The sequence below is a fragment of the Phaethon aethereus genome, assembly GCF_964289735.1.
Source record: "Phaethon aethereus genome assembly, chromosome: 2".
Taxonomy (NCBI): domain Eukaryota; kingdom Metazoa; phylum Chordata; class Aves; order Phaethontiformes; family Phaethontidae; genus Phaethon; species Phaethon aethereus.
The window spans coordinates 64152015-64296193 of NC_138582.1; positions in this window are offsets into that span (position 1 = coordinate 64152015).

Genomic DNA, 144179 nt, shown 5'->3' on the forward strand with positions numbered 1-144179 from the left:
TCTTATAAGGGTAAGAGAAACTACTGGGTGTTTATAATAAACATTGCTATTTAGGTTGTACTTCAATTAAGAAATGCCAGGTTTGGTGTAGCCAATATAACCCTAAGTGAGTTCCTGTGTAGGTACTCTCATGCATTCTTTCCTTTCGTGATGACATAGTCTTTGTTTCACAGGATCACAGTTTTATTAGAGTACCATCTGGAAACCCTGAGACTGGATTTGTAGAGTCTCTAGTAAGCATTGCCAAATGATGGCTCTATGAGTGTCTGCAGATTAAGCTGTAGCTCCAAATCTCCCTGGTTTCCTCCATCTTCCAGCCACATAAGGCTCAGGGTAGTTGGGTATCCTACATGGCTTTGCTACAGGCCACAGTAGGCCCTCTAAGTTCACCAAGAATGTTTTTTCTGAATCATGCTAACTCACACAGTATGTCACATTGGTCTTGCTGCTAGGATGCTGTCCAGGCAAGAAGATGCAGATTTACTTTGAACAAACTGGGTTTTGGTAATCTTTCCTCTGTTCCAAATGGGTTGGTACCATTACCACTTGCTTTGTACTACACCCACACTCTGAGGCCTGCAGGAGCTATTCCTCAGAGACGGTGTCACAGAATATCCAGCCACTGGGACTTGGGTTACAAGGCCAAATGCCGTGCTTCAGGCTTATGTATTGCCATGTGTGTCTGGCTCAGTGCCTTTCCACCTTCAGCATGTTCTACTCAACTTCTCTCACCATTTTATTCTCTTTACAGGCAAAACATTCATGCACATGTCAACTCACACGCTGAAAGCCTAACAGGGCTGTTTCCCTTCACTCCAACCACTGCAAGAGGATATTCTGCTGCAGATCATAGTCCTAAAACTCAACTATCTTCCCATATATGGCAATAGATTATAAGAAGTCTACAGAGATGTTAGTAACCTCTACCCAGCATATAGTGTAATTTCCTCCTTGCTTGTGTGTTTTCTTTTCACTTTTGATGACAGGCTAATCACCCACAAGCCCAGCTCATCCTGATTTCAACCTTTTCTCTGCTCTACAAACACTCTCTATGCTTGTCTTCTGCTGTTCCAGGGGCACAGCGTGCTCAGGCTGTCCTGCATCCCTCCTTCCCTGAATGTAGAATCCTTTTCACTTTGCAACATCTCCTGCGTTTCCAGGGCTGCCTCTGGACTGCTGACCTGTAAGCATGGTTGATACCTGCTTCAACGGGCTGGCCTGAGCCTAATCAAGCCTGAGGAATTTGTAGAAGTCAAGGGATCATAAAAGAAACAAGGCACAGCAGACATTAATCAGAGCATGCATTTTTAACATTTATTAAACAACAGACTGCTTGCTGTTGTTGTACTTGTCCTATCTTGTAGCTATTTCTGAGGAATTCTACGTGTATCTGAAGATCATTTCCAATAAAAAAAGGTTATTAACTGTAAATCCAGGCCTGAGACGTGCATGGGCATCTGATAAACTGAGTCTTGGACACATTTAAGTGAAGACACATTATGAGGTTGATTTAGGCCAACCATGAACTCTTATCAGAAATTTAATAATACTTCTTAAAAATAATTGTTGGTATGTAATGAAATAAAAATTGAAGAACAAACAGTAGGAAACCCTAATCACATTTATATCTCATTTCCATTTATATTAGTAGCAAGCTTTTAAACTCAATACTGGATTGAACCTTTACTGCTATTTAATAAACAGATTGCTTGTGTTCAAGGATCTTGTCTATGTTATTATTTTTGTTTTGTTTCTTTTTTTTCCTGTACTGTTCCCTTATCTGTGTATGTGAAATAACAAGTAACACAGGAAAATATTTAAATAAGATGCTTTTTTTTAAAAAGATAATTTTGCTTTCTGACATAAATTATGTTTGATATGGCCCTTAAGTTAAAGTTTGTACTGCTTCAGTTGCTCTTCTCTTAAATATAAAGCTATTTTTAGAAAGTGATTCATAGAGGGAGATTTAATATTTCTTTCCCACATAGAATATGGACAAAAAGTGTTGTGTAGTGAAGACTCCACTTGTTCTTGCTATAGCTATTTACATGTGCTTATCAAATATGCATTATTGCATACCATGGGTCATTTATTCACTTTAAAAACAGGAACACCACCACAAAAACTTAAAAATCTATCAAATATGTCAGAATAATGGTCTTATTTCAGCACTATATGCTTTACCAGGGAGTTTCTGGCTGGTAAGGAAACTGTCCTTGGAGAATTCTCCAGAAGTTTCTTGTGTTATATTCTGCTTCCTTTTCATGACAGCTGGGAAAAAGGAATGGAAACTTTGGTGTTCTCAATATCTTGCTTTCTTGATGTCTTTAGAATAGTCAGTTGGCCCTTGGAATTGCATAGGCTGGACATGGGGACTAGCTGCTTGGCCAGGCTCACTCCACTTTAATCGATAATTACATTTCTTAGTGGCCCAGATGATAATTGCTGGGCCACTAAGAAACCACAGGTATAGCTGTGGAGAGTGCCAACCTGCACCTTGTACTGAGATGAAGGGGAAAATAAGAAGAACATGAGGATTTGGGATATCCAAGATCAGCCTCTGGGACTATGCAAAACTTCTGAAGTAATGTTTAGGGGAGTGATGGGCAGGAACAAAGGCGAAATTAAACAGAAACGCATATAAAAGGGACTGGTCACATGTAAACTGGGGGCTGGCCAGTACACTTGTCTGACCAAGGCCTGCATCTGATCACCACAGTCTGTCCTATCTTCTCAATAAATCCTTTATTAATTATCTCTGTGTAATATCACTCTATCTTGTGTATGAATGCTGTAAAGACTGAGTGCCAGCTACTGGTGAGACCTGTGTGAGTGGATTTGGCACCAGAACCGGAGTCAGACCAGGGGTAAAGGTGCCCTGTGACCTGTGGTGTCAGCTACTAGAGCTGGAGGTCTCAGCTCCAATCACTGGAATGGGACTGCTGGGTGTTCCAGGTGCAGCTACCAGGGGGACGGGGTGAGAAAAGCGTCCGAGAAGCTCGGTGACAGCAGCTGGAGCAGGACTGTGGAACACAGCCTGTGTGCTTGGTGCCAGCTGCTGGCGTTTGCTGGAGTCTTTGCATCTTCCCCAAACCTGTAGTGCATGGGAATGTGCCTGTGTAATTCACCAGCAAACTTAAAGTTGGACCAGCTGGCGAGTAGGAGAGCCATGGGGCGAGTAAGAGCACCTGGGGTCTAGGTAGGGGTACCAGGTGGTCAGAGAGGCTGTGCCAGTACTTGGGGGAACTGCAAATGTGCATGTGCTTGGGAGCCTAGAGCCTGTCATGGGTGTGCCTGCACTAGTGACCTTCAATCCTGGCCAGCTGAAGAAGAGGAAGGAGACTTGGTTGTCTACATGTCTAAATATGTCTATATGTCCATGTCTTACTGAGTCCTGGTGATGTTACATGTGGGTGCTGTTGAAGGCAATGCCTTGGCTGTGGCTGTCAACTGCTGGCCATGTGCTGCTGGTTGGACCTACAAACAGATTCAACAGTGAAAGCAGCAGCCCCATCCATCGTCTTGGAACAGAGACCCTCAGGCTGGGTTTCAGCAGCCAGGAAGAAGATATCCCTGGCCACAGAGCCCGCTGGAGGAAGCATCCCTTTAACATCCTATGCCATGTTTCTTTTGTTTTGAGAGAGGAAATTAGCTATATCCAGCAGTTGCAGGAGAGACAAATGCTCTTAGAGCATTCTGATGCTTCTCTAAAGACACTTTATTTCCTTTTGTGGCTTATATTCTTAGGACAGGACAGAGTATCATTTACATTAGGTATTATGAAGAAAATCACACAGAATCACACAGAATCACTAGGTTGGAAAGGACCTTTAAGATCATCAAGTCCAACCATTAATCCAGCACCACCATGTCCCCTAAACCATGTCCTGAAGCGCCACATCCACACGTTTTTTGAACAATTCCAGAGATGGCGACTCCACCACCTCCCTGGACAGCCTGTTCCAATGCCTGACCACCCTCTCAGTGAAGAAATTTTTCCTAATATCCACTCTAAACCTCCCCTGGCGCAACTTGAGGCTATTTCCTCTTAAATCAACCATGTGATGTGACTAACTGCTTAAAAGAAGATTCCAGTCATTTTGTGAGGAATGCTAGACACAAATGCTTCACGTTTTAGGTGAACTTGAGGCAGTATAATATGAGGAAAGTGTATGTTGTATATTAGAAAATAATTATCTGTGGCACATCAGCAGTGCTGATCTTTTCTGACCATCTCTGAGAAATGTAGAATTGATTGCTAATATACCAGGATACCAGGGCACCCAAATCTGCTCCCAACATACATTTTAAGAAACTCAGTATAAACTCAGAAACTCAGTGGGGTTACTTCAGAATTACCGAAGTGCAACTATATGCAGAATTAAGCCCACAGGATTTACCACATTAGGTAAGCATCCTATGTCTAGCACTACCTCTGCCTCAAGTGCAGGTTTCATTTATTTAATGCATAAAGATTCCCTTTTAATTACTTTGTACACCAGCCTGTTTCTTTTTCTGGTTCTTTTCCAAGAAATAATCAAAGGGAGAAATTCATGAAGGACTGGTCAATTCTGAAGTCACTTCTAGTTAATTTACTCAATTCATATTAACTCCTTAGTACTATGCCCACTGGCAAAACTTTTTTGTCCTTTTCCAACATTGGTTAAGTTAATAATAATTCATTTATTGTTTAAGGAACTTCATAATAAAGAGAAGAGCTATACTATTAGCATGGTCAATCATACAACAGGCATGAACAATATTAAGTTGCCTTCACGGTAACACTGTAAATAGATTGATCCTTCCTATTACTTTCTTTGTACACAATTCCATATTTAGACTCAGTTGTCACAGATCCATACATGAAGAAATTTGCAAAGAGCTCAGTCTGGGATGCAACTTGTTACATCAGCAACGTTTCTCGTAAACAGCATTCTGAAATGATGGATTTGAACACACAGAAATAACTATTTAAATTAAATGATTTTTTAGAAAGGAAAAAACCCTATTTAATTCCCAAGAATTATTCAAATTTTTTTTTTTTTTTTTTTTTAAGAGGTGGAGTTTACAGATTTCATTTGATTCCATTCAGATTAGGTAGAAGATTTTTGGTAACTTTTTTTAATGGAAATAAGGGGAATTTGCCAGGAAGGATATATACTGGGCAGAAAATGAAAGGAGACACAGTACTGAAAGAGCTTTAGGAAGATGAAGAGTGATCGCTTGAAACTGAGGTGAAAAGACTGAAAGAATAGGACAAAAAGCTAGAAAGAACAAATCCCGTATGACTATCCATTTTCAACTGTCTGGCCAATCTGGAATATACTCTTTTGAGGGAGAGCATTGGGAAAGTTTGTCAGCTGGGGAAAAAAAAAAAAAGTTTTATTCTATTTCTTTGCTTAGAGAACTGTTCTTTTATAACACCAGTTCAAAAGCAGAAATATTTTCGATATCATGAAGATGTATCAGCTCCAATATCTCTTGACTCATTTGGTGTAGCTTATACAAAATTATTTACCATAGACCATTGTTTGGAGAGGGGCCTTTTTTTTAAATATTTGCTGAAGGCTGTAATTTAGGAATATATTAATCTTATTTTATTTTCAAATTTTTATTTATCTTATCTGGGTGGATGCAAAACATGTATTTGTCAGATGCTTGACTCCACATTTTGTGTTCTGCCTGATGGCTAAGGTGTTTTTACTAATGAATAATGTTTTGTTGCCTGCTTATTATCCTCATACTTTTTTGTCAGAATCACTAGCAGTAGCTACCATTATGGTGAAATCATGATCCTAGATTCTGCCCTCACCTGGGTTTGTGGATTTCTTCCCGAAATCAGCAGGAATTGCTTTGTGCATTTGTGAGCTTTGCTCTGTGTGAAGTTCCCATTTTGGGGTCAAGGTTCCTATTTTCCATTTCCATTGAAGTCATACTCTTAAAATCATTGTAGCTTCCAAACTAACTAAAAAAAAAAAAGAAGAAAAACCCTCACAAAACGCCCAAACTCCAACATGTTTATTTGTAATAAAATAATGAGGAACAAGGATCAAGATAGTCTTAGCTCTGCACCTTCTTTACAGAGCTCTACTAAAGAGAAAAAACAGATACCTCATCATTTTGTCTGTTTATTTGTCATAACTCCATCTTCAAACTGAGTATCTCTTGAAATTTTTTTGGAAGGGGTTTAGGTTCTCCTCAATGCTTATGCACTGCAACTAATGCTAAATTTTAATCCCATAATAACATAAATTATCTCCAACAAGGCCACGCAACAGTATTTGGAGCTTAACTTGAAGGTCAAAAGTGTTTGAAAGGCTCATTTGGCCTGGCACTCTATTTGATTAAATAAAGATATTATCAACTCCTAAGAAGGCAGAAAACCAAACAAAGCAAATTTACGCTTGTAAGTGAATCCTGAGCTCCTAGGACAACTCAAATTGTTTAGCTTTCTGCTGTATGTATTAAGTTTTTAATACCTCCAGACTCTAGTCTATTTTCTTCAGCTCTCTTACCGTTTTTTTTCTTTTTTTTTTTTTTGTGTTATTTTTGTAAGTCCAGCTCTGTTGATAACAGGAAAAACTATTATTGCCTGTAATACCATCAACAACTTTTTTGTGCTTTCTGAATATTTTTCCTTCATTTAATTCCATCCCAAATAAGAAAGGGAAATGGGTGAATTAGACATTTCTTTTGAGTTTAAGCAGTTTTAAATTCTTTTCTTGTTGTTTGTACTTTTTACCCTTTGATATAATTTTGAGGGACTGATCCTGTTTTTATTTTTCTTTAAGCTTGATTTTCAGGATGACAAACACTTCACATTTGCAAAACAATGTCCAGGCACTACATTCAGTGGAAAATGTAATCCAATTCCCAACAGAATAACTCCTGCAGTAGGAGCAAGTTAAACACTTTATATTGTATCATAGTCAGTAAAACAGACACAGGAAAAAGAATTTTTGTATTGTGCTCTTGGTCTTTGAGGAATATGTCCTCTGTTCAGCTCCAAGTTATTAGGACTTCAGGGTTCTTAATAGGTCAATATTCTCATTTTTAAACCATAAAACTATTAATCATAACAAGCAATGGGAAAAAAAGCTGCTTTTAAAAATGAGGACACTTTTCCACTTATTTTTCTTTTTCCCTTATGAAGCAGACTGATACCTAATGAAAGTAGATTTCACCATGTGGAGGACACAATATGTTAACTGTAGGAAAAACAAATCAAAGATGCAAGGGAAATTCTGTGTCCAGTTCAATATGATTATTTCATTGTTTAAAACTTTTCTTGATAAATAATTAAATGATGCATACGCACTTGACTAAGCAAAGGATAAGAAAAATCATTCCCCTTGGATCTCTCTGTTGTGTCTGAATACTGTTGCTGACTGAAAGCAGAATAGACCAAGCCTTGACTGCAGTGTGAAAGCACTACTACTAAGCAGTAGCTGGAAAAATACAGTCAGATGTGCAATAAAGCAAATGCCAAACATAAAATTCACTCCTCTTTAGTTAGGCATCTTAACTACACCAGTTATTTCAGCTTGTTTTATACTCAGTAGAAAAAGATCTCTCCAAAAGATGGATGATCATATCCAGTGGTGACACCATTATTATTTTTTCCTTATGCCTACAGATATAGCTAGATATCTTGCCTGGATGATCTGACTAAACTTTAGATATTGAAGTTAAGGCCCATCCCAGGTCATAAACAGATCAGTAACAGACTTTTTTTTTTCTTCAAATCATGCAACTGAAAAGCAGCTATGATGTCATTTTGATAAAAAAAGACAAATTGTGCTAGGTTGGTGGCATGGTAAAGGTCTTTTAATTTGAATTAATATGGTGTCAACAAAAATACTCCTGGAAACAGACAAAAGTGTTTAAAGTTGGTTGTATATACTTTGCAGTCGATACAGCCTTATGAAATCCAGAAAACAGTAACTGGACCAAAAGGTCTGTGTTGCAGATAAAAATGTGTCAGATAATAAAATCTATATAAAAACCCTAGTGCCAGACTATGTATAAAAAGGTACAGTATATGACATATGCTTTGTATTTATATTTGAAAAAAGAAGAATCATAGTTTCTGAAAAATAGTGCAGCATCAGGGTCCAGAGGAGGGCCACAAAAATGATCTGGGGGACAGAACACCTCTCCTTTGAGGACAGGCTGAGGTAGTTGGGGTTGTTCAGCCTGGAGAAGAGAAGGCTCTGGGGACACCTTATTGCAGACTGCCAGTACTTAAAGGGGGCTTCTAAGAAAGATGGGAACAGACATTTTAGCAGGGCCTGTAGCTATAGGACAAGGGGTAATGGTTTTAAAGTAAAAGAGGGTAGATTCAGACTAGATTGAAGGAAGAAATTTTTGACAATGAGGGTGGTGAAACACTGGCACAGGTTGCCCAAAGAGGTGGAAGAAGTCCCACCCTTGGAAACATTCAAGGTCAGGTTGGATGGCACTCTGAGCAACCTGATCTAGTTGCAGATGTCCCAGCTCATTGCAGGAGGGTTGGGCTAGATGACCTTAAAAGGTCCCTTCCACCCAGACATTCTGTGATTCTATGAGTTTGTAATCAAAGAGTCTGTCACAGAAAAAATATGCAAAATTAAATAGATTTAAGAGCCTAGATTTTCTTCACTTTCACTTTTCCTGAAACTAGAGCACCAACTTCTGAAACCTTGAGATTTCTTTAGCGAAGTTTCTTTGCATATCAGAGAACTTCCTACATTCTTATTCTTTCTACTCTTGTCCCACTTTTCCCACTGTACAGGACACTCTCTTTCTCTCGTGTTTCTCTCTCCCTGCTGACATACCACTTATGCTACATAACAATGAAAGGTAGGAAAAGTTGAAATAACCCTTTTTTTTCCTTTTTTTTCTCTCCAGAATTCAGCTGTGATTCAGCCTTGCTTCACAGGAAAGTTAAAGAAAACTGTATCCCATGCTTAGTATTGTTATCCACATTCTCCTTTACTACTTTACTAGTTTTTTCTACAGTGACGGCAGTAATAAGGGAAAAAGCCAAACCCAAGCAGTATTTACTGTTTTTAACAGCAGCTTGAACATAGTAAGGGTAATTTCTATCATGTTACTGAAATAAATAAAATACCTTGACTATGGAGGATGATAGTGTTTGAAACTGCAGATAGGTAAAGAGAGAAATTATCATGGTAGTAACTCCTCAGCAGGACGGAGATCTGATTTGCCTCCAAAGTTGTCATATAACAATTTGTGTTTACACTTCTCACTCAACATTCCTGAGTAAAACATGTCGTATACAGGTAATACCCCTGTCTTCTGTACTGTCAGAAAACATTTATTAATGGAAATTTAACTGCTAAGACAGTTCCTTTCTGTTCTATGCTGTGGCATAGATTTACCGTAATCAATAAGCACAGAGGTGTTGATAATTCTTTTCTACTTTTTTTTACAAGTTTTGGAGCACTGAAGATGTGCAGTGAGTGAAATGAATGACAGTGAATACAACTCACTTTTTCATTTCAACAATTCTTCATAATATAATGGGAGTGATATGCTACTGTGTAATACCAATGTCTGATTTTTTATGACTTTTTTTATATGGTGACTACCTGCTAGGACGCTTCTTGATTCAGGGTCCAGCTCTTAATAACAATTTAGCACTGTTTTCTGCCAAAGTGAATTTGCAGTGTAGAAGGGTAGGTGCATTTCAGGTCATATTTTATTCTGAAGAATGTCATACTTATGGTATCCAATGAACAGTTCAATGGAAAAGTTCACTGAGATTTGCCAAGCACTTTAGGTTGTCACTTTCTTCCATGAACCCTTCTTTCACAATACTTTGATATAAATGCCTCAAAGAACAATGCTGGGAATATTCCATTGTACACATTCCTTTTACATGTTTGTAATTTGAGAATCTGAAATCAGAGTCCTAGACTCTTTAGTGTTTTCCACTCTTTTAATATTAACACTAAGGCACATCTGTGACTAGGTGAGATCAAATCAGGCATGGATGGTTGAAACAACATGGTTTTCTTCACTATTGCACTGTGCACTTTGCAAGATTTGATAATGTCTTCATCAAAAAAAAAAAAATCATAGAAAAGACTCACCTTAGAATGGCTTTTGCTACCTCTATTTTTTTTTATTACAAACATATGGTGCATGATAGTTTGGTTGGTTGGTTGGTTGTTGTTAGTTCAATTTCCCTATAAAGACCAGGGAGTGTAGTTCACTGCTTAAGGTGGTCTGCCAGTGTCTATGTTTAGCATACTGCAGAGTACAAACCAAGATATAAAAGGATTTGAAACCTGTTTAATTAACTACAGCTCTGTAACAGCATTCATTACTTTGTAGAGTGTATCTAGAGCTGATGCTGTGTTACATTCAATTGTGGCTTTAACTGTCCTGAGATGCCATCTGTCTTGTAACTTGTAACTCCCATTATTTTAGTAACCTTCTCTCCTCACATGCCCAACAAAATGGGGTGTATGTGTGTGCATGCACGTGTGCATGTGTGCTTATGTGTGTCTACTTCCTTGTGCTCCTAACTCAGGGATCCCTAAGTGCAGGCTTTGCTTGAGCTGAGGTTTGGGTTTCTGAGACAGACACCTCAAGAGAGTTACGCCCATCTTATAGACCTTAGATAATCCTTCTCTTGCATCATTTATATCCATGAAAATCTCAGCTGCTCTTCTAACATAGATGTAGATCTGCAGCTACCTGTGTGTTCAGTCGAGCTAACACAACTGATGTGTCCTTATAGTCTTCTAAATATATGATGAATAACAGTAGGTTCAGAGCTTTGTATATCAAGAGAGGCTTTTGAAGATCTGTGCTAAAAGGTGGCATCTATGCATTCATGAAACATGTCTCTCCTTCCCAGTCTCCTTAGATCACCAGTTTAAGATTATGCTAATAAAACAACAGAATCACAGAATCATAGAACCATAGAAACATAAAAGGTTTTGGGATGGAAGGGAATTTAAAAGGTCATCTAGTCCAACCCCACCCCTGCAGTGAGCAGGGACATCTTCAACTAGAGCAGGTTGCTCAGAGCCCTGTGCAACCTGACCTTGAATGTTTCCAGGGACAGGGCATCCACCATGTCCCTGGGCAACCTGTGTCAGGGTTTCACCACTCTTACTGTAAAAAATTTCTTCCTTAGATCTAGTCTGAATCTACCCTCTTTTAGTTTAAAACCATTACCCCTTGTCCTATCGCTACAGACCCTGCTAAAAAGTCTGTCTCCATCTTTCTTATAAGCCCCCTTTAAGTATTGGAAGGCTGCAGTAAGGTGTGTCTGGAGCCTTGTCTTCTCCAGGCTGAACAACCCCAACTCTTTCAGCCTTTCTTCATAGAAGAGGTGATCATTTTTGTGTCCCTTCTCTGGACCCTGATGCTCCTAACAGGTTCATGTTTTTCCTGTGCTGAGGGCTCCAGAGCTGGACCCAGTACTCCAGGTGGGGTCTCAGCAGAGTGGAATAGAAGGGCAGAATCACCCCCCTGACCTGCTGGCCACGTTGCTTTGGATGAAGCCCAGAATGCGGTTGGCTGTCTGGGCTGTGAGCGCACATTGCTGGCTCATGTCCAGCTTTTCATCCACCAGAACCCACAGTAATAATGCTCCCAGGTTGTCTTTTCCTGGGTATCGAGTGCCAGGGGCATCACTGACAATATGCATTTTCATGCAGGTAGAATTCAAGCTCATTAGTAGGCTGTCTAGACATTGATTTCAATGAGATAGGGTCAATATATCCTCAACCCTACTACCTCAAGAAACCTCAAAATAAAATTAATCCAAATTAATAGGGCTTAACAGCAAAGATGGGCATAAAATTATGTGAGAGAAGGGGAGAGAAAGTATGTAACATCTGTGTCAGACTGACAGGATATTTGAGGGAATGGAGATGAACCCACTTTAGATGCACATAGCTCACTCTTATTCTTACTAACTGCAGAGGTAAGACTCAAGTGTCACACCTCTCAAACTTCTCTAAATCTTAAGTTTTTATTTGGTTGTAAGGCCAGCTTCTGGAGTCTGTATTTGAGAACCGAAACAAATGCAATGTGAAAATTAAAAAGACTTTGATATGAGTTCAGACTTGAGCTGCACGGAGTACATGAATAACAGCAATACTGAAGACAGATCTACAGAGATATTTAGGACCCTGTTTCTCACACAGTCAACTGAAAATTTTATGCATAGATAACTTTGTGAATTTGAATTAAAATGAGACAAATTGGCTTGCCAGAGGTAACATTTAAAATTTGTGGCAAATGGCAAGTCAAACCTTAGTCTCCTATTTCACTGCCTAGTAACCTACTGCTGGGCTGAAGTTGCTGTAACAATAGGTGACAGAAAGAAAAATAATAAAAATCAAGATAATATGTCCTTTGCCATATAAGAAGGAACTGAAACTGCTGAGCTGCTGTGTGAGATTTCTGTGAAGACTTCCATTAGCTTCAGTGAACTATAAATTGAGGTCCCAGTTTTTCAGGGAAAAATTAAAACCAGTGAACTCTAATGCCTTCTGACTTCTCAAAATATCAAATGATGCTCTGCTAATGTCTCCTTTCGGTTATGCCAGCAAGGCTTCTATTTATTTCAGCAGTTTTGCCTCATTGTATTCCAAAGGATGAATTTATCTTACTCTTCATAAAGTGGGATTAATTCAGTCAAATATTTTGGCCTCACCAAGCCACTCTAGGTGCAATTCTTATATAGCTGTTGTTTTCTATTTGCTGATTTCTTATTTGTAGAAAGATATGCTTTTCAAATTGAACAGTGCTCGTAATTTTCATTGTCAGTAACAGTGATTTTTTTTGTTAGGACTATTTTGTGAGGCCTTTTGAGATTTGCACTGAAATACATGACCTGATTTGTTCACCAAGTTAATCAGTCCTAGAATATCTACATGTGTACATATATACACAGAAAAATCCATAAACATAAGTGGTTAAACTTGATTTAAAAACTAATTCAAATAATGATGAACTCTAAGAATTTACCAGCTGTGGTAATATAAATAATAGGGAATAAATAGATGTCAAATGACTTCTCAGGCCATGGTTCTGATAGCCATCTGCAATGAAAGAAGGCCAAAATTTACAACAGAAATTAATGATTTTTTTTGTCCTTCCTTTCCTAACTAGGAAATAACTAGTGATGGGGATTTCTGAAAATGCTGGGGATTGTCCTTTAACTATTGCTCCCCTTGATGCTGACTTTTCTCAAGCAGCTAGAAAACAGAGATATTAATTATTGCTAGCCCCTTTTGGAAATCCCAGTCTGATTGACTCTAACTTCCATTCATTCCACATGACATCAAGAGTCTTCTGCATTCAACAACTGGATATCTGATCTCAATTTCTTAGTCTACGGCTTGCTTTTTTCTGTACTTGTTTGCATTTTACTGCACTTTTTTTCTTAATTAATTCAATTCATTAATTTTGCATGTTAGCATAAATCAACAAAGTTGGTAAATTATGATTTAGAAGTCTCTAGTTGTTCAGAGTAGTCACTTCAACAGAAAAGGACAAACAATGTAATGAGGTAAATGCTATATTATTTGTAAGGGGATAATTTAATTTTCTTTTCTGGGATGACTGGTTGCAATTCCTCTTCATATATAAGGAAAGCTCACTAACTATTACTAATGCTTTCTTACAGATGATATCCTGAAATTTAATATTGTAATATGTAATCCCTATAGCTGTGGACAGACATTAGCTAATATTTTGAGGTAATGCCCATTAAGATCAATGTCAATTAACCACAATTCATTGTTTGAATATCGATCAAGCATATTTAATTTACCATTAGTGTTAACAGAATGATGTATTATTCAATTAAGATAACATTGACTGAGAATCTTAATTAGATATTTAATTCTTTAGCGAGATTTAAGACAAACCTAACCATTGGTTTCAGTGCTTTCCCTTTTCTAGAATATCTGATTTTATTTCAAGGAAAGATATCTGCTTACGCATCAGTATGAACTGCCTTTTTTCAACTCATCCGATTTTCTCTGTGTTTTCATTTATCTCCTGAAATTTAGTATTTCCATCCAAGATTTTCTAAACCTTGCATACAAGTTTTCTTAAGCTGAATTCAGATTGAGCCCATTGCAATGAACTTTTCTAAAGCCAATTGCAATGAGCTTCCAAGGCAGTCAAGAAATCATTCCTAAGATAGCCAGTCACTGGCTGCTGCAAGAGAAAGACTTTGACTGAAATGAAATCTTACAATCCCCAAGTATTTGTGCAGAAATTAACTGAAACCCTTCTCTGTGTCTTATTTCCTAACAGAGCTTCTTGTTCATCTAGTCTGCAGCCTTAGTTCCTAACTCCATTATCCCTTGCCAACTTTGCTCAAATAGCCATGTCTGTTTACCCTCCAAATCCCTGTTCTGACCCTTTTGCCACTGACTGAAGTAATGCTTTCCTTCCATGTGGGCTGGTAAAGGACAACAGACTCTGGCTTTGTAGTACTTAAGAAAGAAAAGGAGAGAGAAAAAAACAAAGAGAAGATGTATCATCAGAAATTAAACTCTGAATAAAATGTTTTATATTAGACAACAAGAAGCAGAAAAGGAGAAGATAATATCCAGTTTCAATGGATTGAAGCACATGAATTTGTTGCTTTGATTTTCTGTAATATAACAAAAATCTCAAAAATGGAAAAAAAAATTCAACATTGTTTATATCCAATGTTTAATCAATATGAAATATAACTTGTTTTCAGCATTTGCTTCTGGGAGTTTTAATATTTGGAGGTTTCATTGCAAAATGGAACAAAATAATTCTGTCATCTCATGAAATCAAAGTTTCATACTGCTGCACCTAAGAACACTCATAGCTGAAAAGAAATTAAAGCCTCATTCCAAATGGAGAACAGCACTGCATTTGAATTTAAGTACATTTTATATAAGAGTTTATTTATGTGCCAGTTAATAAAAAGTGGATCAGATCAAGCAGTGAGAAATAGGTATTGCATATATTTGAAATGGGTACAGTCTTTTATGTAATTCAGTTAACCACTGTTTGAATAGCTACAGATTTACAGTCATGAATTCAGAATCTGGATTTTAGTAGCTAGGTTAACAGTATCTCATTTAACAGTTTTTCTCTGGTTAAATTTCAGGGGTAACTGCTTCATCTTTATATGATTTATTGTTAAATAATCTTTAACTTGAATAGAGGTTTTTTGAATAGTGAAACATGAAAGAAGAAAATTAAAGATTACTTATGACAGGCAACTTTTTTCTAAATAATTTTTCTAGAATTTTTAATGAGGTGCTAGTTTCACTTTAAAAGTTTCTGCTCTTCTGAAGTGAATAAGACAACTCTTGTTCAGCTTCTAGAGGAGATGGACTGGAACTACGAGTGTTACAATATTGTTAACTGATCTCCTCGTACTAAAGATAATCCTATTGTAAAGGTTTGGCAGGGGAAAGTCATGTTATACTTGCTGCATTTCCTGTACTTTTCCCTAAACGTACACAAACTGACACTGTCAGACACGGGACACTAAGTTTGGTGAAACTTTGATTTAATGCAGTATAGCAGTTTTTCATTCTCATGAAAGTAAATTGTATTATGAAGTATTAAGAGTAAGATATGGCGAGGCACTGATGAGCATACAAAAAGTATAAAAAGAGGGCTGGAGTTTCTTAAAAGTTCACAAACTTAGGTAATGAAAATTAAAAGTTATAACTATTTCAACTATCTGCCATCCAGAAAAAACTGACAGGAGATTTTTGGTCCCAAGTATTGCTTTGGAAGAAGTGCTCAAAGCTGATTTTGTGACCTTTTTGAGTTCGTAGTTGCACACAGCTTTGAAAACAATTCATGGACCTCTCTAAGCACCTGTTGAATACCTCCATGAAAGCCCTGGAATTCTTCATGATCTTTTGGCATGCTCTAAGAACTGTACGTATGCAAATAGAAACACTGTTTTAAGCTTTCTCTTCTTTCTTCATGTGTCTTCTATTCCTATTTGCAATAAATAAAGCTTATTAGAAAGCAATTATGAGAGAGAAAAACTTTCTTCATGAAGAACTACAAAGTAATGAATCTTAATCTGACTGTTCCTAGTTCTCACACCTTCAGTTTACAAAATTCTGCCTTTGTTCATTGGGCAGCAATGTGTGTTCATTGTTCTTTCTTGGAAAAAACCCTGTTGATGGAGTGAATTTTAATAGAGCATTTCTATATGTGGATAGAATAACATGCATATGTATTTCTGTAGGATTGGTGAAATTTCTCTTTACTTGAGTAAAAGAAATTTATCAGAGAATTGTGAGTGATGCTTCACTTTTTTCAGATTACAGCAAAATAATAAAGAGCCCCCTTCTGCATATGGAACACTGTACATAGGCAGAAAATTACAAGAAAGAAAAAACAAAAGAAAACAAAAGAAAAGAAGCCAAGCATTGTAAAGACACAAGATGTGAAGCTGAATTGTTTTCCATCACTTCTTGAGCTTTTCCTATTCCATAGCACAGAGCAGTTCTTGCACTTTAAAAATAAGTTTATTAAAAAGGTAACACGAGTACACAACGTATGTCTTTCATGTCTATTGCCTCTTTACAAGTTCATTGTTTTCTTAAGTTCAATTTAAATAGAAATAACATGAAGAGGTACAAAAAATGTAGCTGAACAGAAATGTAAGCTTGAATTGAATAAATTTAGTTGTTTCTAAAATAGTTTTAATTTTGAGGTACTTAAAGGTTCTTCTCTGTCAGTTTCTTTTACTGTTTGTACATTTAGACATTTGTTCAAAAAGAGGTGATCTAAACTTCACCTATTCAAATCTAAGAACTCTGAAAATGACCATTGATATTTAAAGGCTGCTTTTGATTTGTGAATACTGCTGAATAAACTATACTTGAACACTAAGTAATCATGAACATATTGTGAACAAAGGATCCAAACAGCTCAAGCTTCAGATTTATTTGGCATAATTAAAGTATTATCAGTGAAGTTACTCCTGTATCCAAAGCTCAAGACAACAAAACAACTTCAAAATTGATAATACCTAGAAGTAAAAAGGAAGATCATTTTTGAATCTGGCACAAGCTAGAAAGAATCTAAACCTCACTTTGAGTTAGACTTGCTCTATTGCTAGATGGTATATGCATTTTTCCTGTCAGCTAATGTTGTGCCTCTTAGTCTGTGTTCCATCTTTCTAAAGAATGAAACATGTGATTGACTTGTTTTTTTAAATTAAACAATAAGTATTTAGAGGTTTTTTTTTTTAAATTCACTGTACTCTTTTAAAATGTCTTACAGTTACTGCATTCTTAAGTTGTCTTCCTCTCTCCCACAATCTTTACTTTTTCATCCATGCCTGAAATCCCCCCAAAAAGATTCAATCTAAAAATGTACAAAAATATTTCTGAAATACTTCAAGCTCACAAGGTCCCTCTCCAAAAATCGTGCTCAGTTTCCAAATATCAGGAATTTTTTTCAGGAGAGTTTATCACTCATTGTATACTATTATTAAACAATATTTATTTAATCTTGTATTCTCCCTCCTTACTGCAGGGATTTAAAATATTGTCTGTGATTCTTACATATAGACATATGTTCTGATTTAAATGTCCAAGTTCACAGAGTTGACCAATAACCCTCTGTATTTTCCAGACTGGAAATACCCATCCAATGCAGTATGTAATGGAGGTCTTTACCGAATTAGTCACATGTCCTTACCTACCCCATTTGTAGTCTGGCACTCCAGGCTCTCTCTAATCGATGTGCTTTGCTAATTCAGATTCCTAAAACCTAGGTGGGTGCGAGAGGGGAGAAAAAGTAAATGCTTCAAATGGAAAAAAATGACACCCCCCCCCCCCCCGAGATCTCTCTACCTCCAATAAAATGTGGTTTCATCGTGGGTTCTCCATCTTTTATCTCCTTGGGAAGACCAAGATGAGTTAGTTTAAAATGCAGAATTCCTATTGCTTTCAATAGGAATAGATTATGTGGATCTCAGTCAGACTTCAGACATATTTCCTTCTTTTTTTATTTTTTTTTAATAAAATGAGACCACGCTAAATGAGAATTTATTTATTTACAAAACAAAGGAAGAAATGTAAGTCTAGATCTCTAGATAAGAGAGAGAGAGAAGATTTTTTCTAGTATTTTTGATCTATTTGCTCATCATATAACAAGTCAACTTATTTGATGTTTATTAACTTTTTTGTTCACTGTTTACAATGTGTGTAAATAGCACAATACGACTGATTTTCGTACTATTTCACCCTTTCTGCCAGCCAGGTAATTGTTTCTTCATTAAATCACTGAATTTCTGATTTACAAGTTACTTCTTTTCTTGGTATCAATCTGTTGGATATCTTGCGCACAACCTCTTTAACATTCATAATTTCTATTTCCTTTTTTCTTCTTTAGAACTAAGTCAAAAGAAAAGAAGTTCTATATTACACAGGACTATACAAACCTACACAATAACTTTCTCTTTCAGTGCTTGGTAGCTATAGTTGTTTCAGTTTTCCTCTCCCAATGCTTCTTCATTTACAGGCCCTGTAATTAAGCTAAGTACAATTTATTTAATATAAACTTTCTTTACTTGTAGGGCATTAACACCAAAGCATCTTGGTCAGTAACAATGGTTCCCACATGAAAACAGAAGCAAATAACAATATGGAAGGTTGCAGCAACTTATGACTAAATTAATAAAAAATTTGAGTTATTATTTACTCCTGAACACATCACAGAGGTGAAAACAGAAGCTAGGGCTCTCAGACTTAAAAACAAAGAAAAAGACCGGATTAACACAAGTAGTTGATCAGACAACAGTTAGATATCAAAATCCTATATTAAATTCTCACAGCTGTGTTAAACTAGGAGAAAACTTTGAAAAGCTCCCATTTGAACATGGAACTCTGACCCAGAGACTTTCTAGCTAGCATCAGCTACTGGCTAAATAGTGATGGCAATCACAGTAAATCTGTTCCAGTTATTCCCTCGGAAATATTAGCAGTTTCTGTGCAAGAGGATACTTAAGTTGTAGTTCTTACATCAATGAAACCTAAAGCTACCATTGACAAAAACAGCATTAGAAAAAAAAGAAGAAATATTTAAGGAAGTGAAGGAAGCCAGATAACTTAAAAAGTTGTGTGAGATCTAAAATAAAATAATTTTAGTTGAAACCACCCCCTCCCTTGCTTTAATAGTATTCAAACATACAGAGTAACAAATTGTTCGGTAATACTCAAGAGAAATGTAAGAAACTTCAGACAGTCAAGAAAAGACTTCCATAGCTTGGAAATGTAGAAGAGTGTATTTGGTGCTGAAGAAAATCTGGATAACCTAGTTAACAATAACAAAAATTTTTAATGTGTGAAAGATTTGGAAAAATTGTTTCAGCAAGTGATTCTGTCTATGTATAGAGTCTAATCTAAACATGTTGATGAATCAATTATGAAAACAGTAGAAAGTACCAGGAAAAGGCGATATGCAAAGTTACGGCCTAAAACTTGAAATCTCTATATTGAAGACTAACACAACATCTCAAAATAATCCTTGCAAGTGAAGTTACTGCACTGATAAGGAATGGCACAGCTGTTAATTGACAAGTAATCATCAAGTCACATCAGAAGTGGAAATTATTTATGTTGGTAAGATCAGATAATATCTATAATCACTCGGTGCTGGTATTGCATTGGAAAGCGAAAAAGAAGCAATCACCTTCCGATTTGACAGGTGGATTATGAAGACTGCCTAATCAAGGCAAACAAACTTCAGGGATCTATCAGGAAAGTGTATGAAGCTTATAAGCTATTTCCATTTTCTAACATACAGAAAAGTTGAAAGGGTATTGTAAAAGATGTTTTCTCATTTATGGATTTAGTGATAAACGTGAAAGATATGCCTCACCTCTTTGCATCACTTCTGGGAAATCACGAAATATCTCAATATCTCAAAATAAATGGCCACTGACTTTAAATTTAATCATAAAGACAATTATGGAAAATAATCTCAGAGGAAAGCCCAAAAGAATATGACAGCTATTTTAAGAGGTAGGCACCAAAGCCTTTCCATGGAGGGTTGAAAGAGAGTTGTCTTAGTGACTGAGAGAGCCTATTAAAACTTTCCACTGATGCTCTCTGGAAAGACACATGGGATGAAACATCCACACACTGTGTGTTGAAAACAATCAGATCATAGACCTGTGTGGCAGAAACTTATTTGCTGCCCTAAGACTGTGATAAAATTGTCACTGATAATTTTTTCTTGGAAGGAGCTGCATATCAAAAAAGCTCTTATCTGGTATCTGTGTCTCTGCAGTTTGATCTCCGTGACCAGGACCATAGACAGGGGAGTCAGAAGTGCGGTCACCATACTCCAGAGAACAAGCACAGGTTCTGAGACTGGTGCTGTAACATGAGGACACTTGGTTGTAGGTCTCATTAATCACATGTGAGTTGTGGGGCTGAGTAGCCAGGAGGCATCAATGCCATCATGCCGTATATGTGGTGTCTGCCAGCACTGCTTGTAGAGATGGAGGTAGTGGGAGCGCTAAGATATCCTTGAAGCTGGTGCGTCCAGTACAGTGACAAATGGCTATTCCTCCAGAATTCATCTTGTGACTGAACACATCAGAGGACAAAGAAATCTAGGCATCCGGCTAAATCAGAGGCCTGGGTATCATGCTCAGAAAACAATCCCTGTAATATACATTGGTCCCAGAAGACAATCTGGCAGAGGAAGAAGAAGAAAAGATCTCCAAATGTCAACCCCTAAGGCTGAATTTAGAACCCGTTAAAGAAGGTAGTACCCATTGCTACAGACCCCTTAGCGATTCTGATCAAGGTTTTGAAAAACACCTCAGTGATTTGTTTTCCTCATATACAAACTCTAAAAAGCTGTGATTTTGAATGTCCATATTACAGCATTCCTGGATCCCTGATGCTTTGTCCTGGAGCTTTGATGATTCTGACCCAAAGATGAAACTTCATTCATCTATAGCAAGCAGTGGCTGTCTATGAGATTCTTCAGTTGATTATTCACATTCTCACAGCACAAGAAAATAATACCATTTACCAATACTTTTTCTTAGGTAGGTATTGTATGTTTTATATGGTTGTTGTGGTTGTACTCATGAGTTTTAGAGCCTATTGTGGGTCTGAAATGTTAAACAACAGGTTTTCCTTGCCCTTAACTGAAGTCAGAGCATGTTTTTGACATATACAAGAAATGTTTCATATACATCCATATTACAATTTAATCTGTAAAATTTAATTTCATTAGGTTAATTTGATATGGATAGATTTATAAAAAAAGCCTGCTCATGCCAAAAGCTCTTCAGCAGCAGGTATTACAACAAAAAAGCTGAAGTAAAGCTGAAAGAAAAGAATTTACAATGTTTGATATGTGTATGAAATGAAGATATGCTCTAATTCTTTGATGAATATTGCAATAGATGGTGAGGAATAGGACATTTAAGCACTTTGAATGCATTTCTGGATAAAAACTTCCTTTCAGTTTAAACGAGATATATTTTCATAAAGCTTTCTGTGTTTATTATTCTTGAATATTACCTTTTTTCTTCTTTTTTATTTTTTGTTTTGTGATGATGATGATGCAAAACTCCTTACTTTTTGTCTGGAGAAGAAATTTGATAAGCCAGTCATCTTCTGCAAGTACTCTCAAGAACCATTTTTTATCCTGTTTGTAGGTGGAATCAAGAAGGAGAAGAGAAATGTTTGTGAATTTATACAGTATTGAATAAAAAAAGCAACTGCTTTTTATAAATTTATTTTTCTGCAGAAAACTAATATTTCTGAATATTGTTTAGACTACTGTAGTAAAAAAAAAAATTCTCCATGGTCATCCCTTTTGATGCAGATAGATAAGTAGATTGTATTTTTAGGACCCTGATTACATCTGTGTCCACATGAGTACGTAGTCATTACAAATACCTTCTTACCTCAGAGGGGTCATTTAAATAACTCTTAAAGACTACATGATTGGACATGGGGTACTTACATCTCAACCTGTTCCAAGGGACTGGAAATGAAAGCCAATGCTGCCAAGAACTGGCCTGCCAGTGTTGTCAAGCTGCCAGGGATTTTTTCAAAGAAAGATGTCGGGACAAATCATAAGATGGAAATTGAGCTGTTCCTATGTTCCTAGATGCTAGTGTAAATGGAGGCACAGAAGACCTCAACTGCTTGCATGTATTTTTTGGAAAAAACTGTATACTTTTCTGATCCTAGAGAGGTCATAGTTTTTAGATGGTTATGTGAAAGCAAATAAATTGCAGAAAAGGGAGATGAGAAAAAGATACCTGTTGGAAGTACTGTTTAGCCAGTGAGTCCCAATATGAAAATTAGGATCTCAGTTGCAAGGTCAGGTTATATTAAAAGATATTAAATGTTATATATAATATAACATAACATAACACTAAATTTCTACTGACACATAGATCTGCAGTCACTGGTTATAACTTCCTATGGAAGTTATAACCAGTGACTGCAATAACCAATTCTTTCTGAAGAACACCCATGGAATGATGGCCAATTTATAAATACTTTAAAAAAGGACTTAAGCAGCTTGGTGAGCCATTCTGGTAACTTGGGCAATGTTAATAATGAAAACTCACAATTTTTTTTTTACATTTGTAAATTCCAGAGTTTTGTACAGAACTGACTTTTCAGTTAAAAAGCCAACTTTTCAGAGGCAATTTTTCTACAGGCTATAGAAGACTTTTTCCCATTTTCTCAGTCTTGTGCATGGATTACTATCTCAGAACAACAGTTGTCTTCTGTGTGAGGGCAGTGCGCACGATAAAGTCTCTGTCCGTGTTTTTTGTGGTTCCAGTGATATTTGCATATTTTTATAGGGATGTGTTTTAAAAATAAATCCCTAAATAAATATTTTTAATCATTGGTATAATGACAGATAAAATCTAGAAGGAAATGGAGTCCTTCTCTTATGACTAAAGAATTGTTTGTCATCACATTATTTTCTACTATCTTCTCTCCCATGGTAAATAATTTTAATGAAAAGCCTGCAGTAGGTTCCCTTTGGTCATGATAACCGTTTATTGTTAAAATTCATTTTATAATTCTGTGTGAACTAAAGAAAAGAGGAATAACTACAGTCAATAATTTGCAGGCGCCTGAACAAGTTTTTATAATTTAAGAATTTAATAAATAAACAGATATATATATTTAATATATCTGTATAAATACATGCTTTAGTGCCTATTATGTTAAAAAGATAAGCCTTCAAAGACATAATTAGCTGACAGGCATGAGGCATTCCAGAATAACTGTTGCACTAATTCTTATTAAACTAATATTAATGTAAATCACAAATAACTCCTGTAGCATCTGGGAAATTATGCCAACAGGATAGCACTGTAATTGAAATCGGAATCTGACAAATTCATGAAGTGCAGCTACCTCGAAAGTATTTCCAAAGGCTATAGAAGCCAGAATTAAACTCGTAAAACTAAAACAATTCAGACATAGGTCCAAATTATATTCCTAAATCATCTCACTGTGCCTTGCTATTGCTTTGTGTTTTGTTGTGTATACTATTGAAAGACTCAGATAACACAGCAGAAAGACATAAATTAAGGAGGAATCTAGATTATCATATTTTTTCTAAATATAAAGAGTCAGTTTACCCTCTGATTAAATTACAATTGAGAGAAAAAATCCTCTTTAAAGTACAGCTAGTTGAACATTCAACACATGGGTGAAATCAGTTTCATAGGTGTAGAACTGAATTTTACATTTTAATACCGTCTCTAGCAATTCTAATTCCTCAGTAATGTTGTACAATAGATAAGAAAATCCAGGCAGTATTCTGCAGAGGGTAAGTGTATAGCTCTGCCACTCTGTCAGTCTCTGTATGCGTCCTGTGCTTTGTCTAGTGAACTCAGTGAACAAAATATGTGTTTACACTAGTATACAAGGTTTTTATTGTACTTTGTCTCACAGATCTAAGAACAGAATTTAAAATTTTAGGGTTATCCACTTACTCTCTTCCTGGCTTTATATTCAAGTAGTTCCTCTAATTAAATAAGTATATGACTGCATTTAGAATCAAACTGTTTGCAAATGGACTTACTCATCTATATAAATGAAATAAATGTATAATTGTTTTTAGAACTGAACTGTTTGCAAGTGAAAATTACAACACATTACCGTGTGTTTGAGCATGTCCTTAATGGTGTGAAGAAGGTATTCCAGCTTGTAGTTAGGACCATTTATTAGGATAATTGTTCTAACAGAACTGAGAAAAAGATTTTATTGTTATTTTGAAACTGGCACTAGAAAAATATCTTACTATTTACTTTAAATAAAAGAATTATAAGTAAAATAATTGTAGATTAGATTTGGGGAAAAAAACCCTGTATTTCATCAAGCTGGTTCCCCCTATTATGGTTTCTTGAGCTGTCTTGCAAAAATGATTTTATTATATGTTAAAAATACTGGAAGCATTTGCAGCTGCAAAATGCACATTCAAGATTTTTTTAAAAGGAAGTAAAGGAAAGAAAATCTTTGCAATACAGCAGAGGAAAAGATGGGAGCTTATGGAGGGCAAGCACCAATATTAAGTGTAATCTCTTTTATCTTGTCATACTGACTTTAGAAGCAAAGTTGTTTAAGTGCTCAACAAGAATAGAATTACTTGAATAAACAAACTTATTGGGCATTTTTAACAAATTCCAGAAGGACTGTTAATCAAAAGGAAAAATATTACTTGACAAGCTTTTTTTTTTTTTAAATAAACAAACAAACAAGCTAACAAACAAACAAAAGGTACTTTTATAGCTGCTTTAGCCACTCTGCATGCTTTGTTCAAAAATGTTCCCTGACATTCTGAAGTCTTTTGTTAAATCATGATGAAAACACCAAGATGATTATTAGTATGTTATTAAATGTAGTATCAATATTTCATTTTGTATAACTGTAAGCTCTCCTGAGTTCTCATCGCAAAATGGATTAACTGACTTTTTGACTGGTGGAATCTATTGCTATTTGGCCAATGGTCTGGTGAGGGAATCGGGAATGTTCTGTTGCTACCACTTCACAGTTGTGTTGCCAAAATTCCTACATTCATCGGCTTCCTTCTCAGTTCTTGCACTGTTAAGGACAGTCTTCCATGGAAACTCACAGTAATACTAGCTGATAGAAAAATATTACTGATGCAAGTATTAGCCACAGAAGTACCAGTCAGTTAATCTGTTGCCAACCTGATATTTGTTCTTCTGTCATCTAGGAAAAGATCTTGCAGTGCCTTAAAACCATATAGAATATGATCTGAAATAACTTCTTGTCATGAGAAAACATGATGTAGGAAACGACTTTAAAGTATTTTTATTCTGATTCCATCTTTATACAGTTTAAAAATTAAATGTAATTAATATATGTATATTAGAATCAGCAAGACATCACAGGATTAATAATAATCATCTTTATTAATGAGACAATTAGATGCATTTCCTTCTTCTGTTATCCTGGATTCATTTCTGCCTTTCTCAGAAATGTTGAAAATAATAATTGTTGTAGTATGTAAACAGTGACTGTATTTCTGCTTGTTCAAAGCACTCAGTCATTACAACTCAAATTGTTTGGTCTAGAAAATTCTTTTTAGTCCAAAAAATGATAGAACATTTCAGTCTATGCCAAGTCATCAGTCCCAAATCATTTTACCAATAAAATTAAAAATATAAATGGGAATTTATAATATTCCTACATTGTTTCCCATAACAGCAAAAATGCATTGTATCACACAATACGCATTAAATGGCTACTCCTACAGTAAGTGTGAATTTTAATGAAAACTAAAATTCAACATTTCTTAATAATTTTGTGTTTATTTCAATAAAGATTTTTTTGTGCAATGTCAGGCTGCTAAAATCCAGTGAAATGACATATTCCAAGTTTCAGAAGAACTCTATTGTTTGGTCAGGTGGTAGCAATAATCTCAAAACACCTTGAGAGAGCTGTTTTTCTTTTCAGTCGTTATGCAAGACAGAAAGCAGTAGTATGGTTTAGTAAATCCTCATATTTAACAATGTAGCATTGTTGAAGTAATTGTCTCACTGATTTCAATATAGTTATCTTAATTTACAACAGCTGAAGGTTTCGGGCAAATGCTATGCTTCACCACTGAATAAACAAAGCATATGAAGGAATATTCAACTAAAATAATTTAGAGAATTGACCTGCTGTTCTTTGAGCACTGAACTGTGTGATCTAATTGTGACAAATTGTGTCTGTTGTTCTGCTCAGAAAAGATTTCTTCTTCCCCTGGGGCAATAAACATACTTCATGCTTCTTCAATGTTAGGCAAATATTACCAAGTTAATAAAACACACTTTTCAGGGATTCTGCCATAATGCTCTAGTTTTCTTTCCTTTAATTGTGATAGCTGGGAAACTCAATTATGTCATTTATTTATGTGGAAGGAGGCAGGTCACCCGGTAGGAGTCTAGAGTTGCTGCCCGATTTTACAGGGATAGGGTTAGAAAAACCAAAGCTGACCTGGAGTTGAATCTGGCAAGTCTATCTAGATTATTTTTGAATAGCCATGATGACTGAGAGAGTTTTGTGGACACTGGAAGAGAGGAAATATTACTCCTGTCTTCAAAAAAGATAAGGAAGACCTGGGGAACTAAAGGACAGTCAGCTGCATCTCACATTGCCTGTCTGGGAAGGTGATGGAGAAAATATTCCTGGAAAGCATTTCTAAGCAAATGAATGACAAGAAGCTGACTGGTAATAGTCAACATGGCTTTATCAGAGTGAAATTATGTTTCACTAACCTGACAGCCTTCTATAATGAGGTGACTAGCTTGGTGGATGAGTGGTGCTATTTTTCACCTCTACTTTAGAGAAGCATTTGACAGTGTCTCCCCTAAAATCTTCATAGATAATCTGACAAAGAATGGGTTAGATAAACAAACAATGAAGTAGATTAAAAACTGGCTAAACAACCAGGTCCAGAGGGTTCTGGTAAGTGGCGTAAGGTCCAGTTGGAAGTCAGTCACCAGTCGTATACCCCAAGGGACAACTAAATTAATTAATTAATACTGTCTTCATTACTGACCTGGACACGGACAGAGTACATCCTCAGCAGGTTCACAAATGATATATATCTGGGAGAAATGGCTGGTACAACAAAGAGTTGTGCTGCTATTTAGAGGAACCTGGACAGGCTGGAGAAATGGGCTGAGAGGAATCTCCTGCAGTTCAACATGAAGAAATGCAAAATCCCTCCCTTGAGGAGAAATTACTACATGCATTAGTACATGCTGGGGGCTGTTTGGCTTGAAAATAGCTTTGTCAAGAAGGACCTGGGGATCCTGGTGGACAAGGTGACCACAAGCCAGCAATGTGCCCTTGTGGCAAAAAAAGGTCAACAGTATCCTGAGATGCATTAGGAAGAACCTTGCCAGCAGGTCAAGTGACATGATCCTTCCTCTCTGTTCAGCAGTGGTGAGGCCATGTCTAGAGTGCTGGCTCCAGTTCTGGGTTTTCCCCTGCAAGAAAGATATAAACTTACTGTCATGAGTCCAGAGCAGGGCCACAAAGGTGATTAAGGGACTGGACCATCTTTAGTATAAGGAGAAGCTGAGAGAACTGGGACTGTTTGGCCTTGAGCAGAGGACGTTCAGGGGGATCTTATCAATGTACATAAATATTTTATGGGAGGGTATGAAAAACAGGGAGCCAGGCTCTTTTCGATAGTTCCTGATGGCAGGACAAGAGGCAAGGGGCAAAAAATAAAACACTGGAAATTCTATGTGAGCTCAAGAAAACAACATTTGACTGTGAGGGTGGTAAAACGTTGACAGGTTGTGCAGAGAGGTTGTGGAATCTCCATCCTTGGAGATATTCAAAGCCTGAAAGGACCCTGTCCTGGACAACCTGTTCCAGATGATCCTGCTTGAGCAGGGAGATGGACTAGATCTCAAAAGGTTCCTTCCAACATAATGTTCATTTTTAGTACTACCATGGTTTTAGAACTCTAACACACTGATGTAACCCAGAGAAAGAGAGGCCTAGTATGATAGCAGAGGTCTTGAGAAATGAAGACACAGGCTGCAGTGTAGAGCAATAGGAAGAAAACTGTATTCCCAAACCTTGTTGATACACAGCAGACAAATATTTAACCAAAATAACCCAATCCAGACTCTAAGAAGGATTCTTCATTGTTTCTTCAACAAAGATAATCATTACAAAAACAACAACTAAAAAATTAATCACTGTCATGATATCGTGTTTTTAAACAGATAAGTTAATTTATTAGCCTTTTTACAGCAAGAGTGTACTGGTTGTGCAAATTGGATTTCTTGAAGACAAGAGAATAATGAATATTTTAAGTAGAATAACCACACTGAATTAGATTTTAGGCTTGAGTAGTCCATTATCACTTTCTTGAGAAAAAGTAGCAGATTTTTCTTCTAATTTTTATTATTTAAAAGACATTTTAAACCTTGGAGCAGAAGACTGTATATATTTCCAATAGCTGTTCTAATGTTGCATATTTTTGTTATCTACACCATAATCCATTTTGACTCTGGTTAAACTCTTGAATTCACTTGTGTTTCTGTGTCTGATTTGACCTGAATTCTAACTACAGAATGGCAAGTGTTATTGATGAATTTAATACAGTCAAAAATTTCTTTGTCCATGGGTGGTCAAATGGGCAATAGAAAAAGCAAAACAGTTATTTTATGTCTTCTGTCAGTTGAAAACATCCAGATGATGACTGGTAACACAGAGGTACCTATGCAACATGGCAGCTAAGATCTAGTCAATAAAAAATGGGTACAAATTGCCATGCCATCTGCCTGGAAAATCAGAACATAAAAGAAGCTTCAGGGAGACAAAAACTGAAGCATACAGAACAGTCTCAAATATAAACTTATTTTTTATTACTGCTGAAGTTCAACTGTTGATAGAAATATTTTCTATAAAGTCTATGAGACATGGTGTCAAATAGACTGTATCCTTCAAAACTGTGTTTTATCTAAATTCCTTGTCACTTCTCATAAAAACACAGGTTTGCTAATATGATCAGCAGGATATGGCTCTGTAAGACAATAGAAACCGCCTATTAGGCTTACTGATTGCTGTAAATATATGAGTTGATTAAAAAGGTTAAAAACTATATTTTGTCTTAAATATTCAATTATACTTTGTTTCTCCTGAAGTGGTTAATTTGGTTTATGAAAGCTCTACATTTCTCTTAATAATTTTACTGTTACCAAGTCTTTCCCTGCAGAAGGTTGTGTGCTGCTAGGCCTAAGGATCGCTATTGACATCAGTTTGCCAGTGCAGGATTTCAAACGAGTATCTACCTTTACTTCCTTAGATTAGGGTCATTCTCATAGCATTCCAATAACTGATTCCTTACCTGAAGATTTTTTGCATGTGTTTTTTAGTAACATAAAAAAAGTGTTTAAATTTGGTAAGTCGACAGAGAACAAGAAGGTGGTTTCCTCTTCCCATGACATTTCTCTCAGCATTTAATTGACCAGTTTGTCTCCATTTTATTTTGAAACAGGATTTGCAACTTTGTACTAGTTAAGTCCGCACTTGAGAACCACGTAGTACTGTATTTTCAATTCTCACAAGCCATGTAAAAGAATATTTGGGTCTACTCTGGCATTTTTTTTTTTTTTCATTTTGTCAGAAAGGGTTAAACTGTGTATGTGCATATGATTTTTTACTTATTTCTCTTGTGGCAATTTTATGTTGAGCTCATAGACGCATTAAAAGGAATGGTGTAACAAAATTAAACAATATAATTATTGCAATGATCAATCTTAAAGACTGAAGGAGAGAAATAATATCTTATTTCAAATGTACATACCATTTTTGCATTTGTGGTTATTTCCTAGCTATTTTGAATATGAGCAAAACCACATTTCTTTAACAAGAAGTGTACATACTGAGCTTCAGTGGCAGATAGACTGGGAGATAATTACATAGAGACTGAAGATGCAAACCTGAAATTGCAACAGTTTACAATATTTCATTGCATATATTTCCACTACTCTATCATTTATAGCAAAAAGCAAATAGATCATGACAGAGGTGTACAGCAGGAACAGTTTTACTGCTACTAGAAATATTGTCAATAAATATTTTTTCTTTCTTTTTCTATCTTTTTTCTTCCTCTTTTTTTTCACAGATACAGTGTCCATAAAAGTTTTTAGATTTATAACCCTGAAGACTGAAATTCTCAATTTATCCACAGAACCAGTACCATGCCACTGAGGCAATAATCCTTCCATATACCTCAGTCTTGAACAGAAGTGACTAGACAGAGGTTGGGGCTTCATTTCCATTCAATCCTTGGCTTTTGTCTTGACTTTGCCAATGAGGAGAGTGACTAGTGCCAGCTGAGGGGTGGGATGGGGGAGAGAATTGGGGAAAAAAACTCGTGGGTTGAGATAAACACAGTTTAATAGGACAGAAAGAGAGAAAGAAACAACAATGATAACAAAAATAATATTACTGACAAAGGAACGTACAAGAACGAGTGATGCCCAATACAGCAATTGCTCACCACCTGGCAATCGACAGCCCGTCCCCGAGCAGTGATTTCCGCCCCCCGGCCAACTCCAGTTTATGTACTGGGCATGACGTTATATGGTAGGGAATATCTCTTTGGCCAGCCTGGGTCAGCTGTCCTGGCCATGGCCCTCCCAGCTTCCCGTGCACCCCCAGACTTCTGGCCAGCAGGCCAGCACGAGAAGCTGGACTGTCCTTGACTACTTAGCAACAACTCAAAACATCAGCACGTTATCAACAGTTTCTCAATCCAAATCCAAAACACAGCCTCACACTAGCTTCTGTGAAGAAAACCAACTCTATCCTGGCTGAAACCAGGACAACATAACAATAATTTTCTTTTTTTGTACCTACTACCTAAAAGCTCGCAAGCTTTCTGGTTACCTGTACAAAGACAAAAAATTGAGCTAAATGCACATAGCAATAAATTGACATTACCTGTGACCTTTCTCTGTGCTTAATCCAAAATCCTCTGAGAAATTTTTTCTGTTCTAATTGATGTGCAGGAATCACATCTCTAGCATAGAAACAAGGGAAAGCAAAAGGAGGCTTATTTCTTTTGTGTCTTCTTTACTGAAGACTAATTGAAATTCTTGTACTCAACTTATGTGAAAATATCATGATTATCTTTTTGAGTCACCCAAGGAGTTTGGCCTGACATGGGTACAGAATGGCAATTTCTGTCTTTCTCTTTAGAAAGAGAAATAGTAAATATAGGTGACTCACAGGCAGTTCTGCATGAGTATTTAGCTGTGCTCACCTGGTACCTTTGACCAGCAATGTAACACTTTCCTCTGGTGCCTCAGTAGTGGTATGTCAACTGGATAAATACAAATCCAGTAAATGACAATAGTGAGCATTCTGTCTAGTTTCTGATGTAACATGCCAAATATGTGAAAAGGAGTGCTTATCAAGGATCCTGTGGGAGTTTGTGAGGAGAGGGTAGGGATTACATAAAAACCCTTATGCAAACAGGTAGCCTGAAACTGCAACAGCTCTACATGGGGTTGCTCTTGGTTATGGGGCAGTCTTATGAAGAAGAGAGTACACAGAAAAATCAAGTCCACCAGTACTCCTCTGCTAGAGTCACAAACATAGCGTTGCAGAGTAACAGCCCTTCCAGTCCCTCACGGTGTCTGAAAGGCTGAACAATGCAAGCTGTGGTTTGCTGGGGAATTTTGTCTCAAAGGTTCAACTAGGAGAACTATATGGGATAGAAGGAATTCAACCTTTAATATTTACAAGAAAAAATTTAGATTTATTTGAGACATGGTTATATATGTATTATCTGTTATTCATAGTATTAATTGCAATTCATTCAGTGAGACCTCCTTAAACGGAGGAAAGAGAAAATAGAAGTAAAAGTTCATAAAGCGGATTAGATATTTTACAGAAAAAATGCACATCCCTTTCATTTGCATTGAAGCAATCCTACATCAGGTCAGATCAAATGTACATGTAGCCCAGTAATCTGTTTCTGTCAGTGGACAGGAACACATGGCCAGAGAAAGGGAAAAATCAGGCATGCAGTTCCGCAGAATATCTGACAGCAAATATGCAGCTTCTGGATTTCCAGAGCTAGAGTAATTTTGGCTGGATTTTTCTTCCATATATTTGTCCTGTTGCTTTTTGAACCTATATGAACTATGACACCTGCTTGTTTAAAAAGATGCTTCTAACTCGTGACAGGAAAGATGATGAACAATCATTACTTATTTACCTTCTCTATGCATACAGTTTTATAGACCTGTATCATACCACTCTCAACATCTCTTTTCTGTAAAGAAAAATCTTCCCTTTGGTTGTTTCTTCTATAGAAACTCTTCATGTTGCTTGTTTCTGTACTTTTCACAACGGCTCTATATCCCTTTTTAGGGAGACACAGCATCCCTCTATAGACACTCCTGTTGTTACCAGAGCTGCACATAGTGTTGAAGGACTGGCTGCACGTTCAATTTGTACAAAGAAGTAGATGTCTTCAGATTTGTTTGCTCTTCCTTTCCTAAAAATTCCTAGCACTTTTTTTCCTTCTTGGATTGCTACAGAGCACTAAACTGTCATTTTCACAGAACTATCAGTTATAAACCCATCACTAGGTAGGAACAGGCAGTTTAAAGCCATTCATGTTTTATGTAAAATTAGGATTATTTTTTCGAGTGCATCATTCTACATTTATCTCCACTGAATTGCAATTGCCTTTTTACCATTCAGTCAATCAGTGACATTACATTACTTGGCTGGTAAAATGATTTATTGGTTTTTGTTGATGGAAAAATTGTAGCTCATCTTTTGTATTTTTGTTAAAAGGAGAAAAAAAAGGCCACTATTGTGAAAGAGCATGCTATTATCTGAGCAAGGAAGGAGAGGATGGTGGAGTTGACTCTTCATTCTCTGGGGATTTGTGAATACTCTATGTGTGCAGTTTCAGGCTGGCTGTGTTCATACAATCCCAAAGAATGAGTGAAGTCTGCTGTCATGACAAAGCCATAGAGCTTCATTAAAATAACTTACAGTTTAATTAAAATAACCATATACCACTGTGATTACTTTAGTGAGGTAAGCTCTCCTTTTGCTTACATAAAGGATAGCAAAGCTGGCACATAATGTTGCAGATATACCCCAGATACTACCAGAATAGACATATGCTTGCTGACAACTTGGTGGACTCTCATACTCTCCTCCATACTCAAACACAAAAATAAAACCTTGTGATGTTATTCAAGGGAGAAAGTGGGTAGATATTTCATGAGACTGAATATCCAGATCTAGAATGGAAATAAGAGCTGTCCCAGACAGAGAAGAAACGAGACAGACAGGCCCTCAATATAGGCAAACCTGTTCCGAACATAACACCCCAAGATGCTTATATTCTTCCACCTTCCCTCCTTTCAGCTGCTTGACTTCAGGGGTTTTAAGGAAATAAATGAAATATGAAAGAAATCAGACCATTCACTCTCACTTAGCAGCATGCAGTTATGGATCTAAGCAATCAATCAGTGCAGCATTCTGCCCCTAACAAAAGCTTGAACCCCTAGCAAAATTAGAGCTCCTTTAAATGCAGTTATTAATAGCAACACTAACTGAAGTGACTTACTGCTGAGGCAAACTAGCTGAACAAGTTTGCAGCTCAGAAAATGACAGCCACTCAGTGCCTACAATTGCCTTAGGAAGTGCACTGACAGAGTCCATGGAAATGTTCATTAACTCAGACATATGTTCATTAGGTCAGTTCAGTCTCTCCAGACATTCTTGATTACTCTTTTCCCCATAGCAGACTTACAAAACCAGGGAGGGAAAGGGATACACCAGATGTAGGGCAAGATTCTCTGGCTCATTAAATCTGTGATAAAATATGTCAAAACAGGCACTTCAAACAGGGGAGCCTGTTGATGGTGAAAAATATTTCTTCTTCACAAGGTAATGTGGGGTTTGCCAAGGGGCTTATGCTGTACGCTGTGGGGCTTATCCTGAGAAAGTGGTAGGGCTTTGGACCCCTACCTAATCCACACTACCAAAATGTTTTGTATTTATTTCAGTGATCTGCAACTGCAGCGAAACTATGAAGTAGCAAAATTTGTCAAATTATGCAAAATTATTTAGAAGAGCTGATGCTTGAGAAGACATTGAGGAGCTTTAGAGGGACCCAGCAAATTGACAAAATGTCAGAAAGATATATTGGTTTAATTTAAAACTAACCATAATCTTTACGAACTAGAGATATATCTTATAAGCCGTCAAGTCTCTAACACAGTCTGTTTTAGACTATTTTCTGAATGTTTTTGATAGGCCTGGTTACAACAGAGAAAGCTTTTTTTTCTTTAGGAGAAAAGAAAGAGAATACATGGCTGGAGGAAATAGCATTAGGTCAAACTTTTTTCACTGAAACTTAGGCATTCTCTCCTGAAGTGCTGTAGCATCTCTATCATCACAAAATTAAATTTCATTTTCCCTTCTGTCAAATTTTTAATTAAGAAAGTTCTCAACATATATCTGGGTGAAATGTCACATTGACAACAATAGAAACAAAAGAAAGAATAAAAGGTTATCTGAGATCTACTTTTTCGTTTTCATAATTTGGATACACAAAATTTCAATTTTCACTTTTAAATGTATGTACTGCAAATTCAGGGAGAAATTTCTAGGAAAAGTGAGACTCTCCAGCAAATGTCTTTGGTTTTGATGAATGAGAATTTCCTTCCAGAATTAAAAATTAGTCAGAAATTTTCTGGTTATTACAAAGAAAAATTTGTTCTTAAACCCTATACAAATTTAATTAATAATTTCAGTCCTTTTTTTAAACTATGTATTCACATCACTGAAAATTGCTAACACCGGGTCAATTATTTACTTTCTTTCCTTTCCCTAAAACAATTTCATCATAGTTCAGTCATGTATGTAAGTACTACTCATAGTTTTTCTTCAGTGTTTACTTTATATCTAGACTTTTCTTTGGGGAAGGGAAAAAATGTATTATAGAACCACATTGCACTGTGAAGATCATTTGTAGCTAAGAGGTACTTCAGTGTTTAGGATTTACTAGGACACTGGAAACAAGACAAGGAAAAAAAAATCTAGGAATTCTCTAAAAAAGTATATAATACCTATTGTGAAATTTCTGGAAAAAAACCCACAGCTGTACAGTCCAGTTAATGCTATATTATCAGATTATATGAAGGGCTGTATAGCAACCCAGATTTTTATTTCATGAAGGATTGTGTTTTCACTGTCACAGTGAATGTGACAAGTAAAAACTCTGATACGTGACATGAAGTAAGATGCTCTGACAGCTTTGTTCAAATGGTGGCTCCCAGCAGCAAAGAGACAGTTATTGCTTCACTGTTTGATATTCAAATTAATGTTTTGCCTTGCTAAACAAACTATCATTAATTATATTATTAAACATACTGTTCATTAATTCATGAAAAGTACTCTACATTCTAATGCATGGAGCTTAAAATTTATCAGCTACACAAAATGCGATTTCCAATGGTAAAAACACAGATCCCACAGCATCCTACAGATATTTGAGGATCCTGAAATGTCAGAGAAAGGAATCTGTCATACATGATATAAAAACATCAAGTTGTCTGGTAGTTGACAGAACAGGGATAGAAATAACCTGTAAGGATCAACTCCATTACTCAGTGAAGGCTGCTTAGTCTCTAGAGGAAGTTTCTGACCTAAGTAGTTGATATACTCGTCTTGGTTTGATCTTGATTTAATCGCTGTCTTAAATATTGAAAAAGGGAAATGGACATGAAGAAAAGTATATTTACACTTTTGTATGGATGTGATGTATTTATCTGTAAGCTTCAACCTCCATGTGCAGGCTCGCAGCTAACACTGTCATAAAATGAAACGAATATTTATAGAACAACTTAGGTTGGAAGAAGCTCCAGGAGGTTGTCTGGAAGTCACTACTCAAGTTATCTGAAGTTAGAGCTAATTTCATCTCCCAAGGATGGAAAGTGCACAGCTTTTACAATGGTCTGGGCAGCTTCTGTTAGCTCAGAAATGACCACAAAATAGAAAAAAACATACTATTCTTAGAATTACTGTTTTCAGAATAGTGTAGTATTCCATTTGTCTTTCCAACACACGTAACAAATTAAAGCGCATTCTCTTTATGCTATAAAGCTTTCATTTACTTCAGAAATATAGCTTCTGGTTTTATTGCCCTTCACTAGGAATTATTGCAAATATGTGGACCCTGAATTATGCAGATTTACATGACTGCAGTTTTCACAGCAATCAAACTCAGTTTGCTTTTTAAAACCTTACTCAAGAATCAGTTTGAAGAAAAGTATTTTACTTAGTTGTTCAGATGATTAGATGTTTTTACCTAAGCAGTTTTGTAAATAGAAATACCAAGAAGCTCAGATGTAAACAAATAAAAATACAGAATTTACTGTGAATTGTAGCTCATTACACTTAAGAACTTAAAGCATTTTGAGGAAAAAAAGAGGTTAGTGAAAGTAGAATTTAGGTTTAGGTTTTTTTGTGGGTTTTTAAAATTAATATTAAGGTAACAATTGTTTATATATATGTGTGTGTATATATATATATGTATATATAATATATACATATACACACTTATGCTCTTCCACTGCAGTCACTATACAGGACTGTATATATATATATATATAAAAATATATATATATATCTATATACATATGATGATGATGGAATGACTACATCAGTGCACAAGGGAAGAGATAGGAAGTCATTTATCTGGAATTCTGTAAGGTCTTTGACATGGTCCCCCACAATATCCTTCTCTCTACCTTGGAGAGAGATGGATTTGGTGGGTGGACTATTGGGTGGGTGAGGAACTGGTTGGATGGTCACATTCAGAACGTAGTAGTCAATGGCTCAATGTCTACATAGAGATCAGTGACGAGTGGTGTCCCTCAGGGGTCCATGTTGGGACCAGTACTGTTTCATATCTTCATCAATGACATGGACAATGGGATTGAGTGCACCCTCAGCAAGTTTACAGATGACATACCTGAGGTTGACATACCTGAGGGCCAGGATGCCATCCAGAGAGACCTGGACAAGCTTAAGCAATGGTCCCATGTGAACCTCATGAGGATCAATACGGCCAAGTGCAGGGTCCTGCACCAGGGTCAGGGCAAACCCTGGTATTAGTACAGGCTGGGGGATGAAGGGATTGAGAGCAGCCCCATGGAGAAGGACTTGGGGGTACTGGTGGATGAAAAGCTGGACAGGAGCCGGCAATGTGTGCTCGCAGCCCAGAAAGCCAACCGTATCCTGGGCTGCATCCAAAGAAACGTGCCTAGCAGGTCATGGGAGGTGATTCTGCCCCTCTACTCTGCTCTGCTGAGACCCCACCTGGAGTACTGCAACCAGCTCTGGAGCCCTCAGCACAGGAAAGACATGGACCTGTTGGAGAGAGTCCAGAGGAGGGCCACAAAAATGATCAGAGGGATGGAACACCTCTCCTATGAGGCCAGGCTGAGAGAGCTGGACTTGTTCAGCCTGGAGCAGAGAAGGCTCTGGGGAGACTCAGTTGCAGCCTTTCACCACTTGAAGGGGGTTCATAAGAAAGATGGGGACAGACTTTTTAGCAGGACCTGTAGTGATAGGACAAGGTACAATGTTTCTAAACTGAAAGAGGGCAGATTTAGACTAGATAGAAGGAAGAAATTTTTGACAATGAAGGTGGTGAAACACTGGCACAGGTTGCCTAAAGAGGTGGAAGATGTCCCACCCTTGGAAACATTCAAGGTCAGGCTGGATGGCACTCTGAGCAACCTGATCTATTTGTAAATGTCCCGGTTCATTGCATGGGGGTTTGGACTAGATGACTCTTAACCCAAACTATTCTATGATTCTATGATGATTCTATGACTACCTGGAAAGTTACCGGAGCAGTAACAATTCAACATTAGCGACACAGTGTTCACACAAGTAGCCAACTGCAGTAGGAGGAGGCAAAGTTCCTTGGATTCAGTGTGGGCGCACTTGTTCCCAACAGAATCTGAGTAACGTCACTGTCCTCTGTCCCTACAGCTACTTCTTGTTGTAATCCCATGGGGGGATTGATCTCCTGCTAATGTCCCCACTCCCTGACCTGATTCTATCAAATGGGTTGGAAAAAAGTAATATTAGAAATGTATTAAAATTGGTTTCACCAGGATCGTTTTGCAGAAGTGGCCAGGAAGCAGGCAGCACAAACTGGGTAACTGATCTGTGGGAGCAGTGATGGGGGTTGCTGAACCACCAGGCGTGGGCAGCACTGCAACACTGCTGTCCTTGACTGGCTTTCATGGGATGTCATTTAACCTCTCAGTATCTTGAGTTCTCCATCTATAAATTAAGAATAGTGCCATTTTGTGGGTATAATGCAAAGCTTAATTAAGAGTTTCAAAATGTTTTTGCGGCTCCTCAGAGAAGAGCTTTAATAGGGCAAAACAACATCAGGTGCTGAAATTATAAATGCTTTAGTGACACAGCCTTGGACTCCTGAAATCTTCCATGAGGTGATTAAAAGAAGCTCCATGAACAAAAGTAACGAGAACACCACTGACAACAAAAATAATAACAATGTACCAGGGTGTCAGTTTGGGTCAGATATTCCTGCTGATGACTTTTAAAGAAAAGAGAATTTCAGTGCATTAGTATTGTTTAAAAAATAAAGTATTTGAATTCCTAAAAAGTATATTCTTAACCTGTTCTGAACTTAGGCTACAATGGAATTACACACATGCATAACTCATTCTTATGGGTCACAAAATTAAAAAATCTAAAGAATTCTGAACTGTAGTTCTATATTTTCCTTGTGTCACTTACTTAAGGGGCTTCATTATGGCACCCTAATAGTCAACTTTAGATAAGTTGAAGTTGACTTCATCACTTCTTGCATGTAAAACGCAATAGTTCCTGATGCCTATGGGGCACATATATATTGATTGTTCAAAAGTTGTGTAAACACATGCATTAGGTTCTGCTGACGTCAGTGAAGGTGATTCTCGTCACACTTACACTTGTATCAACCATGAGTGTTACAGCTGAAGTTAATACCTTCAAATACTGTATTTACAGAATTCTGTATTTAATAATAACAAGTTTTTCCTTGGTTTGTTAATTTAGAATTCTTTGTTTGTATGTTAATTGAGAATTATCTGGAATTGTTAACATTTAAAGACTTGTCCTTTGACTACTTCAAAAAGAAACTACAGTGTTTGCTTAGACCAATCAACCCTTTATGCAAATGAATATATGTTAATAAGTTTATTTTTATTTTACAGTAAAAATTGACATATTGAGTTATGTTTAAATATCCTAACATGTCTGTACAACTTTGTAAGGAATGTGAAATCATAGAATCATAGAATCTTTGAGTTGGAAGGGACCTTTATAGGTCACCTAGTCCAACTCCCTCCAATGAGCATGGACATATTATATGTCCATATTAAGTAGGGCAGTTCTAAATTACTTAGTAAAACCGTTCTAAAGGAGGAAAATAAAGGGAGTTGCATGTCACATCTCTCTAATCAGAAAATATTATAGACATAGAGAAATCTTTTCTGCAGGGAAATGTATAAAGTATTTTTTATTAAGTTTCCCAGTGGTGCAGAAAGCAGTAGAAAAGAGAGGTGAAACCAACTAAACCAAACCAAACCAAACACACATTAAAGTTTACATTGTCTGTATTTCAATTTGCAAAGTGTTCAACAGTTATTCTGTTATTGCTACCTAACAATCAGACAACCTGGTGAGAGGGAACAGCATTTTGAGTGACAAAAATAATGACAAAAGTTAGCACAAACTTCAAAGAAAATCTGAGAGTTCTAAAGAGATGTTTTTGTTCCTTGTCCATCTTAAAAATAGCAATCATGACTTACATCACAACTGTGCTTCAGCTGTATTTAGTACATTTGGAAAAATTATTAATAAAACATGTGAAGTTAATTGGCAGATTAAAAGGAGAATTGGATACATTACAAGCCATCCGTTCCTTAATAACCAATAATTTTTTAATTACATCTTTCTGAAATGTAGGAAATTTTCCCCCTTACTCACACACTTTGTCTGATAATATGTAAACGAATGAAACTTCAGAAAATTAAGACATAGATTCATGTTAATATAATTTATCTTCCTTAGTTTAAAACCACCACATTATATACCTTCATTTACTGCTTTGCCACTGTTTTGCTTTGGACTGCACATGCCTTCATAGTTAATTAAAAGTAACAAATATCCAAATAAACTAAACAAAATGTGCATGTTTAGCTACATGGGCAAGCACATGATACGAAACATTTTTGGCTAATACCTAAAATGTCATTGCCTGAGACAAATATTTTTTATGTTAAGAATAATGCAATTTTCATTTAAATATTTTCTGTTAAAAAACCTCTTTATTCAATACCTATATTGTACCTGTAAAATGACTCTACCGTTGCATTCCAGTTTTGACAACTCTAATGTACGTTTCAGGGACATGTACTGATTATATTTTGGATAACTAAAAAAACTATAGTTAACAAAAAATATTAGAATATTTAGAATTCCTGTTTTAATACATCTCATTCCTTAGTTTATTTTAAAATTATAATTCTCAGAAGAACACTTTTATTCTTTCTAGAATAGGGCTATTGAGGCTAAGGTTTGTTCTGTAGGGTATAAATATCTACATTTTTTCTCTACAGTTTAAGATGAATAATCAATTTCTCATTTGATTCATTTAATAAAGATTTTCATCAAATTTTCAGGGCTTCAGTTGGTCTGGTTGACATTCTTGATGAACATAATTTGATTGTCTTTTATAGATTGTTTAGTATCAGACAAACAACTGTACAAGCTCGACTCTATTCCACTCAGAGCAGCGGCTGGCTAGTGCTGCATGGAGAAAGACTGTCTACTGCAAATCTGCAGAACTGCAGAAGATGAGTTTGAAGTGGCATGACATTTTGTTATCATATTAAGTGAAAGATTCCAGTGATCTTCTGGTTTATTTTGCCTTCACTTACATTGATACTCTTAGAATTTTTGTTTTGTTTTCTAGTGGAACAGTTGGCCAATTCATTGAATTTTTTTTTTTTTCTGTTGAAAAATCCCCATCTACTTTTTTAATAGTCTAGAATAAAACAAGGTGATACAGAAAATATTTCTCTTAGAGTCAGACCTTTCCAAATCAGAATTATACCTGAATTTGTGGTCATTCTTTTCTTTCTCTAAAATATATATGACAAGATATGCTGACTTTGTAATATATTATTCAAAACAAAGCAAAATATCACAGAAATATAGAATTGTTTGGGTTGGAAGGGATCTTCAAAGCTCGTCTAGGCCAACCCCCTGCAAGAAGCAGGGACATCTTCAACTAGAGCAGGTTGCTCAGAGCCCCGTCCAACCTGACCTTAAATGTTTCCAGGGATGGGGCATCTGCCACCTCTCTGGGCAGCCTGTGCCAGTGTTTCACCACTCACATTGTGAAAAATGTCTTCCTTCTATCTATCTCGTTGAAATCTACCCTCTTTTAGTGTAAAACCATTACCCCTTGTCCTATCACAAGAGGCCCTGCTAAAAGATCTGTCCTCATCTTTCTTATAAGCCCTGTTAAAGTACTCGAAGGTTGCAATAAGGTCTCCTTGGAGCCTTCTCTTCTCCAGTCTGAACAACCCTAACTCTCTGACCTTGTCATCACAGGAGAAGTGCTCCATCACTCTGATCATTTTTGTGGCCCTCCTCTGGACCTGCTCTAACAGGTCCATGTCTTTCCTGTTCTGAAGGCTCCAGAGCTGGATGCAGTACTCCAGAGTACATCCATAGCTCTTCCCTTGTCCAGTGTAAACACTCCATCATAGGCCATTAGGTTGTTCAGGCAGGACTTAAAGAAACCATGCTGGCTGTCTTGAATCACAGAAACTGTGGTACATGACAATACAAGGCAAGTCACATGTCAGTCTAGGCAAGTCTCCTACCTCTGGCAGTCCCAAACCTTTCAGAGGAAGCTGCAAGAATATTCAAGGTGAACAAGTGGAAGTAGCCTTCTCACAAAGGAAGTGTGGTAGATCATGAATGACACTATTATGCATGAAGCTTAAATCTTTTTTGTAACCTTTCTGTAAGAAAGAGCAAAGCTCTAAAATTTTCATTTTTTAAAGGTTTTTTTTTTTGTAACTCCATAAATGTCTCTGAAAGCTTGCCTGTGGTTTAAATTCTTTTTAAGGCATATTTTTGGGAAACAAATTTTTTGTTAAAATTTTTCTGCTTTTTTTTTTTGTTTGTTTGTTTCTCTGAGGGGGAATAAAGGTTGAAGTACAATTTAAAACTACACTTCAAGTAAAAATGAAACATTCTGATATGGATTTCCTTATGTATTTTATGAAAACAAGATTTTCCTTGATCAAATTCAAGTTTGTCTTTACTTGTTTTTACTGCAGTTCCTTAATGTTCTCATGTATCAAAAGGAAGAAGTTTTGCTTCTGTTCTCTGAAGCTTTGTGCATTTGACATGATTACATGAAATCAGCCTTTCTTACCTTTTTTCTTTTTTCTCACCTACTGGTGTCTCTCTGTGGGTTTACTTTCCATGTTTCTAAAAATTCCTTCTAACCATTTCTATCCATAAATTACTACATGAGGTAAAGAAATGACATGTTTAATAAAGTCAGATTATCCACTTTCAACCATCATCCGTATTTGTAATGTCTCAGTTATTTGTTCCTTGTACCCCTCTGTTTTTCTGTGTCTCTTCTTCCTGTCTGCATCACCAAACAGATACATCTTTGTGAGTTTTCCTGTGCCTTCTCATTTTATCTTTAGATATTGCTTCTATTCAGAAGCAAATAATACAAAAAATTGAACTATTATACTTTGATTTCAATGACATTTCTCAACAAGAAATTTGGAAGAAAATAGTTTTTCCTTGCTTTTTAAAGATTGAACAAAAATTGTACCAAAATGTTTCATGACCAAAAAAGTTCAGGTAAAAAACCCCCCAAAACAGAGAAATGTAGAGAAACAATTTGATAGGGTTTTATGGAAATAAAGAAACCAAAAAAAACCCCCAGACCACCCAAAGGGTAACCTCCCCCGCCACCTGAGGGATCCTAAAGCTACTCTGTGGCACTTTGTGCCATTGAGAGTTGTTTGCCCTCACTTGCACAGACAGTAGGATGTTGTCAGTGGAGCAATGGGCCCAGGAGAAAAAAAAACTTAATTAGCTTTGCCACTGGCCTAACATTTAATCCTTGCTCATAATTTCATCCTCTGTTCTCTTATTCCAGTAGTTTGGATCAGAGAGTTTGTTTTCTTTCATTTTTTCTAACATTACTTAGGACTGTGATACTTGATTTCACTGAAGACTTCTGCAGAGTGGGGTACAAGAATAGCAGAAATGAGAGAATAATATACTGTCTACCCTGTGAATCTATCTCTGACAGTGGCAGTAGCAGAGGGTATTTAGGAAGAGTACACAAGCTTGGTCCCTTTCTGCATTCCACTGATGCTCAAGCTCCACAGCATCTTTGATCATTTGACTAGGGACATTGCAAGGACTATCCCCTTCTACTTCTTTTGCTACCTATTTATGGAGCTATTGTCCATGATTTGTCTCATCTCTTCTCTATCACGCTGATACTGTCTGCTGTTATGATTCCTGTGCCAGGAATTTCCAGAAGTTCCCTGCTCCCTGTATGAAAAAGTGCTGTATTTTATTTGTTTTAAATTGAATTTCTGCTTATTGTGCTGTTTTATTCTAATTGCAGTATTGCAAGTTTTGATGAAGTCAGTTCTGCATAAACCTTATTCACCACATTTCTGATTTTCCAAGTCTTGTTTAGGTGCCTCTTCAGTCTTCTTTCCAGATGGAAGATACCCAAACGCTCCTTTTAATCTTTCCTGGTAAGGGAGTTTTTCCACGTTCTTGATCATTACATTTGCCTTTCTCTACATTTTCTTTAGTTCTACTATATCTTTCCTGCTTGTACCTTGTAAAGATTTCATATGATGGTGAAAGCACATTTTCTGTCTTGTTTTCAACAGAGACATGCAGATAATTATCAAAAACATATGAAAAATGTACATGGATTTCAAACTGGTGCTTTCAGGATGAGGATCTCAGTCCAAACATGAGAATTGTATTGATGGAGTCCTTGGTCCCCTAAACCAAACGGGTCCCATTGCAAATCCCTTAGCAGAGCTGCAGTGCAGAATTTAAAATCCCAGGGCAGACCGAGTTGAAACGACAGCATGCTTAGACATATTCTCAGAGCTAGATATCTGAGAAACAATATCAACAAAGACACAGTACAAAGCAGAGATCTGTGAGCACTGAGGGCCATGTACGTCCTTTGTGGCGAGTGAAACCGCACTGTTTACTCTGTTTAGGCATGGCTACCTGTCCTGCAATCACATTACCCAAAGGCTTCTTAGCAGAATTTTTTCAGCAATCTTTATCAGCTCTAAAACTACATTTTAAAAAGGTTTATATCTTATTCTTAAGTGAACAGGAACTTGCAAAGACTGAAAGGTGGCAAAATCCCCAATTCATACGTGATACATGAATTTCAGTTCCCTGCTTATTTTGTCATTTACCCAAACGTACATGGAACCACAACTACAAATAACAAAACCTTGGCAATTAAAAACAGTGTGGCAAGTCAATTGAACTAACTTTTTCTTCCCCCCAAAAAAGAACTTTTTGTTGGTTTTCAAGATTAAGATAAATAAATTATCTTCAGATGGTGATTGGTTTCAGATATATGTTTTGAATCTACAGTTGCAAGAATGCCATGCTTTTTCCTGTCTCTAGGAAAAAATAAATCAGAAGATGATGAGTCTTATGAAGCATAAACAGTCAAAGATGCCCTTTAAGTCTCTTATATTTTTATTACTTTCGAGTTAATATCTGAACATTTTGAGAAATTTCTCTTTTTTGAAAAACAGTAGTTTCCAAAGTAATCGAGAGCTTTTAAAAATATAAAATTTAAGCCTGTGGACTTAAGCATCTGAACTTCATTTTGTTATTACATTACTTGCTTTGAGTTTTCCATTTTGGAAGATGGAATATCAAGATTAAAGATATTAAAATTAGATCCTAATACTAGCTTATTGTTGTGGTTTATCCCCAGCCGGCAACTAAACCTCACGCAGCTGCTCGCTCACTCCCCCACGGTGGGAGAGGGGAGAGAATCAGAAGAGTGAAAGCGAGGAAACTCGTGGGTTGAGGTGAAGACAGTTTAATAGGTAAAGTAGAAGTTGTGCATGCAAGCAGAGAAAAACAGGGAATCCATTCACCACTCCCCATGGGCAGGCAGGGGTTCAGCCATCTCCAGGGAAGCAGGGCTCCGTCACACGTAATGGTTACTTGGGAAGACAGATGCCATAACTCTGAACGTCCCTCCACCCCTTCTTTCTTCTTCCCCCCAGCTTTATATACTGAGCATGATGTCGTATGGTATGGAATATCCCTTTGGTCAGCCTGGGTCAGCTGTCCTGGCCGTGCCCCCTCCCAGCACCCCGTGCACCCCCAGCCTGCTCGCTGGCAGGGCAGTGCGAGAAGCTGGACTGTCCTTGACTGCTCAGCTACGACTCAAAACATCAGCACATTATCAACATTTTCTCATCCCAAATCCAAAACACAGCCTCACACTAGCTTCTGTGAAGAAAATTAACTCTATCCCAGCTGAAACTAGGACAGATTGAAAATTTAAAAATTAATGGTAGGGATTTTTTTCTATATGTGAATATGTAGGCAAAAAGATGAAGCAAGTTGCAGCAATATGGAACTGAAATATAGCTTTATTACAGGACATGAACCAGAGGATGTCATATTGCAGGGGAAAATCTTAAACTTGAGATTCCTATAATTCATTTTAGATTCATGCTTGGCAACTTACTTTCCGGAGGGGTGAAAGAAAACATATATGTCTCAATGCCTTTATAGATTTCCTTTGATTTTTTCCTCTTTTCTAACATGAAAAAATAAATAATATCCCACATAAGAATAGAGTATATTCTGTATTAGAAACCAAGGAAACAGTATGTAGAGACTACATTTTCTAAATAAATTTGGGCTTAAGAATTCCATTTATCCTAATAAGAATATAACTGTCAAGTTCTTAAAGCTGGATTTAAAATGTTGGACTAAATGGGCTAATTTAGAGAACTCCAAGAAAATTAAGCAAACTTTTTTGTATTTTTTCAGAAGCCTGCCAATACTTTTTCATTTTCTTAGCAATACAGAGCCTCTACACAAAGTGGAAGGTCTAGTTATCCTGGAATATACTCTCTCCTAATTGCCAAACTCTGCATTTAGACCTTTACCTTAAGGACTAATAAATGAAAGACATCCTACAGTAGCTATTTTACATAAAACCTTGTAGACTGAAGCTTATAGAATGTTTCATTGTCTTCTTGAGTTCTCTTCCTTTATTATCTTCTATCTGGTCTTATGTTCTTCCTCTTTTTGGGGAGGAGGCGTGCATGTGCGGGCAGGAAGTGCTATGTGGATGTGCTACCATAGCAACTGCTACCAGTTACCAGACCAAAAATCAGTCCAAACCTGACTTTTTGACTCAGTTACCTAAGGCTGGTTGTTTTCAAGGCTTTCTCAGGTTGTTGTCAGTCTTTTCTAGTCGTTTTCTTCATTGTTGTATCCAGAGGCTCAACAGATGACCCAAAGTAAGGCCACCTGCCATAGAGCCAGCATTCTTCCCTTCACAGTCCAGTTTTATTCATCTGTAAAGAAAGGTCATTATCTCTTTTTCAGTGTGTCTTAAATATTACTAATGTTTTTTTTTTTTTTAAACAGCCTGTTTTGGGAAACAGGAAGAAGTGCTTTGTTAACCTCTTTGCAGCAGTTTTACATAATATAGTACTAACGAAGGTAGTCCCTCTGAGACGTGACAATATTTTGCTTTCTTTCCTTCTTAGCAATTTTCTGTACTGCATGATCAAATTCCATGTCATGAAAATTATGTATATTTTCCATTTTTTTAGGTAAAAGGTAAAAGTATTTTGTAAAGTTGCAATCCAGGAAATAATATCTGAAACACTGGTAAAATACTGCTTGAGAGCTGAATATAGAGAATCTCCTTAAATTTTCACAGGTAAGTAGGAAATAAATAAGGACATATTTCCAGACATACTTGGTAAAATATCGGTCAGCTGCTTATGCATGGGGATGTATATGTATTGGTTAAGAGAGAAAAGTCCTACAATTATACTACGAGTGTCCTACAAGTTTTAAAAAAGGTAACTAGGTAATTTTTTTATCAAAGATAGCATAGAAAGAGAGCTCTCATATACTTTCACACTGAAAAATGGGGCACCTGAACAGACTTTCTTTTTGCCACAACGAAAACACTTTAACAGTGACTTCATCTTCATTAACCTGGAAAGATATCACTCATGAATGACAATCTTGGATACATTAAGCCAGCCTGTGGGCTGGCAGATATTATTTCCTTGTGTGTTTTGTTTCTGAGAGTGAAAAGTAAATAGTGAATTTACCACTTTGATTTTGTGTATCAATTTTGAACAGTATTGTAAACTAGCACATAAATAAAGGAGCAGTGAGAATTCAGTCCATCTACTCTTTAATATAGATACCTGTCTCCTTAACTAGCCTGTAGCTATGAGAGTACACATGCTGCCCTCAAGTAACAGCTGAAACACCAAAAGCTGTAGCATTCATGTGCATGTGTTTTACAGAAATAAAGAGGTATTCGCTCCTTCTTTGGGACTGTCAGTGAGTATCAAGATATTCAGTCTCAGTGCAGAAATAAAGTGTATGAACACTCCTGTTATCTGAACTCCATGGAAATGGAGGTCTGGGATGTTTTTTCACAGGGAGCATTCCTGTTGCATCAGATTTACTGGTTCATTGCTACAGTACAGATTAGCCCCTGAGTTACAAATGCTAAGGTTACTAAGTGTTGGAATATTAATTCTTCTATTTCTAGTTTTGCCTGGGATCACCTGTGTTTGCTGAGAATGACACAAAGGATTATGTGCTTAGTATATTTCTGTTGAGGATCCAGGAGACCTTCACGCACACCGAGTTTTAAATTTTTAAAATTTTTTTTTAATGACAAGGTATTTTGAGGTGAATGAACCTGTAGCGACAGGATAGGATAGCACAGGACAGGACAGGACAGGATAGGATAGGATAGGATAGGATAGGATAGGATAGGATAGGATAGGATAGGGGTTTAATTTTCATAGGAACTCCTTCTGGTTGATATATTGGTTCTGATCCTTGGTTACTTAAGTGAAACGGGCACAAAACAAAGAGCTGCTCTAGCATGACTAGAGATTGCTCTTTAAAGGTTACTTGTAGGCTACAACCAGCTCTTCATAATTTTCCTTGCCCGAGTGGACATCACTGGAGCATGCTGCATGCCAGTTTCTGACATGGCTCATAAGGAAGTGTTCAGCTTGGTAAATGTTAGACTTTAAACTGTAATGAGAGCTAACACTGTCCCCAGATCTGCCCTGGTCTTGGCAACAGAAAGACAGAAGTTCTCCATGCTGCCTTGAAAGCTGCCACTGCTTTAAGTGTTCTTGAAGTATTGCCCAATTGCTTGTTGTTTTCATTTGTTAATTTTGTCAACATTTCCAGTATGGAAACTTTACAAAGAGAAAAGTTACTCAGTCCCATAGAGGCTGGTAGAAAATGCTGTCTTCTGTTTCAACAGGAATCTCTGACTTCAACTCCATGCTGATAGTAAACAATAATTTTTTATTGCTTAATATATTAATACAATTAATATGTTAAGCATTACTGTGAAGCAGTAATTACTGCTGTGATACATTACTGTGAAATCAGTCCTATGGAAATCAGAGGAGTTGAGCAGCTAAATCACATGCTCAATCCCAAATAAGGAAGAAGCAGAACTGAGGATGAAGGTTAGAGTTAGGGTTTGGAGAAGAATTTGAGAGGCTGAATGCTTGAATTTCAGACTGAATGATTTTTCATTTCATGGTGGTGTGGTTTAGCCCAAGCCGGCAACTAAGCCCCACGCAGCCACTTGGTCACTCCCCCACAGTGGGATGGGGGAGAGAATTGGAAGAGTAAAAATGAGGAAACTGGTGGGTTGAGGTAAAGACAGTTTAATAAGTAAAGCAAAAGCCACGCACACAAGCAAAGCAAAACAAGGAATCCATTCACTACTCCCCATGGGCAGGCAGGGGTTCAGCCATCTCCAGGGAAGCAGGGCTCCATCACACATAATGGTTTCTTGGGAAGACAGACGCCATCACTCCAAATGTCCCTCCACTCCCTCCTACTTCTTCCCCCCAGCTTTATATACGGAGCAAGACGTTATGTGGTATGAAATATCCCTTTGGCCAGTCTGGGTCAACTGTCCTGGCTGTGTCCCCTTCCAGCTTCCAGTGCACTCGAAGCCTTCTTGCTGGCAGGCCAGCATGAGAAGCTGGACTGTCCTTGACTACTTAGCAACAACTCAAAACATCAGCACCTTATCAACATTTTCTCATCCCAAATCCAAAACACAGCCTCACACTAGCTTCTGTGAAGAAAATTAACTCTACCCTGGCTGAAATCAGGACACATGGATACTTTAACAGGTGCACTTGGTTCAATACAGAGCAATCCTCTGGATATCAGCATTAATAGTAAAATATTCCATTATGGTCATGTCCTGGTTTCAGCCAGGGTAGAGTTAATTTTCTTCACAGAAGCTAGTGTGAGGCTGTGTTTTGGATTTGCGATGAGAAAATGTTGATAAGGTGCTGATGTTTTGAGTTGTTGCTAAGTAGTCAAGGACAGTCCAGCTTCTCATGCTGGCCTGCCAGCGAGCAGGCTGGGGGTGCACAGGAAGCTGGGAGGGGACACAGCTGGGACAGCTGACCCAGGCTGGCCAAAGAGATATTCCATACCATATAACGTCATGCTCAGTATATAAAGCTGGGACAAAGAAGAAGGAAGGGGTGGAGGGACGTTCAGAGTTATGGCATCTGTCTTCCCAAGAAACCATTACGCATGACGGAGCCCTGCTTCCCTGGAGATGGCTGAACCCCTGCCTGCCCATGGGGAGTAGTGAACAAATTCCTTGTTTTGCTTTGCTTGCGTGCGTGGCTTTTGCTTTACTTATTAAACTGTCTTTATCTCAAACCATGAGTTTCCTCACTTTTACTCTTCTGATTCTCTCCCCCATCCCACCGTGGGGGAGTGAGCGAGCGGCTGCGTGAGGTTTAGTTGCTGGCTGGGGCTAAACCACAACAGGTCAGTACATTTATAATGAAGACATGAATTATTAAGGCCAGTGTTTCTTCTATTGCTTCCTACAGCAGCAGTTGGGTATTTCCAAGCTAATGCAATCCTAGGATAGGTCAAGAAAATTTTTTTCAAATAAAAGCAGAGAAGTATTTAAGGGCATTGCACTAAACATCAGTGTACAATGTACATCTGGTACTCCAGAAAGATAAAATCATACAAGAACTAATGCAGAAAAAGGCTCCTAGGATGATTGTGCAGAATTAATCTTATTGGCAGAGACTGAAAGTATGTGACTGAATTCACCCAGTTGAAAGCTCCTTATAAATACCTCAGGGAAGTAAACACCAGAGAAAGAGAGTTATATAAACTAAAGGACTATGCTGGAGCAAGAATACATTACTCCAAACTGGTCATGAATACATTTACAGGGTAGTTTCTAAATAATGAATTTATAAATTAAATCAATTAAATTTTCCAAACAGCATAGTGAGGGCAAGAAAGTAACCCACTTTTGAGTTGGTTTTGAATGACCTTTTATTAAGAGAAATATATGAAGTAATTACTTGCAATAAGCTGAGGATGACACTCTCTGGTTCAGGCCTTCCCTTCAAGGTCAATTATTGTGCAGACTTTTTAAACAGTGAAAGTAATGCCTTGTCTTCCTTTTTTTTCTGACTTAAAAAAAAAAAAGAAATTCTGTCTTTCCTTGCACAAAGGAAACCAGTGACTTGGCAATTGTGCTTCTCACCAGAATGAGTGCTGTTTGCAGAGGAAACCTGGACACACATTTCTAGAAGGGCTGAAGGAACTCAGCACTGGCTATTGGGGCTAAGCAGGCTTCTGGACTGGGAGGAAATTGCTGCTACCACTGTGTTGAAATGAGGGAGCACCTGTCCTGGTAGCAGTGCTGCAGCTGGGTCTTCCTGCAGCTCCCCTCTACCCCTTCATTACAAACTTGCTTCTCACTCCAGTAAGTCTAAATGAGCAATTACATAATGTAATGCACTTGTAATTATTCCTAGCCACTTCCTATTTTTCCTACCTTTTCTCACACATTGGAGACAGTTTTATTTTTATAAAGCCCAGCTAAACTTCTTTTCCCTGCAAAACTTCAGGAGACAAAGGAATTCTTTAACCTGGTCACCAGTAGGCATATTCCCGGCTCTAACATTAATTTCTTCTTCAGTATCTCCCAAGCCTGATCCACATCAGTGCATTCTTCAATTGCTTCTGCTTGTTCAGTCATAGCACTCTCATTTCCATATGAGTGAATTGCTTCATTAAATCTTTGTATTTTTCTTTGCTAAAAGTTTTAATTGCTCTGTATGTGTCAATAACATTTTACAGATGTATACAGTGATTATAGCTAATTTAACTGGTTCATTTAAGGGCTTCCAGGGCAATGTAACATGAATGCCTGTTAACAACATGAAATTGTTGAAAAGTTGGAGTATTTGCTGGTTGTTCTTATTAAAAATATTTCAAGCAGTGAACTTAAGTGTTACTTGGAAACAAAATGAAGAAACAGACATTATTCGGATGTATTGTATGCAGGGGAGGGTGTCTAACACTTCAAACCCAATGTGGATTGCCTGTGATGAAGACTGATAAATATATAGGAAAACATGTTGCATTTTGCAGATCTTTCAATTTGGATGCTTCTGCAAAGAAGAGAAACAACAAATGCCTGTACTTTCATGTCCTGCATCACACGATAGTGCTCTTGTAAAGAATTAAACAAATGAGTTTTTTACACACTGTCTACTGGGAGAAACTCTCTACTTGTGGAGCAACAGAAGCTTCACGAAGGGCATAAGCATGAGTACTACATTTGGAATACAGGTAATGGAAAAAGAGAATGGAGAATAATGCCATTGTAAAGAAATAACAGAAGGTAAAACAAGGAAATTAAATACTGGAAGGATTAGCTAAGTGAACACCTGCCTTCTGGCTGCTGGAAAGGAACATTTCTCTTTCCACTTTGAGACTGATAATTGATTATTAAGGGTGGCATAATTTTTTTCATTTATATTTCACTTCAACTGCACTGCAGGCAGTCATCATGTGGAAAAATAATTTCTTCTCAAAGCCCAAGAGGTTACAAATAATTACTTTAATAGTAATTGAATTATGTCTTATTAGTAGTATTGTATAAGTATATTTGAAAATGCATTAGTGATGATATGTAAGGTTTCAATTCTACTTAGTGATACATGCTTCAATTATATGTCAAGTGAAATCAGTCCTAAACCTAATGAAAACTATACATGCTCCTCTGTATGCTCTCTTTAAAGTCACTGTGAATCTTGCAATCCATTGAATATGCCGTTAGCATCCATACTACAGACTAACATTGCCATTGTGAACCAACATTACATTTATGCCATACAATAGCCATCTTTCACACGCATGTCACAGCACAGATGCTCTAAACTTTTATGTATAATACCGTTATAGAAATCTCACACAAAATTTTGGCACTAAATATCTTGACCCAAGTGATTACTTCATTTCACATCTAGATATACTATTGAAATGAAAACAAGGTCTGTGCAAAACTGTAGTCCAGAAAATAGGTCAAAAAACCATCATGGTATATCTACAATCTGGAGCTCATGAGCATAATTCATACTCTAGTGTGTACAACAAAAATAAAGAGTGATGGGGGATGTCTTTTGTGAAATGTATTAAAGACCACAGAGTTAAGTAATCTAAAGTATAATTCTGCTGTAGTCAGTTGAGTTTTATGGCAGAAGAAATAAGGATAATGTGCAAAAAAAAGGTTTCAAATATTATCATTATTACTAAAAATAAGATGTCAAAAAAGAGAAGGGAACAAGTAATGAAGCTGACTGGTATAGCATGTCCAAATTGCTTCATGACTGGTTTGAAATACATTATTCATACATCAAATAGCAATTTAAAGGTTTGAAAAGTGACAAGAAATTTCACATAACTGACTCAATAACCACACATAAATATTTTGAGCAACATTTTTATTTCCTTTACTTTAGATACACTAAAAATCCCAGGTATTATTAAAACCTGAATGTTTTCTGGATATAATCTAATTCTGATGTTCATATTTATTATACAAATAATATGGGATAAATTAGCAAATCTATTCTGTATCCAGCCTTGACTGTGATGCCAGAAATGCATTTGTGGATAATAGCACGGTTTTAAAATCCAGTCTGCAGGTACATGGATAAGCATTACTTTTACTCTTCATGGTGAATTTTTTTGTATTTTCTAGGTGAATATATCATTAAATGATCAGGCTTTAATAATTGTCTTGGTGTGAAATAAAAGTAATTTTGCAGATACCATTTAATGGACGTGCCTCTCCTCCCACCAAAATCAATGGGACTTAGAACCTTAACTATGAGGGAACAATGATGTGTTTTGTCCAATTTTTCCTGATATTTCATATGTAGATTGTAAATTTGGTGCAGGGGGGGAGAGACATAAAGGCAGAGCACCCTTTCTTTTGGAATTTCAGTGAAATAAGGTTGGGGTAAAAAAAAGTTTGGGAAAAAAATACTGCACTCTTTTCACATAGAGATTACTGTAACCCAGCAAACATGACCTTATTATATCTTCCCACAATTATTAAGAATATTGATAGCTTTCTTATTCTCATCTTGGTTTTATTTTCTCTTTCTTATTGTAATTTATAAAGGTAAACTATTACAAAATTTTGTATGTTAAGGGAATAAAAAGCTTGGCCTAATCTCTAGCATAGCTGTAACGCAGCTGGGTGGCTGTGATTCAGCACTAGTTACACGAAGAGCCTGAAGTGTGAAACAATAACAGAGAAGAATTTAAATGGCTACTTGTTTTAAGACCCTCATTTATTACGAATATAGAGAAGTGAAGGTAAGTGCTAGTCTTGGCCTGATAAAAGGAATAGTGTAATGATTATCTATTCACATTCAACATTCACACTCTGGCAATAACAACTTATAATAAGACCAACACCAAAACAGACCATTACACGATGGGGGATAGTGCTTGAGAGTTGCTCGTATCTTCCTTCTTAACGCTGAAGTGTTCCAGTAATTGAGAGGTTGGCATTACAAAGATATAAAGAAGTATGAGTATGTCTGAAAAGAGAAGGAAATATGCTCCTAAAACATATAAAGTATGCACAGAGTGAATGAAAAATCTTTTCATTGGGATTCACCTCACTGGCTGAAGTGAGTTGAAATGTACTTTGCTCTCCTATTTCTATGTTTTAAACTATATTTGCCCTCATTTTTCTGCATAACCTTTCTGAAGAAAATATTTGAGGTGTGGCTAAAATAGACTTAATATTTTAACTCTTACGCTTCAAGCTGAGAGAGGAATAAAATTTTTATTCCCCTGCCATTATGAAATGCTGAGAAGCAATTACTTTCACTGAAACTCTGCTTACAGTTTTGGGGGTTCCTTCCTGTTGAAAACTTCTTTCAAATCTTCATGCAGCATTTTACTGAATGTCAAGCTATATTTTAAACATCTGCAGAAGGCGGCAAGAAAATGGATTACTGAAAGACTGAGGTATTTTGTTACTGGTTCTAAGTAACAAGTAAAAAATAAAAATAAAAAAAATAAAATCTGGCATCCAGATTCAATTCCCTCCTCTGCCTGAAGCAATTTGCACTCATGTTTCTTGTTTCCCAGAAGAGTGTCCTCGCTATCAGGGTATTCAGCCTTCTTGGGTGGGATCTGTCAAACTCTTGTTAAACCTAATCCAACTCTCACAGGAGAATCCAACTTTCTGATTAATACATGGGGGCTTTACAACCCACATTTAAGCAAGTTAACACAGTGCTACAGTGAAAGACAGTCTCATTTCCTCCTCCCCTTTCTTATCGCACACTCCCATCAGTTTCTTTGTATTTGGACTATATAGAGTGTGGCGAGGGGATGTCAGACCAGCTTCCTAGACCAAAAAGATTTGTTTCATACAACAACAAGTTATCACTAGGGCAGTGGGGATTACCTTTCAGCTGCAGTATTAATAGTTATTTTAAAGTCAAGAACTATTTAAGTGTAATATAGTTAGAGAATAAGATTGAGAAAAGCTCCTTGGGATGCTCATTTAGGATGCTCATTTTGGATCTGCAATACCAATTAATGCTTACGTATTTTGTACAAAATACAGAATGATTAGGATTAGGAAATATAAGAGGAGAGAATTACACCCAGGTCAATGAAACCCAAATACATTTATGTCTACTGAATACTTCAGTAGATATTTACAGAGGATGCCATCATGATGCATCATGTCTCCCCACCTTAGCCAAAACTATTTAGTGAGAGTTATGAATTTGTGCATAGTTTTGTGAAGAGGAACAATCATGAAATTGTTCTTGTTTATCCTTAAGATTGAATTAATAATCAGTCAAGTCCATTAGATGAGTCATGGCAACCATTACAGTTCACTCAAAATGCGTATTTTGTAAGTTTCAGAATATGTGTTTTCAACTCCTTTTATCTTCTGGTATGGAAACTTTCTTCTAAGGATCCTGCCTTTATTTGAATACAAACATGAACATAAGTAATACCATCAGATCATAAAATTGAAGAAAATTTTTAGGGTTTGCAATGAAGAAATACAATTAAGATGTTAATACTTGAGAAATACTTGATTTTGAAATCAAACTTGAACTATTATGAAGTGACAATAAAAAATATTAAAATAAAATGTACATAATGCCTTGCTAGAAGCATTCAAAAACCCTTTTCTCTTCTTAACATCTTCTTAGTGGCTGTGATAAATGATTTATCGTGTTGTATTGACAGACTGAGGAGGTTTTACATATTTTCTGAGATTAAATTTGGACTCAGGATTCCCAATTGATTCTGCATTTTTTGTTTTCTTGTGATATTTTCCTAATTTACAATATTATTTTATTTAAGACAATTCAGTGATAAACCTTAAAAACAACAACCCTTCCTAACTCAGAAAATTAAGAATTATCTTATTTTTATCATCTCTGTGTAGCATGGGAATGCTCTTCAAATTATACATATATTTAGTTAAGTTTGTTGAGCAGATGTGTGATTAATTATATGTTTAAGTGCTTCGTTGAACAAGGGTCCATATCTTGTTAAATTCATATGCCTAAGTGGATGGCCATGTATACGAGTAAGTAGCTTGATAGTGTGTTAAACTATGAATGTAGTATGGTTATTGATATATAAAACATTTTCCTTTAAATTATCAGCTCTAGTGAATCATAAAATGAGTAGTTGCCCAGTTAGTTGCATAATTCCCTGTTTCACACATGGAGTAAATTTACCTCAGAAACATCTTCTCTGGCTATTAAATAGTGATAATACAAACAGATGAGAGAACAGATTCATTCTCGGGAAGAGCAAGAAATGACAGTGAGATACAACAGCAACAGCAACAAGAATGAAATCGTACATCAGCTCAAGCAATCAAAGTTAAGTTTATGATACTCAAGAGCAAATCAACAATAAAACCCATTTCAAATAAAATAAAGGAAGTGACTTTCACTTCTATGTTGCCCATTTTTTCAGGAAAGTGCCAGTAGGTGTTCTTTCCATCTTGCCTGCAAGGCAGATGAAAGACTCCTCAGATTAATTACCACTCAGCTGTGACAGGCCTGGGACATGGTTTCTATTCCAGAGCCTACCTTCCCCCCACCCTTCTTTTTTTTTTTTATTTTTATTTTTAATGGTGGTTTTCCTTCATTTCTGTCTGATTTCTGACTCACCACTGTGGAATGAAAATAAAAGCTTTCTGTGCACTGCCCAGGCTGACTGAAATTTTATCCTGATGGTAGCACAGGATTAAATATAGATTTTTTTTTTCCTAAGCATTTGTATCACTGGTGCAGACCCTCTACTCTATGGAGAAAGCCTGAGATCTTTCCCAAAGCACCTTGACGTGCAGTGAAATATTGGTATTTGAATTAGAGCCTAATCAGGAGCAGCAGAGAAAGTGACGTGTTTCAGCTCTGTCTTTTTTGTAGCCAATTACTCCAGGATCCTAGTGTTCATGTCTTCCATGTATTTTCTTTAATTAGCACTTTATTAGCTTGGCTTCAGAGAACTGGTTCTGGAAAAAACTTTCCTGAAGCTGCCAAATGGTCACAAGCAGGAGGTGATTAAATTTAGTCTTAAGCAATAGGCATCTGCATGCATTCTTTGAATCTCTGTGTGCTTTAAAGGACGTGTTCCCAATAATTTATGCCCAGAGGGATGTTATGCTGTCAGTAAATGCATCTGAAAAACTGTCTCACATTATTACCACTGTCTATATGCTATTCATTTAGATCTATTTTAATAATAGGATTCTTGACTCCTCCCCATTAAGCTCAAGTTGATTTATGTTAATGGCAAAGGAAATATGAAATGCAGAGGCCCACTTTTTGGTAGCTTGGACAAGGAAAAAAAGCAGCAATTTTTGTTCAGTACAACGATTTTTTATTGCTTCCATTTTGGGTTGGTTTGTTGTCTTCATTTTATAGCTGTTAACCCCTGCTATTTTCTTCAGAGATGATTATTAAGGAGGACTGTGCTAGGCAAAACAGCAAAAAACATGAATAAACACAGATGGTTTATTAATACACAGACTTTTTTTTTCTATTATTGAGAAATGGTAAATTCAGCAGGAGATGTAGTTGTAAATCCTGCGGGTTTTGTTATAGCATAAATGGTAGTAATGTCAGTGAAAATTTTTTGTTTAATTAAAAGCTAAGCAGCTGGTCAGGCTCTTTGGCCCATCAGATGTCCATCGTGTGGTGTACCTCAGAGGGCAGGCAGGGAGCAGGCAGTGCAGGCTGCCTGAGGGCAAATGGAGGTAAAGCATGAGTGGGGACACTTCTTATTTAAATAGTACAGGGTTTATTCCGCTTCTCAGTGACTGATATCAAGCCAGTGAATTTGCTTGGTTTTTGTTGTGTTTTTGTGGGTTTTTTTAAAATCACCAACCCCTGTCAACAGGTCTATGCACAGTCAAGGTAGACCTTCTTCTGAGAGGAAGAGGCTGAGCTTCAGGGTCTCTGCGTGGCACCTGTTGCCAGCTATTCCCCTTGTTAATATTGCTCCGTGTTTTCCCTTGCTGGAGTTGTAGTCTGGAGGATGCACAGCAGGACCACAGTATTCTAGCTGCTGGAATAACCTTTTGGCAGTTTAATGAAATTTTTGAATGTTACTACGGAAGTTATTGAACATGTACTTTCCCATTTAATAGCGGGTGAACAGGTGACTCGTGGCTTTGCTAGCTCACGAGCATGAGTTCTGGTAGAATTTTTGAAAAGAGGATTATTTACAAGGTCTGTGTGTTGGTTCATATTTATACTATGCCTCAACTGATTTAAACAAACGAAAATATTAAAAGACTGCAAAGAAATTTATTTTTAATCACCTTCTTTTTTCTTAAGCCATAGTTAAAAGAAATATTTTATTGTAACTAATAAAATCCGTAAACAAATTAAGAACTTGATTCACTATCCTTTACATAAATGATATGCATTAATTCGATAAAAATTTCTTCACTGACAGGGTGGTCAAGCATTGGAACAGGCTGCCCAGGGAGGTGGTGGAGTCACCATCTCTAGAAGTGTTCAAAAAACATGTGGATGTGGTGCTTCAGGACATAGTTTAGGGGACATGGTGGTGCTGGATTAATGTTTGGACTTGATGATCTTGAAGGTCTTTTCCAACCTTAGTGATTCTGTGATTCTGTGATAGACTCATTTGTATTTTTAAAGGAGGCTGTTCAACACAGAGGTCAGCAACCTGTTCCGACATACACCTTAAACAGTCATTTGTATCTGTGCAGAGGAAGTACAAAATGCTATGGAAGGCTAATCTGAGGGCACAGTCCTGGGTTTCTTTACACACACGCCTCAAATGTAGAGGAAGCAATTAATGAAGAATTCTATCTCAACACTAGTCAATGATATTTTTTTTCTTTATAGACAATACCTTAGAAAGAATAGGGAAGTAATACCTGACAGTAAAAACAGATAGAAGATACTGTTCAATCAGCTGCTATTATACCTATTAAAAATAAATATTTTATTACAAAACAATATATTTTTTAAATACTCCACAAAGAACAGCAAAAATCCCAAACAAAAGGTTTTTAATATCAGTCAAGATTAATTTTATAACCTTATAGCTAAGTGTATATCTGCTTTTACTGCTATCAGTCTCATATTTTGAATTAATTCAGTGACTTGTGATGCCATGGTCATGCATTTTCAGCTGGTAGGTGGCAGAACTTCCTTGGAAATGAGCAAGGAACTAGCTGAGGTTTGGTGGGATCACTATAACTAACAAAAGCTAGCGCTCTCACTACTGCTGTCATGTCTCATAAGCAAGGCTGCTGCACTATGCATGACTGTATTGGCAAACAGACTTGTGAAAAGCAGAAATTTTTAGTTTCTGCACCCGCTCTGGTGCTTTTAAAGCTGTACAGCATTGTATTTCTTTTGAATTGCAATTAGTTGGTTTAGAATCAGCACTACATGTAATGTGAAGGTTTCTCCCAAACCCAGATGTCATCACAAAGGAGAGAGGGAAAGAAAATTACTATAAAGCTGCATACAAAGGTGTCTTGGGAAGAAAATGTAAGGACGCTTTGTAAGAGGCAAGCACAAAACTCCAGATAACACTCATTGAGTACAAAAGGGAGTGCGTCAAGTAAAGCACAGGTTTTAACCTACGCTGTCTTCAGTAGCCCTAGATGACTCCCAGGACAAACTCATTGTATGAAAAATTAAAGCGAAATTGTCTTCTTATGCTATATGGATACATTTTTATTGCTAAAACAATATGTGTTGCATACAAAAAAACTGAGAATGTACACAGTGAATGAAATCAACAAACATATTTACAATGTATGAAGGAGATGAATTCTGAATATTAAACAAATCTATCTTCTTTGTTCAATAACAACCATATAATATACTTTATTCAGCTGTGTTTTCAATGTTGGTCTTTACACTTTATATGCAGCATGAAAAACACTTCTCTTTCTATCTAATCATCTGCCTATCTATCTTCTGTCTAGCTATCATTTTCATTTCAAAATGCTTTCGCTAAATCAGCTTGTGCCATTTCTGTAGCATAAACAGAAAATAATTCATTGAGTGGTGAAATACATGTTTCTAGGATAAACAGTATAGAAAAACAGAAATGTTTCTAGCATAATAGGAGGAGAATGACGTTTTCAGTTCAAAATGATGGGGTAATTTTTATTTTTCAAATTACAATTAAACATGTAATTTTACCAAGACACAGCTACTTGGCATGAAGGACAACAGATAGACAGCTCATCCATGGATCAAGGGTAGTATACATAATTGATTAGGAAAGAATGTAATAGAGTTTTATGCATGTGTGAGTCACAAAATATTTTCAAATACTTCACTCTTTAAAGTTAGAATTTCAGTGTGTTAATATTTGTGAGTAGCAGAGAAAAAAGCTGTTATCTGAGTTAGAAAATATTTATGACTGCAACTGGTAGTTGGTCAAAATATACCTTTAAAGGCTTTGTTTTTCTGATTTGGGTGATTCTGGATTTTATCTTGTTTTGGTTTTGTTCTGTCAGATATTTTTAAGAGGAAGATTATTTAAATCACTTGAAATTAAATTATATGAACTACTCTTTCATTAGCTAGTCAAAATCCTGCATTAATAATATATGATATTACATGGCCATTTAAACTTCACTGACGTCCTAAAATAATCTTCTATTTATGTCTAAAGTTAATGGTGATCTTGATGTAACACCACTTTATAATTTTTTAAGTAACAACATTAAGTACAAGACAAAGAGTTCAAAATACTTAACAATACTTGATTAAATTTCAAAGCAAGAATTCTAGAAAACAATGTATTACACACATTTGATACAAAAGATATTTTTCTGTTCTACTCCAAAATTTAATAGTAATTATTTTTTAGTTATTATATATACATCATTTTTATGCAGTTACGATATTTATCCTATCCAAAAGGGAGGATGAGCAGAAGTGAACAAGTGAAGAAGGCGATTACAGTACTTGCATGCATTAAGTTTATCTGCTTCTGAGAAAAGAAATTTGGAAATAGCTTCTAGAGTCTTTATTCTTACCACAAAATGCCTCTCAGCATTTTAAAAAAGTATTTTCTTTCTGAAAATGGAAGAAATACTGAAAATCTGTTGCTGCTCATATTTGTGATCAACATTGTGATCAATTTTTTGGTTATTAAACCCAGGATTTTGGTCAATTCAACCATTTTAATTACATTTTAATTTTATTTATTATGATGAAAAAGTAATGAATAATGGACCTGTTTATTCATTTCTGAGGTAAGAAAATTCCTATGACTTTCTATTTTGAGGAATTTTTGTTCCTTTCTCATAAAAGGAATCTCATAAAACCATAATAATAATTTATTTCAGCTTATTTGTCCCTGGCAGTGTGCTAGACTAAAAAGCAAACAAAATCCTCAGGATTATAAAAATATAAATATGTGGTGTCTGCCAGAAAACATGAACAATGACATTTAATTTTTGAATAGTTTCCCATAAAACTACTTCTGAGTTACAGTAATACATAATAATACAGAAGTACATAAATGTTAAAACTATATTTGAAAATATAAAGCTGACATAAAGAAGGTTAATTGTGGATAATCTTTTCTAAAAGCTAGAACATTATTAAAATACCAGTTTTAGTATGTAAATACAAACTGGTGTTTGTTAATTTATGGAATAGGTCCACTAATAAGAAAGTAAACACAGAATTGTTATATGTGAGCTCATTTAAATGAATGCCTAATATTTAAACTTCCTAGAGTATTTGAATGTTTAAGGTCTTCCTCTGCTTTCTTCATTTTTCTAATAAAAGTCTTCTTTTTATATTTTAGATTTTATTTAATCGGTCTCAAATTCTGACATTAAAGCTTGCCTGGCTCTCCAGCAATTCATTCTTTGGGGATCTTTTCCATTGTGCTTCATTTAGTGGCTATCTCTAAGTTTATCACATTGTGGCTCACTAGGAAACAAGAAACAGAAAATAATCAAAGGAGCCAAGTGTAGCCAATAAGTACAGAAGGCAAAGCATCAGCTTCATCTGAAAGTCAGGCACCTCAGAGCAGTCCAAAAGAGTCCACACCTTCACTTTCAAGTAACACCATTACAAACATGAAAATTAAAAGAAAGAAAATATCCAAAGCTGATAATGGCAGTAAAGTGGTATTGGCTAAAGTGAGAAGCAAGTGGCAATGACCAGAGATTTCGGGTCACACAGTCAGAGTAGCAAGTTGAAAATGAGAGATTCATCAAATATATGCGGTGTGAGATCGTCATCTTACAGGAAAGAGAAAAGAATTATTCGATACATATATTCAAAAATACAACTGTCAAAAGAGCTGTAAGGAAACCCCATCTTATTTGTCCACTATTTTCCTTGCATTTTCTAGAAAACAATGTTATCTGTATAATATGGAGTTAGAGACTTTCTTTTTGCTGGAATTTTCTTTGAAAAGCAGTGATGTAGAAACAGAGTAACTTTCTGTGTCATGTTCTGGAAGGGCAAAGAAAAAAAATTAAAAGAAGGAAATAGGTAATTAAGGTTATCTTGCTGAGAAGCATAAAGCATGTTGTACAATTGCATACTATTAGCAGTTTAATACCCAGAGGTTATAGCTAGATTTGCCCACTGATGTTTCAAGGACTACCCTTTTTTACACATAACATTAAAAACCTTACCTGCTTATTCCATGGTCTGTCTAGCATGACTTTAGGGACTGTACTGTTTCAGAATGTCTTTCCTCTAATAATACATTTGTAAAAGAGTCTGGAAAATTTATTTTTCCTCTTCTTCTTCTTCCTCTTCTTTTTCCTTTTCTTTCTCTTCTTCCTCTCTTTCTTTCTGTATTTTTGGGGGTTGTGTGGGTTTTTTTTTATTTCTATAAAATTACCTCATCATTTAACATTTCTTAAAATGGGATGAGTGCTGGATGGTGACTCTGGTAATCTTGATTTTATTCCTAGTTCTGCAACTGCGTAACTTCAATTACATTCCTAAAGGTCTTCAAGCCTCAGTCTTCCCATCTGTAAAATAGGAATAATGATAACTCAGAAATACTCCCTAAATACAGGCAATTCATATTATTGTATTTAAAGAAATTTAGTAATCACATGAAAAATGGACAGGTAGAATGATTCCATTATTTTAAAAGGACAAGAAAACAAAAAATAATTTTCTTTCCCATGGACACTTTTAAACAAATCATTAAGTTAGAAGCAGAACAACCCAAAGTGAGTAAGCAGAAAGTAAGTATTCCCCATGAGCATGTTCACTCCTCACAATGTAGGCAGTCCAGTCAAGACACCATTGTTCTTCTTGTCATCACACCTTTGCTATGTTAGATGATAAGCTCACATACAGGAACTAGCTGTGAAAGGAGGGAAGGGGAGACTGGAATATGGTGTCAATCTCCTCTCCCAAGTAGCAAGTGATAGGACAAGAGGAAGTGGCTGAAGTTGTACCAGGGGAGCTTTAGATAGGATATTGGGAAAAATTTCTTTGCCAAAAGGGTTATTAAGCACTGGAACAGGCTGCCCAGGGAAGTGGTTGAGTCACCATCCCTGGAGGTATTTAGAAGACATGTAGACGTGGTGCTTAGGGACATGGTTTAGCGGTGGACTTTGCAGTGTTAGGTTAGGAGTTGGACTCAATCATCTTAAGGGTGTTTCCAACAAAAATGATTCTATGATTCTATGATTCTACATTGCCAAGTGCCTTAGTGCCTCAGCCTTTGTGGTGGGTTAACCTTGACTGGCCACCATGTGCCCACTAAACCCCTCTATCACTCCCACTTCTCAACAGGGCAGTGAAAGAAAATACAACAAAAAGCTCAATGACAGGGATAAGGACAGGGAGATCACTTACCAGTTATCATCATTGGTAAAACAAATTCTTATTAGGGAAATTAATTTTATTTACTTCCAATTAGTCAGAGAAGGATAAAGAGAAATGAAAACAAATTTTAAAACACCTTCCATCCACCCCTCCCTTCTTCTCAGGCTCAACTTCACTCCCAATTCTTTTATCTCCTCCACCTGAGCGGCATAGGGAGACGGGGAATGGAGGTTGTGGTCAGTCCATAACAGCTCCTCTCTGCCACTCCTTCTTCTTCATACTGTTCCCCTGCTCCAGCATGCGGTCCCACCCATGGGATTCAGTCTTTCACCAACTTCTTCAACATGGATCCTTCCCACAGGCTGTAGTTCTTCAAGAACTGCTCCAATGTGGGTCCTTTCCACAGGATACGGTCCTTCATGAACGGACTGTTCCAGCGTCAGTCCCTCACAAGGTCACAAGTCCTGCCAGATAATGTGCTCCTCTGTGGGCTTCTCTCTATGAGCCTCAGTTCCTGCCAGAAGCCTGCTCCATCATTGGCCTTCTGTGGGGTGCAGCTTCCTTCAGGGCACAACCACCTGCTCCAGCATCAGATTCTCCATGGGCTGCAATGTGGATATATCCTTTCACCGTGCACCTCCATGGGCTGCAGGGTGACAACCTGTGTTACCATGGTATTCACTATGGGCTGCAGGGGAATCTCTGCTCCAGCACCCGGAGCACCTCCGCTCCCTCCTTCTTCACTGACCTTGGTGTCTGCAGGGCTGTTTCTCTCATGTTTTGTTACTTCTCTGTCCTAGCTGCTGTTGAGCAGCTTTTTTTACCCCTTTTTAAATATGTTATCACAGAGGTACTACCAGCAACATTGATGGGCTCAGCTTTGACCAGAGGTGTGTCCTTCTTGGAGCCAGCTGGAACTGAATCACAGAATCAGAGTATCATTAAGGTTGGAAAACACCTTTAAGATCATCAAGTCCAACCATCAAGCCAACATCACCATGCTGACTAAACCACATCCCAAAGTGGTTTACACATCTACACATTTTTAGAATACTTCCAGTGACGGTGACTCCATGATGTCCCTGGGAAGCCTGTTCCAATGTTGACCACTCAGTGAAGAAATTTTTCCTAATATCCAATCTAAAGCTCCCCTGATGCATCTTGAGGCCATTTCCTCTAGTTCTATCACTGGTTACTTGGGAGAAGAGACCAACACCCACCTCACCACAATCCCTTTCAGGTAGTTGTAGAGAGCGATAAGGTCTCCCCTCAGCCTCCTCTTCTCCAGACTAAAGAACCCCAGTTCCCTCAGTCGCTCCTCAGAAGACTTGTGCTCTAGACCACTCACCAGCTTCGTTGCCCTTCTTTGGACATGCTCGAGCACCTCAACGTCCTTCCTGTAGTGAGGGGCCCAAAACTGAACACAGTATTTGAGGTCTGGCCTCACCAGTGCTGAGTACAGGGGCACAATCACTTCCCTCCTCCTGCTGGCCACACTATGTCTGATACAGGCCAGGACGCTGTTGGCCTTCTTGGCCACCTGGGCACACTCCTGCCTCATGTCCAGCCAGCTGTTGACCAGCATCCCCAGGTCCTTTTCCACCAGGCAGCTCTCCAGCCACTCTTTCCCAAGCCTGTAGCATTGCATGGGGTTGTTGTGACTGAAGTACAGGACCTGACACTTGGCCTTGTTAAACCTCATGCAACTGACCTCGGCTCATTGTTCCAGCCTGTCCAGATCCCTCTGCAGAGCCCTCCTGCCCTCCAGCAGATCAACACTCCCACCCAACTTGGTGTCATCTGCAAACTTACTGAGGGAGCACTCGATCCCCTCATCCAGGTCATCGATAAAGATATTGAACAAGACCGGCCCCAGAACCGAGCCCTGGGGAACACCGCTTGTGACCGGCCACTAGCTGGATTTAACCCCATTCACCACAACTCTCCGAGCTCGGCCATCCAGCCAGTTCTTTATCAAACAAAGAGTACACCTGTCTAAGCCACGAGTCGCCAGTTTCTCCAGGAGAATGCTGTGGGAGATGCTGTCAAAGGCTTTACTAAAGTCCAGGTAGACAACATCCACAGCCTTTTCCTCAACCCTAGAAGGAGATCAGGTTGGTCAAGGAGGACCTGCCTTTCATGAGGCTGTGCTGGCTGGGTCTGATCTCTCGGCTGTCCTGCACATGCCCTGTGTGCACACTTCAAGATGAACCACTCCATAATCTGCCCTGGTACCGAGGTCCAGCTGACAGGCCTGTAGTTCCCCAGATCCTCCTTCTGGCCCTTCTTGAAGATGGGTGTCACGCTGGCAAGCCTCCAATCGTCTGGGACCTCCCCTGTTAACCAGGACTGCTGAAAAATGATGGAGAGTGGCTTGGCAAGCTCCTCCACCAGCTCCTTCAGTACTCTTGGGTGGATCCCATCTGTACCCATAGACTTGTGAGTGTCCAGGTGGCATAGCAGGTCGTTAACTATTTCCCACTGGATTATGGGGGGTTTTCTGCTCTCCGTCCCTGTGATCCAGTTCAGGGGGTTGAATATCCTGAGGATACTTAGTCTGAGACTGAGGTGAGACTGAAGAAAAGAAGACATTAAGTACCTCAGCCTTTGCCTCCTCCTTGGTGACAGCATTCCCCCACATTCAATAAGGGATGGAGATTCTCCTTGGCTCTCTTTTTGCTGTTAATATATTTGTAAAAACATTTTTGTTATCCCTTACAACCATGGCCAGATTGTCCAACATGGGGACAGCTTCTGGTGTCTTTGCACAGAAGCCACCCCTGCAACCTCTGCCAAGTAAACCCCGTACAAACTTGCAATGTGAGAAGCCATCCTGCAAAACTCTTCCCATGGTCCCGTAGCCTGCCTTTCACCAGCAACCTACAACCTTTCTCCCATTCACCATGAGGCTGCTATGGTAGTGCCTTTAGTCTCCTACCCCAGTTGTCTTGCACTCATGGAGTCTGAACCGTGAGGATGCTGCGTTTTCTGTGGAAAGGGATTGCCTTTACTATTCACATTGTCCTGTTTTTCCTCTGTCTCCATTCCTTCGCCTTGTAGCTTTCAGTCTATAACTCTGTACTAACATGTCTACACCCTTCCCATTACAGCTTTTAATTTACAGCTCCAGAGCCTAGTAGTAATGTTATCTACATATTCAACAAATACTACGCTCTAACAGATATGCACAAAGCTTAACAATCAATCAGTGTGCCATGCCTGCATCTGGTCACACAAGCTCCAATAATAGCATCATGGACAGGTAGACCCAGTGGGCAGTTTGAGTGGGTCCTGATGAAAAATGTATAGCTACTGAGCAAAAAGCGTATGGGAGAAATTGTCTGTTGGACTGAGAGACAATACTCATCTGGAGTCTGCTGTTGCTTCTCTTCCAAGCTGGCCCTTTAGATGACATTTGTAGTTTTCTGGTTTGTTTTCTCTGTCTCTCTTTTTTTTTTTCTTTTCTCTTCTTCCCCTTCAACCTCATAAGGTAACTTTGTGAGGGTTGTATGTCATTAGCTTATCAGTTTATCACTGTCGTTTGCAAGCCAAGGCATAATGAAAGGTATACTCACAATAATTTGTGTACTTGACATCATTGTGAATGCCCATAGCATGCAGGGGAGTTGAAAGTCTGAGAAGTTTCTGGTACCATTTGAATATGAACCGCTCACACAGGCCCTTCTGGGCTCAAAATTCGTGTTAACTTTATCAACACATCTGCAGAGTGACATGTATGTCCTGATACTCTACTAAATTCTGCCAGCTCCTGATAGTAAACAGGATTTTCCACTTCAAGGCATCTAAACTATTTAAAGGGATAATGCCCTCATATTTTACTATAAAACAATGACTATTATTTAGTTTTAGAACAGCCTTTATCTGTTCACAACAGAAACTTGATGGAAGTTTAGCTCTTGAATCAAACTAATTCATTTAAAGTTTTTTAGAAGAGGATACATTAAGCAATGTCTGACTAAATTTAAGTTATTTACTTAGGTCCCTTGTAATTCTGGACCTATAACTCTTTATGATTTGTGACATAAGTACCTATAAATGATTGAAAAATTTATGTCGATTTAAAAAAAATAAAGTTGTCTTCAAAATAAAAATACCACCTGAAATACCTATTTCATCTTTTTTGTTCAGATTTTGGCTGAAAAGTAACTGAAAACCTCAGTAAATGTTCATCAGCCATAAGGAAAGTATTTAACTTTTCCTTAGACATTCCTCCTTACACATCCAAAATGCTTTTGTTTGTAACTGTCAGAAGTTGGAATAGCTTTTCAGGTTTTTTTTTCTGAAGTGACAAAATATTAGAAATAATTTGATGAAGTGTTCCAGTTTTATGAAATGTTTTGATGAGGGACAAAAGGCCATAACCCAAAAAATGCTCATATTGATACTTGGGTATTAGTCTTGTAAAGGCAATATTGCTAATTATAAAATGATTTTGAATATATCTATTTCTGGTACAAATCTCTGGTACATTTGTAGGTGCAATGAATATATTGATACAGCATTTTGTGACTTAATTGCTATTCTTCTTGCTTTGTAAAGTTGTAATATATGGAAAATACTGCAGACTTCTATTCCCTGATGACCTACTGAGTACATGAAAAATTGAGAGTCCTCAGCTTGCATTTTAATAGCTTGTATCTAACTCACATTTGTCAGGCATTTGGTTGTGTGTTCAAATTGAATAGTAGTGGTTTTAATTGTGACTTAATCAGAGAAGAATAAAATACTGAGCAGCTCAATGTCCATTTTGCACACACAGCTGTACATTTTGTGGATAAAAATATGGCCGTAAAACTAAACTTTTACGTTTCTAAGGCTTATAATCACTAAGAAACATTCTGAAAAATGGTTGCAAACTACACTGAGAATGGAATCTGACAAAAAATAAGAGATTTTTCTGAAATCAGGTTTTCTAATTTTTCAAGTTTCTGGTTTCATATGAGTAATAATCCAGATGTGGTTGGTTCAGCTGAGATTTTTCACTGAGATGCTGCAGCCAGCTCACTACCACAACTGGCATTCTGTCTCACTATGTTACACATCTGCTCTTTTTGCTGAGACACTATCCATTTCCTGTTTTATATCATCATAAAAAAGTATTTGGAAAGGTTACTTTTTTGATGTTTAACGTTAACATTCTTAACATGAACAATTCTTAATATTTTTTAAAATATTTTAAAATATAGATAGCCAAGAGGTGGCAGTACTCCATCCTGCATTTACTTGGTGCTTTATTCTTAGAAGTATATGACTGACCTTCTTTGATAGACACAATTATTTCAAATCAGATACATGATTTTTTTTTTTAAGTTTTCAGTTGACTAGCATTCTGACTACAGCTCCCATTTGATCAAAGTCTCAAAAGTTTTTGTTAGGACTAGAGGAAAGTAAGTATCTCCTTTAAATGCTCCATCCTCTGAAGATAGCAAGACAGGCGCTTAACAAGTATATGAGTGGGCAGGTACGAATGAGACCAAGATAACCCTTTAGCCCTCATGCGCAGTGGGAGGACAGGTACATCCTGTCATCCCAAGCTTAAGCATCCCCTAAGGGCTTGTAGAGCTCTGTGGTGTGGTTACATGCAGCTCTGTGGCTTTGTGGGGTCTATGTCCCAAAAAACCTGCACTATTATCAGGGTTATGAGGGATTGTTGCAGAAATTATCCCATAATAACCACAGGGGAAGGCATGGAAGAGACATTAAGATGGCCAGCTACCAACAGGGCCAAGGTCAGACATCAAGGGTGAGTTTTTCTCCCCTCAGCATAAAGGTTTTCCATGTAGAAGTGGGAAAGGAAGTGTGAGGCTGGAGAAGCGAAGATTGTTTTCACCTTGGCTGTGCTTTGCCTCCAACCTTTCTACCTTCCAGTGAGCACATGGCTGAGTGTGAGGAAGGGCTTCACACGGGGAACCAGCTGGCGTGGAGAGCACTGTGAGACTGGCTGTGGCATGTGAAAGCTGGTGGAGAGCTTTTTTATCTCACAAATCAACTCATGCTTCACCAAGGAAATAAGGTGACTGGCTGGACTTTTTTCTCAGGATGTGAGAAACTTTTTCCTTCAGCCTTTGTAAACTGAAGGATGGATGAGTGATCCCTGAGGAATAAGACAGGTCTCTCCTCTATCTGAGAGTGCTGGAGGATGGCAAAGCTGTGCCGATGGTCAGAAATATGGTGTACTGCTTTCTTAGTAAGAAACATATTTTGTTGAATAAAAATGTTACCAACCAGTACATAAACAACTGTCAGTCCCTAGTCCCTGGAGGCAACAGCCAAAGGAATATAATTATACCAGGACCCAGAATGCGATGCAGATACTTTTGATCAAATTCAGAAACAAAATTCAGGTTTGAGGTCAAGCACCACTGCGGAGGACCTGTGCTGAGCAAGTCAGTAACAACATACTCAGTGTGAGAAGATACAGTCTTAACCAGGAGTTGCAGTTTTGCTGAGCTGTTTCTGCCGCCGAATGAATGTTATCCATATCTTCAGAAATACCCAGTCAGAGCTGAACTGACTTTCTTCCTTTATGAAGGAAAGGCAACTGAGGCACAAACGATGCAGCAGCAGCTAGGGTTCTGTCAAAAGACAGGCAGTTATACAACCCCTAAAAAAAATAAGTGGTCTTTAATTCCTTGTGGGAAAGGTCCAGGACAGTCAGACACAGGTCATAAGGGCTGTTTTAATATTGATCACAGATATTAAGAAAAAACTTAATCGATGGTCCAATGAACAGGAAGGTGGGACTGAGAGAGGAACTGATGGTATGTTTATTTTAGAGCCTGAATTTTTTTGTGAAGAGATGCACAATATGTACAAGTGAAGATTGTGTATAGCTCACACGATACTTGGCTCAGACTATGAAATTAGCAAAATTAGAGAGCTGTTGTTGGAAGCTGTTAAAGGAAGTTGTCTGGCTTTAGACTTGCAATTTGATTTTTTTATCTGATTAGTCCTAGTGTAAACCACTTAGTTCCTGTGTCATTTAGATGCTGTCTGAGGCATAGAGAAATTTACTGAATTCTATTTTAGGGCCAGGCTGAGACCTTGCAGAACATGATTGTACAATCTGTGATACCTGGAGTAAAGGTTTCTACATAGGGTATGGGAAGAAAAGGGTACGATGTGGCTGGGCAGTGCAAAAGCCTGCAGTGGGAAGCCCAGATGTAACATCTGTACCCTCAGCCTCTGAACGCATAAAGTAACAGGGGACAAGAACTGCAGGAGTACAGGAAAATAAGTTGTGCAAAGCTGCTGCAGCACAGATTTACTTCTAACAGTATCTGCAGCAAGAGCTTGCCTTTTCACGGGGCGGGAGTTACTACAGGAAAGGGGTGTCAGTTCATGACGGTGCTGTTTACAGGCATGTATGGCTAAGAATTTCCTGGTAAATCAGGATTTAATTTATTCAGGATTGGTTTGGTTATTTCACATAGAAATAGGGACCATTAAGTTACAGTTATCAATGGTGAGATCTGAAAGCATACAGAGATATAAAAGTTCTACCTGCAGAAGGTAAATCAATGGTTTATATCTGCTAAATTGTTTGATTTTATTCTTTTTTTCAGGGTTGCATTTATAGGTCACAGTAGTTGGAGACCAGCTGTGTGTTCAAAATATTGTAGCCTTGGCTCGCAGCAGGTTTTCTCTTCTTTTTCTGAGTTTTCCTGGGTGGAGATTTATTAGAATGGCAGCTGTCCACATGGTAGGAGCCATTAAAGTAGGAATCATGACTTGCACTGTGTACATTATTGCAGCTAGTTCCCAGGGGACTTAATAAGGTTGTGGCCTAAGTAAAACATAAAACTCTTCATTGCATTTTATTCTACTAGTTTTTTGGGGAAAAGGGATTTTTTTTTTTTTTGTCTGTGTTTTTAAATTAACACATTGTGAAATTTGTACTTAAAAGGCATTTATAAGTTTGGTTTTTTTGTTTACTTAGATGGTTATAAACTACTATTTTTCCATATCAAATTAATTCAGAGTTGGAGTTTTTAAAATGGGAACTGTCTCTGACTGTGTTTTTGACGTTCTTGGCACAATGTGAATATCCACACTACTGGTATGAGGTGTAAATAAGTTATGTTTATGATCATGGAAAACTGCAATTGCAATCTTTTCTTAACTAAGTTTTAAAAAAAAATCTAAACTATATAAAAAATAAAAACACTTATTTTTGAAATCTTATTTGCAAAGTAGTGGTATTAAAATAGAGATAAAATTCATATTATGACAAGTATGTAACCATCAAATTCTATTCCACAGAGAGCATGTGATGAAACAGTATTAATCTGATACTTACTGATAATTCTATACAAATATCCTGGTGTGTTCTCTGTAGCATATTTATGATCTTGTTGTGTCTGGTCCAAGTTTCTCGACATTCTGAGTATCCCTTTGGGGAAATATGACATCTTGCAGTAATGCACGCCGTGCATGTCAAAAAACAATGCCAATCTGCTTCTGCTACTCTGAGTCTTAAAAGTGGAAAGAGCAGGCTGCTCATTTTTTAACATATGCAGGATGGTGATGTTTACAATACCAACTGGAAAAGCAAGTACTCATACAGAACAGTGCATGGAGACAACAGAACAGGAGGAAGAAAGAAAAAAACAAACCACTCAAATTTTATGTACTAAGCAAGCACTGAAAATAGAAGCGAGGAGATCTTGGATGTTGGTGGTACCCCCAAACCTTACAGACCAAAATAAAATGGCCCTGAAATACTTAGGTTTATGGAACATATAAAAAGCTTTGTATTAGTAGCTCCAAATTTTCCCGTTTATTAAAGACACCTGTCCCAAACAAAACACCTCCCCTGCAAAAAAAAAATATTAGTAAGAAATAAAATAATTATTGGGCAAATATGTCAAATAGAATGTTGTCTAGTTAGCTTAATGGAGTCTCTTTAGCTAATATTAAGAAATAAATTGTTAGATAAAGTTAACAAAATCTTTTAAGTCTTTGAAAACTTAGCTCTGGAGGGTTTGGTGATTTCAGCACTGGATATCATAGTTCAACTGATTCAGCTAAGAATCAGCTCTAGCTTGCTTGTAGTATAAATTAGGTCATGAAAAAGTCTGTCCTGACGTGATTACAACATTTCAACAGGCTCATCAAGAGCTAGCCCAGATATTTCTTCAAAAAGAAGACTTCACAAAACCTACTATCCTTACATTGCTCTAAGAATATCTAGAAAGAACCCAAGAGAGCATTGCCATGATATTTTATGAATAAAGGTACTTAGTTGCATGTGTTTTCCAGCATTTATCCACTATTTGGATAACAAAAGAAGTCTGAGTAAAATCTGTTTTAAACAGCAGCTTCTCATGTTTCTTACGTTATGTTCCCTTTGTAAGTCTAATTTTTGGCTATCCCTTTCTTTATTTTTGTTCTGCCTTCACTTAGAATCAAGAAAATATAAGCACATGCATTAAATTTATAATGTTAACCATTTGAGTTACATGGAAAGCTTGAGAAGAACAATAGATTGAATTTGTGTATATATAGACCTATCCTCTCTGTCTTCTTCATTTATCCTGGCTTCCCTCTGTACTGCAGCAACAATCTCCTTTTCATGGTGTTAGACCATGGTGTGAGTCAAGCTGCCTAAGGAAAAACAAAACAAAAGAAACAAATGGAGTAAGATCATATATACCTTCACTAAAAATATGCTAGATATTTACTGTAGTATTTAATAGCAGAGTTTCAAAGTTATGTAGGAACTGTTCAGCATGCCCTCTGCAAGAAACAGTCCTCTTTTATTGGTAGAATAATGGAGAGTGTCTTTTAGAAAAAGAAGTTAAGCTCTTGACACATTTTGAAAACCCAAGAACTTTATTTCAGCTTTATTTCCATCTTTATTTCTGAATGAAAGATTAGGACTCTAATTTAAAAACAAACAACAAAACAGCAACCACAGTGTCAGCTGTATATAACAAGTTGCAGGTTTCAGTAATTATTCTCTTGAATTATAAAAGTCAGAACACTTGCTGATCTTAAAGTAGCTTCTCTGGAACTACACACATAGACAGAGAAATAGTTAAAGATATCTTTCACTTTTTAAAAAATTATTTATTAAATTGAATACTACACAGTGAGATTCAATGCAGTTTTGTGGAGTATTTAGACAAATAGTGACTGCAGTTCAAGTTCATATTCCACATTTCATATTCTATAAATACAGTATTTAGACATGACGATCATTGGATCAAAATATGAACATTGGAGTTGACTTTGCCTCAAATGTTATGCCTGAAAATGAAAGGTGTTATATAATATGTAGTAAAAATATAATTTTTTTGTTGTTTTTTTCTTCAGTAGGATAGGATGAGAAATAAGAACAATGGAACAAGATATAAAGGCAAAGGAAATACATACAAATTTATCAGTGATACAGAAAATTACTGATTTAAGAAAAATATGGGTGAGCGATTGATTAAAAAAGAAAAAACCCAAAGATATCACTAAACCAAAAAATTAAAAAAACTACAAAATAAAATAATCAAGATGTTAGCCAGAGGAAAATATTTACAATAAAACAAAATGAGATATTTGGAAGTGAAAAAAGGTTTAGTATTAAAATATGCATTTTCAAAGATCTTTAAAGCTTCATTTACGTTGTTGCTGCCTGAAAGCACAAAAAGGATATCAGTCATTTTATTTTCACAGATATCATACTATTCGAATAGCAGTGGCTGCACTGGGGATGTCTACAGACAAGAACTTAGATCTTCCAAAGACTATAGTAGACAGAGTATTGTAGTACAAGGACTAAATTACCTTCTGCAGATTCTATATTCCTGATGAAGAACAACAAAGGTGTCTCATGCAGGAGTAAGTTTTCAGGGTTATCCAACATATACCATGCAGTGGCGCTTCATGGAATATTTATTGCATTTTCCCCTATATTATACAAATAAGACATCAGTATGAATATTTTTACTAGATCTTTTTGCAAACGTGTACTCCAATTTTTTTTTTAATTTACTTCTTCCTGGGATTAGTGTCAGGATTTTTGCATAAATATTTGAAGAATCAGATAGAAAAATTGTTTTTTGCCCAGTGGCATTAAAAAAAAAAGATTTTTATTAGATATTATATTTCACTGATGGGAAGTAACAGTCAGAGGGAAATGTGAAGACCTTTATAATGACTTAACATAGACTTTTGCACATTGTGTTGGAAAGCAATTAAAGTTTAGTAATTGACTGACAGTTCTATAGATTGCCTGTAAAATATGAAGTAAATAAGACTTAGTCCTTTCCATTTATGATGATAAACTGTTATAAAACCAAGAACAAAAATTAATCAAAAACTTATCCTTACTTAGAATACTGCCAACAATAAATTATATATTATATAATTAAAATCATAGAAGCCTTCTAAATATTAATTTAAGGATTCTGGGAAATTAATATAATTAAACAATGAAGAATTAGTTGCTGGCTTTTTAAACAAAGATGCAGATTTTTTCCTTATTCTGCACTTCCACACTTAGCAGTAACTCAGTCAAATTCTGTATGTGCAACCTGCAATGGAACAAGATGAATACCGCAAAAATTGCTGGTATATCTGATCTGACTTAATATCAGCAGTGTAACTTCCTGCCTTGAAGCTTGAATGGAATGCAAAACACAGTAAGCACTACATAAACAAGGAAAGAAACTTCTAATGTTCAAGCATCTTACAGGACAAAAAATTTTCTTAAAATATCTCATCTACAAAATGGGAGATGAAAGATATTAAGACACTGGCTTGCAAGTGACATAGCTTAACTTTATGTGGATATATACATGTATATATATGTGAAAATATTTCTATACCTGATCCCATGGTCCTTTCTGGTAGGAAACTTTGCAAGTCACTGACTGTAGCTGAAAGATACAGGAGAAGGAAAAGAGAAAGTATTGAGGGGAAAGGAAGCAAGAGGAAAAATGCAGATCAAAATCCATAATGTTGAGAATTTAAGGGGATCTTCAAATACTAAAGTATTAGAAAAAAGGCAGATAAGGAGCTAAGAGGTCATTTTTATTCTAACAGAAGTAGAGGTATAACTGAAATTTAAGAGGGAGAGCTATGGACTTTGAGACATTCAACTATAACTATGCTAATGAATGGCATATCAGGAGACAGTCTTAGTCCTTTAAACTTCATTAAGAAAAGATTAATAGTTAACATTCCGTAGTTATAACATTTTTTCTCTCAAAACCCACTTTTCATTGTGAAATGTATTTTGCTACATAAACGATACAATAAAACATAGAAACTGGAAAGATTTTCAGTGTAATCAAAGAACTGTTCAATTTACTTAAGCTAAGATTACTTTTTTGGCATTTTTATTTTATAATTTTTTTAAAATTCTAGTTGTCATAGAGAATTAAAATAAATTTTGGAAAGGTTCATTTTTTAAAAAGAAGGAAATTCTAAATTTTGAGCATTTGTACAGCCTGTACCTCTCCCATCACTAATAACTTAGTTTTGAGGACATAGCAGTTATTCAGATAATTTTTTCAGTAAGAAAAAAAAAAATCTCTTCAGTGAACAGTCCATCATTTTCCAAAGTTTGAGAAATAAATTTTTACTTGCCTATTTTTGATATGTCAGGTAAATAAAGAAGCATCCCTGTCCTAAGAACAAGATACTCAATTCCATTGAAGAAACTGTGCCAAAATAATCAGGAAGAAAGAAAGAGTGATTTATGTAGCACAGCTGTCAGCCTTTCAGTTCTGAGGTAAAAGTTCAAAAATTCCTACATTACAGTTATCTATTTGAGAATACAGTTTTTAATCAAAGGAACTGAGCCTCTTGTAGCTGATGCTTAGGAAGGAATTCTGATTGCTCAAGTTTCACGTCCTATTGATGATGTCGTAATAAAAACCTAACAGTCCCTAAGACAAGAAGGCATTCTTTAAGTTAATAAGAAAGTAAAGAAAAACGTATGACTAATACCAGGTATCAATGTATTGATTTCTTTATTATTATTTACAGATGCCTAATTAGCACTGCTAATAATAATGACATAACTTTTACTCCATGGTCAGTGAATAGACTGGCAGGAAGACTTCTGAATGATCTCATGCTGGGAGACAGTTCTTCATGACCAATAATTTTGTACAAGCATTGGCAGGTGATGGAAGTTTAGGAACGCCCTTCGTGGGGAGGTGGAATACCAGTGCAAGCGGGATGAGCCCCAGGGTGTGCAGAAGGCTGCCGAGCTGTGATATATCTCTGTGTTCCACAGAGTCAGGTTTTATTTTCCAATTCATGAAGAAATGAAGAAACTTTGATTCATTAGATTACTGCAACTCTCTTCATTACTGCTGCATACTACCTCTACAACCGTTTATCATTCATTTCTTTACAGATGCCTACAAACTTGATGTGCTGATTTCTGTATATATGGCATTTTTATTCAAAGAAGATTGCTTACATTGGTTTGCTTCTGCACTTGTGTATTTTCACTTCTTGCAAAATTATTAAACTTCTATCTACCTGTGAGAGGTTTTTCACTTAATTTTTAAATGCTACTGGTCTGTTTCATACATAATTTACAATATTTTTTATCTTTTTATTGAAACTAACCACATGACTTTTTTTTATTTCTTCCAAATTCAGGACAATAATTTTTTGAAGTCTTTTTTCTCAGTGTTGCATCTGTTATCCATATACAATGTACTCCTGTATTAGGACTCAAGTTCTCTGAAATTGCATATTTGAATCCAAAACTTAAAATGTGTTGTAAACTTTTAAAATATGTTGTCCCTCTCTTTAATTTCATTTATGGAAATGATTCTTACAAAAAAAAAGTTCCACTTAGGAATCTTAATAAAATAGTCTGAGAACGGATTTGTTTTCCCTCACTTAAACATGGTATGTTAAGTCTATGATTTGCATACATTAGTATTAAAAAATACATCTTACTTTCAAAGACTGTGAACATGACTTTACTTTCAAAGCAAGAGATCACAATCTTGCGTGAACATTTTCTATGTGGCTGCTGTATTCTGTAGGATTTCAGGTGTTTTGGTTTGCTTTACCCTCTTGTTTCTCATTGTCTTGACTATATTTCTCTGCTTACAGCTATTTCACAGAATCACAGAATGTCTGAGGTTGTAAGTGACCTCTGGATGTCATTTTGCCCAACCCCCCTGCTCAAAAAAGGTCACCCATAGCCAGTTGCCCAGGACATTCTCCAGATGGCTTTTGAATACCTCCAATGATGAACACCCTACAAACTGTCTTTCCAGTGCTCACAGTGAAAAGTGTTTCTTGATGTTCAGATGGAACCTCCTTTGTTTCAGTTTGTGCCCATTACATCTACACATTTTGAAAGATATGCATAAAAAGCATTAGTGGACAGTAAAGGAAAATACTTGCAAGAGGCAGCAAGGAGACAGAAAGTAATATCTTTGGCTTTTGTAATATCTCTGCAAACTAGCTATCTGGTTCCACTACACTATTTGAAAGATGCATGTGAATTTTAGCACAAGACCTAAAGAACTGTATAAGGTTCCAGTGAAATACCAGGTGAAAACACCTGAACCTGGTGATGTATACACGTTATATATTCTTCTGCATGCTGTTAATCATAACAGTCAAAGGAACAACAAGAATCAAAATAACTTAATGTTCAAGTTAATATTAAATTATTAAAGTGTATGGTCATGAGATAGGCCAATTTTGCAAGAATTTAAATTACATGTTAGTGAGTCAGACTTCTGCAACTGCAGTGGCCTTAAGAGGGTATGCAGAACTGCTCCTCTATGTTGCTTTACCGAACAGCACTTTACACAGAGGTGCTCTGATCCTGGCTTTTGGGTTTATTTAGTGTTATTAAAATTCAGTGTGCCAGAATGTTTTCTAACATGGTTTTCCTGGCCAGTGTAGGGAAGATTAGAAAATCTCATTTTAGACTGTTTGGCTGTGTTTACCCTGTCCATAAACCTTCTTATATAGTTATATTTAAGTTCTCCAAGGTGACAGAGAAGTTTGATATGAAACCAAATACCAATTATTTCAATATCTAAAAGGTTCTCTGGTGAGCTATCACGAATAAAACCCTTCAGGATCACCTTGTTCAGGTACGGAGAAGAGAACACACCATGTGCTTGCACTGTCACAACACTCATCATTCCATTCCAGTGGTGGTGAGTCACAGAAGTGTCCATAAGCAACTCTGAATACATAAAACATCTTTTTAAAAAACATACCAGAATATCAGATTCCAAGCTGGTACTGAATCACTTCTGCTCCTAGCTAATGATATCTGGTGTGAAAAAAAAATTTGCTGTCTCAGTTTGCAAAGGATATGTTCAATACAATTAGCTAGTAATGCAGTGATGGTAATTATCATAATGATTTTAAAGAGCTGTTGAAAACATCTTTGACTATGAATCCAAAACAAGTAATTCCTGACATTTTACATTTTTTGAAAATGTTTCATTTTGCAAATGAATATGTTTCATAAAGATATGGAAATAATGTAAATACTGGTTCTAATTAAATAAAATAGGATGGAAAAATATATTAGAACCATAGCTAATCGCATACAGAGGGCTATGAAAGCGTAAAAATGCATTATGTTTAATAACCATAAAACTTCCAGAAAATTCAGAGATCAAAAAATAATGCAAACCTGAACTTCTTGCCTACAAACTCTGAATTACATGCATAACACTATGTCTGTGACTATTTCTGTCGAGAGGTGTCATTGATGAGCACACTATTTGAAGATGGAGTTACAGCACTATCCACAGCATATTATATAAAAGTGGATATTTTTCAGCATCTTCCCAGACTAAATTCTTGTGAGCTTTCCCCCTCATTCTTTTTTTCATTGTTATCTAACTATTTTAATGCAATTGTTTATCTGAATTTGCTAAGCTTACTATTTAACATATTTATTTAGTGGTAGTCTGCCACAGGGTTTGCCAGAAGCAGAATTTTGTCATCTTCATTCTTGATTCTTCAAAGATATAGAAATCAGTGATGATCATTAAATAATAATTCATATAGTATTGGGAATGCAAATGCCAGAGTAACCAACAAAGTGGAAGATACATCACTGTTTTCTACATGTCGTAGTATTTTAAAGATTTAAGTAGGAATGAAGTGATACATAAACCATGCATTAACCACTGGAATAAATTTTGGTCTGCCCACAGTAATTATTTCCACTGGTAAAGCCTTAAAATATTTAAGACTTGTTTAATCTTTAAAACTGTGAATCACATGGTCAGTGTAAGAGTATGAATAGGCACTAACATCTTTAAGTGTGAATTTATCAAAAAGTTCCCCAAAGTAGTACATAACAAATCCAAATAAATGGTGCTTTGCCCAATCCATCCAAGCTAATTGATTTCCATCCCATGCTTGGGATGGATGCCAAATTTCAAGCTGAGTTTAATTTTTGTTGTTTCTTTTAAGTGACAGTAGTCTCTTTGGACTTTGTCTGCAATTAAACTGCTGAGTGATAACCTTTATTTTTCACCAGTGTGAGCCTGGTGAAACAGTAATTAAAGGTAAACAGTTTTAGGCGTGATGTACAGAATGCTCTGAAAATGCTGAATTGTAAGAAACTGTTGTCCAAATTCTGCTATTCTGCTTTTCTAACCTCAACTTTGAGAAATCTATATACATCTAAATAAAGTGGTGTGAATAAGGGTGATGTAGCATAAGGCTAACTTGAGCTTCTTTACTTCCCCTGTTTTCATACATCTTGATCACAACCAGGAGACTACATCTCTGTTCTCCTCCACAGTGCCAGGGTCATAGTTGTACTATGTGGGAAGCTGCTAGTGTGCTAAAGGGTTATTAAAAAAAAAAATCTGAGTGACTACAGAATTCAAACCAAAACCATTTATGGCAATGAAACATGAGAAGAGGAATACCGTGGGAGAAAGATTTACACCATATAACTGCAGGTATCTAACGCAGGGACTCAGAAGAACACTTGCTGACGGTTTGTACACTTTTTCTATTGGATAAACGTGGAACTGGAGCTATTACATTCTGGGCCTTCCAAAGCAACCTCTTCCATGATCAGTTCAATAGATCTGCCTGGAGGGTTGGTTACTGTGTATTTTACTTACCTAAAGTGTAGTGGAGGTTGTGATGATCTCGATATACATAATTCTTTGGATTTTATTTAAATGCTTTGGTACATTTCAGGAAGGAAATTTGGTCTATGTCACTATTTCTATCCTATCAATCAAAGATCCTATTTCCAGTGTCTTTCTACTGTATTACCATTTAATCTCAAACCCATGATCTCTGCTTCTAGTATCCAGTTTGTCACAGATTTGCTTTCTGTTCTCAGCCTTGTAGTGAGGGTCTCAGCTTTTCCCTGAATTCCTGTCACTGGGCAACAGTCCACCTTCCAAGCAAGTTACTTCTGGATAAGTCAGAAGTGTCCTGTGATTTCTAAGGCAGTCAGATGCCATAAAACCTCAATGGCAGCAAGAAACCACTGTCCTGTGCAGAAGTAGATCACTGAAGATCACTGAAGAGGTAGCACTTGCTTCAATGTCAGGCAGAATTTCCCAGACCCTCAGCCACAGGTAAAATTATCTATCAGCAGGAAAGTTTTCCTTTTTTGTGTAAGAGAGTGTATGTATGTGCACATTTAAAAAAACAACAATCAGAAAACAAATCCTCAGAAACGTATAGCTGGGTGTAATAACAACTTAGGTGGCTGCTTGAAGAATGCAAAATATGAGATGCATTCTTATTTATAGAATACATTCAGTGTTGAAATGATGGTAGCATAGTTTACTGTCTAAACCAACATCTAACATTTCTTCTGTCACAGGGAACTAAAATCTTTTAAAATTTTTGATTTTTCTACTCTGTTCTGTAAGACAGCATAATTTGTATCTTTCAGTATTTCTACGACAAAGTGTCAGAGGTGGTTCGCAGTTTGTGGCATAGAGATTATATGGCCCCTTCTCAATTTAAGATTTATGATCAGTTGCCTATGAGTGGTAAGAAGACATTGTGACCTAGCAATCTCTTCTAGTTCTGTTTTTAGGCAGTGTAATGTAAATATATCTACTTTTTTCCCCCTAAGCACAGGTTAGGGAAAGATTTCATTTTCTTCATTCTGAAATGTGTAGTTTAATGCTTCTTCACAAAATATGGTACTTTTAGTCTAATCTAAATCCCAAACTGACTAAACGTGGAAGATAGTTCCAACAAATGTAAAAGTAGTTTTCACCTTCACTTTCCCATAAAAATATGTTATGCCAGATGTTTCAGCCACTAACAATGCAATTTAAGTATTGATTCATATTCTGAATACTCACAGTTCAGTGTTATAGCAGTCATACACGGCACCAGCTAAAGACAGAAAGTGCTGAACTGCAAAAGAACTGTGTAAAATTATAAGATGCAAATGAATTAGTCTAAAACATGCTAAGAATTAAGTAGCAATTTTCAATCAGCTCTGTAGTTATCTTGCAGACAGGACTATGACTTTGTTAGACTATTTTTAAAATTAAATTAATGTAGAATGTTTTCTGTTTCTAGTTACTGGCACTTTGCTTTTATTTTACCTTCTTTCATCTCTTTTTCCTTCTAAATACCTAGAATCTCAACCCTCTTTTTCTTCTTTGCAATTTATATCTACATGCTTTGTCTCCCTAAACCAGAAAATATCCTACCAATGGTACATCTCACTCCAGAAAAGATATTGAAGCTCAATAGCACTGCTCAGTGTTATTCCATTTGTTCTACCGGTATAGTTTTTATTCTTTTTCTTCTATGCCCTACACAGTCCAGGAGAGGATCAAGAAAATGACAGCTCAGGAAGCAGTTACTTGGAGTGAACAAAAGAGCAACAATAAAAGCATTCCTTGATGGACGGAGTCTAGTGAAGCTAGGTTTCAGTCAATTACGTGTCCTTTTTGTTGACAACCCCATGAACAACAACAGCAGCACTACATTTGATGGCATGGAATTTTAATGTATAGCTGCCATGTGCAAGAGTTATTAGATGCTATGAAGAATTTTTCTTAAAGAAAGGCTATCAAGTTTATCAGGATTTGTACTGATCAAAAGAACTTTTTGCCTTTAGATTATTCTCCTAGTCTGGTGGTAGAAGATAAGTTCTAATTGTTCTTGGTGTTAATTTTAAAAATACAAAACATTTTGATCTGCTGTATAAATTGGGATAAAAAGAAAAAGTCTTTCTTTTGTGCAAATTTCCTTTACAATTAGAGAAAGTAAACCTTTTTATATTTAATTACATTTTGAAAAATACCAGTGCATTTTAATTGGGTTTCAGACACATAAATTTATTGGGGTTTAGGGTTAGGTTTATTTTTTTGGTCCTTCTTCTCCAAAGGACAGCTATGCTTGGTTAACCTGGGTGAGGCAGTGGATATATGGTTAGACTTCTACAATTGATATTGTTCTTTGGTCAAAGGTGGGATTTTGATAGCCAGATTAGTGAAGTTAGGATTAAAAATCAGTTATGAAAGAAATTTTGTTATTCAGGCTTTCAGAAAGGAACAAAGTGTGAAATGGAACCCAGCCTATAATGAACATAAGGAGTGTTAATATACATGTGTGTTGGCATATTATATACATTTTTAAAGGAGTGTATAATCAGATTAATAGAAATGTTTATGCATGAATTTATGACTTCAGCATTTTGTATCTTCATATACAAGCAGCCATACTAAGTTTTTTCCATCATAACATTTGAGTAGGTCATTACAGTGGAAGCACACATTACATTGAGATGAATGAGGTACATCTAACAGGTATTTCTCTTTCTCCTCAATTGCCTCCCCACAGGCGCTGAGGGGCTGCTGTAAGATGCCCCTGAAGACATCTCTTCTCCATGCTGAACCAGCCCTTGTCCTTTAGCCTCTCTCCACAGGGCAAGCACTACAACCCCAGCCCCACGCCGCCCCAGCAATATCTTGGTGTCTCTCTCCTGAACTTCTTCTGGTTAGCTGATGTCTTTCTTGCACTGGGGCCCTGAATACCACCATATTCAGGGGCGGTTCTTGATGCCAGAAATGTATTCGTGCTTTGTCCTCTCCCTGTTCTGGAGATCCTCCAGGAAAGCACTATCTGTAAACTTCACAACCTGGAAACCGAAAAGCTCCTATAATCATGTTCTGGTCTAAACACCACATGGACTGGAGGCTCATGCAGCCGGCATACAAAGTTCTGTATAGATGTGGGTTTAGCTTCTGAGTACCAACATATTCCTCTACCATTTTTCTTCCCAGATATTGTTGTACAACTGAAATACTAGGACAATGAAGTCAATTAAGCATGTAAACCAGTATCTGCATAAGTTTTTTAGGTAAGTTACATTCAAAATGTTTTTGTGAAGATTAATAGAGATTTTTTGCCTGCTCCCAGCTATCTGTGGGTAGGTCTACATTGCAATCCAGGATGTCCAGTTCCTTGCAGATATGTTTCTCATGTTAACTTTAGCCCACCCAGGTCATGGCAAGAGGTACTTCAGCTGTGCAAAGGGCATGCCCCCCACCGTATCAAGCTTCCGTACACTGATATCCAAAGCTATAAGATTAAAATATATCTACATGTGCTGTACTCTGAGATACAGAATGGACAATTTTAAATCCCTACATGACACAGTGTAAGAATGGCATGTGGCTTCATTAACAAATTTATATCATTTGTCAGTATCCCCCAAGCACAGTTTTAACAAAGATGAGTCTTTGTTAAGAGTGAGAGACGCTCCACTCTTTACCCTCTCCAGCTGTACTCTGGGGGCAGAAGGACATTCAGACTCGTATTCCCATTCACCACCCAGCGCAATAGTGGCACAGTCCCATCGCAGCACCATTGGTTCTTTAGGACTCCCTGGCTTCAAATACTATTTCAATACTACATATAGTATAATACTATATGCTACAGTACTACGTAATATAGTACTAACATCCTGCAGGTCTGTGAACTTGTTCCTGACATGTTCTGTGACACAGAAGAGAACTATCTCCCTCATCAATGCTGGGACTGTTTCCTTTCCCTTTCTGGCCTGTAGCTAAAAAGAAGGAGGCAAAGAGGTGTAAGAAGAGGTGCCTTCCCAATCACTACAGCAGTACATGCCAACAGAGTAGCTGCAGTTGTATGGTTGTTCTCCCTCAGAGAACCGGGTCCAGGAAGTGAATATAAGTACTTTCTGACTCTGTAGTAGACCAAAAGTCTTTCTTTGGCCACCTATCATCCTGCTGCTGCTGGTGGCCAAAGACAGGTAATTAGGGACAATTTTATTAAACAGGGAATTATTTGAAACCTTCCTCTATTATTCTTGATCAGCAAAAAATACTTCAGGAATTTTCTGAACTGGACAATACATCTGGACCATCATGTTTAATAGTCACTGATAGACCATCCACTGTTTGTTTAATGTCTTAGACAAACACATTGTTCTTTTGTTTTCCACAACATCAATTGAAAATGAGCTCCACAATTTAACTATGTTTGATTTAACTACCTGGCCCTGGGTGTCTTCCTACTCTTACAGTTACTCAGAATTTCCTGCTGACATTAGCTATGCAGCTGATGATCATAGAGGAGTAAAAGACATTTGTAGTGATAGTTAAAACTGAGCAATGGAAGTTACTGCATTTTACCAGTGTGGGGAAAAAACCCCACAAAACTCAAGAATTATTATTCCTTCTTATCTTAGAATAGTGTAGACACAGAACATTTAAATACACATTGTGAAAACCATTGCAGGTGATGGGGAGTCTTCCATTCAGCACGTATTGTTTAACTAATTTTATCAAGCAGTGCAGCCTGGAGATCTAACTGGGACAGTTCACTGTATTTTTATGTTAAGCTTGAAATACAGTCCACAGAATCAAAAGTTCAATTTCTGACAGTCCCAGTTTAACCTAGCAATTTAACTGAGGCAGAAAAAACTGAATAGCATGCAGTTTACTATGTTATGGGTATTTCAAATAAGGCCTCTATGATCTTTTATTTTATGTGGTCATAAAAAAGATCCCATAGCTGTTCTTTGTGGCTGATGGAATTTACTCTGCTCTCCTTTGAAAAATTTTCTCTCCTTTTAGCATTATGCAACATAGCTCACACAGCTCAGCTGCTGCTCTCTAATTCCAGAAGGGGATGTACTTCTTGAGTTCCATATGTTTACAGTACATAAAAGATTTGCAGACATTTGTGATAAAAAATAATTTAAATATAGGTTAATTTTATATTTAGAATAGATTTGTGAACTATTAAATTATTTCAAAACACCACCAGTGATTCAGGACACTGTAATTTTATTAAATGACTAATTATCTCAAAACCACAGTCTGAACTGACATTCCATAATAACATGACTGAATCCAATAAGTTAAATGCTCAAGTATTTAGCTGGGCATAACTATTGCTCCTTGACCTTGGATGCCACCTCCAGCAGAGCTGAGGTCTCTGCTATCCTCTCCAGAGCATCATCTGTAACGGAAAATAACAAAAGTGCTTCATTACTACCTTGTGTAATGGTAATGTTGTTCTGTACTGTTTCTTGGACTCCACCATGTTCTTTAGGATGTGATGAGCAACTAACACTAAAGCAGGACGTAGAAATGTTGTCAACTTAGCTACTGAGTTTTATTCTTACATGAAAAGAATACTTTCAAGTCCCATAGCTTCAAGTCACTGCATTTCCTTGACCACAAACTCAGTCTTTGATGAGGGAAACCTTCTCAAAGCAGCTATTTGTAAAAAAAGAATGTTTTCATTAAAAAGCTTTAAATTGTGACTAGTTGTTTTTTCCTTATGAAAAGGTGTTAAAGCAAATATATTTCACCCGGATCTGCTAAACAGAAAGATTTCATACTATTCACATTGCCAAATTACATAGAGCCCATATGTCAGCATGTAACATGTAACTGAGATAGGTTCAGACAGAAATGCACTTTACCAAACAAGCGCCTCCTAAGTTTTCTGTATGTACTGATTTATACATTGTATTGATTTTATTCTGAGCAAAATATTCTTAGTTGCTCCTAACACAATTTTCAGATGTCTAGTGAATATCTCATGCCAGTAAGAAAAATCTTGCTTTCTACCTAGATGCAGTGATATCCTTGTGTAAACAACAGGAAGAGTTTACAAAGAATCCAAATGAAAAATAGCCAGAAATTGACAGCTTGAATGCCAGTAAGTATTAACGCCCTCTTTGCTAATTGCTGCCATCATAAATTAATGGAAGTCTTTTAAATCTCCTGACAATGGTTATGTAACTTTCTGTGGTTAAGGGAACTCAAGGTAGTACATAACAGATGCCATCATTAATATTCAACTGCTTATGCTTCCAGTGCACAAGTTTTTGTGAGGTTTTTTTTTTCTTTCCATCCTCATTTTTTTCTTTGCTATTTGAAAATAATCCTTTAAAAACCTTAGCTTCTGCTTTTCTGTTCAGGTGTTTTAAAGTGAACTGTTTTAACCCTTTGCCTTTTTCCATGAGGGAGCATGGTTGGACAGTACTCTAGAGATATGCTAAGTGTCTATTCTTAGTAGAACCAGAATTAGTCATAACTTAACAGATTGTATATGATGAACAAATTATCTTTTACTTAGTATTTTTTTCCTAAGAAACTTAGGAAACAATATAAAACTTTGGGAAACCAAGTGCTCTGTTATCCCTGTTGAATTTCAGCCTCTTACTTTCTCAAGGTTTAAAAACTGTCTTGAACTTCTCAGTTCTGTTTCTTCATGGAATTAATTTTTTCTTCTTGCATATCCTTATTGGTTTCATTCTAAACAAAAGCAACTGATACATGTATTGGGTGACCTGACTACGCACATAAAAAGCCACCCAAAGCAATACTGTCCTCACTTTCATTCCAGTGCCAAATATTAGGTTTGGCAATGGATGGAGAGACTAATTAAAAAAAGGTTAATATAAAACTATGTAACAGATTACTGTTACAGATTTTCTTCATTTTCCACTTCTTCCTTTTTTTATATACCTTTCATCATGTCCCCTCTCTTCATTTCTTCATCCCTTCTTTCCCTATGAATGAGGACATCTTCAACATTAGTTTGCGATGTTCCCCTTCCACCCCTCACCCTGAGCTCTTTTCTCCCACTAACCAGGACAGCAGGAGTCTAAAATAAGGCAGAGACTAAAAGCACCTTCATTACAAGAATGCACATACCATCTTTCTCTCTCACAGATCACAGCTTGGTCTTTTCTGTCCCTTTGCATCTCTCAACAGTCTCCAACAGGGAATTGATGTCACTTCTCCTGGCGAAAAACACTTGATGTACCTCTGCCTTAGGGACTTGGGTTTTATGCCTGAGTCACTGATTGTCATGTGACTAAGCATCAGTGAACTGAAGAGAACAGCTCCAGAAAGGGAACTGCAGAACAGCACACATGAAAGACTTCCACCTTGCAAATGGTCATGGGTTCAGGATCTCTCAGGTCACCAGAGCTGCTCTGGTCTTTTCATCTCTCTTGAACGGTGTGAGGGAGACTACATGAGTGGTGGCTTGGAAAAGAGATTAGATAGAGAGTCACAGTACAGAAATATGGCAGCCACTTTTCTTTCTCAAATTATGGTTGTTAAGCAATAAAAGACCCCATTGAGTCAGATCTCAGCCTGTGCTGCTGCTTATTATTCTGTTCCAGGTGTGCAGGTCTTATGTTTCTCTGTAATACCTCATGCAACGCTTGTTGGTGCAATTATCCAGCCTGTGGTAGTCTCTCTGCATACTGACTCTTCCTTCCACTGCATCTGTTTGTCCTGCCACTTCAGTGTCATCCACAAACCTGGTGGGTGTGAATTCAGTCCCATCATCAAGATCATTTACAAGGACACTCAACAACATCTGACCCAAGAGAAACTCCTGGGGAATGCTACATCTGATTTCTGCCAGTGGGACTTTGAGCCATTAACCACCACCCTTTAGGCTTGGAATTTTAGATCAGTTTCTACCCAAATAGTGGTCCATCTGTCCAGCAGAGAGTTTGACAACTTGCCTATGGGGATGTTGAGGGAGACTGTGCCAAAAGCCTTGCCAAAATCAAGGCAGATCACATCCACAGCTCTATGCTCATCTACTCAGCATATTGTTTCCTCTGAGAAGGCAATCAGGTTGGTCAAGTATGCTTTAATCTTGGTAAATCCATATCGGTTTCTCACAGTCATCTTCATGTTCCTGGGAGGTCCTTCTCTGAGGACCTCTTCCTTAATTTTCCCAGGAACTAAAGTAAAGGTGGTTTTCTTCAGTTTCTCTGATATTTTTTTCTTAATGTTTGTAGATGGGCAAAATATTTGCCCTTTTCTGAATATTTGGACTTCTTCTGATCCCTGTGGCTTTTTAAAAATGATCGATAGGAATTATTTTGTCATCTTTCCAGTCAACACTCTCAGCACCCTTGGATACATCTTGTCCACGCTCATGAATTTGTCCATGTCTACTTTATACAGGTGGTCCCTAACTCAACCCTCCTCTACTGTCAGTGGTTTACCATATCCCTTGTTACTTGTTATTGTTCCTTGGTGTTAGAGACCTGGGGCTGAAGACTGAGGCAAATAAGGCAATTAGTATCTGGGTCCCTGCTGTGACATTTGTGACTAACATGCCAACCCCATTTGACGGTAGACCTGTATTGTATTTAGACCTTGCTTATATTTATGTTTCCTACTAACATATATACAGATGACATATATACAGATGACTAACAGACACAGCATGTGCAGCAAACCGGGAGCTGGAACCCATTTTGCAACAGGACAGCTATGACTTATCCGCTGTCACAGAAACATGGTGGTTTGATGATCCTCACTATTTCCTGAGCAAGTTCCTCTTCTCAAGGTCTTTATTCAGTCCTTGCCTTCCTCACCCTTAGGAACTTAAACCTCACAACCTTGCAATCATCACATTGCCAAAGCTGCATTTATGCTCAAGTGTCTAAGCAAATCTTCCTTACTTATACACAGCTGTTCTAGAAGAGCACCACTCCTGTCTAAGCATTTATTTGGACTGGTTTTTGAAACTGTCCTCAGTGCATTCCAGAAATCTGCATTGCTTTTGAACTGCTGTGTTGCTTTCTGACAGATATCAGGATGGTTGAAGTCACTGTGAAAACCAGGGCCAGAAGGTCTGAAGACTCTTTGAGGTGTCTGAAGATGGCTTCACCTACCTCATCTTCCTGATCTAGTGGTCCATAGAAGACACCTAGCACAAGGTCTCACTGGATGGTAATTCCTCTCATTTGGACCCAAAGGCATGCTGCAGATCCCAGCTAACCTTCATGCACTCAGATGGCTCTTCTATAAAGGGTGCAAGCCCTCCTCTTTTACCCATTCTGTCTTTCCAGAGTGATTTGTACCTGTCCATTGAAGGAGTCCCATCACATGAGCTAACCATGTAACTGTGGGATGGCATGTGCAATTCTATTTGTTCTAGTCTGTTCCTGAGAGTGTAAGTTCTGCTGTACAGATTTGAGATTATATGTGCCATGTGCCTCATGGGGGTGTGGGAGCATCACCCATGGCTCTGCTTCTCACATGTTTTCACTCCATACCCTTTTACTTCCTGGCTTCAGAGAACACTCCCCATGAAACCAAGTTTTGAAACTATCTTGTTAAGTTCTATCAGCACAGGAAAGACATGGACCTGCTGGAGCAAGTCCAGAGGAGGACCATAAAAATGATCAGAGGGATGGAACAGCTCTCCTATGAGGACAGGCTGAGAGAGTTGGGGTTGTTCAGCGTGGAGAAGAGAAGACTCCAAGGAGACCTTATTGCAGCCTTCCAGTACTCAAAGGGTGCTTATACGAAAGATGGGGCCAGACTTTTTAGCAAGGCGTTGTTGTGATAGGACAAAGGGTAATGGTTTCAAACTAGAAAAGGGTAGATCTAGGCTAGATCTAAGGGAGAAATTTTTCACAATGTACATGGTGAAACATTGACACAGGTTGCCCAGAGAGGTGGCAGATGCCCCATCTCTGGAAACATTCAAGGTCAGGTTGGATGGGTCTTTGAGCAACCTGATCTAGTTGAAGATGTCCCTGCTCATTGCAGCCTTCCAGTACTCAAAGGGTGCTTATACGAAAGATGGGGCCAGACTTTTTAGCAAGGCGTTGTTGTGATAGGACAAAGGGTAATGGTTTCAAACTAGAAAAGGGTAGATCTAGGCTAGATCTAAGGGAGAAATTTTTCACAATGTACATGGTGAAACATTGACACAGGTTGCCCAGAGAGGTGGCAGATGCCCCATCTCTGGAAACATTCAAGGTCAGGTTGGATGGGTCTTTGAGCAACCTGATCTAGTTGAAGATGTCCCTGCTCATGGCAGAGGGTTTGGACTAGATGAACTTAAAAGGTTCCTTTCAACCCAAACTATTCTATGATTCTGTTCTATAATTCTAAGTTAGCCATCCCATTGGGAAAGATGCCTTGGCAGGAACTTCTGAATTGCCTTCAAAGAGCATCTCTTGGTCATCAGGGTCAAAGACCTTCCTGCACCACTAGTCATGCAGCCAGGTGCTGATTGTACAATATGCCTGCTCCTGCCTATACCCTTGCCTTGTACTGGCAGGACTGACAGAAAATGCAAGATCCCTTTGCTTTAACCCTTGGAGCCCTGTAGTTCTCCCTTATCTTTGTGGTTCATTCTTTGCCATGTCATTGGCATCCACATGGAGGAAGAGGATGAGTAGTACTATCTGAGCTTGAGGAGTTTTGGCAATTTCTCTGGGATATGTTGGAATTTGTCTCCAGGCAAGCAGCAAATCTCCCCTGACTGCATGTCAGGTCAGCATATGGATGCCTCCATCTCCTGCAAAAAGGAGTGCCCTGCTACTTATACTCACCACTTCCTCTCTTTGATGGGCGTCACCTGTTGAGCAGGAGCTTCTGGCCTGGTTATCCTTTGCAGTGGATACTGTTTGTCCTTCCTGTTTGCTGCCAGAACTCCGTGCCTGTTCTTCATCCTAATTTTTCCAGAGGAGGGGAGAACAGCTTCCCTGCTGCCACAGGGAATGAGCTCTGCAAGTCACTGTCTTTCTCCTCTTTGAGCCATGCTTTCATCATCCAATTTTGTCAGCACACTGAGGTATCAGCCCTTGTCCCTACAGGGTCTCTGCTGGCATCCTATCAATTCTTTTACCTCTTCTGCTGCAGCACAACCTGCTCTGCTCTTGCCACAGCTCCTGCACCTGTTGGTTCTGTGATCCGTTAGGGCACACGTCCCACAGGGGAGGACCCCACCTTGCTCAGCCCAGGGAAGACCACCAGGCCCTACCTGCAGCCTTTCACCTCACTGGCTGCATCCCCCCTCATTGCTCTGCAATGTGTTAACTTTTTGACAAGCTGTACAACAATCCTATGGGCTGCATGCAGAGACACCGTTCTTCGTCTTGTCCCACCATCTGAATCCCAACCTGTACTCTACTAAGATACAAGTACCATCAGAAGACAGTGGCCCAAGGAAGGCAAGTACTGGGCCCTTGCACATTCCCTGCCTTGTGAGCTACCCTGCTGACAGCTGCATCCCTGCCAGATCCCATTTGCTGCACTTTGTATTCCTGCATTCCCCAAGTGTCATCTAAGCAGATCATGGAAGCTGAGCACAGGCATCTCTGGCTCTGTGCCAGGTGTCACCTGCCCTGGCACCCTTCCCTGAATGTCCCTCTTCATGAGAAAATGAACTCCTCAAAATACCTCCTGGCTCTGGGTCTCATAACTTGTGAAGACCATTGCAGATCCATGCTTTTTTTCCCCATGACATCCCCATAGAACATGCAAGATGAGCACAAGTGTCTTTGTGCAAGGTTTCTGAAATGACAAGTTCCTTCTCGTTGTGTGTCATTCCGGCCAAAATGCCTCCCAGCAAAGGTTCACTTATTGTGCAAATGCTGTAGGCTAATCCAACTCTGCCTCAAGTAGGCTTCCCTCTGGCACTGGAGCTTGGTGAGGAGCTCCCTGTTGTGTCAGGGAGCCTTGTGCCACCCATATTGGCCATATTGAGCATGTGAACCTCTCCTTCCTGCTCTTTGAGAAGGTTGTTCTTGCAGCTGCATGTGGCCCCTTTTGTCCTTGGGAATGGTTTCCTGTGGGATCCAACTACTAGGTTCTTGAGGAAGCCAAAATCTGCTATCCCCATGTCCAGAGCTGTGACTCTGCACATGGCCCTCTCAATCTGCTTGCCTCCTGGCCTCTGAGCCCTGGGGAGGGGTTCCAACCACAGCTGATGAAACATGGAGCTTGGTGTTGTGCTCAATGAACTTCACACAGCTGCCCCATTGCTGTGACCAAAAAGGTTACCATGCTAGCAGAGACCTCATAAGCAACAACCCTGACATGTCACCTTTCCCCAGTGGTGGTGTAAGTTGTGTTTGTTGCTGTGGGAAACCTCCTGAGGTAGAAAAACTACAAAGCAGAGGAGGTTGCTCTCTCTGCATGCTGCCCAGTTTGTAGCCCAAAGAGAAGGAGCAGAGACAGGCCATGGTGGATGTGGAAGCAGCTGTGGTTTGAGCAGACCAAGTTGCAGCAGGAAGAGTGCCTTGGTGCATCAGAAGGGGTGCTCCTCAAGCCTTCCTGTAGAAGAGTTTTGCTAGGATGTGGAAGAAGCAGAGAAATGGATTGGGGCTGCTGTGGGAGGGACTGCTGTTGGATGCTAGAGTACCTCCTTTTCTGAAAGCTGTCTGCAAGTATTTGGAGATATTATGCAGTCCCACAAAGATAAATGTCCCAAGCCATCCCCAATTTCATTTCCTTGGGCCACTAAGTTTCAAGTGCCTGCACTTTAGCTGTTGCTTCTTAGCAGAGAAGATGGTAGGGTGAAGGGAGGGGATGATGGTTATGTGATGGAAATAATCTAAAAGCAAAGGGGTGCTTTGCCCAGCCTCTTTGACACTTATCATCTCTCAGACACAACATTGCTGTCTGTTTTGTAAACTTCCTGGAGCTGATCTGCAGTCTTTATGGGTGCCTGTCGGTCCAGGCCAAAAACATAGCTATGGTTGATCCATCTTCTTGCCTTGCTTGCTCCAGTGTGGGTGATAGGTTGTCCCTGCAGGCATCTCTCCAAGCAGGGATTCTAACTTGGATTCTAATAGGAAAGGGGCCATTTTTTCCCAGTTAATGCTCATTCTAGATTAACATGAAAGTTTTCACATATTGAAATAGTTATGCATGCAATTGAGGGCAAAATGGCAGGTGCGATAGAGACAAATGTAAATTGGGAATTGTCTCTTTTGGAGACAATATTATAAGCATGTCTTAATAAAAATTCTGTATCAAAACCCTTCTATTTTGTCTACAATTATTTTAGATTGCATTACAGTACTCTATCCATCATCTATTTTCTATGGGAACATTGAAGTTGCCAAAATAAGTAATTAGAGTTTAAGGAGTTCCAAAATTAAGACAGGTGAGATCAAGACAGGTTTAATTCATTATTTTTCCATATTCTTTGCAATACTTTTTATTTACATGTCATTTCATCGTGTCTTGCTAACACTATTATAATATGAGAACCTGACTCCTTTCAGGAACATTTATTTTCTCCAAATATTTCCAAACCCCTTAATAGATACTATAGAATGGTGTTATAACACTTCTGGCAATAACAGTTAGGCAGATAGTTTGTGAAAATCCAAAATAGCACTTTAATTATGCATTTAATTGAGTTCAGTACTCCTATAACTGTAAAGCAATCTTGTTTCTAGGAAAAACATACATCGTATTTAAATTTTGTTAAAAAATTGAGGCAGCTTAGATAAGCCCACCAATAAGATGTCTTGAAATTGAAAATAGAGCGGTATTTTCCTTTTCTTTTCCACTGTTTGGAAGAATGCTTAACAACTTAGAGGTGGAAGATGAAGGGGATATCAAGGATTTCATATTTCTAAACAATGTACATAAGGCTCATCAGTTAACTTTCATACATTCTACATACTAATAGAGGTGTTCATCTATTTAATTTAGAACATCTGCTTTAACTTCCTAAATAAACATCTATTTTCCCAGCAACATCAACAAGTTGTTCAGAAAGCAATTCAGAATTGATAGATTAAGAATATACTTAACAGTGACCACTGAGTTGGCCTAAACCAAAGCTTGTATCTAGTTCATTGTGCGAGTAAATGAATCATGTGCATTGTAGTGTACTTAAAACTAAATGCTGTTTTTATCCTGCACTTTGAACTCCCTAAGAACCCTGAGAGCTCATTTTATTCTCAAAAATGGTGCCTCAAATGTAAGAGAGAGAACCATAAAAGAGCTATCCCAAGGTTTCTTTACTTTTGTTCTCTATATTGATTTTTCTTAATAAGATATTATGCTGATGCAGCTTGGAAGTGAACTAAAAAATAACATGTTTCTTCTAAAAGAGAAAAGCCAACATGTTCTTCAAAAAATATCTACTTCATGCCAGGAATCCATCAGAAAAGCATACCACCTAGAAGGACAACATTTCTTTCACAAACTTGTAACCAGCAGTTTAATCCAATTGCAAACTTCCCAAAGTAATGAACAAAGAGATTGCCTTGGGCTCAAAAAACTCATAGTTGTGGAATTAATTTGTAAACCTTCTAATTTTTAAAATTTGTTGTTGCTCTAGATGCCATTCAAAGTTCCCAAGAAGGTTGTTAAATGGTTAGAGTTAAGTGGAAGGATGTTACAAAGCAGGGGTTCTGTTTCTGAATATAGAATAAATAAACATTGTAATGATGTAAATGAAAGCCTAAGAGTTTCTAATCTCCTTTATGGTGAATTAAAGGATAACAATGACATAGAAGTAAAAATTTCTCTGAATAGATTATCACAACTTTACTGGTTAATTGCAGAGTGTTGTCCTGAGAAATCTGACAAGAACATAAAGCTTATAATGCTGCACAATAATTGGCACTTTTCAATACATTCTGGTGCAGCCTATAGGCTGGTTTGTGTTGATTCTGCTGGTTTTGCTTTCAGAGTATAAGGTCTCCGGGACCATGTAACACTGTTACGTGTTTATTAAGTGTCCTGGAAGCAAACAGTTCAGCTAACCTAGACCTGCGACTTCAAACTCCCTGTTTCTGAAGCTGGATGTCATGAAATCATGTCTTATGCTCCAGTCTACAAATGATACATCAAAGTAACTCTTCTCACTTCTGTGTAGATATCTTGACTTCCTTGAGGAGTGAGGAGATGGAAAAGATAAAAGAGCAACATCTGAGCAACAAGAAGCATACAATATTCTCTATGGCCATTAGTTTGCTATTTTCTCAGCTCTATCTTCCCTCCTTTTCCTGTGCACATGTACCACAACGCGCACACCCTGAGCACACATGCAGATGCCACCTGGTCACCTTCTAGCCTATGGTAACAACAACTGAAAGCTGCATGGGTTTCACTTCACTGGCTTTCCAGCAGCACAGCTTTGTTTATTATAGCCTTGAAGCAAAGAATACCTATGTAGCAAAAAGTCTGTACTCTATCTACCAAGAGCACTCATCTCCTAGATGGCAACAGCAGAGATTTCCTAATCATATCTGTCTGTATAGGTAATTTCTTATTCTGTACATGTATATTTATGTATTCAGTTAGGTGCTATTAGTATTTAGAGACCAAATACCTATTCTGATTACCCCAAAACATGTATAATTTGGAGATTAATTTACCTGGTTCACATAAAATTGTGCTTCTATGCAATAATTTTTTTTTTCTTATTTTAATGTTAATTTAAAAAGAAACTTCTAAATGTTTCTGTATTTTGTGAGAAACATCGTGTTTTATGTCTTTTTTTAAGATTATGGATGGAGCAATAGTTTTGGAAAGAGCTAGTCATCGTGCAGGTAGTCAATTTGAATCCTTTTCTACACAGCCTCTTAATCCCAGTTGCAATATTCTTGCTATGTCTGGTTTTTTTCATGTTGGAACAGATTGCCAATCATAAAATATATCTGTGCAGGCGACAAATTATCCATAGAAAGCAAGCTGATATCACTGAATGTGTCTCACTTGTGACCTAAATCTAGACATAACATGACTCCAGCTTGAAAAGCTTGTGCATTAACCCACTGTGCCATCTAACCACCCTCGTCCTCTGGAATGCTACTGAATGATTCAGTGGTTTTCATGGCTTCAGTTCAACACTGTATTTCTGCAGCTGGAGACACAGTTTTAGAATACTGCAAGTGGAACACATTCACAAAAGTTATTGCTCATTAATGTGATTTGTTTGCTGTGTTGTCTCCACAATGGCTTTTTTTCCATAATCTATTAATTTTCAATTTCCTACTATTCTGATGCTTCAGTAAGAATAAAGTATTCTATAGAAACTAAGAGATGACTTCACGTTATTTCAGCATGATCTTGACCTCCATGGAGGAAACACATATGGGCTCTTCAAGCACTACCTATGAATAAATCATTTCCCTTAACAAAATGTGGAGGGAAAAAAATAATTCAGATATAAAATTTAACCTGTTCTATATAACTCTGATTTAATCTTTTCTGTAGATAGTACTATGGAAATACTTGGTTCATTTTATTAACTATGCAGCACAGAAAATAATTCAAGTATTTTATCCATGTAACCAGACATAGCACTATAAACTATGCAAATCAAATACATGGTATGGAAAAGAACATCTGGTGCTAAAAGAAAGGGCATTTCAAATGTACTCTGTTGGAAATAATCAGAAACGTGCTCTCCTGAAGAGTACATTTCCAGTTGATAAGGACCATGGACCTGGGGTTCCTCCCAGCTGTATCATCCTGCCCTTGCTCAGTGCTGCCTTAAAATGGAAACAAGGATTGTGAAATAAAAAGAAGTAATTATGCTGAATGTTATTTGAAAGTAGCAGGCACTGCGCATGAGGCCACAAAGTTTCTTTCTTTCATTTATTTCAAAATCAATTATGCAGATATAAGGAAAGTGCTTAAGGCCATTACCTGTTTTACTTTCATTGATTTTCAAAGGAGTGTGGGGGTCCAAATTCATTAGAAGCTTTTGGAACTCTTGTCTATAATCTTCCGTGTTTATATAGCCCAGAAAATTACAGCACGTTTTATTACCATACAAAATGGAAGTGCAGCTCATCCATTGAAGATTTATTCTATCAAAAGCAAAGGAACAAACACCTCCAAATTCCACATTAATTCCCAAAATAATGTGATGTTTCCATGAGGGAGAAAATTCTACTGTTCAATACCATGTTATATAAAATACATCTGTTCGACACTGACCACATGCCCAACTCTGCTCCATATTAGATGTAAGACTATTACCCCACTTTTTTTTTCAGATCAGTGTACAGATATCAATGTTTATCTTAGTGCCTACCATCACAGGTTTATAAAATCACCCCCGAAAGTTTGTTTATCCATATTCTCAATGTCATAAGCTCACCATGTCAGCTTGAGCTTTAAGGTATTACCCAGCTCAAGAGAAGTTAACAACATTGCTTTCAAAATGGAGCCTTCAATGAGTATTATCCAGCTTAAACGTTAAGAATAGATCAACTGTTTAAACAAATGTGAAGAAACTTTGAAATTATTTCAGAAGCATCCGAAACTATTGCACTCATTCAGTATCAAATGATGCAGAATACCTCAGTCCCAGCTCATCCCACAACACTACTCAGTTCTGAGAGATGCCAGATACCCACCACCCATGTTACAACTGCATTTTACTCTGCTGTTCTTTGCTAGGAGTATTCTTCATTTTAGACAAGACAAGATGAATGGTACGCTACAGTATTCATACAGAGAACAGAAAGAAAAGGAATATAATTTTTTAATTTGTTTCTATTATTTTCCTAGCCAATTAACCTTAGAAACGGAGTCCTTTTCTTCCTGTAGAATAACTGTATTTGTATATTTTTGTAATACATTGGTTGTTTCCTATAATTCTCCAATGAATAAATTGTTACAAATGCTGTTGTCAGGCCATTCACATTTTCTCAGTATGCAGCAGGTTTTACATATACAGAATGTTTAATTAATTTTCTGATTAATGGGCTTTTTTTATTATGCTACTGCCATTTGGCAGCTGTTTTGACAAAACTGCCTTCCTCATTACAGAATTTCTACTAGTGAAAGCAAGTCAACCATAGCAAATGGGCTTATTGAATTATCCAGCTCACCAATTATATAGTATAAAATTATTCATCCTGATATAATTTGATGAGGAAAAATCATTTATCTTTAGTAACTATGTTAAATTAGGTATTATTCTTCTGGATAGGTGTAATTTTGCAAGTGTCTGTACTTAGAGAACTTTTTTTAATTTACTTGAACACTAAGTTATTGCCTATTTTCTGATTTCACTTTGTTACCAAAAAGGTTAGTTTCTGACTAATCACTCCACTGAGCCCAATTCATTCAAAGCTTGAAAGGCAACACTTAGCCATTTTAGAGCGAAATGCCACATTGATGCATATCATTGGCAATATAGTTTTGAAAGACCTGTTATAAATGTATTTCAATCTGTTTATAAATCAATTAATTCAAAATCAGTCTTGCAATTTTAACATTATTTAGTTGTGTGCTTTGCATGTATTTTGGCGCTCTTGCAGAAATGTTGCAATCAACATTGGCATTGCAATTTTATGTCCTCTTTTATTCAACCTAACAAATTTAAAATTAAGCTTCCTTTCAATATATCTGCATCTTGTCACTACCGTACATAATGTCTCTTATTAAAAGCCAGTGCTTGATGCATTTGAAAAGAAATGTTGTAATGTATCAAAAAAATAGGTGTAACAGATTGTTGTGGACTACAGTGAACAGTTGGTTAAAAATAAATACCTTACTTATTATTGCTTAGCTTGAAAAATGTTATAATTTGCCTTATGCTCCATGACCACTTTTTCAGTGTAAAACAACCCTGAAATTCTTGCTGAACAGTATAACTACGGTATATTTGGGATACACTCATCTGAGTATAAGTCATCTCAAGGTGTTCTCCAAATATTTCACTAGGCTTTCCAAACTTCTCAAAGCATAAGTGAGTTCTTTATCTCTGTGTAGCTGGATAAGCAATGGCAAAATGACTGTACCAGCATGCATGGACATAGGACTGACACCTCTTCCTTCAATCTAATTGCAGTTTTACAGCACCTCCTCTGTGACTTCACTATCCACACTGCTTTTTGAATGTTATGTTGAATCTTCTCTGCTCTCCCCTATGCCCAGTCTGTGCCTTGCCACCACAGGCTTTATCATACTATGTATACATATGATACGTATAAGGTTAAGCACTCTCTACTTGTCAGACCTTACTGATCATTCTTAATGTCTCAATCAACAGAAATTACAGAGAAGAGTCACAATCATGCTGTACTACACCGTGAAGTCATGTTTACCTAGAGGATAACCTTATGCTCTTTACCCTTTGGATTCACTCCTGTTAGTGTCTGATTTATCAGAAGTATGTCAATGGGTGCCAGAAATACCTGGGATGGTAATGCCATGGATCTACAGTGACTGTTGTATGCCTGGACTTTGGTTCAGCTGGTGCCAGTGTCAGCTGCATCTTAGATATCCTTGATACACATAAGTATAGCTGAGTTGCTGGACCCTACTGATAAGGTGATAATTATCACTCTTGATAGCTGTAGGTGTGTATTAGAGTACCTGTTGTAGGATCAGATTACCATTGGAATGATCAGTAATGGTCTGCTAATTGAAAGATACTCCTGTTCTACCTTCATGCTCTTCCATTGGCACCGGTGCTGAGGTGACAGTCAGCTGTTTCTGTACTCTAGTTTCAGTCCAATGGGTCTTCTGAAGCTGCCTGGATTACAGATCTGCGGCAAAGTAGGTCAGACATCCACCATGGTTTTCACTGCGAGTAACTGATGCCTGCAAGGCTACGCACCACCTCTCCTTGCTATATGCAATTTTTGTGTATTTTGTTTTGGTTTGGTTTTATTCCCCTCCTAAACGCAGATGCATAGTGTGCTCAGTTTTATCAGAGACACCTTAGGGTTACATATTCTCATACAACATCTCTGTTGATGAAGTTGAATCAATGTTGAATCAATCAAACCCTAAAGATCTGACATTTATTAAAATTAACAAGAGTACTGCAGTAATCCATGGCCTTGAATAACCTGGTAAGCTGTTCATACAGGTTATCATCATCAGTGCTGGTCATTTCTGGTCTCAGATCTTAGACATCATCTTCCAGGACAAGCAGTCACAACTCCCTTTCTGGGGATATCAACATTTATGTTGCTGTAGGCAGATGTTTTGCTTGGTTCATGCAGCCTTGTAGCCCACATTTTCTTGCTGTGCGTTCATCCAGTGCACTCTTAGAGAGGTTAAAGCCCCTTAACATTGCTAGAGACTGACTCAGTAGCGAGCTGCAGAATGAACAGCTGCTCATCTCGATATTTATACAAGCAGGGTACTGTAAGAGGTCAGGGCAGGGACATCTGAAGGATTTTTTAGGTCCTGAGAACAGCGCTGCTCTAGTACAGGAAATAGCAAAACTTTTAGGTAATTGCGGATATGTTCTGCTTTGTGAAATATGCTGTGCATTTTAGCAAGAGACACATTTATTTAACTATTTAAGAAAGATACCTCCTTGATAACTTCCTAGGGAATGCAAATCACATCTGAAAGCTTGAAGTATATCAAACTCATAACCATCAGAGACAAATAATTTAGTGTTATTTATATCACAGAGACGCATAACTCATTTTTAATCAGTTTCAGCTTCAAAAAAGTTTTAGTTCAATGCTGCAGTTTGTTACCACAATATTAAAGAAAGTTTGTAAAACAATTTTAGTGATAAGAAATGTAGAATCTAGGTTGTCAGTCTCTATCCTTGAAATTGGGCATAGACAACTTTTGTTTCTGGAAAATAGTGTTTTAAGCGATTACATTCAGGAACTACATTTTCTTTTTCTAGGTCACTGTAGTAAAAGCAGGCAATTTTTCTCTACTGCTCTGCTATTTCCATGGCATTCCTGCATGAACTGTTTCATATTTTTTGCTGCTTCTTAAACTGTTGGTCAGTGATAAGATAACAGGTAAGTATGAGTTGACTTTGAAAGGGAGTTTTAGTAGAAGATATTTCAAATATGGTTAGGAGACTACTTAATTGTTTCCCATGTTTCCTGTTTGAATGTCATCATAATCAGATTACATCATTTTTGCTTTGTCTTGAATGCAGTTTATTTCAATTGCTTTCTCATCTTGTATTTCCAGATTCAAAGATTTCATGTTGTTAATTTTATACAGGTTTGTGTCTTTATTTCTCATAGCCTTGCTTGTTTCTTTGAAATAGAAGATGTTTTCTTTCTGGAGAATAAAAGCAGTGTTTTTGTTTCTTGTAATTTAACCACTTTGCTTCTAAGGATATGTCTACTTTACAGACAGAGGTAACATTTAATTAGACAACTGATATAGCTGGAAAAAATAAAATTCTTTTCTTGTGTAAACACAAAATATTTGCTTTTTCTTTCCAAGTAGAGTAATAAATTATTTGGAAATCTTATCAGACAGGTATGAAATATCTTCAAAATTCTTCAACTGTATTTTGTTTTTCTTGATATGCACATTAAACCAGTTGAGTAACTCAAAGTTCCAGTTGAGTAACTTCCCCTGCACTGTGATTCTATGACCATATTCTCTCCATGAAGTACAAGACCTTGAAAAATAACCCCATAACCACAAAAATTCCTGGCAGAACTATTTCTTTTGTTATTATTTGTTAATTCCAAATCAATATTAAGATCTTCCTTTTGTTGATTTCTGTATTTTCCTTATAATACTGACGTTTGGCAGAAATTTCCTTTTGATAACTGTAACTGGCTATATCTTTCACTTATTAAGCAAGTTGTACAGATGATAAACCAGTTAGTGAAAATAGCCATCACAACAATGTAATAGATGGAGCCTTTCTGTGGTGCATGTGTAAGAAATCACCATTACAGAGTTCATGAGAAAAAGAAGTTGTTAAATATCTTATTTTTGCCCTTTAATGACTGAATAAAATTGAATAAATGAACTTGCTAAAATTTCAGTCCTTAAACAGAAAGGTGGATGAAATTTTACTTTTTTGTCTGGGATGCAAGCCATTGTTACTAGAATGTCATAAAACATGGATATACTGAGGGGCAAAAAAAGTACTCTTGAATAGTATTTTATTGTGATCTTAATTATAATAGAATTTTCCTAAATCATCTTTTATCTATAGGTGGCATATTATCTATAATGTTTAATTTATTTGAAAGATATTTTCTATTGTAGGTGTGTCTTACTGACTGGAATATGAAAAATTAATTACACCTTGGAAGAGGTGACACTTTCTCCTTTTCTTCAGCTATTTTTGGGTTTTTTTGTTCTGCATGTCTATGTACATTTACCCATATGGAGAGCCTGGATATCGAAGTAAAAGAACAACAACAAAAACTTCAAGGAAGAGTTGGCACCTAATGACAACATATTGACAATGAAGAAGGAGATCTGAGTATGTATGACAGCTTTCCTTTGTAAGGAGCCAGTTGTGCCATGGCCATGATTTGTTGCTGCTTGGCTTCCTTGAATCAGATAACTGTGAACTCAGTGATTGAGTCTGTGAAAGCTCAAGTGCCTTCAACATCTCCCATAATGGACATGTGCTTCTGGCATTTTTCTATGTTTTCTGCAAGCTACTTGCTCTTTATGCCTTGCTTGATTTTGATTTTAGTTAATAGAATTTGTTGGGCTTGACCCTTGAGAATGGTATGAGGCCTGGGTACCTTGAAGAGCGTAGGCTGCAAATCTGTGAGCAACCTCAGCAAGGACAGCTACAGACAATCCTGGACTTACGTTGTTGGGGTGCCCTCTCCCTCACTTTTCCAGTTCAGAGAACTTCAGTTTTTCAAGTGCTTGGACTTTGTTTTTTTCTCTTTCTTTCTTCATGCTTCACACTGCCTCCCTTTCCTCCTCATCCTCAGTGAGCAAACTCCTCCCTCTCTTGCTGTATCAGCCCACTGCCCAGACCATTTTGTATTTCTACCTAATTTTTATTTGAGATATATTAATCCTCTCATGAAAAGGAAACTACGACAAATACTGCAACAGCTTTTATTAATGTGCATAAATAGATTTCAGGAGTTGGTGTTTTCAGGAGTTTCCAGATGTGTTGGCTCTCCTCACGTGGTGTTATGAAGAAACTTTTTCCATGTGAGGATCTGGGAGCCTTTCTCTCCATCTCTCACTCTCAGAAAACACAATCCTCAACAAATTTCTTCACAGGTGATTCTCCTGCTATACCTAACGTCAGTGACCACGGCTTCAGGAAAACACTAAATATTACAAGCTTGAGGTACAAACCTTGGTGATCTTTGTTAAGCACTGCCTTCATACTAGGAAGGGAACAGTAAGAAGGACAAGAAAGCTTGGTATAGACATACTTCTTCTGAGAAGATATACCTGGCAACTGTACAGAGGTGAGCAGCAGCCTTTGTGGGATCACAGCTTTACAGTAACAAAATGTAACGCTCTGTTAATAGAAGAAAAACGGTAGCTAAAAAAATTGTCTCCCCTGTTATATACCCTAGACTTTACCTCTCTGAATGCACCCCATTATAACTTCCATGATTCCAGCTGAGATTATTCAGAAAAGCACTGCTGGATAAGCGAGAAGAAGCAGGGCTGTTGTCACCGTATAAGGCTGTTTGAAGGGACCTTCTGTGAGCCTGGCTGCTGCTGCTGCCTGGTACAGCACATGGCTTTAAGTAATGAACTTGTTTTCAATCTTCTAGAGCAACAATTCCAGGTCAAGCTGACAATAACCAAATTGTGTCCACCCCCTACAATAAGTGTAAGTGGTGATTGAAACAATATCTCATCTCATTTCTATTTACCAGGTTAAAGGAAGTTTCTCTCCAAAATAGGCTCTCATCTATTTGCAGCAGGAAATAAATTTCTTTTAAAACTAAATCAAAAAGACTCTCAGGGCTGCCAACACAGGTCAGTGTAAAATGATGCTAAAATGCTTGGCTATTGCAAAGTTTTTCTGAACAATTTATCTGAAAAATCCTAAAAACCTCTGAAAAATAATTCACCGTCTCTAGCTAGTTTGTATAGACCTACTTAACACAGTGAAGCTTTAATGACCTCTCTTCCCTTTTTGCCCTCCCCAAATACTTCAGTTAGGTATTCCAAAAAGCATTTTTATGGCAACTGAGAATTTAGAGTAGTCATTTAAATGACTATAAACTATTGGATATAAGAAGCCAAAGCAATGAGATGGGATAACCATGCATTTTACTAAATCAGTTAAGATTTCAAACTTCAGATGATGTTAAAGTGCATAACTTGAGCTGCCTGTCCCTGTGGAATACCAGCAAGAGGGAAAGGACTTGAACATTGTGTGTTTTTTCCAGAAATGTTGTATAGAACTTCAATGATTAGCCCAATTTGGCCCTAGCTGTACTAAGGAGAATTTTTTGCATTATTTATTGATTATTCCTTAATGTGGATATAACACTGCAAAGTAGATGGGGAAAGTGGTAATAACATAGCTTTATTCTTTGTTCAAGATAAGCATAAATGCCTTTTCTTCTAAAAACAATATAAATTCTTATGCTTTGTATGAACTTGGAGGAGTTCACAGATGTTTTTCTTGTATTAAAATCTAATATATACCTAAAGATTCCTACGGTTAAAGACCAGTTTCCAGACACATATATCTATATGTATCTAACAGACTTACTGTTAGAAAGCTAAACCACATCAAGAAAAAACAAAGCTAATGTGATGAAAGTGATCACAAGAAAAAAATGCAAAACAACCCAACAGATTTATCCCTGAGTTTGTCTGTTGTTCTACATGAATGAAATTGAAGTATCAGATAAATCTTTTAAAAATATGTCGTGTTTTGATTTTGCTGCAATGCAAAAATACTGACAAGGGTTAAAGTCTCTACCAGCCTACAATCTACACATAAGTTTTTTCAGTGTTTCTTGGAATTAGTGTAACAGCCTGTCATTAGAGCTGTGTAAGAAATTTTCCATCTATAACAGAACTTGTACAGCATGACTTTTTTAAGTGGAAACTTTTTTTTTTTTCCAGGTCAAGCTTCTCTTCACTTTAAATACATCAGAGGTGAGCATTAACCAATACAACTGGCAAAGTTCAGAGTGACAACAAAATTCCAGGAAAAAGAATTGTTTAATTTCCTAAGCAACTGACAGCTAACTAGTGCACATGTATTTAGCCTATATCTCTGTCACCCAGTTATCTTGTAGCAGTGGGACAGATGCCCAGGAAAACAGCTACTTATATATATCACTGCATGCGTGTTTAGTACAGGACTCCATAGGTGTACAGCAAGGAGAGAAACAAACAAAAAAATCACTAACAAAATAGTTCAGCAAAGCTGCTTAAAACCAGAAATGAGACAAAAAGCCATAAAACTATGTAGTCATATTTCTTATGCTGTGTATATTGCAACAGTTACCAAAAATTATCTGTACATCCTTAGATTGCATTCATTGTTAGGTCTCATTTGTGTGGAGTAGTGTATAGTTGCATCAGCTTGCTGAGTATGAAGTGTCCTCTGTTTAGGCCTAGATGGCCACAAAATGGAGATATTCTTGAGAGACCGTGTGTCTTTTTTCAGTGCTGCTCTGTGCAGGTAGGGCAACGTCAGTAGGTTTCAGCAGGAAGAAGAAAGCACCTGGAAAAGTAATTGAGTGGTCTGCAAGCTTAATTTTACTGACAGCTAATGAAACCAAGAAGCTTCCAGATAATGATCTTCCACTTCACAATCTTCTACACAAGTATGTCACAATTCAAAATTACCCCTAACACTCTGTAACATTAAAACAAACAAACAAAACCCAATTCAAATATTATGTAGAGAGACATAAAGAGAGGGCAGTAGAAATCAGAGGTGTGAACAGCTTCCTTAGGTGATTGAAAGCAAAGAATTTGCCAAATGAAACTTCCTAAATATTTACAGAAAGAAAAACAAGAAAATGTTGCTCTCCCATAGATGTGCTCAGCTTATTAAAGCAGATTAAACTATACTTGCTATATCATGATGCAAATTTACTAATACTAGTTAATTCCTGCAAGCAAAAATGTCACTAAAATATTGAGTTACTAATGCAATTCTGTGTCTACTGTGGATGAAAAAAGACCTCGGATAACTAAGCAGTGTATGATCATAGCATTACTTTTGGGAATGGCAGCTGTTTAGTCAGTTTTTATATTATACTTTTTTAATTTTCATAGTTAATCTCTGAAGAAAATGGGCAGTGTTTTGAGCTTCAAAACCTCAGCTGCAGCTACTCTGAATTTATTTCTTCATATCCGCATTGCCTTAGTGTGGCTTTGAGAGAAATGACTTCTCAAGAGAAGCTTGAGACTGTATTTCAAAGGCATGAAATTTATCTGGATATTCTGTAGTACCAGATTCTTGTAAGGAGCTATACATACAGTCCCTTAGAAATAAAGTTTTCCAGATATCTAAGCAAAATGCTAGAACTGGAGTTGAAATTAAAAAGCCTTCGTATGTTTAACAGGATTATATATATCTTTATATATATTTTTGTGGCATATTTCATGACAATATCACATTGTGCTCTGTAATAAAAGTTAGGGGAAAGAGGGAAGAAGGAAGGATGTTTGGAGTTATGGTGTTTGTCTTCCCAAGTAGCTGTTAGAAGTGATGGAGCCCGGCCTCCCTGGAAATGGCTGAACACCTGCCTGCTGATGGGAAGTAGTGAATTAATTCCTTATTTTGGAATTAATGCTTTGCTTGCGTGCACGGCTTTGCTTTATCTATTAAGCTGTCTTTATCTTGATCCATGAGTCTTCTTGCTTTTGCCCTTCTGATTCTTTTCCCCATCCCACTGAAGGGGAGTGAGCAAGAGGCTGTGTGGGACTGAGGCTGTGTCAACCAAACACAGGTGAAAATCCTTCAGTTGTGTATTTTAGAAGTAGAATGTCCTTGGCTAGAAGATCATCATCTCAGGTACAGAGACAGAAGGACAGGTGAATTGAAATGGATTGGAAGGATTCCAAAAGAAGCAGTGAGATTGAGGGGAGATGTTCCCTCATAGAATAATTATCCCACAGTGAAAAACAGGAATTTTAAAAATTATTATTTCCTCTTCCTCACCGTTAGGTTGGCAGGGAGCTGTGTATTAAAGGCAAGACAAGAACTGCTCTTCCTCTTCAGGGATAGCGATGTGGTCCCTAAACCCTTGAGATGGCTCTGCTTCCGCTGTGTCTTTAAAGTCTGCACATCAGAGGCCTTTGACTGTACAAAGCTAGCTTCTTATTAGAACAGGCATTGAAACAAGGGGCTTTCAGAAATAAAAAGAATGGGGAATGAGAAAGAATAGAAACAAAGTAGCTTGTAAGAAAATCTCCCCTTTCCTTGCTACATCTTTGCATGATGGGTTTCAGAAAACCCCACAGAATATCTGTGGGTCCACTGTGATTCTCACTGCTCCTTCTATCCCTTCTCCCCTGTGTGATGTGTTCACTAACCCTTGTGGAAGATGATCTTTTCTCTCCTTGCAGAAGTCTCCACTTTATCTGCAGTGCAGTAAGCCGGGCATGGAAAATAGGCCCTTGTTAACAAGCCACATCCTTTTAAGGGACTTGACTTACGTTCATATATGTTAACTGTGAATATGTGACCTAAACACTTTTTATGAACTCTTGCAGAGAATAATGAGAGTATTCAAGAGAGAAAAGAAAGCACACCTTTCCAAGTTATCCTAGTCAGAGAAAACATGGGATAATTTCCACAAAACCCTATTGTACAGTAACTGAAGAAAGAGATTACATAAAGACGACACTTCAGAGGGAGCTCTTGTTTGTCTGTTTCCTTTTGCAGACAAGAGTCAGAAATAAAACTTCTGGGTTTATTTCTGTAAAGGAAATCAAAACTAATGGTCTTAGTTCAGATTCAGGTCTAGCACATTTTTCTTCTAAAAGTGATAGAGAACATCAAAGAAAGATAGAGAAGGTTAAGGTAGGAGCAAATTAAACTCAACAGATCAGGTTTCCATAGCATAAACTAGTCTGGTTGGTGTTCCTTCACATTACAGTATATTATTACAAAAGACTGGTAGACATTAAGAATTAGTGTCATGAGAAAAAACAACACCTCCCAAGAGTGTCACCCCTGTGAAATTTATTGTAAATAGAAGTCATCCTGTCAGATACTGTAATTAGATTTTAAGACGTGTTTGTTGTTATGCATGTCATGATAAAGCAATTCTCATACTTTAAGAATTGAGAAGGATTTTCTCTCCCATGCGTTGCACTATATTACTGTTGCACTTGAATGCATTGATTTCTGGGATGCAGCAGAAGATATATATTGCTTAGAGAAAGTGTAATGATAGACTCTGCTTTAGGCAGGTTATGGAATCTGCTGACACTGTTGTCTGATCAAGTACAGCAAGTGCTATGTTCCAAACCCAGAGCTGGGTTCCTGTAAGACTGGCATCTTTAATTTGTCTTCATACAGATTAAAATCCTGGAAGTAAAATTAGAGGTAAAACCCGTTGCCATGTCCTCTGTATAAATATATTGAAAATGAAAAGTGAAACATTTAAAGGCAAGATGAAAACAGAACTTAAAATATTCAGGATATTCAGAATTACACAGATACCTTTAAGGCTCTTCTAGTAGTTTTGACAAAAGATACTGACTTTATTACAAGAAAATATTAATGCATTTGCAAGTGGTTATTTTTTACACTGAAGTGGTTAGATTCTGTTTAGAGGGCTGAAGGGTGTTATCACTTTGGAAAAGATACTGTCCTCTTATAAAAATCATGTTGGAGAATATTTGATTACCAAATTAAGCTAGGGAACACTAAAAATATTTGGGTTTTTAATGTATAGCTTTCCTTATTATCAAAGCTACTGTCATGAAATTGTATAATCTCTCAGGAATTAACCCTTAGCAAGTGAAATAATAATAACATCATTTGATCTTGATCAGGCTGTAGGAAGTGGGACTCTAGTTTCATAAATATGTATGCTGGCTGGAAGAAGTAAAAAAGATCTTACTTTGTTTTCCATAGGTCAGTTTCTTTCCAGGTAATGATCAGGTCTGAAATTAAAAGTTTATCTTAATCTTGGTCTTCTCCATCTTTCTCTAACTTTGAGAAGATAAATCTACACCTTCTTTCCCAGGGTTGTAGAGCCTGAGATAGCTGAGAAGTTGAAGTAACATACTAAACTTCTACTCAGTCTGTTGTTGACCATGTATTTTAACTGTCTGTGTACATTGTCACTATATTGTCTTGATAGTAATTTTTTCTGGCTGGAAGTGTTTAGAACTGGCTGATTTCCTCTCTCAGCCCCCAGTAGATCAGTAAGTTTGCTGTAAATTCAACTTCAGGGTGAAATTTTATATGAATTTGAGTGTGGGTTGAGGTATTTTTTTGAGGTGGTAGTGGTTCGTTTTGGGGGAAAAGGGGTGGTTTTGTGTGTGTGTTTTTGTTTTGGTCATTTGCCAAACAAATGTTATTTTTTTTCTCTTTCTCATGTCAATTTTGACAGGTAAAAGAAAACATCAGTTGCTTATCATTTTCTTCTTCCCTTTCTTTATATAGAGTTTGACCCTCTAAAGAACACCACAGAAATCATTCTCTTAAGAGTAAGTATATCTCTATAATATTATATATTATATCTCTAAGATATCAATATTGTAGATGAATATTTTAAAATAAAAGTAGACAAAGCTAATACTAACTAAAAAAGATTTTTTTTCCACCTCAGGGCAGTGTCATTTTTCTTATACCCTTGGTGACCATTCATGTTTTCTTAACGGGTTCCTTTGACTTAATAATTGAGCCCATACTGAACAAGCATTTTGGCACCTAAAGGTTCCTAGAAGGAATTCAATATACTATAGGGATTTTCTTTACTCTGTCAACATCACTGTTTCTTGCTGTTGTAAGAAGATTCATACTGGCTATGGGTAATAAAATCACAATTAACATTTATATGAATGGCATATCAAAGTACATTGATACCTCAATATGTACCTAGACCATAATTTTCCTGTCAGAAACATTCCATTCTGTGTTGTGAGTTCTGACTTTCTTAGAGGTAGACATGTGGCTAAAATAAATCTTCCCCACTAGAAATGTAGAGGACAATACTACTATGGTTTAAACAGAGCTATTTCACTTTGCACTGGAATCGGAGAATTTCTGCCATCACCACTGCTTACCTGAGAGGGAAATAACCTTCATACTTGAGATATTAGTTATGCTTAAGGAGTTTAACTTAATATTGGTTTTAAGACCTTTGCATGAAATCTTTCTGATCGCTTTTTATGAAATTCTGAATTAAAAACACCTGCAGAAATAAAATAACATCTCCAAAACACCAATTTGTTTTATTGTCATTGAATTTTATTTTGCATACTCAAGCTTAGGTAAACACTGTGTAGGCAAGGGAAAAAAGTAATTAACATTTTAAAATAAAAATTTCAATTGCCTCTTTTGGTTTTTTTTTCCAAAATTATTAGCTTCCTTAATTATCTACATTTTTGTCTTCATTAGGCATATAATCCTGTTCCCTTAAAATTAGAAAAAAGCAAAACACAGACGATTATTGCTTAATATCAAATACTGCTTGGTTATTTATGATATCATGAAGACTTATTGGGTACATGTTTTAGTTGTATTTATATGTATTTCTTCTCTAAATTGGTGGAAAAGAGCACCTTTTTAAAGTTTTCTAGAAAGGTGCCAGCATTTCCACTGTTTTATGGAAATGTGTTTGCTTTACTAACAAGTGTATTACAGGGAGCTCTATGTGAAGATTTAAAGAGCAATGCGAGTTAGGATTGTCAAGCCAGACTAAGAAAGTAGACATGAAGGAAGCATCCATTTTAATAAACAAGGGAGAAAACATGTTTTGGTCATGTCCTGTTGGAGTACTAGTATTCTCAGAAGCACACTAAAGTGTACTTCAAACAGGCACACTAAAGTGTACTTCAAACAGAGGAACTACAGTTTTTAGGTTTTTAGTCCTAATTTTTTCTCCATAGATTTGGGGAGGTGGTGGTATATTGGTTTTCTGCACCAGTAGTGTCTAGTGCATTCCTGAGACCAACACTGCTGTATTGCTGTCCTAGATGTATTATGTTAAGTACTACACACTGGGTACTCGTTATAAGAAAAGCAATACACTGAAAACAATGGAGTTTATTTATTTAATGGGACCGGAAAAGAATTAATATTGTGCTATAGAGCACTGTTAAATGGCATGTTCATTTGTTTATTAATTCCAGTAAACTATCTTGCGATAGAAAATGACTTGTTTTTGCTAAAACCAATGCAATATAATGCACCAAATCGAATGGATTCATGTCTTTAAATAAATGGTAAAAATGTCATGTAAGATTTGCTTAGTTGTCAACCACTTATTAAATGTATTTACAATTGCACAGTAAATTCTATGAAATATACTATAACTGAGTGACAGTATTTCCTATTTTATAGGAGACTTCGCCTTTAGTGGCGTTAAATTTATACGCTACAAGAAAACTGCAGATGTCTTAAAACAGTCACACTCCTATTCCAGACACATGTAGCACTACTGTCCAGAGTTATCATTCACCTTGATTACACTGGCATTAAATGGTTCATCTGATCTAAATCTTCAGGTAAAATACACAGCTCTTTTACAAGATGCAACCAAAGGGGACAGAAATCAGTATCAGAAATCCACAATCTTTAGTTCCTTACTAATATCATATTAAACTCATGGTGTATCTCAGTCTGGAAGGAAAAAAAAAAGCAAAAAAAAAAAAAAAGAAAAAGGATCATTCTTTCTTTCCAATTTTACATTTTGGGTTGCAAAATAAAAGCTACCTTATCCAAAGTCCAAATTCTGATAGCTTTGAGGAGACTGTAAATGCTGTCAAACAGAGAAGAAAGCAGTACTCCTATCTTCCCATAGGAAGTAGTAAAAATGACTTGCTGACTAGAGGCCATTTTTATATCTAAAATTAAATGCATGTCAAATAGTAAATCAGATGCGTAACATGATTACAAGTTTCTTTTGCACATCGATGCTCCTGCATATAGATATGTATGTACATTAAATATATGTATTTACACTACTGAAGTATGCAAAAGCGACTAGCGAACAACTTACATTTTAGTATACAAACCCAAGCCACTGTTGATTTTTTTCTTCTTGAGGGATGCTTAATGCTCTGAAAGGTCTGTGAGCTCCTTCAAAATGTATCCACTGGAGAACCAGATTCCTGTCTGACATTACAAGAAGCATTTGGTACAATGACTTATGATGATCACATGCACTTTTAGCCACAAAGTCACTGCATAGGGCAAAGCTATCAATCACTTGTGGTACAATGAAACACAACTGTTCTCCTGGAGCACAAATTGTGCCTCAGTAGGGCACTTGGCTTGGAGTGTGTTTCCTTCTAGGGATGTGGCTTGGTAGTTGGTAGCAATATAAAATCAGGGCATAACATCAAGTAATTAAATTAATTCAGACTATTTATTTATTTTTTATAAGCAAGAATTGCTCTTTCTGGGAAGGTTATTTTAAAGCTCCTTTCCTCAGGGATATTTGTACTTCATCTAATATACCTGTCTGGCTTATTAAATGCTTATTGTTCAATTTACTGATTTTTACACTAGTAAAACATTTATTTAAAATAAGTGTGATATTGAAAATATTATGGAAATTTTTTGGACTGCTTTGTTTGAATAAGTTGGTATCTTGTCAGCAGTTGTCTGGTTTTGAGATAGTTTGTTTTTTGGGGGGTTTTGGGTTTTTTTGTGTGTTTTTTTTTTTTAAGAGGGTTTTAATTAAATAAACAAAGTACAGGACTAGGTCAAGGATATTAAATATGTTTTCTGGACTGATCTCAACAGAACACTTAACAAGTTTATTTTTGCTTTTGGTAAATAAGGATATGTAAAGCAAGAAATGAGAACAATACTCTGGCCACCAACTCCACAAATCAATATGTGCTGAGCATAAAACCTCAGGAAATAGGAAATCAAACGTTACCTTTTGCAGATTAATGTGGACACTTATTAATGCACGTAGTCATTTGGAAACCAGCTCATATTTTTTTAATCTTATTAGGGTAATAGATAAAACTGGAGTATGTATAGAATACTACTGTGTTTGATTGTTATTAAAACTTTCTTGGTATTCAAGAGTACTAAGTTTCCCCAATTTCCACTGAATTTCATGGAAATTGATGGATTATTATCAGCTTCCTATAGTTTAGAATTAATGGTATTATGCTGTTCAGATACTGCATAAACTTGAGTATTGTGTTTATTTTCTATTTAAACACAGATCTGCATACCACATTTTTTTCATGTGAGCTGAAATTTTCACACGAGCAAACTTGTTCATTCTTCATATGAGCAGACTGCTTAGATCAGTTACGAAGCTGACCAGGATAGAGGCTAAGTGAATTATCTCCATTGCTGAACAACCAGCATAAGGACTTTGGGTAAAACATGGCTTTGCCCAGATTGTCAGCTGCCCAGGAAGTCAGCAGCTAGAACCTTAGAAAGCTATTAATTTACTATAACCTCAATTCCTTCATGTCACTGGGGTAACTACTAAAACTGAAGCTCATGTTTTGAAAAATTTTCCTAAATCACGAAATTTCTGCAAAAGTAACCTTTAATAACTTTATAGTTGTTCTGAAAAGAGTCCTTGATTGAAACCTGTAAGAGAAGGCAGATTTCATGTCCTGTCAGCTGACATTTTTCATCACACAGAATAATACTTAAAAAAAGCCCCAATCACGTTACTGAATTTTAATTTTAAGACATTGTGGTAAATTCTAAAGCTCCTTCAGACTTGAAGATAAATAGATTTTGACTTAGTTGCACAACACTTTCTGTTTTTTTCAGGAAGACTTTGTAATAGTATTTTACTCTATTTTAGCATTTCTTCTTAAGAAATCTAGATGAAAATTCAGAGGCATGCTTCTCCCCACACTTGCTCCCCCCATTTTCCTAAAAGGAAATAAAAGCATATGGAAAAGAATCTTATTTAACAACTCAGATATCTGTCTCCTTATCTAAAGAATGAAATGGTAGTTTATTTTATTTTATTTCTTTTTTCATGTCAGAATGTGACAAACATTTTGCTACATCAGGATTTAAGCATGTTCCTCAATGCTCTGATGCAGTGCTGGTTATTATTGAGCTACTGCTTTCCACTTCTCCTAAGCAGAGTACTCTGAAGACACATTTTGTTCTTGAATACACTAGGCATCTTGGGGAGAATCACTATGGCTGCAGTTTGTAAGTCAGCAGACTTTCATCCTATTGCCTTGAAGTCACTCTTAACTCAAGGCTGGGTAAGGTAAAATGTTTGTGAAAGACAGAGATTAAAAAAAAAATTAAAGGGAATCAAGTTATTAATCTTCTTCCATTAAATTTATATAATAAAGACATATTTTCTATTATCTACCTGATGTCCTGACCCCCATCATTCAGAGATTCTGTAATTTTGAAAACCATCTGTCTCAGGATGCATCTATTAGAGGAAAATCTTTTGCAGTGGAGAACCTAGGTTTAATAGATAATTTCTTTTTCAAGTACCCCCTTTTGAAGTATTAATTCTTTCTATTTTTCTTACATAGGAGATATCAGAAATGGCTAGAATAATTAAAATAATTTTCAAATTCCCTTTGAAAATGTCTCTTTATTTAACTACATGCTGTCTTTTTGACCAGATAGTTAACATTTTTCATAAAGAAGAGCACCTCTCTTTTGGTGGATTTCAGTGGGAAAAAGTCCTTTGTACTGAACTCTTGCTCTACATTGCCTGTGTAATGATGGTGTGTTTGATTTGAAAAAAAAAAATCATCTGGATGAGTTCATTATTGGCTCCTTACTGATGTGGTTATAAATGACGGCATGGAGGTGAAAGAGAGGGTATGGGATGATACTTTTCCTCCTCTTGAGCTACTGGTCATAACACCATTCAAAGATCTGCTTGCAACTACAAAAGGACAGAGTAAAGCTTCACTTGATGAAAGAGTTGCTTCTGTTTCCCACTCATTTCTTGAATTCCAGCATGGTCTGGCAAACGAGAGCTCTGGTAAGTGCCATTTGCAAACTGTACAGGACATGGGTTTACTCACTGAGAAAAGAAATGAGACAAACACATTTGCCCAGGAGAATCTGAGGATGAGAGAACTTGGCAGAGGTTTCAGTTGTGCAGAAAAGGAAGGCAAACCTGAAAGCAAGGAAAACAATGAGCCTGGAGGCTTCCAAAATGGGAGGTGGTAGGCTAAAATTCCTGAGTTTGTGATTGCCCACTGGAGCCCACAATTAAGGAAAGGCAACATAAATGCTCTAAAACAGTATTGTGCGCTGCACAACAGCACTCAGCCATGTTTAATGATGGTTGAATTGAAGCACTGAATTTGCTAAAATAGAGCAACTGTTCTACCTTGTAACATTTTGAGAAGGTGTTAAATTCTCTATATAAAAACAACATGGCATATCTTAATATTTACCAAAAAAACCAGTTCTAGAAACCTAGAAACTCCATGGGGTATGAATCCTGCACAAGCAGGTTATATGTACAGCTGCTATTACAATTATACCTGAGTCTGTGATTAAGCAACAGCGAATCCAAGCAGCACCTTTGTGTAAATGGGAGGAAGATGCTTCTTGAATGAGTTCAGTACCTGTGTACTTGCACTAAGCTGCTGCTTATATAACCAATTACATATGCCGACCTTAAACATGCAGATGCGATATTTGTCCTTCATCATCATTTAAATACTTACGCTGGCAAAGCCAATAATTATTCCTTTAGGAAAGTTTGTCTAACGTAATATTTTTTACTGCATCTGCAAAGAACAATAAAAGGTAAACTGTTCCAAATGTATTTCTACCTCGTTTGCTTTCATTTTCTTGTCTTTCCAACAAATTGTTTGTTTTTTATTTTCTCTTTTCTCTTTTTTAAAATGTGAATGTACACAGGAGAAGGGGGTGCTGCTTTCTCAGTATTCTACTGAGAAAAATATTAATACTCCATGGTTTGAACGAATACTTTTAATGTCAAAATTGAGAGTGGCAGGAGTCCAGGGATTTATGTGGAGAAATATAACATAAGTCATTAATTGATAAAATTTTCAGGAATTAGTATTAGAACCTGAAGGCCAAGTTCTCCGTGATCTGTTTTGTGCCAAGCGTGCCCAAACCCAAAGGCCGAAATTACTTTTGTTAGGATTGTCTCAACTGTTAAGGCTGTTTTGGGCTGAACTGAAGGTAAAGGCTTCTTCTTCCTCATGCTGTTAATTTCTTTTTAGATGAAGTGCACAAAAGGAGAGAGGAGGAATTAGTTCAGAATTTCAGAATAAGAGCCTTTAGATAGATAGAATATGGGAAAGAGAATCATTAGAAGTGTAATATGAGAGGCAAGGACAAAGAAAAAGTCTGAGTTGGGCAGAAATGATGCACTAGATCAGAAAGACTGAGAACAGTTGTTCCCTGGGGTTTTAGTCCTTGGTCTCCCATACATTGTCACAAAGATTTTAACTAACGGCAGTCTACAACTGAGATGATAGTACATGAGCTCAGAACTAAAGCAGTGATTCAGAAAAGCTGCAGTTAGGGACTATTGCACTAATTAGCCCCCTTCCCAGAATCTTGAAGAGAAGCAGCGTTTTGTGGGATTTGAAGCTTTCTCACTTTCGGCAAGAAACTCACTCTCAAGTTGCATATGTAATTCTCCCACTATTTATTTCTGCTTCTGGGAAGAGAAACAAAAAACTATGGATTCATTCCTAGGAAGTAATAGAGAGAATTGAGTGATCTTCCAGAAGACAACAGGCAGCACAAAAATTTAATTTTTTATAGAGAGCTTTACTGGGTAGAGCTTACAGTGTGACAACCAGTCTGTACACTGCAATTAGGAAATTTTTTTGCCAGATGGAGAAAGGAAAATGGAAGAAATGTTACCAAGATTTAAAAGTTTTATCACATTAGCATTCCTGCATGTAGAAAGTGGAGTTTCTTTCCTATTCCTTTCACATCTTCTTGCTTGAGCTGTGAGACCTGCTATGCTGGTTTTAACAGGAGGTCATAAAACACCTGGGTGAAAGACAAATTTGGTGCAGGAATCAGTTTACCACATTCCATATAAGAGTAACATAGTTTTATTGTCAGCAAACCCTCTGAAATAATCTGTCCTTAATTATATAATTAATGAAGTTGATTGTAAATCTTCAAATTAGTCTGTAATGAGATGGCATGGACAGCATATTCTTTCTGAAAATATGTACCTTTGCCTTATAATCAGTAGTTTTTGATATATTGCTAGGATTTCAAGAAACCGGAGTCACTAAGAGAAACGAATGAAGGAAAATTCAGAATTGTCATGGTAATAATCTAAGATTATTTCATTCATGTTGGTTATGATTTTCTCAACATGTCTATGCATGTGTGAACTCTCATGCTATTACCTGAGATTTAACTTTTGTTAAAATCAGCTGTCTTACAAAAAAGAAAAAAAGGAAGGACTGAAATTTCTTGTATTTAGAGGAGCAATGTTCTGTGAGCAAAAACATAGGCTCTCTACTTCAGTGTTTTTCTATTGCATTCCCCCCAGTGAGGTCTCCATTACAAGAAAAAGAAAGGTGTTGCTTTATTCCTTTACTTGTCTTGTAAATATCGACTCTGCATCACTCAGGACTCTAAATCACCTGTGAGAATATTTATTAGGAAAAAAGTGTGTTAATAAAAGCATTCAGAAAAAGTTAGAGAATGTGAAGGAGACCAGAGTCTGGTTTTATCTGCGCAATAGTTTAACAAGTTTTTAATTTTTTTTTTTTGCAGCTGGGGAAAAAATAAAACAGCATATGTCCCACATGACAAAGAGAAAGCTTTCCAGATAGTGAACAATATATCTTTTTCAACGTATGAGACAAACGTGTTTAGTCCAGGCTTCTAAAACAGAAATGAGGAAGGTGGCGTAAAAACCCTTCCAAATGGATTTTGTTAAGAAAATGTTCCACAAAGTGTAGGTGGTCACAGCGATGGGCTGAACAGCTGGAGAGTATTATATCACACAGGCTCTGGTAAGGCACTGATTCTGAAGGCTGTATCTGTTTATGCAATAGCTTGACTCTCTTCAAGACAGGTTAAAATGATTCAGCATTTTAGACTTCAGCATTAGTGCAGCTTGAAATCAATCTATGCTTTCGTGCCTGGTGTCCAGGAGAGTTGTGATGCCACAGGCTTCAATAAGCTTGCAAAAGGTTTTCATCCTGTTGCTCCCATGTCAAGCACAGTGCTGGGTAGCGTAGCACGAGCACCTGCCAGTCTGTGTGTTTGTGCTTAAAAGGGACTGGTAAAGTTTTCATAAGACCTGCAAGTGTTTTTACCATGGTATCTCTGATCAAGCCCTCTGATGGCACAGGTCTCCACCAGTCCCATTTGAAGTGTGTCGGTGCTATTTCAGATGGGCAGCGAAGGTGGTTCAGCTGTGTGAGTCCTCAGCACCGCGCTGCAGAGTGCCTGCCTACCCCTCGGCGACATCTCTGAGGGCTCAGAGCTGCAGCTTTGTCACCTAGCAGCCCTCCACCCACTGAGTTTAGAAACTGTGTTCTTTTTTTAGCATAGGTAGGGACAAATGTATCTGAAAACCTTTTTGACAAGTTTAAACAAAGGTCTGCACACTCCTTTTCTAGGTCATTAATAGATGGGGTCTTGGAAACACTTTGTGCTGGCTCACAAAGACAGGATGTCTGCAGGGGGACTGAGAGGAGATTCATGTAATAACTTGCAGAGAAGACTCTGCAGGAAAGAGGTAATTCTTATATCTATTTTCTAACACAGAATCCAAGGAAGTAAATGGTCTAAGTTTACTATGTGCTGAGTTAAGGGAAAGTTCCAAGCACAATGATAGAAGTGCTCTTGCAAAATTTTCTTGAGGGTGCATGGTGCAGGTTCAGATGGAGAACTTATTCGCACTTTTATGACATGTGTTGTCCATACAGGTTCAGTTTTGTGCAAATGAACAAACAAGGGTGAATAATTCCAACAGTTAGTACTGTAAGAGCACAAGACAAAGACAAGAAAAATTTCTTGGTCTGCCATCTAATTCATTAAGTTGGGTCAATGAGATTCTAATGCTATGATTTTAAATAATATATATTTCTGGTAGACTACATTCTCAGTGAACTTAAAATCCTCATTTTGATACTATTTAGACAGGTAGATTACAAAACAGAAAAAAAAGTATCACTTTCTTATTCTCTGTGATTGTGCTAATGCATATGTGTACAGCAGTGACATTTTCTCAGATCACTAATATACTTTTTCCTTCATATGGCATGCCATTGTGCCATGGCCTGCTCCTCTCATTTTCTGCCTTTATTGAGCTCTTCCATGACAAACTGGGTTTGAGAATGCTCAAGAAATAGGGGTACATGGACGACTTAACAATTAAATAATGTAGTAGGAGGAGAAGAAGTGAAGATATTAAACAGAGAATATAGTTTCTACCAGTTGCGTCTTGAATCTAAAATTTCAATTCTCATAGTGTTTATTCCTTTAAAGCTTCACCTGGGAGACTTGTAATGGTATCTAGTGAATTTCTTTAAATTGAAATTTTATTTACTTTTGAACAGAACTTTGATCAGTATGCAAGGATAAATTAAGCATCTGTTAATTGTTCTTCTCCCTGACTCAATTAAATGTCATAAAGACATTTCATTTCACTAAACTAGGCATTTAAGCTAATAAATTTAAAGGCCAAATCCTGCTCCTCTTTACACAGATTCAGTGAGAACTCCAGTCCATTGAGGTGTTTGTACCACATCCACCACCAGAACACGGGCCCAGATGCACAGGGAAAAAAATGTGGTTTTTCTGATGATGTGGAAAGATTAGAAACCCTATTTATACAGCTGCAAAATGAAAACCGCTGTTAAGACCAGTTTAAGGTAAGCCCTGTCTGGTGATCTATTCAGCCTTACTGAGATTTGTATTATCTGCCATGAACCCCTTCCTGAAGGTTTCTAAGTAATTTTCTTTCAAGGCAATGATAGCAGGAGTTTCAATCATTTAACCAACAGCTCTGTGACCCTTAAGACCCACCAAGGGTGCAGGTGGTCCAGATTCAAATCCTGCCTGTCCAGCACGCATTCAGATTTGCATCTTCTGTATAACAAAACTACACAGAATCATGTGGTGGAGCAGCGTTCATTTCTTCCTTGAAGAACTGCCACTTTAAATAGATGTTTAAATGTTTGTTAGACCAGAGACAGACAGACAGAAACTATGTTTTCACTGAGCAGAACGATGGTTTTGTTTGGTGATTAGGAGGGGAGTGACCAGTGTTCCCATTTATTTTTCTAGTGACTATTTAAAAATCTTCATTCCCTCCACTCTTTCAGATCAGGTGGAAAAGGTCTGTCATACGTTCGCATCTCCAGGGCTTGTTAGAAGTTAAATGAAGATTATGACTTTCTTGATTTCAAAATAGGAAATAGGTGGAACTTAGGCTAATGCTTTTTGTAAGCATAGCACCTGGGTAGGATTTTAGCTGTCAAAACATAACTCTGTCCATGTGCCCAGTGTTTCAAACTGTATCTAGGCAGCTTTTCAGTAAATCCCTTAAGTGAATACTATGACACTGCTTTTTGCTGATACTTACCTGGCTATTGTCTGGGCTCTGGGCCTTGATTTAAGCTGACCAGTAGTTACTTCCAGAAATACTTTAATTAGTTTGACTATTTTATCATGAAGTCTTGTATGACTTGGTTTATTTGTTTGGAACTGCAGAAGCTAGCATTCCCTCTGCATTGGCAGTAACGAGTAAAATATTTGGTAAAAGCCTGTTTTAAAATAGGAGTGATAAATATTACCTTTTATTTTTTAGAAGAAATCATAAGGCATGTGTCTTACCATCCCTTAGGGAAATTCTTAATAATATCTTTAAACTGAGTCCAACCCTGAATTCTATTTTTGCTCAGGAGGCATTAATTTGATTTGTGGCTTTTCTTTAATGGTAAAATGCATCTCTAGATTGTTTAAAGGTAGAGTACTGTAGCAGTATAAGGGTTTTTCTCCCTTAATCTTAAAACAATACAAAAGAAAATTTAAAAAAGCAAAGCAACATGTGCTACCCCTCCCCAATTCTACAAATACTAGTAATGAGTACCTCTGCAAGTGTCAGTGCTACCAGTTATGCTAATCGCTGAACGGGATTCTAAACAAGGAATGTGGGCACCTCCCTAAACTTTCCTTTAAAATCTGAAGCATCCTTTAAATATCTATTCTAAACTACAGTTTGGATATTACTTTAAATCAGTATGTCAGAAAGACTTCCTTAGTTATTAGTATACATGTTTAAAGATAAAGGGAAACAACTCCAAAAAAACATAGTCAATGGCATATTCAGTTAGTTTTCATTACAACTTGATTTGTGACTAAAAAGCCAAAGATACCCATGAGAAAAAAAAAGTGTTTTGTTTTCTGGTTTTATATTCTAAATGAACAATGCCTTGCCAAAAAGTATTTAGTCACTTTGATGTTGAGATTTTTCAGATTTTTTGCCATTCTTTAGTCTGCCATTTTCCATGTTCTTCCACACAGCTCTGATTTTCTTTTCTTTCTTCCCTTCATTATTCCTAGGGGGGGCAGGGAAAAGTGGTGGCTGACTATTTGGTCTGATCAGTAGACCTAATTCTGAGAAATCTAGATATTTCCTTGTTTTAGAGAACAGGAGATTTGCAATTTCTTCCATCCAGATAGGAAACTTTCATGGTATGTTTTCATTTCCTATGGGATAAAGTATTTCTTGTATCTAGGAATCTCTACAATAAACCTTTCATTTTTGAAAAATTTAGAAATTGTTGTCAGTACTCACTTTATTGTCCAATACTTCAATCTGTGTTCTGTCTGTGCTCATGCATCATTCTCAGTGACTCCAGTGGGAATGTCATTGCCGACAGATGAAGAAAGCACTATGAGCTCAATCTAATATTCACTGAAGTTGCTTGGAAGCTTCATACTGACCTCAAAATGCAGCATGAGGCAAAACCAACTGTCGTCCACTGCCGTGTTTGCATATCATAAAACAAGGCCTTGTATAAACAAATAAATAAAGCACTGGTAATACCCAGTCTGGTCTTGTACATTCATAATAGGCTTAATTTAAAAATGCATTTTTTATGATTGACCCAGCACTGCTTGACCAGTATATTTATATAGTCTAATTGCACTTACTGTAATTTGAAAAGCACAATTGTTATTGCTCAGTGTCTTGCCTGTGGCTGCTGTCCTGGTCTGTGTTTTCTATAATTGAAGCATCTGAAAACCAACTACAATTCTGTGCCATTCTCACTTCAATTGGCTGGCTTAAAAATCCATTGCCACTGCAAGAATATTTACTAGTTTTCAAACATTTAAGAATTACGAGAACTGGTAGGGATGATAAATTTCTTCTCCTTCCTTTTGATGTGTGTTAAATAATGAATATTGATGGTTATATACCTGCGTAAAGCTTGAAAGCATTCACTCTGCTTGTTTTAATAAGTCTTTGCACACATGAAAATGTCCTTGCTGTACATGCACAGAGTGAGTCTGCAAATCCAAAGTGTCTTCTCTTCATTGTTGAAAAAAGGACCATGCTGGCAGAAAATCTTGAGCCAGTTCTTCCATTTTGTCAATTTTTGCCGCATAAGGCTCATCTCTCAAGTAGCATTAGGGGGATTAATCTGTATACTGTCGCTAAAGGTATGGGTGTTTGGTTATATGATAGGACTGCACGTGGTATATTGCACAATACAGGCAAACTTCAAACGAGCATAGATGCAAGGTCAGAGAGGGCAACGTTTCCACTAGCAGCAAACCACTGGAGTAGAGCAGTCCTGTCTCCCTACACTGCCAAAGCCACCAGCAGGAGAGGACATTTAGCCCAGCAGCAGGCGGCACAAGCTGTTCTGGAGCAGGAGAAGCAATGATGCAACTCTGCTTCCTTGTGACATATAGGAGCAGCAGAACAGGACTGTAAAATTAAGATATTATCTTTTGTTTTAAATTTCACAATATGTGCACAATTTAACAGATCTGTAAGCTAAGGTTTGCAGCTGTGAATGAGGGGGCCCTGAGTTGAAAATTGTTTTTGGAAGGGTTTTTTCCTCACAAAGAATTCTAGCTGCTGTTTTCCAAAGGCCAGATATACTGTCAGAGTTGCTTATCTTGTTTGTTGTCTCTGTGTTTATAATTTGTTTTCTCATCCCCTTAAGTCTTGTGTCTTAGGGACCAAAAGCAGATGGGAGGACTAAATGCACACAAGGTGATTAAAGAAAAGGACAAGGAAAAGAGGGCTGTGGTTTTTTGGGGTGACAATTCACCCTACTGTGATACCAAATTAGCTAGATGATGAGGTATATTTAACCAAATAGTATAATTTAAGAAGGAAGGATCATATTCCTTTCTTATTCTTCAGTATGACTGTTGTCTGCTGCTTGATTGTCCTGGTTTCAGCCAAGATAGAGTTGGTTTTATTCACAGAAGCCAATGTGAGGTTGTGTTTTGGATTTGGGATGAGAAAATGATAACGTGCTGATGTTCTGTGTTGTTGCTAAGTAGTCAAGGACAGTCCAGCTTCTCGTGCTGGCCTGCCAGCGAGCAGGCTGGGGGTGCACGGGGAGCTGCGAGGGGACACAGCCGGGACAGCTGACCCAGACTGGCCAAAGGGATATTCCCTACCATGTGACATCATGCCCAGTACATAAACTGGAGTTGGCCGGGGGGTGGAAATCTCTGCTCGGGGACGGGCTGTCGATCGCTGGGCGGTGAGCAATTGCTGTATTGGGCATCACTTGTTCTTGTACGTTCCTTTGTTGGTATTATCATTGTTGTTATCATTGTTGTTTCCTTCTCCTATTAAACTGTTTTTATCTCAACCCACGGGTTTTTTCCCAGTTCTCTCACCCTTCCCATTGGGGGAGGGGGGAGAGAGCAAGTGGCTGCGTGGTGCTTAGTTGCCGACTGGGGCTAAATGACAACATTGGTAAAATTTTATTTCTACCATCCCAAGAGGAGAGGTATTATTGTAGATGACCCTGATTTATTTCCTTCAAAGAGGACAGTGTCTTCTGACTCCATCGACCTTTTGTGCAAAAGAACATTCAGACCCAGTACCGCTTTGAAGAAGAGCAGCAGCAGCAGAATTTCAATTGTCAGAAGTTAATAGAGACATGACTGCTGTTGCCACACTGGTGTGTATTGCTTTCTTTAAACTTCTCATGAGATAACTTCTTACACAAACAAGATAAAAAACAAGTTCCTTTATTATATACCCTTGTATATAATGTATAATCATGTATAATTACAGAACAACCTTATAATTATTTTTCTGAATATTTACAGATCTCATTCTATACTACCTCCTGAATGTATTTCGTATTCTAGAAGCTTTCATTTTGCAACCTGTAGAATAGACAACTCATAAGCATGTAATAAAATATAGTTTGTGTAGGCAGAATAAAAATGTTTGGTCTGTACATGAATGTATCATCATATGCAGAACACCACATGCCAGACATGCAGCACCATAAGGTGTGTTTAAATTTTAGATTGCCACATACAATGTCAATTTATACTACAGCTCAATTTATACAGAACTACCAGTTGATGGAGCACGAATGTGCACCACAAGCTAATTTTCCAGACCTGAAATAAACTCCACTAGAAGTGGGCACCAGTAACATTAAGTGTCTTTCAGTAGTGGAACCCAAGTGACTCTGAGATACCATGTGCTCAGGTTTTTTTTGCAGTCATCCAATACTTTTTGTACAAATTTCTCAAAAGAATTCATAAACATTAGCTCATTTCCCTTGTACAGCAAATATTATATTTTTCATTATTAATTACTTCTACAGAAGAATGTAAGGAAATAAGACAAAATATATATGTCTTGCTCAAAGTTGCAATGAAATTTTCTTACAAAATAGAGATGAAAACAGCTTGTTTGTTACAGCTTAGACAATTATTAATACTAAACTGTTTTAGTTTGTTGTAGCATTTAGTGGATGAAGGAAGGGGCTCTAAGAGGTAGATAATGAAAGCAATATTTTTTTATTACACCTCTTGGAAATGTCTTGGTGACATTTAGCAGTCTTCAGAATGAAAAAAATTTATTGCCTTACCTGGGAGTTCCAGCCTTTGTTACTTGGTTTTCTTGATTTTCTCCAATATAACATAAAGAGTCAGTTCAGATTTTAGGAAGTTCTAGGTGTTTTAAATGCATGGAGATGAATTCCCTATTCATCAAGAGCCCTTTTGACCAGTTTGGGGCCATTTTTTCTATCCCTTCATCCAGCTTGTTTAGCTTGGAACTTGTCACTTCAAGAAAAATAAAAAGACTAAAATTTTAGAAGTGGGAACTAAATGATCCATAGAGGAATAAAGCTCTTATTCAGAAGACTATGATGATTATTAGTATACACATCAATTCATTCTGTCAAAACAGCAATGCTTAAACAAAAAATACTGATCAACTACTTTGTATTTTATTTTTATGTTTATTTTTTTAAGATATGAAACAGCCTTTGCCACATAAAAGTTTTGGCCCCCCCATCAGCTGATCTAATAAGATACTATTACCATCTTCAAAATTCTATTGTTTAAGTAACCAGGATGATTCTTCCACCTTGTGAAGGAAATAAAGAATTATTACTCAAAAAATAATTGTACGCATTTTACTCCCGGATGAGAGTCCTTAAGTACTCAAGGAGTCATTATCATTACTCCAGAGATTTGCATCACTTTGGCTTCTCTCTTTTGCAAGACCACAAATTACAACTTCACTGCTCTTCTGTCAAAAAAGGGGTCCAAACAATGTCCTTACATTCAGAGCTGCCACATCTCTTTGTCCTGGGGGAAGGGAAATCCAAATGTGTATTTTTCTGTAATTAGAACACTGACTTATCTACTCACTGTCACACTGTAATATTTTATTGTTCTGTCACTGGCAGTATTACTAGAATAGATCATAATCTGGCAAATCTGTTTTAGGAAGATGCCATGTATGTTCTAGCTTGCAGCTGATAATTGTTCTTTCCATGCAGCATGTAGATGATTCCTAACCTAAAGCTTGTGAAACTACACTGAACTACCCCTTGGCAATGTTATTTTTTGTCAAGCTGGCAATAACACACACAAATTTTCTTTGAGCACTCATTTCTGAAGCAGTTTGCTTTGTCAGGTAATAACAACAAGATCTATGGGAAAGCAATGTTTAAAATTCTAGTTCAAATATTATTGCATACTTTTGAATAGGTAGAATGATCTGTACATCATTAGTTTGTACATCATTAATAGCTTAATTAGAATTCATGATTTTGCCTCTGGTGTTTTTTTCTATTCTAAAAGTGCCCTTGAATAATATATAGTTCTGAATGGACAGATACACTTTAAAACTAAATTAAGACAAACAGGACTTCCCTTTCTCTTTTGGATATATGCTTAAAATATGTGGATTACTCTTACCATGTCTATACTGAGCCGATTTATATTTAACATTAAGGTTGCATGATCACCAGTGAAGACCTCTATCTATGGAACTTAGACAGTGCATGCAATATGAAAAACACTAATGTCATCAATCTACCTGTTGTAAGAAATGAATAGGGAAATGAAAGAGCTATAGATAGAAACCATTTCGTAGCTTACGTATGTTTTGAAAGTCGGTTAATTCTGGACAGGCATGGATAAAAGCCATTCGTAAGACTAAAGAAAATAAACTCTGGAGACGGTATGCAGAATTTTATGATATAGGAAATATTTGACTTCAGAGATGAGCAAGAATTTTTGGAACTCATTGCATTATGTGAGATGTCATTTACGTCAGTAAATGAATCCTTTCACGCCACTAAAAAATATTTTCAACTGAATTAATTCCTCTAATTACATCTTACCTAATGCCCATAATTCCTACGATAACTCAGTGTTAAGAAAGAGTTTTTCTCGAGCCATCTAAATTCACTAGGTCTGATTACTAAAAGTAAATCAGAAGAAATTCTGTAAAAGATACTGGATTTACATTAATATACACTCAGTATGTGAAGGAAAATCAGGCTCTATCATAGTGTATTATTTTGGATGACACATACTAAATATCATAAAGCTTTCATTTAAATGAGATACTAAGTATGAATCTGGAAAGTAATAAGACTTCATAATTTAGAATCTTTTTTTTATTTAAACAAATATCTTATTTATTCAAACTGCAAAAATCCTTAAAGCTACGTTACAGAATTTACCTGTGTCCTAGGTAGCACTGTGAGAATTCTCTATGAGATATTCAGTGTGCTAAAATGAAATAAATACACTTTAATATTTAATATGACTGAAATACAAAAAAGCCTGTTAATGAAATAGTAATAAGTACAAATTAAAATAAATATTACATATTGTTCCAACAATAAACATGGAAATTCAGAATGGCAGATAATGTTCTGGATGAAATTGCCTTAATATTAAAAAACATTAGTAAAATAAAACTAGAAATGAAAGTTTTCTACCTTGCTGAAGAATAGTTTATGTAATCTCATAAGAGACATTTTGAACTAAACAGTATGAGTTAAATATAGAATTGCAAACAAAGTGCCAGAGCATTTTTGCAAAAGCAACAGGGTTGATATTTTGTTGTTGTAATTAAGAGCACCTAGGTAATTATTTGTATTAAAAAAACTTCCCTTCTAGAAAGCTTTCAATTGCCAGAGCTTGTGTTTATAAGAAATATAAATCTTTCTTTTTGTACCAACTGTATATACTTTTCTTCTATTCTTTTTTTCCTGTATCCTTTTTCATATTAATTTTTATTTTTGTTCTTGGGCTTTTTCTTTTCTCCTCTAAGAAATTCTGAAGTTTAAACATTTATTTAGTCTTAAGTTTGGATGAAAGAACTGAATGTTGAAAGTCTCTGCTGAAAAAGATGCCCTCGGATACCCTATTCTGACACTGTGCTATCAACTGACTTTCATGAATTATATCACTTCTTGTTCTTAGACAATCTTAACTTCCACAGCAGGTATTGCAGTTTGTTTCTCCTTCCCTCTGAGCAAGTCTTATCCTTCCTGTGATTAATTTCTGTCTCTTCCTTAGGTTAAAGTATGCTAATGGTGCAAAAGGAAGAAATATCCTGAAATGATATGATAATTAATTTTTTTCAGGCATTTCTTTCTAACTGAAATACAAACTATTTCAACACTATTTTTTTCCTAATGGCAAAAGACAATATTTATCCTGTTAATCATTTAGGCTATTATTAGGGCTCTTCTTTCTACTACACTTCTTTTATGGGGAAAAAAATATCAGTGTAATATTTGATATAAGGTTTGAAAACCTTTGATTGGTGACTGTGATATTGCAAAATATAAAATGTTCATCACATAGGTAAATAATTCCAGACTGAATTAATTCTGCAACACTTACTCATTTAAGTATTGACTTTTAAGCATTCTTAATAACTGAAAGTTATCAGTAGAAAAAAGAGAAATAATTTTCTGAAAGGTTGATGTTTTTCTTCACCAATATGACAGATAGTTCTAAAAATAAATTTGTACTCAGCAAACTTGAGCCTGTGTGTTATATCACAAAGAGTGAAACTATTTTAGTTGTGCCAAGCACTTGATGAGGGAGGAGAGAGAAAGTTGTATTTTTCATTAAGACAAAGTGACTTTTTGTTGCTCTAGTTGCACGTTGTGGATTTACTCATAATGACAAAGAGTCCAAATGATTTTTTTTTTCATTTGATATCTAGCTGGACTTGAGACTCCTTGTTGAAAATGTTTTTAGTGCTGTTTAAACAAGGGGTCCGAAATCTCTACAGATGCAAATATGTTGTTTAAAGCAGTTAGAAACAGGAAAAAATATATTGTAATAATATTTTATGCTCTAAGTTTTAAATCAATCGGAAACTCATGTGATTAGAGGTGTATGTGAGATTCCAACATCCCTCTTAAATATTTGATTTCAACCATTGTTTGAGTGTAAGAGTGGACCTGATGAATTTATCTTTGCCACTCTTGTTAAAACTACTCTGCAGTAGAACTAAAAAATTAATGAAGGTGACTGTTAAAAAGGCTTTAGTGTAGCTCCATCTCCTTTGTGCAAGTTAAGGTTCCTTTTGCAACATACCCAATGCTTTGCAATATTCAATTGCTTATCTTAATCGTATTGCTCTTTCCCAGATGTCCCATGCCTGCAAAATCCCATGAGGACAATTAGAATTTTTGATATTTTATGCTCTCAGGAAGACCTGAAATATTTCTTGCATTCCATCTATTTCTCTTCAGAGCACAGACGAAAAAGGATAGATCAGAAAACTATCTAGAAATGTGTATATATATGTAGACACAGTCAATATTTTTGAGAAATTTGGGTTTCTATCTCATTTAAGGTGGATTCATCCATCTCCATGCAACTTGTTTCTGCATTCAGATTCTCATCAAGTGCTACAACCATTTAATGCTGTGTCAAATATAATTAAAAACACTCTGAGACAGAATTATTACAAACATATTCACATGAAAATAAATACTTGGACAAGTGAAGAAACACTGAACAGTATGAATGATGGTGTCATTCTGAAGAGCATTACTGTGTGGCAATGACTTTACAAAAAAAGGCTATACTTTGCCTAGCCGGCTTTTATGAAGCAAAACTGTTGCTAGCATACTGTCAAAACATTGAGAACAAATCAGTGTAATGAAAACAGTATTTAACTTTCTAATTCTCCCTCGGTGTTTTTTGGCAGAATTTCTGGATGGTCTGTTGAAGTCCTACCAGTCATAAACTGTTTCATTTCTTAATTTATGAGCCTTTCTTATATTTTTAAATTATGATTAAAGTTGAGGGTTTTTTTTTTAATTTGAATTATCAGTTTGACATAGGTTGTTGTGGGTTTTTTTTCTTTAATTATTCTGAAGGAAGCCCCTAGATGCCATTCAACATCTTTCTTGTTCTCCTGACATTCACTGTCATTCATTTAATACGTGATCTACATAGTGCTCCTGCCTGTATTCCTGACAAGCTGTGAATGGTGGAGGATCTCATGAGACCCGGGTTAGGAGTACCAGACTTCTTTTCAAATTTCCCATCATCTTGTGTGGCAGAAGCCTGGGAGTATAGTTGTGGCATCCTCTTATCTATAGCTGTCTTGGATAAAACAGTGCATGTCATAGCATATAGATATAGTACCAAATCATCTTCTTGCCTAAGGAGGCTGGGACACGTTGCCAATGAAAATTTAAAAAATTGTGAAATGTGAAAGGGAAAGTGAGCTTAGACCTATGAATGGTGACTGACATATCTTTGTTTTTTATGACCTTTTAACATGTTACACAATGCCACTTAGCCAGTGGTTTGAAAAAAATCAGGATGATGTTATTGCAAAAAATAATTTATTAACCGTATTTAAGATAAACTTACATTAATAAATTTAATTTATAAATCTTTGGTGAGAACAATTTTGTGAATGAACATTCTGTAAAATAACACCGTACAATGAATCTGAAAAATAGACCTATTGGCAAACTGGGCTAGCATGTTAATGGCAAGACAGGTTTTGTAGCTAAAGGTAGGACTGGCAGCACATTCATCCACCTTTGACAACCAAGTAAAGGTATTCAGACACACATTGGTTGATTATTTGTTGTTTGGAGTAAGAGTCAAGCTAACACCCCTGGTAGCAAAATGTCTTCTCTGCTCTCCTTCTCTACCAAGAAGTCAGAGTTTTTTTGTCATCTGGAAGTATAAGAGTGGACTGAGGCAAGGAGCAAATATGCTAGGCTGTTGTAAACAACACTCAGTGTAATATTCAAACAGCCAAATACAAAGCATATGTGTAACACATCCCTTGAGTTGTTGTGAGACGGTTAAGCAGGTGCTTTGTAAGTATTAATTATTTTAATTCTACAGATCTTTAAAAATTCATCAGTGACAATAAACATGGTTTTGAAGGATTAATATTTCCAATCAAAATGCAGAAACATAGGATTTTTTCTGAGTATTATGAGGAACTATTAAATTTAAGAAATTGAGAATGTAGCTGTGATTTTATTATGATAGATAATATGGAAAAAAATCAGGAAAAAAATGTAGAATATGAAAGTGGTAATATAAGACTAGAAGGATTTCAGCCACTGGTGTTACTGGAAATTTTGTCACCAGATCCAGTATTTTGTTCTATGGGTATTTCGTAGAGTAATCCAGTAAAATATTTTTTTATAAGATGACAATATTTGGAATATTTTTGTCATATTCTGATTACTTGTGCTTCTGCATCCTTATCTTTGATGTGTTTTGCACCTTTATCCTTAAATGGAGATGTGTCTTTAACAGACCACCGGCAAGTACATTGAATTAAAGACATTCATGGAGTCTTTCACTGAATGACAGCAGTAGCAGTAGTAGTGCAGTCTTCTGCAAGAAACCTACTATCACTGGTTTATCATTACTGTTCATTCAGGTTACTTACTCTGCTGTTACTTTTGCTTACAACAAATATGGCAGTGAGTGCTCAGAACTAACAATTTGTATCCTAGACTGTACTTGATAAAAAGTTGCCATTGTGAGCTATCAGCCAGCCATCACACTGTGCTATATTTACTAGGAGAAGAGAAAAATTTATAGTGAATGTTTGCATTTCTTACCAAATTACACCAATAAAGAAAATGTGATTTCTTTATACCAAATAAGCAGTCTTGCAAAACAGAAGAGTCAAAATAATATTTCCTTGCAGCTCTGTGGGTACAACTCAGACTGGTGTCATATCTTGTGTTTTCTTTTTCTGTTTAAATTTCTAACTGTTAGGAAGGATTTTCATCCTGGAGCAAGGCTTGAATATAAAGCATTCTCATATAAAAAACAATTTATGTGGGGTCATAATCTCTCCCTAAGTATAGTCTATATTTCTGGTATGTGTTCTGCAGAGATTTGCTAGAGCTGAGTACAAACCCTAAATCAAGAAGTGTACTGGAAGAGTGATAACAAAAAGCACAGCCTCAGAGATACACTGCTTGCTGCAGTCTTCTCGCTCCTAGGAAGGACCACTACATCTACCATTATGAATCCAATATAGATTACAAACACTGAACATGGAAGTGCAAATAAACCCTAAAGAACTATGTTGTTTCTGCTGACAGCAGACTTTTTCAGGTGTTTGTGCCCTGGATCTCTCAATCATTGAAACAGAAAAGTTTTGTTGTTTGTCATTAACACACTCCATCAGAAGTACTACTCAGGACTAGGGACACGTGGCTTTCCTAGAAACTTGTTGTAGGTTTCTTTTTTGCCTTAAAACAATAACTTTGGGCAAGTAATTTCTCTCTGCCTTTCTTCCCAAGGTCTATGCTGGGGGTTATGTTTCCCCCTTGTTTAGTAGAAGACTGAATCGCGAGGTGACAAAAAAATTTGAAAGCAGTTTCTACACCTAATTTTGATTTATATGTTCTTTGCAGCATTTAGAACAAACACTTACACTCTTGAATATGAATTTGGGGAACCCCATAACACATTGGGTCTCCCTCCAATACTCTTTATGTCCTCAAATAGAATAAATTTTCAAAAACAATGGGAGAAATACAGCTATTCGTTCTACTTTTCTCTCTCAGAAATAATTGCTATTAAGTCACTTGTAAATTTTTGCCTCTGTCTTTTTCAGCTGTTCATGTGCTCATAAGGAATAATTTCTTGATTTACTGTTGGTATATAATTTTTCAAGTAAGAGAGGGCAATTGCATTTGTGTGCAGGATAATGAAGAATGTCTATATGACACCAATACAGTCTTGGTATCCAGAGTATTAATTCTTAACGTTTCAACATTTAAAACATATTATATGTTCTCTTGTTTTCCTTGGTAACTTTTAAAGAAACGCTTTTGCTAAAAAATAAAAAAATATCTTCACAGAAGGACATTTACTAGGGGATACAGTAAGATATGACATTTTACTCAAGTTTTTATTTATGGAGGAAGGAGCTAAATAATGAAGATAGGAATACAACTCATACACTTCCCCCTTAGTTCAATAATCCAAAGGTAAACTGCCTAAATATTTAATCACCTATAGCTTCTACAGAGTAAATAGAGATATGTTCTTGTACAGAAAGGCACATCATCTGCCTTAGGTATGTGCCTTAGAATGATATAACTCTCAGGGACAGCTTTCTCTGTTGACTATAGAAAGCCTAGAGTGTCATTTTGAACAGGACAGCGCATGCTAGCTTAAATGTATGGTGCCCTGGATGTATAACGGTGAAGTTGCATTTTGCCTTAAAACAAACTGCTCTGTATAGACAGCCTGCACTCCTTGTCATAATGTATTCCTTCAAGACCTTGTGGAACATGAAATTACTGTGTTCAACCCAAATTTGTGGAGTACGCTCTTCACAACGATTGAAGAATGGCTTTTCTCAGCTGTCGCTTTCATAGAGAGCTTCATAACACTGCTTTTATATACTTTTCCATCTAGGAAATAAATGTGAGATGCTGATTTTTTTTTTCTCATTAATGCTAAGCAACTCATTCTGAATTTGTAATATCATTCCGAAGTTGGGCTTTGTGATAAACCCCATGTTGTTATATGAGAAAAAGGAGGCTAAGAAATTTAAGTCATGATGAGAACACATACATTTGTGGGCCACTAGTAGCTTCACAAGACAAGGACAACAGTTTTAACTTAGTTGAATGGTGGAAAATATGAAGAGAGACTTGGATAACTACAAGGCATTCTGTTTCCCCTGTGCTCCTGCCCCAGTCATAGGAAGGAAGTTGTAGGCAGAATTGAAGCTTGCTTAAAATTAAGAGATTAACTGGATATGAGGCTTGCGGTCATAGGCTCAAAACCCTTTCTTTTACTGCCAGGGAGGGTCAGCAACTCCTGGGAAGGAAGAGAGTGAATAATCAAATGTATGGTCTCTTTTTAAGTATGATGTGACAAATACTGTTAGAAACCTCCTTGGTATAATTTAAGGAAAGAAAAAAGGATGGGGGAAGAGGAAAGGGAAAAGGCAAAAAGCAAAAAGGAAAAGGGAAAAGGGAAAAAAGGAAAGAGGGAAGAGGGAAGTGGGAAGGGGAAAGGAGAAAAGGGAAAGAGGAAAAGGGAAAATGAGAGTGGAAAGAGGAGAAGAGAGGAGAGGAGAGGAGAGGAGAAGAGAGGAGAGGAGAGGAGAGGAGAGGAGAGGAGAGGAGAGGAGAGGAGAGGACAGGACAGGACAGGACAGGACAGGACAGGACAGGACAGGACAGGACAGGACAGGACAGGAGAGGACAGGAGAGGAGAGGGGATCAATCTTAGTTGAAAGGAGTGTAGATAAGGAGTTGCATGATTGAATCTTTATGCTAGAATTGCAGACAGCACTATTTGGTAACATCAAAAAGTTCAGATACTAAATCTGGTGTTTCAGACATGCCCTTTCTAAGCTTTTCTGTCAGTTGTGTGGACTATACAGTACAAACAGGCTTAAAATGGACAGGAATTATGGCCAGAAGTCCTAAAGAAGAGACTACACTGCAGTCCAGAAGATATAGAGGGAAATGAATAGAAATTAAAACTAGAGGGGGGGGGGGGGGAAAGACAAAGCAGGAAGTGCTCTGGAGAAGGAGAAGTGAGCAAAAGAAAAAAAAAATATTATTTGACTGCTCATTCTTTGTTATAAAGCTAAACCTTACAAGCCTCATTTTAAAAACAGTCATCTCCATTTCTATCATTGAAGAACTGCATCAGTAGCAACTGGAAGTTTTACTGAGAGAAAATAAGGGCAAAGGATGATCAAAGGTCTTGAATAGCAGAAGTAGCAATCTTCAGAAAACTGTAGGGGCAGTATTATGTGCTCAAGCATCCACTGTGGCTTTTAGCTAAATAAATCATTTCAATTTTACACAACGTTCACTCACTCTGGAAAGAATACAACACAACTTTCTACAAAATTCTTTCTTTGATTCTTTTAGGGAAGAATAGTAATCTTTTAATCTTTCTCACTTCTTCAGTAAAACTTTTGCTGGTGACCTAAGTTTTTCCCTCCAGTTTTTAATATATGGTTTCAGTGTTCTTTTTTAAAATGTTCATTTTTCTTTGCCATTATTCCTTTTCTTCTTATTCTTCCTACAGATTTCATTTTATTGCCATTTGAGTGTTTGCAGTGTTCCTGTTCCCCTGATCCTCTGTTATTTTCTTTGGCCATTACATGTTTCTAAAGGAGAGTTCAGCTGTACAGAGACACTATCAGTGCTACAAATATGCATGGGGCAGGGACTAGCAGAGCTTTTGCTTTATCTTGATCTCTTGTGCACAGAAAAATGTTCTTACTTCTTCACTAGACCCAGAACTTTTCATATTTTATTTGTGCATCTTATTTTTCTGAAGTCTAAAGACTTAAATTTGGTGCTTGAACAGTTGTGCTTCCTTTCTAGCTGAGGAAACAAGTACATAAGTATGGCCAGAAATGCAGTCCAGTGAAAAATAAGCAGTGCTTTAGCTCAGTCATGGCCCTACAGAAAATGGTGCCCAGTGTTCTGACTTATATCCAGACTTGTTCACTGAGATACTGTGAGCAGGCTCTCCCTGCTTGACCATCATTGGTCATCATTGATCATATCACTGAAAATGTTAATCCATAGGGGTACTGTGTGGGCCTCACCCCTGTTGGACACTTCTCTGCCTGTTTTTAGCCTTGCCAGATATTCCCTGGACTTATACAGAAGTTTCAATTTTCATGAGATGACTTAGGCAATTTGAAATGTTCCTTCCCAATCCCTTCAAGCAGACAGAAAGAGTAATGCAATGGATAAGCCTAAGTAATATCAGGATCCTGTCTCTGTGTCAGTCCGCTATGATGAAGTTTCAGGGTCCTTAGCTCTTTTCTATTGTGGTAGGAGTTTCCGCGTTAAAAGTGAAGATGTTTCAAACTCTCTTCTCCTTGTTCTTCTGATATCACTTGCACCCTTGTCACAGCAGAGTCTGTCCTTGCCTTCTCTGTCTCCTGGCTAAGGTCTGGACTGGGCTGGATATGGGCCCTTGCAAGTGTGTTGGCAACAGTGTGCTGTTGACTAGTCTGTGCTTGTTGGGTTGGCCACAGTTATCAATTTCATTAATCAGAGAGGGATTTTTCATTCTGGATTTTCCAGTGTTAAGTTACTGTGGCAGATGCAGCAAAGATTTTTTTTTGACAGCTCACCATGTATACGGAATATTCCTGAATGCAATGTATAGTCAAATGTTAATAAAGAAGGTAATTTTCATGACTCTCCTAAAAGGGTAATGTTCCTGGCTTCAGCTTCCACTCTTCAGGAGAAAAACAAATTAAAAGAATAAAAATAAATTCAAATTTCAAATATACAGTCACTTTGCATTGCTGTTCTAAGGCTTAATTTATGTAATTTTGGAACAGAAATTTCAAAGTGTTTCCTAAAAATAAACAGATTTGGTTTTGGGGAAAAAAAACATACCTGAGGATTGTTCAGTTTTTCTTGCTTTACTACCTGTAATCAGTCCTGTCTGAATAGAAAAGCCCCAAAAGTTTTGTACCTGTCACACTTCATTCAGGCAGGATTTGGTGGTAGAGTGTCACATCATTCCTTTATAAAATAAGAGGATTATCTGCTATCTCTTGGATAAAAAATATGTTACATTTTATTTCCAGATTGATCTCACCTCCATATTGTGTTATCAAGACTGTTTCCTGCCAGGCCACATATGATAAAAACTCCTCTGATGAAAGTAGGGGACATACCTAACTTCAGCACTGAGGCTTCACTAAAGGTCTATATGGGTGAAGGGAACAGCAGAGTGTAAGTAATCGTAAACATGGGATTGTAACTATTTTGCTTGCGGGACTTGCTTGACAATGGGGAAGATGTCAGCACAGTGGACAAGGAGGATGCTTTGGCATGTACAGTCTGCATTTCATATTTCATCATAGTGTGCCTGAGCTACATCCTTCAGACATTATAGTGCAAGACTGTAGCCCTTACACACCTGTAACACCCACAGAAATCAGTTAAAATTTAGGATGGGTAAGAAATGCAAGCTGGTGCCATTTTATATTAGTTAGATGAGGATAAAATCAGAGATTCATTTGGTTAAAACAATTTTTTTTTTAAAGCAATTGTTAAACAATGCACATTCATAAAGAAGATGCTATAAAGAGGTGTAATATTTCAAACATGTTGAACTCCTCCAATAGTGATGGTCTTCAAAACCTTTGGTGGTATTTTGTGTGATGATAAAATAATTTCCTTAAAGATATGGGATTTGTGTCTTTCTCTCTAATGTTGTTACGAGGGATAAACAAACTGAATTAAATAAGGACACTCAAGACTTATGTTTTATTCTACAGACAATTCTCTTAAAAATATATTTTCATAGGCTTCAGGGCCTTCATGACATGGGTTACTTGTTTACCTTATATTTTTACATAATGACTAGCAGAATAGAACCCTAATTATTATTTGCACAGAAATACAATAGACATGTATGGGATCTCTTTTGATCTTCCGATACTGCTTGGCTTTCATTGTCTGAACATCTATGGATTAATGGTAAAGTAGCCATTATATTTCAAGGAGAAGTAAGACCTAGCATAAACCTTGCCCTTGTCTTCCTAGTACTTTCTGGAAGGCCATGGGTCGGACTAACTTCTTGCATGTCTTCGTGTGTTCTGAATCTTACTGAAATGGGAAGCAGAAGTTCTGAAGTATTAGAAACTGGGTTCCCATTGTCCATAATGGTTTTGATGATTAATTTGTGGTTTACATGGGCCTAGATCATAAAGCTCAGAATAAGTCTTACATTTTTTCAGACGGGCCCAGGTGTGAATACATCCAAACAAAGAGTTTTGATCTGGGAGTAATATAGGTAAAAATCACCCACCTCATTTTAAAAGTTTATGAGTTTGGTTTTATAGGATCATGTCTGTAAAGCTTCAAAATAGTAAATCCTTTTTTCTTTCTCCCTGCAATCTCTACTGAGGTCTGTAAGCCAATTCATAATTTGGTTTCTTATCCAATCACAAACCTCAAAGTTGCTGTGTGTGGGTGTAGCATAGAAAACAAAGATTGCTGTAGATAAATTTACTGCCAGTTTTTTGAGGTAGATTTCTCATGCTCTGCTAGCTGTGCATTTCTGGTTTGTCATGCAAGTATACTGCAGTTCCTGGATCATCTTTGATAATACTTTACTATGGCAAGTACTGTTAAATGTAATCCTGGATTTTAAAAAGAGTAGAGGAATAACAAATATAATCTATAGAAGAATTTTTGTAATTACTCAGAAACAACATGGATTTTAATTACGTTACTGATAAAGTCAACAGCAACAAGAGGATGATTTTTTTTTTTTTATGGTAACTGATACTCATGTTTGCCCAAGAGAACGTAAGTTTCAGCAAGCAACTGAAATAAAAAACTTTGGCTGATGAACGGTATTACATTTAGCTGCCTCAGCTGGCAAACCTTTACTTCCATCTGTATATCTGACTTTTACACCAAAGAGAGCAAAGATGGTGGAATGGGACCTATGTCTGCTTTTTTAATGCTAAAGCTTAACCTAACTTCCAGAGGTTCACCTCCTTGCGAACTGAGGCCTAGTGTCAAGCGGCATAGCTTTGTTGGACTGTGGCTTACTTTTATGGAGAAAATTCCTGATGAAGTGGGAAAAAGTACTGAAACTAAAGCTAAGCAAGATAAGACAAATAAAAACAAACAGAGGTTTAACAGGTAAGACAGAGATAGTTAGAAGCTCAGAGATTCAAGAGGCAAAATGATGACATGAAAATGTATACAACTTTAAACAACAGGGGAGATTCAGAAGATAATAACTTGGCATTGTTCAGGATCAGCTTGCACTACAGAGCACAAAAGGCTGACTCTTGCCCACCTCAAACTGCAACTGCCTGGCTGGGAAAGATCCATTGTATGTCTCAAGAGAGCGGTGACGTTGTATATCAACACTGAACCTATAGCTTGCTGGACTTTAGCAAGATTTTAACAGTTTAATTTCAGGATTTTTATTTGTGTTCACAAACACAAATTGATTGGCATGTATGCCCAAACTATGTTCTATTTTGCAATGCAAGCTAAATAAAATATATATCTTTTTAAACTTGAAATCTGGAGATAGTCTTCCATTTCTAATGTGTAATCTAACTTTATGCTCAAGATTTTACACTTCTACTTTTAGGACCCCAATGAAGAAAAAGTTGTGGCAAAAGCACACACCTGTGTCCAATAGGTACATACCTGACTTCAATAAGGACACACCTGTGTCAGATAAGGAAAAGCATTAGAAGTGCCACATCTGTCAGCTACATTAATAATATGGTTTGTGTGTTCTCTATGACAAGCTAAAGGTGAGCTATGAAAGGAATTAAAAATGTGCAGTGATTATTTCTGAGAAATATTGTGGAGAATGAATTAATTTTTTTCAGAAAAATATTGCAAGCTCTAACTGAAGCACTAATTAAAGAATACAATCAGATAATTTGGTTGGGGAAGAGAAGATAAGGGGGAAACAGAAGTTGAAACTAGAAAAAATTAATTCCAGAAAACAGAGGGGGGAAAAGCCAGGTTGCTACAGCCATATTTGATGAGAAAGTTGTTTTTCAGATATGAATTCTTTTTACAAAAACAAAGTATACAGAATGCTAATAAGGGAAAGACTGATGAGAGACAAGAGGGAACATTTTGAAAGGCAGCAGCATAAGATTGCTTAGATAACTTCCTGGTGTGGGCTGGATTTGAAGGAGAGAGTTGACTTGCCAAAAGAGGAGTCCCATCTTTGTGTACTCAAGTAGTGCTTTTTTTAATTTCTTTCTTTAGTAGGAATGTTTTAGTTGCATAGTCAATAATTTATTTTACCAAAGTAAATGGTAAGACTGGGATGGGGACTGCTTTGAAATTTGCCTAGTTTAAACTCAATTCAAAGCAATAGGACATACTTGAAAATGTTTAGTGGAACTAGTAGATCCACATAAGTGAAGAGGACAAACTCACTGCGGCCTGCGGCCCAAGGGAAGTTTGGCACTCATCATTGCTGAGGTTTGTTTCCTAAACTACAAAAAGAAAAGTAAAAACTGGAAAAAGCAAATACTTGTTAGTTTTTCCCTAGAACGTTCTTTCCAAAGCAGAAGAAAACTCATTGGTCACAGGCATTTTCCAGTCTCCTCTGTGAAGAGGAAAGAAATGTACAAACAAACTGAACATAACAAAATATTGTTAGATCTCCCTCACGCTTCAGTGACTTCATTGTGTTTCTTAATGCAGGAGGATTTCATACCACTTCACAGGTGGAGAATTATTGTAGATATGTAAAGGCCCATGGCTTCCATTAATCAGAAAGGCTAAAGAAATCAGGTCAGCATTATGACAGAGATGAAAAATCATTTGTTACAGAGGCATTATAATGTTTGATGGGTTTGGTTCTTGTGGCTCCTCTTCCCCAGTTATCTTTGGCCTGAACTTCTGTTCTATTTCTGTTAAGTCAAACAACTTTACATTAATTGGAGGGAGAGCTTTTGATCTCGTTAATCCTAATAATTTCTATAGACTAAGCCTTATTCATAAATAAAAAAGCAACATTTATAGTGAAATTGTATTAATATTTTTAAGTCACTTCTTATTAAAACAGTAGTCTCTGTGAATCAGGCTGCTGGCCAAAGACATTTTGTGTTTAATGTCTTGCACACAAAGTATAGATCTTTAGACTCATTCAAGTCAAAGCATATATAATACAGAAATGTCAAAACTGAGTATTTTTTTCTAAATGATCCTGAGTCAAAATAGGATTTTAAATATATATATTTTTAAGAAACTCTACTTCAAATAATTCAAGAAGGCTCAATACGAACTGGGACAGTCCATGACAACTGTCTTAAGAAGTACTTCAAAGATTTTATAGCTAAGTAGGCCTTTAATGGAGAGCTGCCTGGCAGAAAAGGACCTGGGGGTGTTGGTTGACAAACGGCTGAACATGAGCCGGCAGTGTGCCCAGGTGGCCAAGAAGGCCAACAACATCCTGGCCCGTATCAGAAACAGTGTGGCCAGCAGGAGCAGGGAAGTGATCGTGCCCCTGTACTCGGCACTGGTGAGGCCACACCTCGAATCCTGTATTCAGTTTTGGGCCCCTCACTAGAATAAGGACGCTGAGGTGCTGGAGCATGTCCACAGAAGGGCAATGAAGCTGGTGAGGGATCTGGAGCACAAGTCTTCTGAGGAGCAGCTGAGGGAACTGGGGTTGTTCAGTCTGGAGAAGCGGAGGCTGAGGAGAGACCTTATCACTCTCTACCTGAAAGGGGGTTGTGGTGAGGTGGGCATTGGTCTCTTCTCCCAAGTAACCAGCGATAGGACGAGAGGAAATGGCCTCAAGTTGCGCCAGGGGAAGTTCAGATTGGATATTAGGAAAAATTTCTTCACCAAGAGAGTGGTCAGGCATTGGAACAGGCTGCCCAGGGAGGTGGTGGAGTCACCATCTCTGGAAATATTCAAAAAACGTGTGGATGTGGCGCTTCAGGACATGGTTTAGGGGACACAGTGGCACTGGATTAATGGTTGGACTTGATGATCTTGAAGGTCCTTTCCAACCTTAGTGATTCTGTGATTCTGTGATTCTGTAATTTTGTTGCTGGTAAAATTGTTTAGTTATCTTAAGCCAGTGTCTGGAAATTAACCTTTGCATGTACTTAACAAAACCGTCATCTTCCCTGAGCATTTTGCTCAGACGTTGCTAACCTATCAGCACTTTATTGCTTCCCCGCTTCTTTTTCTGCAGAAGTGCCATGTTTATAAGGGGCTGGTTTTACACAAAAAATTAGGAGGTACACTTTGTCGACATGAAATTTAATCCTAACTATGTTAAATCATTCTAAGCTTTGTTCCTGACCAAATTTACCACATCTAAGGTGTTATGTATACAGCAATTCATTCTGTGTAGATTTGGAGGCTTCAGTGTGCAGTTCTGTCACATGGAACGAATCAGGATCTTTATCTTCTGTTTGGGTCTGTGTGACATACTACTTCTGAGCTTCAAGCTCATTCAAATTCTAAATTGAGAGTAATCGTTCTATGTTTCATATTACTTAACATCATCAAAATGGAAAATATTCCTTCATTTTGATGATGAATTCTGGATTAATTCAGAAGTTCTTTTCAAATGGCATTAAATATACACACAGGTGGAATCCTTACTTGTACCTATTGGATTTTGTGACTGATATTGTTATTAGATTTAATCACTAGGAAATAAATTTTAATTGTGGTCATATATATTGTGATTCAGTAAAGCGAGTGTTAGTTCCTTGACTAACCTACAAAATACTTGGATACTTATTCTAGTGCCTATATCTAATTGCATAAGTTTTTCTATTTAAAATACCAAAATAAAAATTGATAATATTTTAAATGAAGAGAAATATCTAGCATGCTAGCTAGGCTACACATTTGTGATGAATCTCATAAGCTGCATCCTCTGTCAGTGGAAACAAATATTGTTGTGCTGTAATTTAATGGTTTTGCTACCAGAGAGAGCAGAAAGCTTTGAAAACCATGTTTTGTTTTTGTCTCAAAGGCCAACTTTATTCTGTCAAAGCATTTAACTTCATCAAAACCTTCTACTCAATTCTGTATTAATATGCAAGGGGAGTTCCACAAGAGTTATGGCCTGTCATATTTTCAACAATACCCTACATAATGGCTCCAATATGCCTGTCATAAGCTTATCTTGTCTTGGCAATGTCTACAATAATGCAGAACTCAGCCCTTTTAAATAATTAGATAAATGTTTATTTTTGACAGGAGCTGTTGGTTCTAACTTTCAGAAGTAACTACTATAACACATAATCGCTAGTGACTGTCTTCTACACACATACATCTTGCTCCCCTTTCTATGTTTTCATTATTAATCATAATATGATATGTTTGTTGTAGGTAAAATGCTATGAAAAGCTATATATTTTGTTATATGGTATATGCATTGTAAGTTATGGAGAAGTCTAAAAATCTTCCTGCAGGAATTTATTACATCATTC